We start from the raw sequence: 144,179 nt of genomic DNA, 5'->3' as shown, positions 1-144,179 counted from the left end.
CTCACGCCCACCCACAGCCCCTCTTGTTCAATAGTGGAGACCTAACACTGTGAGGGACATGTGTGAAAAAGCACCTTTGGAAAACTTGAGGAATACAGTGTTGCATGTGTGAAATTATTACTACAGTAACTTCCCTTGGCATACGCATCAAAGCTATAGGGGCTATCACACCTGCCCCACAGCTCTTATCTGAAGCTATCTTAAAGAAGCAGCCAGGGGATTTGGTCTGAAATTTTTACCCCTCTATTTCTGGTCTTTTTGCTAAGCTAAGCTTTTTGACTTTTCACCTCCACAACTCCCACAGCTGTATTTTTGGGGCCTGCTACATAAAAGGCACATTAAATGTCAGTCTTGAACATTGACACTGGATCTAAATCATGTGCTGCAAAACTATTTGGCTGAGCTAATTCAGAGCATGCAAATGGAATAGAGTTGGAATTTGGTAAATCGTCAGTCCTTGTTCTTTTAGAAAACGGTCTTACCTGATGAGTCTCGACAGAGGAATGAAAATTTCCTCTTGGGGAATTTAAATGTCATACTTTGTTCTAGATCTGGTGCCAGGACCATTAAAGCAAACATTCATGAATCTTTGTAATGCTTTCTAAGCTCATTATGAAGAAAAATATGTGTTTTTAGAAATATTTTACTTTCTAGGATATCACAAAGCTTTTTAAATATTTTGCCATTTCAGATTTTTTGGCAGACAAATATGTGACATATTTCTCCCCAGTCTGCCCGTCTGTCTGCCTTCTTTCATGCCTGTCTGTCTTGCTGTTCCTAACCTACTTAGGTTCTCTCCTTTTCCCTCTTTATGTCTTTCTCCTTTAACTGTCTCTCACCTTGGCAGAATTAACTGGGCTCTTGAGAAAATGGCTGCAGAGCTTTCAGCCTCTGGACTACAAATATGAGAGACGGCCTCTCATAAATATTTGAGCAGTGAACTAACTGTCCCAGACTGTTCATATGCGCGCACACACACACACACACACGCACACACACACACACACACACACACACACACACACACACACACACACACACACACACACACACACACACACACACACACACACACACACACCACAGGGGTATTCACAGTCACACAAAACAGAGAGTTTTTACACGGACAAACACTTCAAATAAACACAAGATGTAGACATCCTCATCTCTTAAATATTTGCACGTTGGTTTATGAGCTTCCCTGCTGCCAACAGATAAACATGTCCCTGATGCAGTAAGAAGAGTTATATGTTCATGTAGGTTAGCGACATGCAACATCATGGTCAGGTAAAGGAGGACAGAATGAAGGACAGAGGATAAGAGTGAAAAATATGCTTTAATGTGGAAACTCCTCTGCCTCACAATCCCCTTGGAATAAAATTGTACACTCCAGCCCAGAGTCCATTTTTTACTCTGTCTGGGTTTCACTTTGCTTTGGCAGTCAGTCTTCTATAAGCCGCAAAGATACTTTTTGTTTAGCTTCCTTGACCCATCTGCATTTTCTTTTCGTTAAAGCTTGGGACTGACCATAGAAGGTAAACTATAATTGTCAAGGGAACAATAAGCTGCAATGTGAACATTTTGATTACCCACAATAACTTGTAAGGAAGTGAGTTCACATAAGAAAAAAATGAATTCCCATAATACCATTGGATGACTAACTCTTCAGTTACAGAAGGGGCTGTTGTTGCCGTGGAAAATACAAAATAAAGGGTTATTTACGGTAAGCGGACGTACATGTTCATGTATAAAAGAAAGCAATGTCCTACTCTGTTGCTGACCCATTATATCCAACAAAAAGAAGGCGACCTTTTGTACATTTTTATGCAAGTGACTGGTATGGTTTATATAACATACATACACATCAATGTACCGTGCAAACACTTGTGTTGTTAAACAACATGGGACTTCCACAAAGCACTGAAGCAGGTTATGGTCCCTCTTGGTAGGACAGTAGCTATATTTTTGGCTCTGAGAGTGGACAGAGAGAAGGAATGAGACTGGGTTGCTGAGGCTGAGCACTGACCCTGGACCTGCAGCGTCTGCTCCTGTATGATATGTACTGTCCGAGGATTACAGCTGTTCAGACCCTGGGGCCATCAGAGACCCCTCCTGCTGTGTATTAACCTAGATAGAGTAACCAGACAGGAGCAGCTGGGCTTTAACAACTCTCTCACCAACTGAGTCCAACAGATAAAATGCCTGTTGGGGCTTTTTGGCACTTGTAACCTCAAAACCCAAAAAACAAAGAATCTAGGGGGCGCTACCCCCATTGATTTTAGGTGTTACATAATTCCAATCGAATTGGGCATGCTGTTGTGTCGATAAATGCCCACCTTTTCTGCTGGGTGAAAGCCTGGCACTTCTAAAGCTCTTTTCATTATGAATGACCCTATTAGGAACGGGGCTTATGCCATGCTGTTTGCTGGATGGCTGTTGTGTTTGTGTGCGTCAGTGTGCTTGTTGTTATAAAAACCAGCTGGAGGGTTAGACCTTTGGAGAATGCTTGTTTTGGCTGGTCAACAGGAATTTAAATTCCCAATTCAGGATGTGCATCTGTTTGAATAAAAGTATGGTATTACGATAAGCGAAGGTTAAAGCTAAGCACGGTTCAGAATTCCCTAAACACAATTTATAAAATGTAAAGCTTTGACTTGTGATGTGATTAAGGTCTGAAATTAATGTGCTATTTTTTTCCCTTGTTGCACACCGTAGTCAGGCTGTTGCAGTGTCGTCCTGCTTACCGCTGCAGCTGTGATGGAAAACACTGTCACCACTGTGCTTTTGAAAAGCACATTTCACTCTAAAGAAAAGACCTCCTAGACAAGTCACATACACTTTGTGTCAAACTGAATTAAAATATCATCAAATACGTTGAGCTATCACCTACGTACAAGCTTAAAGTACAGGTGCAGGTAATCAGACTGAAGTCAGCCAGCAACAGTTTTCCAAAAAAAGGCAGCAGAGCACTGTTTCGGAGTGTGTGAATAGCCACAAACCTGTGGAAACATTCTTCATTAAAAAGTTGAAAAGGTTAGAAACATGCTGCTGTTACAGCCCATGTTTGGACCGTTCTGTTTGTAGGTCAAGTGCAAATCTTTCTGTGATTTTGGGAGAGGGAATTTGGTTTTTACAGTTGGTTTCTTGGAGACAGCTTCAGTACAATGATGACTGACACATCCGTTTTTCTCCTTTGTTCACCTCACTTCCCCCCTTTTGACATCACTCAAAGTTAAGGGGGCTATGTGGTTATTTCGCACTTTATGCAGTACATAATTCATTTGAATAATAAATCTAAAGGTCAAGTTCATAAAGTACATTTCATAGCATTCATTTGATTGATTCCCAAATTAAGAAACTGGAATGGTAAAAAATGCTTAAGATTGTTCGAGTGGACTTTAAAATTGTTTTGAAATGCAAAATATTGTAATTCCAAACATGCAATTATATATGTGAATTGCAGTTACTGGAATCAGTAGCGATTTGAAAAATGTACCATTTGACAAATCTAATAAAGTTACACAAATTAAACATCTTAATGATTTCTATGGCCATTAGACACATTTCCAGATTATTCCTTTAAAGGGATGTGTCTTGGCCCAAACTTTAGGACAGCTGGTGATAGCCCCAAGACAATGGAAACACAAACAGTTTGAGGGCATGACTCCTAGGCCAGGTGACCAAGTGTTAGCTCACACCCACACTTACCCATATATTCAAATTAGTTTGATATGGTTCAGCTTCATTGTCAGTCAATTAGCGAGTGTCTCTGATCTGTCTAAGGAACACATCCAAAAGGTTATGCTACAATGTAGATGACTTATCTGCTCTGCAAGCTTAAGAAAATAACCACATGACACCTGATTCTAACAAATAAATGAAGCCTTTTCATAAGTTTCTATCTAACAGGTGTATTTGTGTCAATGATCAGATCTTTTTTTTTTTTTTTTTTTACCAAACATCCAATCCATAAACATTTTTAAAATACTTACTTTAAGGTCATAGATCACCAAAATATTCTTAAAGAGGGTAATTTATATACAGGCAATGGTCAAAGTTGTCTTATGGATGTTTCAGATGGATTGAATCATTAAAAATTTACATGGAATGGCACAACAATGTTTTCTCTCAACATAATATCACAACGTAATTAGATTTGATATTGATATTTGTTTATATTTTACATAAATTATGTGTGCAGCAGATTTGAAGCTTGCCCATGGGTGTTGTAAAATGCTTCGGTTGAAGACTGGGTAGTCCTACATTAAAATAACTGTATATAGTTAAATAGAAAGTACATTCAATTGAGTTTGAGAAAGATACAGCGATTGTACTGTCGAGGACCTCCCTTCAGCACTGCCAGTACTTTTCTGTTTTCAAGCATGAGCTAAGACAGGGTTAAGTTCTTTTGCCAATGTCTGTCCTGGTCATCAGGATCTCACCCTGCTGTTAATCCTGGTGTTGAAGCCAGGAGTACTCCGCCAGTAAATAGCAGGGTGGGTGACCCAACCACAGGCGGTGCAAGCTTCTTCAAAGCATTTTGCAGAAGTTGTATCTGGGTCTTTTCATTGTTCTGTGAAAATAACACAAACATACTGTATATGCTAAATGAAATCTGGGCTGGAGGCCTTGACCAGCCAGAGGAACAAATAAGCTGATGTAGGGTTAGAATGACAAATTTATCTGTAAAATACTTACAGAAAGTAACTCCCATAACTTTCACACACTTCCAGGAGAATATTTATGCACAGTCATTTAGGAATCATTAGATATCTAACTATTCTGTCATTCAGGAATGAGGATGTAATGTATAATACTGTAGCAGTGTACAATATGTACCACAGCTGAACTCTTTGTTATCTCCCCTATGACATCTTTTTGAGCTAAGACTTGAAAGCAAAGCAGTTCAGCAGGGGAACATTTAGAAAGCTTTTTGAGCATGCCTTGTTTACAGCTGGTTTTGTAGCATCTCAATTTATTGAACCATGGCATCAGACAACCTTTATGTTAGAAATGGGAACTGGGAGCAGATTTCTATCTTGACCTGATGATTATGTGGGAAACTGGCTGCTTAAATTTCATGAGCACAAGTTGTTATCTGCAATAGATAGATGAAACACGGTGTGCATATTTCACATCAATGTTTCCACCATGTATAGATCATCTATCTATAACTGTGTTAGATGAGAATGCTTATGATATTAGGTGGTACATAACTGTGCAGCAGATCACCTTTGATGGAAAACTAACAAAGACTGCTCACACTTCTCACCTGAGAGAGGAGCTGAGTGTTGAGTGACAGTGAATAGGTGCTGTCAAATATTAATGACATCTTTGTAGTGTATCAAGAAGAAGAGACATTTTCCACAGCTTAGTTAGTAAAAAATAACCACCTCTCCTTTGTAGTGCCTCTGCTTCACCCCGAAGCAATAGTTTAACATACCCTGTCTATTTCAAATATCTGTCACAAACCTTATCCTCCTCTCTATATATATTCCCCTGGCTTTGAAAAAAGGACCCTACAGCGCAGGAAATCAGGACAAGACATTCTACTTTTCAGCACAATGCAGGTAAAAACACTTTGTCCACAAGCCCTGAGACTGCCCTTCCTGTCTCTTCTACTCAGTTTGTTTTTCTTGTGTGCTTTGCGTGCAGGGATTTATTTAGAAGTAAAGTGGCTAAATATAGCTTCTCACACCTCTTAATCGTATTGCTCTAAAGCAACAGAGGGAGGGTAATAGGGCAAGAGCTAAGACACTTTCACTTAAGAGCAGCTCATAGTAAACAGCACAATGATGCTGTGAGTTACCTTTAGCAGCGTTTTCAGTTGAATGCCCTCAGTATTAAAGTGGGTGTCGGTTTTTTGTGTGTGTTTTTCTTTTGTTTCAGAGCTAACATGGCTATGAGCAGCTTAAGCTCATTGTAAACCCCTCAGGGTGGCTGTGACTGTCTCACAAGATGTGTTTTCCTCATTATTTAATTCTCACCTTATTCCTGCAAGACAAAACCCTCACGAGAGGGAGGTGCAGTCTGATACAAAGCCTATGCATGCATTAACATCGTACATACAAAAGCAAGCACGCACTTCTTTGATCCAGGTATTTAAATTGAAATTAACATGTTTTAAATATTATTGAAATTGTTGATAATCAACCAAGTTTTTATCAATGAGTATAAGACAAAACATGGCACATTAATTACATCTGGTGTGTGGAGTAAAACTGTCTGAGGTTATCATATTAATTTCCGTAACTGGCTCATGTGTTATTAATCCTCTACAATGTTGATGTGCAGCCTTTTTCAACAGGCCCAACATATTGATGAACAAAGACGATATATAACTACTCATACTGAGCTGAGTGTCACCTGAAATAAGGATTTCTGTTTCAAGTAACGCTAATTTCCGCTATAACAGCAGACAACTCTGTCAAACTGCTGTAAGCTCTGATGATCATATCACAGCCTCAGTGACACAGACACCAGTCGACATGCTTTTCAGCTTGACAACTGTTTGCTGATTAATATTGGTCTTTTGTTTGCTGGTGTTTATGGATTTTCATTTTCCAAACATACTATTTTTTCCTTTGAATTCTCAATAGAATACTGATTTGATCATTACTTCACCTAACCCTTATGTAGAGCAGAATGCTTGCTTAATATGATTAAGTAAACTCATGGACTAACCATTTAATCATCAAACGTAAGTGGGCAGCCTGCAGAAGTGAATTTCATTTGTTGGGCAAAAAAAATCCTCAGTTTCTTCTGAATAAATAAAATAATTGTGAGAATTTTTTTAATGAAAAAATAAAAATCTGCTCTGTTTTTCTGAATGAATGAAATATGGTGATTTACTTGCACAGCAATGCCGAAATATGTCTTAAGTCAACAGGAAGAAAGCCTGAATTCATGTCAGATGCATCATCATATATTCATGAAGCAGGGATATAGTCGAGGCAGTGAACAGAAACACTTGCAGCCCACTTGCTATTGAGCAAAGTTTTAACTTCACAAACATCTTGGACTCAGTAGTGGAGTCACTGTAGTTGCTAATTTAACAGACTAATATTGTAAAAACAAGTCTGATCAATCTACCAATCAATCAATCTTTGTTTATATATCCCCCAGTTACAATTTAATGTTTTATGTTTACAAAACAAGCAGGTCCAGAACATTCTCTTTGGTTGTTCCAAGTAGGCTAACTTTAGCATCTCACTAACTTTACAGGTTTAATCCTGGACCGATGTCTGTTTCTCACACTGAACATGTTGCACTGCTCCTGTATGCATTTGCTGTAATATTTTTTGAAAGAAAAACGCATGATTCATACCTCGTGAACAAGACAGCACAGGTACATGCATGTGTATTGGGGCCTTAAACTTTAAAGTAACAAAACAACAATTGTGTCTATATGAATAAATAAATCTAGGTCCTTCTTTCCCTCTTCCGAGTCCTAATACAGTCAATGCTTGAGTCCAAGCCAAGTCAAGAGTCCTGATGATCAGGACTTGAGTTTGACTCCAATCTGACTCTTGGATTTAAGTACTACAACACTTTCATGGAGCATGAATATTGGCTTGAATGATCCTCTACAAGCACTACAATGCCCAGCATATCATGCAAAATAAATAAATAAAGGGCTTTGCAGTATCTCAAAGTGTCTTTGCACTAATAAAAATATTGTTTTAAAGAAACGGGTATGGTCATATGTCTTGAAACCATGTTAAAATAATGTTTTAGATGTATCAGGGATGGCAGAGTCTAAGTATTTCAATAATGAAATAAGGCCCACACAGTTCCTTATTAAATCGCTCACGTGAAGGGACACTGGATGTACCTGTCCTGCTCTAATCCAGTAACTGTATAACTTCGCTGATTTGATTGTCGCCTGCTGACTTTGATAAGAGCATTGTGCTCCATTCCATCTTTGAGCCCTGATCTCTGAACATCAGCACGTGGCTGCCTTTACTTATTTAGGACATCAGGGCTGATAAAGGGGCCATGTTTGTAAGTTGATTTAATTTTAGAGGTGTAAAAGCTGGTGTAAAATCCCATTTACATTCTTGACTGCAGCACACATACCTACCACACAGTCAGCCAACATTGTGTTATCTAAGGCAGAGGAGTCTAACTTAGTGCATTACCCAAATCTAGGCAACTGTAAATCATGTTTTTATGAAGTATATTCTTGAGGGAACATAAAGAAATGTATAGAGCTCTTAGAATAAAAGATAATACTAGTATTGAGGTAGAAAAAAAGTCTGTGTAATACATGTATGATATCAACTCATTACTCTGCCACCCTTAAGTCCACTTCAGAACTGCACATGGACACGACTCTTTCAGTAGCTCTCTCATTGAACAACACATACACATACTTGTACAGCCATTAACACACTGGAACCCTCAGACCATGTTCCTGAGCTGTTACAGAGATGCAGGCTTAAGTAACATGTTGCATAAAGCCTGTTCTGTTTGAGGGTTAGCAAGGTCTGTAGATGTAATTTCCCAGATCAAAGTTCATGTCTGTGTAACATGAAGATGTTGTGAGACAGCACTGGTAGAGGGGATACAATGGTCTCATTTATGAAGCAGGCCAATGCCAGAGCTGGCTACCTCTAGAGAGAAACAAGGTTAGCCTGATGCAAGCAACAGCTACTGCACATAATTTAGATGAGAATCATAGGAGGCAGCAGAGACAGATGGATGACTGTCAGTCATTCTAAAAGTCTGACTCTGATACTACTCTGCCCACTACATACTGCATCTGAAGGTAGTCTGTAGTATGACTGTTCTGTTGGATCTGATCTGCAGTACGCTGGGCCAGACGTCACTGGATTTCCGGTTCGGGAAAAGGGAAGTAAATAACAGCCAAGCTCATAGACTGCTTCTTTAGGATTCACTCATGATTTAAAAAGTTTAGAGGTGGTTAATGTAATTTAATAATTTTCACAGCACATACAAACTGAGTTCAACCTGTCAAAAAAGAAGAAAAAAGAATAAGCGGAATGAGCGCTGTGCATTGTGGGAAACAGTACACAAGGCAGACTGGTCCGATGCACACTGTGAAATTTCCCGAATCAGTACGACATCCAGGTAGAATGGCATACTGCAGATTTTGCTCTTGTCCATGGATTTTGACCTCAACTGTCTGTTGTGATTTTAAATCAAACCACAATTGCATCATGAAGTCAACTAAGAGTTGACCTTTGAAAAAACAAGATCTGAACATGTCATACCAAAGTCTGGGTTGACTTTCAAACCAAATTTAAGGAAATTAAAGGGAACAGGTAATTCTTTATATAAAGAAAACTAGGCAGAGATTCGGACTGACAACCAAAAGCAAAAAAATAGTAGGAAATTTGATCTAAATTAGCATTTGTAGTATTGGGCTAATGCCTAGAATGCATTTTGTGCGGTCACATTGATCTTGACCTCTAATCAGGAAATCAAATCTGTCCAGATGATGTCAAGGTTTTGTTCCAGCATTAAGTTTTAAGATATTTTATTAAAAAGAACGAGACATACTTAAGCTAGGACTATCCATGAGCACCTCTTGAAGGTGTTGACCAACAAAGATGCATCAAAACAAGTAGAGTGCAAATGTACTTGGCCCAACATGTCTCGGGCAGAATTACAGTATATTATGCAAGACCGGTCCTCTGTAATGAGGCTTTGCTTGGGACTTGGTACAGTACTGATAATGTGTTCGAATTAACCAACTTAACAAGTTTGCTTACATAACAAGGACTGCTTGCCTCTCGTGTGTGCTCTAAGCCAAATTTCTCAAGCAGATCAGTGAGCTTATTTGTTCTTTGTTTATTGCCAGAATAAATCTTGCAACTTCATACTGAAACACTAGTGTAGCAATTAAGGTCACCAAGCCATACATTTGTTGCATCACCAGTTTATTTGATGATATTTTGAATACTGAAACAAGAGGCAGAAGAGATCAGTTATGTACTCATTTAGCTTCAGTTTGAGTTTTCAGTAAAATGTTGTTTGTTGGGAAAAATCTAGTGACTGCAGGTACAGAATGTATTCAGATTATAATTTTTTGCCTAATACAGCCAACATTTCCTCTGAGTTTGGAAGTGCCAGGTGCTAACTATATCCCCTTTGTGCCATTGTTTTGTGTCACTGCTGGACTTAAAAACAAGGTGTAAAAAGCTTGATATCCGCGGGCATTGTTCTTTGCTGGCATTGCCAACCACAACAGTTGTGATGCAATAAGCTGTGGGACGAGTCAGGCAAAGTTTCTCAAGTAGAGACTGCAGAGAACATTTCCCACTGGTAAATTGTGCTACATTTGTTTTAACCCTTCTTCCTTTCACATTATCTCACTGTGAATCTACCTTAGTGAGGCCTTTGGTCATAGACAGACTGTTGTTATTGGTCTGACAACAGTGCAATCACCACCTTTAACCAAAGAAGCTTGATGACCTTTCTGTTTGCTTAGAAATTTTAGGAATTCAGTACAAACTACAAATGAGCTTTTTATTTCCTTTTAAATAACACAGGTTGCAGGACCTTCTGTCTGCATGGCTCTTTTAAGCAACTACATAAAAATAGTCCAGTATTTTTACTCTGAGTATTTTTTACTCTTCTTTTGGTGTATAAAACTAGATCCTAGAAACCTGATCTAGTGTTATTGTTAACTGAAATACAATCAATTAAACAGATGTGCTGGAGGTCATACTAGCTGTTGATGTTTCAAGTTTTACACCTCATACATTATCCTGAATTACTACACATTAAGTCCACACGGATGGAAGAAAACGACATCAAACTGTCACTAACTAAAGCTCTTTATAAGACTATTTTGTCTTCCATTGACTACACGCTGCTTCATTGCTTTTTATTGTGTTGCCAATTACCTGCCGGGCAAGTGTATAATCCATTGAGTTTGTGCAGGAGTCTTTCTCCTTGCAGGTTTTGGCTTGGCCTTCCTCCTTGGCCCAGACTCACAGTGCACCCACAGGATCGGTTTTTAATCCAGTCTTATTGACTCTTTAATTTCCTTTTTAAAACATATTAAACGCGTATCGATTAAAAATTTATTTAAAGGGGAGCTGCGGTTGACTTTGTGTTTCACAGTTTGCTGACGACTGTTTTACAGAGGAAGTTAAAGGTGTTGTGATGCCCACATTAATACTTTGGTAAGAAAAAAAGAAGAAGAGGGATTATAGCATCTCAAGTCAAATAATTTGAATCCAACTCAAAACAGAAGAAAGAGAATTTTAAAGTGGATGGATAATTTCTTCTACCTGAGATTTTTCACTGGAGAGCTGATTAAACATCCAGAGCTACATGTTCATAACAAAGCAAGTGGCCTCCATGAATGGTCCATCAGTCCCTGAAATCATTTACTTTTAAATGAATAAATGTCTATGTTACGCTCCACTTGAAGGCTTACAGGATCTAAAATAGAAAATAGTGTGAAGCTTCTATGTAAAGATACATTAAGTCCTGCATTTCTCTTGCCAATAACAATGGATTAGCCATGAGAAAGAGAATTTGTGCCAACCAGAGGCTCGGGGAACTACATAAGATTAGGCTGGTTTTGAAGCCTATTGATCTCAAGGTGATCCTTCATGCAAATTTCTTCCAAACCCAGAGGAAAAGACAAATAAGCAGAATGAGCTTGAACAAGCCTGTAAAAACGGTCAGGGTGCTGCAGGAAGAGAAAGAGTACTTAAGTTACTGACTTTGAGGTTTTGAAGGGTTAGGCTCTTAAAGAGTCATTGATAGAAGTGTTTGACGTAAAGGAAGTCTTTTTGTGAAAAATCATATTCATCTTATTGAATCAAAGTATCTTCAAAATAAATCAACAGATTCTGGGAGTATGAATGTGCACACACAAACATACCAATGCAAGATTTTTCTTAAACTCTGTTGGTAAATCAAAGATATCTATGATTAATTGTAAATCATTCTAAGCAGTGTATTAATATATTTGTGTATAAATTGACATTTTTGGGCTTGGAAAAAAGCCTTACCTCATAAAGCGAGGAGTAGTTGCTTTTTTAATGAAACAAAGCTCCTTCTTTTGTTGCCATAAAACACATTTTAATCAATAAGACATCAAGGCCAGAGTGGCATTTTATTTTCCTAAAGTGCTCGTTTTAACAGCTGAAAACATTTAGCACTAAATCAGTTGTCAGTTACGTACATTTGCATCCCAGTTTTACAAAACCTGGCAGTGCCTGTTATGAAGAAGCGTAATTATGAAACAGTTAATGAATCAGTTTTCTACACATCCAAAAAGGTCCCACACAGTAAGTCGAGCTCCACCCAGCAAAGAGTTTGGCCTCAAACTGCCATCCTCCTTGTAATAAATAATATTAATAATAAGGACCAGATTCAGACTTGGCCTCAGGTAATGTGGAAGATATTCAGACGTGAACACCAAGGACTTGAGACTTAACTTTCATTCGAGGTTTGGTGACTCGACTACAACACCCAGCCTTCCAAGGTCTCTTTTCTCTGCTGACAGAGAGTGTTTTGTGCAATTCTGCATTTATTGCAGTTAGAAAATAAGTATACATACAAGACATGCCCAAGAGGATTCACTTGTGTTTATCAGTGGATCTTCGCCAGGTTTCCGTGTATAGTGGAAAGCACTCTCTGTCGTTGAAGCTGGAGAAAGAAGCATATATTCCTCTAATTTACCTGATTGTTCAAATGAAGGTCATCTTGACTCTGTGACATGTGCCTTAGACATACGTCACAGAGACAAGATGAACACAGGGGAGGAAGCACTGACCAAATATGTCCTAACTAGTTTCTCAAGACACGATCCTCTTTATCTTTTATATGATACCATAAAAAGAAATGCTTTTCTGAGTAGCCTCTAAGGCCGACACATATAGTTTTTGTGAGCTGTGAATGAGCCACTCTTGTATACCTTTTATGTATCTTATCATGGTGGAATCCCTGCATTATTGTCTTATTTTTCACTGGTTTCTTCACTGTCCAGAATTTCACACACGTTTTGAATCTCCTGTCCTAAATCTACAGCAACCTCACTTTCACCTTGTCAATGGACCAGTCTTTTGTCGCCAGCCGCCATTTGTCCAGCCCCTCGGCCAATCAGCCGTGGGAAAGTGCAACACTCTAAAGGGCCCTGACAGATTTGATTAATCAACACCAAAGCGCACAGAGGGGGAGAAGGGGTCATCCTAGCAGCTAGACAGCAAGTTTGATTTCATTCACCAAGTCAATTCAGTGTGTGCATGTGTGGGAAAGACTGTTGACATTTTAAAATGCCAACTTTTAAAAGTTTTTGTAAATTATGTACCAGTAGACTTAAATGCACTTCTGGTTGTTCCCCAGCTGCAGCACAACAGAACAATATCCTTGTAAAAATCTACAACCTTCTCCCATGTTGGTTGCTTATGAGCTATAGCCTGAATGTTGTCAAGGCACTCTGTGAAACAAAGGTTAAATTAAAATATTTGTGCGTACACACTGAAATGTCACTACAGTTTGGTGTAAAATAATTTCCACTTCATCATCACCTTGGAAACTGCAGGCGTATTCCTTCCCTGTTGAGTTGAACCTCTACACTTCTCCCTTCTCTCTTCTGCCTGTGTGCTTTAATGTCAAATTATCCGTGTGAAGTCGCGACTGAGTGCAAGTTAATTATGCCAAAGACAGATGCTGGTACAGAGAGGAGAGGAGTGACTACCCCGGCCAACCCTCCACTTTTCCCAATTACACTCCGAACGGAAAGCTGACCCCAGCTGACTGAAGCACCAATTAACATCAATGATGAGAGCTTCCATAAACCTTTCTGAGTCAGATCTGTGACCTGATATTCATCCTGGCATCACTGTATATTAACAGTTGGCCAATGAGACCCTAATGAGATCACACTCAGTCAGAGGGTGTGAAGTGTTGTGTATCTCTCAGGGCAGAACTTTGGCATAACATACAGGCTGGAAATCCTACATGAGCTCTGATGGACAATTTGGGATTATACACTTCATAAAAGTGCAGTGCAGTGTGAACCTGTGCCAGATGGGGACTGGCACCGCAAACTCCCACAGTGCCCCCAATTGGACCCCTCTGTCAGAAGTCCTCTCCAAGCTGCCAATGAGTTACAGTCAAGTGTTTTTAGTTTAAATGCATTTGTTTCAGATTTTTGCAGCATGTTTTTATCATTTGCAATGCATTCCTGTCCCTGCATGTTTCTGACTATTGCGTCTCTATTTGAACTTACATCATCTCAGAACGTGTTGCCTGTCTCTCCTACTAGGAAAAGTTTTGGCCGTTTTACGTGTTTGCATCTGTCGGCTGCTACAGCCCTGTTTGTGTGTGGACCCTCTCTAGAAAACCATAGGAGCCACCACTACGCTACATAGACTGACAGGTTACTCCTTTAATTGAACAGTTTTGGTGGCCATCATCAACATTGCATGGACCATTGGTTGAAAATCAATGAAATACTGTCCTTGTGTCGTTATGTTACATCCTCCTTTTCTCACTGTGTAGGTCAACAAATGCCATGTGTAACGGTCACATATTGCATTTTGGGACGCTGGCTCAAAGACGCCAACTTATATTAGCTTAGTAAGCTATTAAAAATATGAGTTTTGGGTTTACTTGGGGAGTGTGGAGGTCTAATGCCACATCAACATTTGGGCAAATGAGCATATTTGTCAAATGTTGGACAGCACTTACAAAATTACAGCCTTACATGCTTGTGAGTCAGTGCATGAACATGAGAGGCATTAGCAATGTCACACAAAGGCCAAGACACTTCAACAGCAATATGTTAAGGCGTGTGACCAGCCTGACAGAAGCTAGATGACATTCTCAGAATTAAACTAAATCAGTGGTTGAACCAGTAGATGCTGTCTATTTATGTGATGTTGCTACGCCTTGCATCAGCACTTCTGTAGAACTTACCGGAGACAGCAAGTGACTTTAACCTATCGCTCCTCACCTAATACTGATGTGTTATGAGTTAAGCAGCCATTGGTTGTAGTTGCCTGGTTGATTGCGTTCTCCCAGTAAACTAACTGATCTGGGTTACATTGGAAGAACGCCAAGACCACCTCCTCTAGGTGATCTCGACTCACTTGCTTCACTCCACATGAGAGTACAACTGTTGTGTACACGTACAGTTTGTCGAAGTAAAAATGGCAGACGTGTCTTTTCTTTCCTTCTTAAAAAAGTTTACTAGCCTTTGAATCAGAGTGAAAGAAGCAATACAAAACAGTGATGGAAACCTACTTTGAGATTACAGGGGTGTCACAGCTTACTCCACCGATGCTTTATCCTCACAGTGTCATTCAAGGATTCTTCATTCCTGATAATGATAATGAAACATAGTCAAACTTTCAGTGTTGCACTTGGGCTTGTCACTTGTGGTAGCAGTGTTTCTGTGCTCTGGTGTAAATGTTTTTTTATACATCACAAAGATTGAAACATCAATCCATCTGTCATTTATACAGTTTTTTCTCTAAGGGTTCGATGGATGCTGGAGCGTCCTATATGCCTTTGACAAAAGAGGAGGGAACACCCTTGACAGGATCACAGTCAATCACAGGGCTGATGTAAAGAGACTCACACTCACAACTACATGCAAACTAATCATCATTTCAAGTCTGTCTTTGGACTGTGTGAGGAGACTAGAGCACCTGAGATGAACCCACTGAAGAACTTTTGTCCTGAGAGGACAGCGCACATCACTGCTCCTTCTAGGGACAATAAAGGTTAATGTTATGTGCATTAAAGCACCTGATAATTTAGTTAACTTGATTCATAGAATCTTTTGTGTTCTCTTTGCTTTGTTTTTCCAGCCTTCACTCTTTGTTCTGTCATTCTTTCTTAGCCTACTGGAGGCTGCACAGTGTTTTTTTGACTGATGCATCAGTTTAACAAAGCACAAAGCATCAGAACTTCCAGCAGTAATAGATAAACTGAAAAACAAGGAACAATGTAGAAGAAAATGGGACACTGAGGTATCATACAGAAACTGACAACCTGACAATAGCTGTCATCATTATTGTCGTCATTCATATATTTTGTGGCATTTCCTCTATGCCTGCGGTGGTCCCCGACAACTCATTCCTCTGGGAGCCCAGCTGAATAGGAATGTGCTCAATACCGGAGCAGTTATGAAAAGTAGTTATGCAACTGTTCAAGTCAAATGAAAAGCAGGAAATGTGTTACTGTCAGAAAGATGGGAAGTGTTTGATACGGTAGGTGAAAGCAAAAGAGGAGGATCTTTCAAGTTCAAGTTGACCTGATGACAGAGATAACAGAGAAGAGTTCGATAACAGCTAATGGCTGTATTGAGTTTTGCTGTTTAGGGCTGGGCCAGATGGATGCATAGGTCATCAATACAGACTCATTGGTCATACATGGCTTAAGGCAGCGGTTCCCAAACTTTTCAGCCTGCGACCCCCAAAATATTGGTGCCAAAGTCTTGTGACCCCCACTGTCCCTCAAAGTGATTTAATGTGTCTTCATTTAGCTGGTCTGCAGAAAATGACCCTACCTATATGAGCATGTGGCTGTGTTTCCGGTGCCGTTATGAATTAACCTACTGCTACTGATGCTTTTGATAATTAACTGTTCACTAACCCTAAACTTAGGAGTCATCTGACTAAAAGAAAGGCAGAAAACTCATTACATTTTCTATTTTCAAGGTTTTATTTCAAGCTTAGCTTCTATTTTTGTCGATATTTTTTTACTATAATGGGTAAAATTTACTATTTTTAGATACTTAAGAAGAAAAACATTCTGGAAGACATCTCGCAACCCCCCATTTGTGTTTCGCAACCCCCCCAAGGGGTCCCGAACCCACACTTTGGAAACCCCTGGCTTAAGATGTGTGGTCATAAATTCGGGACATCATATTTAGGTAATCACAAGACAATTTGATTTCAATAATTATTATTTAATTTAAGTTTGTAACCAAATAAAAACAAGCCCCATAAAAGTTAGTAGTGTATAGTACAGTCTCAAAATAATGTGGGATTGTTTTTCTGCATGGCGATTAAACTGCATCTACAGAGGCTATATCCAACATAGCCAACAACATAGCTGGCAGCTCACGTTTGAATCAAGCCCTCAGCCTTGTACCACATGACATTCCCCATCCTCTCCTCCCAGTCTCCTACCATGTCCACTGACCTGAATAATTGCACTAAAAAACCCCAATTGATCTTTAAATCAAGTGCAGAAGAACACCTCATGTTTTGTGTATCTGATGATTTTGTCGAAAGATGTGTTGGTGTCATTTATCAATTCCATTATAGTACCACAGCTCTGATTGCTACAATAAAAAAGTCAGACTAATACCTCTTGTGTTGTTCGATACTGACTGGCCTGGAAAACAAGCTGTTGCAGACCAGAGTACAAATTGTTCCTCTCTCACAGATCAGTGTCTGCTGAACAGTCAGAGTGGATATGTGGGAAGATAGTCGCACCATTTCTTTACTTCTCTCTATCTCTTCTTGCATTACATCCTTCTCTTTCTGTCTTATATCACCTGTAATAAAATACTGAAATGAAATCTTAAGCACTCCTGTGGTAATCTCAGATTCCAGGACTCTGCATTGACACCAAGATAAATCTATCTTCTCCCCCCTCTCTCTTTGTATCTCTTTTTTGCTCCCTTTCATGTCAGTTTCTTCTGTTAAGGTTCAGGTCAATGTCATACCCCAGTGACTGCCTTTTTGCTTTGTAATATCTATGTTATTTTGTTCTGCTTAATTGTATGTGCTCTATAATTTACATCTTAGTCTCTTATAAAAGTAAAATAATTGTGTAAGTGAAACTGTTTATGGGTTGTCCAGTGAGTCCTGTCATGTATTTGTAAAATTTGATTTCTTATTTTGTCAGAGGAGAAAAAGACAGAATTTCAGTATTGTGATAATTAAAGCATAAATTGCAACAACATGTGCTGCTGATGGACTGATTAATGTGCAGTAGTTCAATAAATTCAGAAAACAAAAACACTTTTGCAACCATATAAAACAAATTTCCCAGTACCTGAAACTGATCTCTGTAGGTGGTGCAAGTAAAACCGATGGCCACAACTTATTGAGGGGTAGTGGACAGCAGAATCTGTCAGCTTGTTCAGTAATGAGTCCAGCCTGTTTGCACAAGTGTATTTTTAGCCTCTCGTTCAGACAGCTGAAACACTGAATATTGTCTCACTGCCACGAGAAGAGATCACCTCAGGAGACAGGAGAAGGTGATAAAGTGGTGCAAGATTCAACAGCATACCAGGAAAAGTGAGAGTGAGAGCCCAAGCTGTGATGTATGATTTTTCTACCTTCTATGTTCTTATAAAAGTTAGACAGGGAAAATAAACCTTTCAACCAACTAATATGTAAATGGACTTAACACTTTCTACTTCAATAAATGTTCTTCATGACACAATAAATACCCAGTTCTGTAAATTTACCTGGTCATTTCTTATCGACTGTAACATGTCACCCTCAGCAACTGCTACTAAATGAAAAATGTGTTTCATGTGTCGACAGTTAAAGGAGTTTACATTTGTGCCCTTAATTAATCCTAACCTAGAGGCATTTAGCTAAAGGGGACTGGGTGCATATGTTTTATTCTCACAGGGTAGGCCATAGACTGTGTTCAAAAGTGGATGTAGCCTCTGCATTCAAAAGTGATGATGAAGCAGAAGTGCCTTGGTCCTGCTTTTTTCTAATGGCCAGCAGAGGACATGTAATGTTGGTGCAGATGTTACATGTTATCAACTATGTTAGCATCCAGGGATCTTCCTGAAATGTCAACACTGAAATCCTCGTTGGTGCCCACTGGGGTTGTGAAAGAAGACAGATTATATGACACCAGATAGGAAACAGCCCCTTCTTTTTACTGATTTATTGACTCAGCAAACCTCTCTTTTTCATAGGTCTCAGCTCTAGGTGTCTACTTCAGTACATTATAATGTTTTTTAATGGTATGGTAACAGTCAAAGTATTGTGTATATGTTTTTAAGGACATGGCTCCCGGAACTGACAAGCTACTCAAACATCCACTTTGTTTTGTACAGACTATGGTTCATCAATGCAGCCCTGTCTGATGACAGTCTATTACAGTGGTTCCCAACCTTGGAGTGCCAATGAGGGACTTGGGGTTGTCTGATGGTTGTGGAGGAAAATAGACATATTTAATATTCAGTAACATATTTTTGAATGGTTTTTTAAATTACATTTCCTGTACCAGTGACATCGTTAGTTTCAGTGTTGTTTCAAACTGGCAGCAAGTGCACTGTGACAACTGCAGAATGACACAACAAGAATGACAGGAACTTGTAAACATCACTGCAAGATGGTGTTACTATGAAGTGGCTATGGCTCAGTGGTGGAGTTGGTCGTCTCAGTTCACAAGGTTGGTGGTTCTAGTTAACAGCAGTGTGTAAAAGTGTATGATACGATTACCATTTATTAGTGTGATTAGATTTTCATTTAAAAGTGCAAGCTTAAAAGCAGCCAATGAGAAAGGCTGCAGAGCTGGGACTAACAAAAGAGCAAGCAACAACAGTCTAACAGAACACAGCAATGAGAAGTATCAATGGTAGGTTTGCATAAACTGCTGTACTAGTACATACAATTTTATGCTTTGCTCCACATAAGTGAGTGGGCAGGGCAACATGGGGTCTAAACCTGTGTGAAATAAAAAATATAAGACAGCACAAAAAATAACCTTATGTGAGATATTATAGCTGTGACCAGCTGCCTGCACAGAAACAGTTGCTAAAATGTTATAGCAAAGCTTTTTTGTTTATCAGGAAAAAGAAGATGAAAGGGGGATTTGCTGACAATGATATTAATTGCGGATAAATCATTTTAAGTTGTTAAAATAACACTCTAAAATGGATTGGTCGAAGCTGAAAATGTGGATTGACAGAGCCCTGCATGAACTGGATTAGTGCTCGGTAAATGGTCACAAAGCAGCAAAAAGGCAGAGTGGAAAGGCAGCCAAAGATAGCTCAGGAATACCGACTGGGTCTGTGCATCGGTGGGGGGTGTGGTGGTAGGGGTAGTGTCAACCCACAAGCACGTGTCATCGCCGCCTGCTGTGGCACCCCTGTGCCTTGTGCGGAGGAAAATAGAGGGCTGATTGATCACCTGCTGCACAGAGGCGTCAGCCAGCTGCCATTCAGTGGTCTACAAGAAATGAAGTGATCAAGAGAAGCAAAATAAAGAAAGGGGAAATAGGGATTGGACATTGGATGAAAACACAAACACAGGAGATGAGAACGAAGGAGAAAACAAATGAAAAGGAAAGGAGATATAGAAAGAGGGATGGTGGGAGTTATGGCAAGGAAAGCAACAGAGGGACTTCTTCACTAAAAATAGAAAGACCGCAGTCGACTTCTTCCACCATCAAAATAGAGAGGCTGTAGTCAGGGAGACCTGAGAGTTAAAGGTGGAAAGGTGCAGAGATCTATTTTTCCCTCTTGTTTTTTCATCACGTTTAGTGCATGTGAGGAGCACGTGATAGCTGAGGTCCTTTCCTCTGATTGCGCAGTATTGTGGTCACAGAACGCCATTGTGCATGCCATTTCAGTGATACAAGCAAGTGATGCTGTGTCATTGAAAAAAAGAACATGAAAGGGGAATATTATTCAATGAGGAATTATTTCAAGTTCATTATTTGCTTTACAATAACACTTTTTATAAAGGATGAGGAAGTAGAGAAGCACATTTGTTCAAATCCACTTACTAATAGAACAATCTCTCTTTTGAAACACGTTGTTTTTGTGTGGTAACGTCATCTTCATACAGAACAAAAATCCCTCCCCAACCTCTCTATGGATATGTTTTTAAATTGAAAAGCAGAGTTGCACATAAAATTCATACAAATTACAATTGCCTTCCTCCTCTTCCCCTAACTTTTGCTTTACAAGTCCCCCACAAATTCCCTCTACACATTGCCCTGCATCAGTCCATGTATTCAAAGAGTTTGGGTGGGGGTTTTAATTATCAGGGTGTTTCATGTTTATCAACTCTCAATTAGTATGCCCTCCTGCTAATTCACTTGTGATAGTGTCAAGCCTCTCTGAGGTGATGATGTGTGCTGTCTCTGAAGTGGTTTCTACTGCAAAATGACTGGTTCATACATGCATTACCATTACAATTTTCATAACAACATATTTAAAAGCTCTTCAAGTAATCTTTGAGTGAGAGTATTCAGTTAGCTCAACAACATGGAGCCTCCCTTGTATAAAACTATGCAAAACTGAGAGAATATCTGAACGTTAAACACTCCCCTTAATGACATGCATCCTGAGAGCTCAAAGGAAGGTGTCAGTTTCAACCTGTGCCAAAATATCAGTCAAACCCATAGACTGTATAAAGCATGGATGTAGTCTTGGTCATAGACATACTGTATATACGTAGACGCCGCATTAACTGTGCTTCCCAGCTGCTCCGATACGTCAGCGCGTTCCTCATATTGAATGTGGCGGGTCTGCCGTGTAAACAAATATATGCAGTTGTGAAAACTGGGGGTTTGATGAAAAAAATTAATGTTCCGTTACATTTAACTCATTTTGATCAACCGTTTTTACAATAAAAGGATTAAAATTGATGTAAGTACTAAAAACTACGATTATTTAGAAAAACTTACAAAGTCTGTTTATCAAATAAATAAAAGGCTGCAGCTGGCAGTGAGTCTGCTTTTTGGCAGTGGAATGATAGATAAACTACATTACAGAAATAACAGACAAACTTGCAGTAAGTTACTGTTATACTTTTATGCTATTATATGCCCAACATACTACTGTTTCACTATGATCACTTCATTTTGATGAGTGCTGTTCGCACGTTTTTTTGTTCCCGTTTCCCCTCTCTCTTTTTCATACCACTGCTCTGTGGCCTTTAAAGGCCCATGCTGAGGAATATAGTTTTTTTTAATTGCATCGGATTAAGGTCAGTTGTCCATATATTATGTTTTATATCACGTGAGCACTAAGTGCTTGAGAGATTTCAACCAATTAAACAAGTGAAGGGATTTACTCTTTCAAATACAGGATGAAAGGACTGTTATAATTAACAATAAACACATCAAAGTAATTCAAATTCTAAGATGACTTTATTTATACTGACCTTTTTATGAGGCAGCTGCTGTATGTGAAATAAAATCACATGACTTTAAAAGAATGAGTCACAGTACGTCTAACAGGTGTCCCGGTGTTTTACAGTGTTTATGCGTAGCAGTGAAGGGGTTTCTAAAAGATAATGTTAAGGCTGTGACAGATTGCTACATTCAACATGGTGGTGATGTTGACATACTACTCATCCAGTCAATACGGCGTTTACGTATATATGTCTGTGGTCTCAGTGACATCAACCCATGGGTTTCTAAAGTGGTATTTTGAAGCCAAAGTATGGCTGTCGATATATTGGAACTGCTGACTCAGCCTAACTTTCAATCAACCCCAACACAGACACAGAGGTGGAGCTGAGGCAGGCTGTGAGCCTCCTAGCTAACAGTTCCATTTTGCCCACCTGTAAGTCAACCTGATAACACCCCTAACTATGCAAGTCTTTCAATAACCTTCTGTCTTAAAGCTGGGGTTGGTAATCAGATTTAGATACACTTTTTGTTATACTGGTTAAAATTATCTTTACGTCCTGATGGCAATCAATACATAATGTGTTCTTAAAAAAGAGCGAAGAAAAGCTGCTATCTACAGCCGGAGTAAACCTGGGAAAACACCAACCAATCACCGTTTTTTGGGTGCCAAAATTTTAAACCATTCAAATCCCGTCCTGCCGTTCTGCCCGCCTCCTGTGCGTACATTTCCCCGGCGTGTACTCTAAGTCCCCGTCTCCTGCCTCTGCTTCCCCTGACTCTATTTACTGCCCCTCTCGCTCGACCTCGGGCCTGTCCCCTCTGACCCGATGAAGTGCTATGCTCAGGACTGTAGTCCGGATCAGAGTCTAAATAGCTCTCTCCACGGGGGCTCTGACAAGCAGAAGAATGAATGACATTTAGTAAGTCCTACAGAAAATGTAGATGTTGTAGCGTCCATCCAGACGCTGTGGGGATGAAGAGCCGATTCGTGAACACGTTGAGTTTTAATAACCGGTCAGTCTGCCGTGATCACGACAACCAACAAAGCAACAATCAATGTTTGAATGAATGAAGAACTTCTCCTCTTGTCTCTCCTCTCTCCAGCTCGCACACTTTACACCTCTCCTGAAGCCTTCACTGACTGTCAACACTGTAGGAATTAAGAACATCTACACTGAACACGTTTAACAAACAGTAGAGCTGTTACAGTATTACAGGTGTTAAAACTTTTCTCCTGATATCGTGTCACTGGTACAACTGTATAATGCTAGCATGACAGTTGTGAGTACTAACAACAGCCATGTTTGTTTGTGTTTTTAACTTTCACTATGATAATGTTTTGGTGAGGACCAGTTTTGAATCAGTCACCATCATATGGTCGAGAATCAGCGGCGCTTGTGCATGTGAGCGGGGGGGGGGGGGGGCGTCGTTTTGGAGGAGCTCTGAGGGAGGAGGGGAGGGGTTAGATGGAGTCATAAGGAAATGCTACATTCAAATTCATGCTAGTTTTCCGAGACTACCAACCCCAGCTTTAAAATCTTTAAACAAATGAGTTACAAAAAATTCACCCCTACATTGCATGCAAACAAAGAAATTAAATTTTGCTCCAAAAGTAAGACTTCTAACATGGTCTAGAACGTCATAATGCTCATTAGCTTAGTGGATTAATTCCACAACTGGCCACAACATTAAACAAACTAACATTTTAGCTGTCATTTTTGATTGCATCACCATTACAATTATGCACAATTAAAAAGAATTCAAAGCTCTTAAAAATTCTCTTAAGTCACAGTATTCCATGGCTTAGTAGATTCAGTGCCTTCCCTGTGAATTATACCAAAGGCTTCTTGGGGAAATTAATCTCAGAATACAAAATATATACAAAATATTATTAATAGCTCTCTGACTAGTATAAACGTTGCACAATTGCTTTGAAACGCTGTAGTTCAACCCTTATTAAAAACAAAAGCTAATTAAGGGCTCCTTTTAACACAATTACTCGCACAATACTAGTTGACCATCTGCCAGATCTCTGGAATTGCCCTTGGCTGGCATCAGTCCTACATAACAGAACAGACTTCCCTGGCCCCAATCAACAACTCTTCTTCATTTCTCATGTGGAGTAGGCTACTGCAAGCCTTAATTATTGGCCCTTCATGTTGTACATCTATATGCTTTTATTTGGTAAAATTGTTAATAACCGTAATATCCAATTTCATTGTTACACTTATGACACCCAGCCATACCTCCCCTTTCAGTCAAGTGACCAAACCAGACCCACTGTGCTTGCCAAATGCCTGTTAAAAAATATGAATAAAAAAGAAATATACAAACTAATCAAGAATGACTCATGACCATAGACTGTAAAAAATATGGACGTAGTATCTGTGACATCACCCATCTGTCTCTGAAGAGCTGTTTTGAGACCAATCGGCTGCGGCAGCCATATTGCTTCTGTCGAGCCAGTGTGACGTAAAGAGGCGGGCTTTGAGCCTCCTAGCCAACAGCTGCAGTGTTCCCACAGGCAGCTGTGCCTCTCATTGGAAGACTGGTAATCTCAATATCTTAGAAATTGCCGAATTAGAAAAAAATTCACCCCCCTCACAGTGAGAGGACGTCGAGAAATTAGCTATTCAGAGAAAGATCGTCTTTTCCCCATTCATGTGTATGTGACTTCCGGTACTTCCGGAGCCAGCCTCAAGCGGATCCTCGATGAACTGCAGCTTTTAACACTTCCGCATTGACTCATATTTTTAGACCGGAGGTTGCCGCTTGCTCATGACACAGACATTTGTGTGGAGGGTCTGCCTTGCTGAGTGCAGACCAATATCTTTGAGAGAGTAAACCCCCCCTAGTCTCTTTTCATAGAATCCTCATTAAAATGTATATTTTGTATTTGCCACTGGGGGTCTGGATTTTCAGCATGGAAAGTGTTTTAGTTTCCATTAGTAGCATGTTTGTAGTCCAAGTAGTATTGACCAATCACTTATCAGCATTCATTAGTGTATGCAGGGAAAACAGTCTTTACGGAGAGTCAAAGCAGGCAGAACACGCACTGACATTATTACTTCCTGGCTTCTATTGGTTCGTAAAAGTCAGTCAGCGGTCACAGTAAACGACTACCTGGCATGCATCATAAATGACAGAGCTGACCTCAGTTTTTTCTTCTCCTCTATTATTCCGTTTACATTTTACACATCTTTATTATGATGTTGTTATTTAGACAATGTTAAGGCTGATGCATTTTAAGTAGATGACGAGAAAATGTATTTTCTTTTCTGGGCTCATACTGTTGGAGTAAGCCTCTGTGCATTCATTCTGCTCATTACTTCTCGAAACAGGTGAATGGGGGCACTCCAGGAAATGTCGTGGGCAAAAAATGATGCTGTTTACGTTACACGTAAATGGAAGTCTTGGCTGATAGTCGTTCAATGCCAAACAACATGCTGCTTGAACAAAGTGTTTGAACACCACTTGTTGATGTTTACCAGGAAAATAAGTAAATCACACTGAAAAAACCACTAACAGACACAAGCACTCTCACATTCGTAGGAGGGAAAGTAAACAAACAATACAGCAACCACTCAGCTTTTAAAGAGGCAGCTGCAAATGAAAATCAACAACAACCCATAAATGTGAATGAGGGAGAGAGAGGGAGACAGAGAGAGATAAACAAAGGGAGGAGAGAGGGAGATTGCCGTAGCGAGTGATGGAAGCTCAGAATTGTGAATGTAGGTCATCAATTCAGAGATGTATGTCAGTGTGTCAGGAAGAGGGAAACATCGGTGTGGAATAAAGCAGGAGACACAGATAAAAGGACAGTCGGCCAAACAAAGGTAAACAGATGGTTAGAATTTCCACAGGAGATGGGGGTTATAAGAATAGAGCAACAGATGAGAGAGGGAAGTGTTAGTCAAAAGAGAGGAACAAAAGGTGAAGTAAACAAAAAACACAGAGAATGATTTTAAAAGGAATAATGGGACACATTTAGTGGCAAATTGATTCTGTTTTAATCATGTGTGGCCTTGGATTGCTTTGGGATCAGGGTGTAACCACAGCCCCGTGGTGTGTGTGCCGTTCCATACAGACACAGACAAAGAAATGTTGAAAAACTGACAGAGATCAACTACTCTGCTTGCCTGACAAAAGAAGCTCAGATTTGTGCTTTTATCCTGTTATTGTACCGCTTCTTTGTGTTCATAAGTTCTGTTGGCAAATTATCCATGAGCCCTATGGAGATGTCTTTACATCAGTCATTTCTGTGTTATCGTTTACACTGAAAAGCCATCCACAGTCTATTTTCATTCTTGGGCTTCACCCAGGTTTTTACAAAGAAATTGCCCTCATAAAGCCCTTTTAGCCATTTTTAGATCCTTTAAAATCAGAAAACTAAAATCAACAATAGAGTACCTGTAACATAAACTCTTTTTGGGAGGAAAAAAGTCAACCTTCAGTGATCACTAATGACCATTAAAGAGCAACTGGTCAAGTGAAACAATGATAAATCTCTTCCAAACATTTCGTGCTGCAGAGCTCTTGTAGCCTGTGTAAGTCCTGCAGAACTTTAAAAGCAAGAAGTTGGATATCCAACATAATCCATAATTAGATGTTGGTTTGCATAGACCTCATGCTACTGCATTGAGCTGCTTGGCTGTATGCACAGCAAATGGATTGTCCCATTTCATGAGCAGCAGCAATGTTCCTGTCAGAGAACAGCAGTGCCTCCCATAGGCAATATCTTTGTAGCCTATTTTCTGCTCTGTTTGAACTGAACACAATGTACAGAGGATGGATGCTTCTAACATTCACAGATATTTATTTTGTGTATTTAAGTCACACAGTGTACATTTTTGGTTTTGTGTTTCAGGTTTTTTTCTCGCTGTTGAAGATACACGTGTGTGTTTGTATCTTTGGGTGTCTGAAAACTTTCGTCTTCGAACTATGAATCAATTGTAATCTTTTTAAAGTCTTAGTTCTGTTTTAAGGGAAAACACAAGAGTTATGAAAATGTAGATAAGAAATTCAAAGCAACACGAGTGAAAGTCAAATACAGAGATGACTGTCGTTTCAGCCTCAGGGAGGATTTAGTTCTGTCTTACTTCAGAGGGTGACTTGTCATCTTTCAGAGAACAGCCTGCCTGAAAACATGCCTGTCAAAAGCAAATGGGCACTCAGCCGTGTCAGACTGAATTGTGCAAGGACAACTCTGTGGTCTAAGTGCAGATGACAAATAACAAAACATATGACAAGAAGCATCATGTTCTGTCCCTCTTTTGATACACAGGCCAGTCACCCAAACCACAGAGCTGGGGTGTACTGGAATGAGAGCAGCTGCGATCTAACTGGCATTGATAAATCAAACTCCCCCTGCAGTGATAGCCATAAATAATGAGCCATGACCAAAGTTACATAACACAATCAACTGCACGCATTTGCAGTTCCACGAAGAGCCTAACACTACAACCCTGCAGCCTCAGTGCACAGGACACAGTGCTGGATCAGCATGCTCATTTTGGATGCATGCAGAAGGGGGCATTTGTTGTTAGTCTTAACAACTGTTCAAAGATGATTGAAATTTCTTGTTGTATATGTTTGTCGTCTTGTAACTTCACATACAGTTAAACAACAATATTAAAAATATCTAATGCATTCTTCTTTTTTTTTTTTTTTTTTTTTACAAGTTTTCCAACTGTAAATTAATGACTCAGAGGACTTTGAGACAATTCTTTTTTACCATTTGTTTTTTGTTACAAAAATCATATCGGATGAAAGTTACTAATACCATTTAAGGTTGTTCCATATCATTAACATTCAAAGTTTAGATAACCAACAAAATTTTAAAATTATTAGTCTATTCTCAGCATTTCACCTGTGCAATATGAGGATGTTAAATGTCAACAAAAATAGAGAAAAACAGAAGGACATCTGTAATTTCTTAATTATAACATTTTTCTTAGAGTAAAAGTCAAGTAAAGCTTGTTATTGTGCGAGGACTAATGTACGCAAATTAGAATATTGACAGGGTGAGCAGGATCCTAACACAAAGTGGAAGGGTCTTGTCACCGATTGAGGATGCTAATGGAAACAAACATTTTTGCCACAGTGTCAACAGACAGAGGTGAAATGTGCCAGACTCATTTACGTTGGCCATTTTATTGAGATTTAATTACAGTTGTTGTAGGGTTTTGACCAATCAAAATCAAATATTTCACAGTCAGGTGGTTGGTAAGAAACTGTATAGTGAGGACACTTATCAGTTACGAGTACTAATTGCTAGTGACTTCATCGGACTCATACATGGAGACACAAACCTGACAAATATCTGATTCTGTTGCTATGATGATTGCTCTCAGTTTTCCTCAGACACACAACACTCACCTTTGGGTACATAAGTTCCAGTAGCCCTGTAAACATTGAAGTCACTGACTCCAGCAGAAGTACTTCAACTTCCCCTGCTCATCCAGACAGAAGTACAACACACATTTGTAAGCTTGTATGTGAGTCTGTGTAGGCAGGATTCTATTCATAACGCAGGTATGAAATAGCACATAGGATATTCGTGGCACACTGTGTATGTATGTGTTCCTGTCATGGTGAATTTGATTTGCTGTGGCTGGTTTCACTCCAGCAGAAGTCACAGCAGACATGAGTGGGTGGTCCAGGCTGCTGGACACATTGTAGTGCCAGGGATGAACTGGCAGCCTCTCGGGGGCAGACGGTGGAAGTGGCACTGCCATGAAGGTGACATGGGGGCCGGGTGGTTGTAATGCTATCTCTGTGAGATCTGTTTTGAGTGTTTTGATAGGCATCAGTGACCTGAGTTGTAGTCATACTATTTGAATATCAGAAAATTCAGTCATTAAAGTTGCTCCTATACACAATAAGTAAGAATATCAAATAATATGAATAGAAGAAGTAATTCATAAGAAAGAAATACAAACACAATGAAAATAATGATGATAAAAGTATGTACAGAAGACAAAATAAGCTATGTAGAAAATAAATGGTTGAAGTCCCTGGAGATCAGGAAGAGGGCACTCTGGTGGTCTGTCTGGAGTCTGGCTATGGCAGCGTTGAGAACGTTGGACGCCGTAATTGGGTTGGCAGAGGGGGGATGTAAACAGCTACAAGTATTACATGTGAGATCTCTCTGAGCAGATAATATGGCCGGAGGCCCACGGCACTCTCAGTGCTATCTTGGTCTGCTTGGACAGTCTAGAAGCCATCAAAGGAAACGTTGTGGTCGAGTATATCTAGATGCAGCCACGTTTCCGTAAAGTATACCATGCTACATTCCCAGAACTCCGTCTGACTCCTGGCTAGTCCTGTTAGCCCGTCCATCCTATAAACCAGAGATCTCACGTTGCCCATGATCAGAGAGGAGAGACACGGCTTCGATCTCCTCTCCATAAACCTCTGTCTCCTTTATACCAGCTCTCCTTCCTCAAAGCATCATGCCTCCTCTGCCTCCATGTGTCCCAAATCTCCAGAGCCCCGCTGGAACATCCAGGGGCTCGATACATATCCCGTACACACTTGCCAAAGCTTCAAGGAAAAGCTTAAACAGAAACATACTGTTAAGTCAACACCAGGGTAAAAGATTCCATCATGTTCTGGTCCTAAGACACACACAGTTGTGTGTTCCTTAAATAATTGAAGTTTTTCTAGTGTCATCAGTGTATCATGATATTACTAGATTCCTGCATATAAATGGGTCTGGTTACTTTAAAAAAAAAAATCATTTAATCAATCCGTACATCCATTATCTTTTAGTTTAGATTATTGAATTCAACTTCAAAGTAATTTCATAAGTACAAATACTGGATTCAGAAATCCCATTTGGGGCTGCAGAGGCCTATCCCAGCTGGGATTGAACGAGAGGCAGGGTACACCTTTGACAGGTCACCAATCCATCACAGGCTAATAGAGAGACACATAATCACACCCTCACACCTGTGAGCAATTTAGAGTCACCAACTAAATGAGAGAGGAAAGAAAGAACCAAAACATGCATGCGGAGAACATAAAAACTCCACACATTAAGGCTTCTGCCTGGCCAGGAATTCAAACCAGTACAACAACATGCACAGCACTGTAAAGCCCTGATGACAAAAGTGTCTCTTTAAGTTTGTTGGAGCTTTGTGATTGTCTGTACTTACTCGCATGCTAGAAAAGGTTCAGCACTCTTTAAAGGCACTATAAAGTCGTCATAAATATATTTAAAAAATATATATACTAATTTGATTGTGAAGAAGAGTGCATAAGTTCATGTGTAGTCCATGTATGATCTTTAAAATCAAAAATATCTGAGGCTGGTTATTTGAGTCATGTGATCAAACTGTAAACAAAATTCATTCGTCACCTTAGAACACATAAATTAATAAAGCTCCTTGGCAATTTTTTTTATCTTACTCTAATACCCGGAGAAAGAAAGAGAGAGTGCATGCTCCAGCATGGAGTGGTTTGGGGAAAGGATTTGTACAGACAGTAACCTAAATTTAAGCACAAGCTTCAGAGAGAGCGAGACATAGAGAGCCTGACGCCTTGGGAAAGATGGAACGAGTGAGGAATGTATTTTCAGAATTAACCATCATCACCTACACCTTTTTTTTTAATGCAGACAGCTGGTACTTCCCTCATTATGCATAAATCATGTTAATCCTGAATGACAAAAAAATAATCCACTGATTGTAACTGAAAGTCAAAGAAGGAAAAGGCTGAACAACTGTTGTGCCGCGTTTAACATGAACCTAACATAGTTAACCAAGTGGTACCAGCATTTCAAAGAGTTACATTTAGAAGGAAAATCATTAATTCCTATTAAGTTAGATTTACTAAAGCATGGCATGAGTATATACGCTTTAAAATTCATCCTTAACAACTTTGACAGTATTGACCAATGGCAAGTTGTAATGGCAGCATTGCTCTTTGACAAAGCCAAAAACACAAGGGTCATAAATGGAGGAGGCTTAACTTAACCAAATTGCACTATCCACATTTTTAAAAATGAGCCCTGACCTGAGGTATCTATTTCACTGATAAACCTCAATAGCTAGTACTAGGGTTGCCATCTGTCTCACTACTAAATAAGGGACAGGTGCACGGTGCCATGGTGGTGTGAGCATGATGTGTGAATTCAGTGTATATTCGGATTCAACTGGAAATGCAGAAAGTGTGTATATTCCCTTTAATCCTTACTGTATCATTATGTAACCTCATATGAATACACCTCAAAGAAACCACAATCTGGCTCTTTACATCAAAAAACAGGCAACAGAAAAATGAAATACAAAAGAGGAGTGTGACTCACCAAATGTACTTTTTCCATGGATACTTTTTGCTTCTCTTGACTGACTCAAGCAGTCTTCTGTCCTTTTGCACAGTCAGAGAGAAGTCCTTACATGACAAGTCACAGTTTACAGATATTTGAAGTTCATTTTGGATCAGCTCTGTGCTTCATCTGTTTCTTGAGTCTGACCATTTAATGGCCATCAGAGAGAAAATCCTCTCCACACTTTTGGCGCATTTGAAGGGGCCTGGATGACAGGCGGCGTGATTGACACATGATCTGCCATTTTATCTGATCTAGGATCTGAGTTCAGTCTGCTGTATTTACAAGAGTTAATAGTCAATATACGGGACAATTGAGGTCCCGTATGAAACAAACCAATTTAGCCCAATATACGGGATGTCCCGGCTAATACGGGACAGTTGGCAACCCTAGCTAGTAGTTTAAAATTCTTTTACAAGGCAGGTTAGCTAAGTTAGCTTCTTTTTCTTTATCGTTATCACTTAAAAAGAAAAGAAAATGAAGAGCTATGTACTTAAAAAAATTGCAAGGGGGGGGGAAGTGATCTTTTCACTTAGCATAAGCATATTCGTGGCTAGTTTGTAAGGTGTCCGCAGTTGGCTAGCTAGCTAAAGGAGTAGCTAGCTCTTTATGTTGTTAATAGATTCTAGCACCAACAATTCTGTTAAGGAAAGGTGCGGAAGAATTTTAATTTTAATAGTTTATTATTAATTCAATTTTTTTTACCATTTGTGTTGAAATGTGTGATACATGTGATTAGTTTTTGTGGTTGAAATGTGTGAGTCTATCACTTTGGGGTTAAAGCCAGTGGCGGTTCTAGACCAATTTTACTGGGGGGGCCAGGCTGGGGCCACGGGTGTTGTCAGATGGACACATTCAACCCTGACAAAAGAGACTGAGAAGGGCGAGGAGCAGCTGAGAACAAACTGGCAAAACATCAGTGCATCCCTATATACTATACTATAGGACATACTGTGAACTAGATCAAAATACAGACTGACAGCAGCTGTTTGGCTGTTCACACTAAACATGAGTTTGGTGTGCAGTACTGATATGGTTGTCTATTTTAAGCTGCAGGACTTCAGTGCGGGTTGTCAATGATCTAGTTCTGAGGGCAGGTGATGAGCACGTTGACTTTACCTTCTGGCTGTGTAGCACTCTAAGGGACAGAAACCAAGTGCCACACGGATGTGTTCCGCCTGTCACATCGGCTCAATACCGAAGCTTTTTTTATTATATAATATTTGTTTGGTGTGAAGGGGGGGCCACAAGGGGGTCCAGGTTCAGTTTTACAGGGGCACCAGTCCCTGTTGGCCCCTCCCCAGAACCACCACAGGTTAAAGCACTGTATGAGCGCAGTTAAAAATCAGTATCCTGCTGCCTGAAATACATCAGAGTAACATTAAACAATGTTATGACAAATGCTGCTGTTTGACAAAAATGATTACATGTTTTGTAGATGAGATGGGATGAAGCAGACCAGATACCCACAGTGATTTTAGCAGATGGTCAGCTACAGTTTGCCCCTGGCCTTATTCAATTTCACCAACACGATGAGTCATTATGTAAAATCATCAGTGCTAAGTGTTACATCTGTGGAAGAGCGGCAGTTGTTGATGGACAGACAGCTGTGACATGTATACAGGCATAAAGCTATCTGTGTTTCGGGGCCACATTCTTGGCAGGATTTTAACACACACACACACACACACACACACACACACACACACACACACACACACACACACACACACACAAACACACCAATGAAGCTCAATAAAGGCTCTAGGGAGAAACTTCAACTTTTCAGTTAACACAAGGACACTGTTGGCTAAAAAGCAAACAGTGTGTGGTCTGAATTCCTCATCTGCCTCATCTGCAACAAGGCCACCTGTGTCAAAGCAGGTTATTAAGAAGCCAGTTTGGGTTCACCTCAGTTTAAACACACAGCTTTGTCTCGGTGGGCTTTGCAATTTGCTGTTCATATTCACGTTGGCAGAGTACACTTGGTTTCAGGTTGAATCCAATTCTTATTCTAATGTAATCAAAGCTTTAATTCTGAATGAAACAAAACATTCACTGAGCACAGAGCAACATGAATAAAATAACTTTACATTTATGCCAGGGTCAGTACTTTTCCTGGTACTTTGCTGCTTTCCTATGCACCATTACCTGAGGGAGATGATTGATTTTCATTAGTCATCTCTCTTCTCACTTAGCCGGCTCATCAGAGATAATAGAAATACGCACATGGATTGCAAGCAGGGAGATTGGAACAGTAGGAGCATCTGTGTTTTGTTTAAATACTGTATGTGGGTCAAACTCGTGGAGGCCTGACACTTAAACTCAATAAATCTGCCCCTACCCTCAGGCTGTCAGGAGAAATTAATTCATTGTGTAGCTCCTGCTCTGTGTGTAGCTTTGAAATTCTCACACAAAGATGTTTTTCTGTTTGCAACTTTTCATTTTCAGCCGAGATGTTAATCAGTCAGCTGCTCACCTGCACACATCCTCCTCCTCCTCCTCCTCCTCCTCCTCCTCCCTCCCATCCTGTCCTTCTGCTTCATTCATAGCTTTGATGTCACTTAGGTCCTTTCATGGCTGATATCCATAAATGTTCTTTCGTCATAAAGGGAAAGTGTTTTAAATTTTAAACACTCACTTAGGGTAGAAAAAAACCCCACACACAAGTGAATAACATGACCTACATTATTGTGTAACCCCAGTCTGTGCCCCAGAATAAAGTGAAAAATAGTGAGCACTTACCTACTTAAATCATATTTCCAAGTTCAAACAGTCCTGCAGATTTTGGTACCTAAAATAAAATAATAACATTGTTGGGATGGAGCAAGATATTTAGAGACAAATAGAAGAAGTGCTCACTGCTTTTTCATCAAGCAATTGGTTTTCCTCCTTCCACATGAGAGGCTATAAATCAATTGATGAAAAACACTCTGCCAGGGCCACGTGAGAGCAGCACTCAGGTGTTTGGTTTGGTGCGTGAGTGTGAATGAAAGCATGTAGATGTGGATACAGAATACAAAATGATTTGCTGCTTATTAGAGAATGTTGATTAAAAGAGGGAGAGTGAGACTGTATTAGAAAATGAAAACATCTATGTTGCCCCGAAGGGATGAAGTCAAGGTGAGCAGTCAGTAGGGGTCAGGTGAGACATATGCAACTTACAGTAAATGCTTTATCAGCTAATAGCTTGATGTGTATGTCTGTGTGTGTGTGCGTGTATGTCTGTGTGTGTGTGTGTGTGTGTGTGTGTGTGTGTGTGTGTGTGTGTGTGTGTGTGTGTGTGTGTGTGTGTGTGTGTGTGTGTGTGTCTGTCTGTCTGTTTGTGTCTGTGTCTGTGTCTGTCTCTGTCTGTCTGAGTGACGTACATAGAGAAAGCAGAGGAAGCAAGAATGGGTTTCCAATCCGACAACAGTGAGCTTTCCTTTGCTGCCACTTAGCAGCAAAACATTATGATAATTAATGACACAAGTATGAGGTCATCAGTAACTCTTGTAAAAAAAAAAACATCTTTATTGTAACTTTAAGCTCTATGAAGATGTTTTGCCTCTTCACTGTATTTCATTTACATTTCTGCAACAAAGCAACAATTTGCTCTGGTTAACCTATTGTGCACTTTCTGTTTTGCAGCAGACAAAACTGATTATCACTCCTCTTGGATTCTAAGCTGTTGTTACAATACAGGCAAGTGTCAGTGTGGCGTAGCTTGTGTGTTATGTTCTAGCCTTTTTTAGCCTGACTACAAAAGCACTTCTTGCTCTAGTAAGTCTATTCAGTTAACAAGCATATAAACTTGATGGACCAGTCTTGAAGTGGCCAGTTACAAACAGTTGCCAGTCTTTCAAAAAATGTCAAATATCATGTGTGTCTTCCAGTCTCGCCAACTTTGGTTCTCCCATAGGCACTCTGTCTCGCCCAGCCACTGGAATTTTTTACCCGGCCTCCTCTATGTCCGATTGAAGTGGGGTGACTTGTCGGTTCAAAATGCTAAGCTTCTGCTCCTGCTTAACATTTTCATCTTCCTACCTCCTTTCTCTTTCCATCTGAGATCCCATGTAGGTTTCAAACATCCTGGCTAGGTTGGAAAAACTTGCTTCATGAGAAGTAGTTGTATCTGCCATGGAGTGTTAGCCTCACCAAAGATTTCCCCCTGTGGCACCCTGTTCTTCTGGAGGCTCTGCTTGCTGCTATGGCTGCTGGATTTTGGGCAGCATACTGTCCTTTCTTCTGACACCACATGAAGGATAGCAAAGTTGATTTGGCCTGAAAATGAGGCAAAAGCCTCAATTAACGTGTATTTATTGTCAGCGAAGGAAAAAAAAAACATGTGCAGAATTATGTGCAATGGAGGCCTGGGGTTCGAGGCAATAAAATGAATACTTACAGGGGCGGGGAGGCCAAAAATAATGAGAAAAAAATATAAAAAATTGAAAAATACCAGAAGTAAGTGTAAATCAACGTTACGGATAGAGCTCTACACATGCCACTTGGGCCTTTGCAGCTCAGTATGCTCTTTGTTTAATTGCAACACTCCGCAACAACTGATTTGACCTGACTTCAACCGACAACAACCCCAAAAATATCCTGCCACCTCTTATGTAGCAGCTGGCTCCTACCAAGAGTAAGGGATCACTAATTTGTATTCAATTAACTCACCTGAAAATCCTACCTTGTCTGCAAATGATCCAATCATGTTCGATGGGTTTACAAAAAGTTATCCAAATACATTTTCATAAAGTTCATTCTCAAATTGCACTTAAAAGATAATTTCTTATTACATCTGTCAAAATACCCCTCCACCTCATTCTTAAATGGTGCCGTCCACTTGGCACACCTTCTCACAATGCAATGGCAGGCTTCAGCTCTGTGTTAATTTGCTTTGAGATGGCCTTTGTAGTCTTTCTACTTCCAGAATACTTGTGTTGTCAAGGGGCCCTCACATAGTGACAAGATGCTATGCTAACTTTAACACAGGCCTCAGCTGGCTTGATGTTTAAATCCGATTGGCCGTGTAACCTTACAGCATGCACATGAGCACTTTACACTACGGGGCATGGGGTTGACTCGTGACATGCCTCTTGCTAGAAAAGTCGCAAAAACCTTTTGGAGGCGCAGGCAGGATCACAATTTGCATGCAGGAATAATAATTTCTAGTACGATTTAAAGAATCATCCTTCACATGGTGATCTAATCATATGCATTTTCTTCTGCAGTGTTGGAGCATGAATTAAGGGTTGATAAAGTCCCAGTGTAACATTACAATAGCTTAGAAAAGTACTATTCATTAATTTTACTCTTAAATCATTAACACTTTGAAACAGGTAAATTAATGGTTAAGACTCAACATTTTTTTTAGATAACTGATCCCCTATGATTGGGATCCTTTAAGGCTGGACTAAGGTACCATAAAATAAAAGACCTTCATCTAGAGTTAAACACATTGAACCACTTTTTATGTCATTTTCATTGGTTAGTTTCCAGATTAAATGAAAAACAAATCTAGTGATTTCCAGAAAAGCTAAAATGTCAAAAAAATAGTTTTACTTTAACCGAAATGAGAAAAAACATTATTTTGTAAGCCCAGCCAAGCTGTAGAGTAAAGTACAGTATTCATGCATCTGGATCTGGTGTTGTAAGGGCAAGACTCTGTTTGCTTTGACCATCTTTGAAATGCAACGTGGATGTGTAATCTGACCCCTTGAGACACAGAGTCTGCTGCTCTGTTGCTATGAACAAATAAAACAGAGAACTCACAGGAAAACTTAAAATGTAGAGTTGTGATACTCAGGTGGACTGTGGGCACGCTCCCCTCATACTTCTACATACATACATTATTTGCACTTTAACAATGACAAACATTGTGCTTGGTGGTAGTTCATAGCTGCTGCAGTCTTTTGGATTCCATGTGTAGCTAAGGTTGAAATGGGAATTACAGTCTCTTTCTCATAAGGAATATTTTATGGGCATACTTTCTGTGCTTCTCTTATTTCAGCTAAAGGAAATTTTGTTAAACACCTATTAGTTCCCACTCCAACATGGTCCACTCAGTTGTAGCCGTCATTGTTTGAGGCACACAAAGACACTGGAAGCTTAGGCTTGGACTACTGGCTGTGTTTCAGTTTTGTTATGGCACAGCGAGACAGACACACCTGCACAAATTCAAGCGCTCACATTAGTGTTTGCTAATTGAGGAATACTTTACTGTGACACTTAGTAGCTTAAGAAATAGACGTTTTTGTAAGAGAGTCAAGATATAAGCTACTGTTGCTACATATCTGTCAACTGTTAACAGCTGTTTACGGCCGACAAGTAAACCTAAACATTCAGTTCTTTTTTTATACTGCCCTCAATTGAAAGGGAATATAAAACGGTACTTCAATACATCAAATTACCCAAACCCTGTTATTTAGACGTGTCACCTTCTCTTCTTTAAATGTACATGCTCCTTGAAATTTTATTTGCATAATGACTTCTCAAGCATGCAATCTTGAGAAAGGATTTAGAGCACTGAGAACGCGTGCAATCAGTTTACTTAAAACTCTCATTGTCATATACAAGCACAAGTATCTTAAGTGCGTGCGCTTCATGTGTGGAAAGCACATAAAGTATTTTGACATGTAGGAGAAGTGAGACCTACAAAATGAAATATAACAGTGATAACTAACAAAAATAGATGAAACTATCTTTGAAACATGACAGTGTTCTGCGTTCTTGGTATGAAATAGCAAATAATGTCACGTCTATTAGGACGAACTTAGAGCACGTGTCACAACATCCTCCCATGCTGTTCGTTAACGACACGTGCACAACCACCCCTGCATGAACTCAGAGAACCTGAGCTGCTTTACAAAGTCAGCAGTGATGAATAAGAAGTAGACAAGGGGCAAGAACGGGTCTCTGCTCTAGCAGAGTAATTACTGCATGTATGTAGAGTCAGGAGGTTTGGGTTAATAAGAAACACCTCAATTTACAGTCGCTGACTGCTGCTTTCCTTCAGTCGGTCCTTGAATATGCATTTAGAGGCAGTAGACAAAAGACTGGATAGAATGCAGAACTTATTGTATACAAAACACTAACTCTGTCATGAAAGCAGAATTATTTTAGTCTATCAACATCTATACTTGCATAGCAGATGCATTCTTCAAACATGAAACACTAAACTCCCTCTAACCTTTATAAAGTGGCAGTTAAGAGTCATGTAGGTGTTGAATATTGTGTACTGTGTCATGCATTAAAAGTGTACCAGGTTTTCTGCAGCATGTTATTAAGCCGCAGCATTGTTTGTCCGTACTTGAATTGCTCATTGGACGGTAAACAATACAGCTTTGGAGAAGGAAGTCATTACTTAAAGACATTTATATCTAACCACCGACTATGCTGGAATACAACAAAGTTGGCCAACATTGTCAGGCATACAACTGTCACGCATCTCAAGACGCTTTACAAACAGAGCAGGTCTAGACCATACTCTATGTTATATTATTAACAAAGACCCAACACCAAGACAGGATAAGATCCAGTCCCATCCTACAGGCAGGACTCAGTCTGATCTCATCTTAATCCACAATGAGCAGAGCACTTTGCAGCATTTAGCAAAAAACACTGGCAAGGAAAAACCTCCTTTTAAAAGGCAGAAACCTTGAACAGAACCAGACTCATGTGAGACAAATCTACCTCGAGTAGGGGTTGGAAAGAGGGATAGAGGGGGATGAAGAGAGAGAGATGATAGGGGTCACACGGATAGTAGTAGTTGTAGCATCTGGAGTCTGGCATGTCCACAGCAGCGACTCAGGGGAACCCACGAGACAAGGGAGCTCAGGTACTACATTTAATGTGTAATGGATATAAGAATATATTAAAGTTTTCCTTTTTGAATTAAATTACTGGCAAAATGAACATTTTTAGCATATTCCAGTTCTTGAGATGCATCTATATATTGTCATTAGACAAGTGCCTATGAATTCCAGAGATTGATTGACACATAGGCATTATGTTGTGACTTGTTTAACCCTCTGGTTTTGATAAATCATACCATTATATTCTACAAGGTGATGTTTAGTTAATATGAGACTATTATACTGTTAATAGTTATATTCCTGTCTGAGATGTCATTCATAGAACAGCATGAGCAGCAGCTGATTGGATTTTCTGTCATAAATACCTGTGAGTCACTCTCACTGCTCTGGCAAGGTCTTGGGGTGTGGATACTCGCCATCTGGGTCAAGGAATGAGGACACAGTGGTGGACACACACAGACTGTCTATGGGGCATGCAGTCCTTTTGACAAGTTACAGTGTACTTGTACTTGTTGCTATGACAATGCTAGTTGTTTGTAGACTAAACATCAAACCAAGGCATTCATAATTGTTCTTTTTAGGTCCTTTCATGGCTGATATCCATAAATGTTCTTTCGTCATAAAGGGAAAGTGTTTTAAATTTTAAACACTCACTTAGGGTAGAAAAAAACAAACACACACAAGTGAATAACATGACCTACATTATTGTGTAACCCCAGTCTGTGTTAATCATCACTCTGATTAATGAAACTTTATTTGGTCATGCTAGCTGCCCGTGAGATTGAATTGCTTATTCAAACATAGCTGCTGTGGTTACCAAAATAAAATACGTTTACAAGTGTGCAACTGCTATTTTTAGACATTACCCACCTCTACAGTGGCCAAACTAGGCTTCCCTTTTTTTCTATCTCAGACAGACATGGCTCATCTGAAATGAAATGCTTTAACATGAAGCAAACTCTGGCATGCGTGTCTGTAGCATTCTTAAATCTCTCTGATTTGTACTGTAGAGTATTAGTTTGCGATTGTAAGCACAATGGAATGCTGTTTTAACAATTATTTCAAAGTCCAGCCAAGGTTTAGGGAGGTAACTATTTTTAAAAGTGTCTTGATAAAGATCTGATTTTATCTTATTTGAGTAAATTATTTCCTATTAAACCCAAGGTGTCATAGTCTGGCATGCACCAGTGTTATAGCAGTCTGTTATATTCTTAACATGAATCAGTCTGGCTTTAATAATGGACAGACAGGCCAATAGATTATTTTTATGTTTAATTAATTGCTCTGTTGACTCCATGATTTCACCACATGTCCTGTTCTTACATTGCTCAGTTTCTACAACTAAAAGATTTCAAACAAAATGTGTTATCACTGACGTTTGCTGATGTAAATGAATTAATTATGTTGTCTCTTTCTTATTAGATGTTAGCTGTGAAATTGATTTAATTGTTTCTTTGTGTCTGGTGTTGGCGTCGATCTTGCAAAGCAGTATATTTTATGTATTTTCTTGTCTCCTCCTGATCATGTATACGTTTTTGACAATCTCACAATGGGAATCTTAGCTGAAGAAACTGCAAACTTACACCATGTCCTAACAGCATGCAAGCATCAGATATCCAGTCGTATCACATAGCAAATATACACTTCTGTTAAGTCATGTAAACAAACCACATTGCTATCATTTGTGAACAGAAGGCCAACCAGAGACATCAGAGATAAAGAGTATTTTTGTTCTTCCTATGTTTGCACTTTATAATCAGCCTCAAGTGTTAACACAAGCCAAGGCACACCACTTAGATGAGGTTTATGAATATTATAATTAACCACCAAGACATGTTAAACAAGACAACAAGCTTGACTCCACTCAACATTACTGGACAGTCCTTCCAGCAAGAAATGTAAAAACATACAGGTATGTTTTTACATTGTACATACATGTACATACATTATCCTCTTCTGAACTTCATCTTATAAAATAACCACTCCTCCTCCATGTCTACGCAACACAGGATAGGGACCACAGGCATGAAAACAGAAGCAGGGCAATAGAGTTAAAAAGATGCAATGGTCTGGGTTGCTTTGCTCCCATCCATTTAGGACACTCAAATAGGAAACTGTGGAATCAAACTTTTCATTCCTTGCTTGCATTGCATGCAGTTAGGTCATAGCATTAGGTGGTGTTCACAGTATGCTGTAACTCATATCATCTGACACCAACCCAAAGCAGCAGTTTAAGAACTTCTTCACAATAATGTCATCCACCTCTCCTAGTTTACTTCATCATCGTCATATGGAGCCATCACTACTAATTTTAGCCTGTTTCCCGAATCGCTAAAAACTCCTCATAGGAGCTTTAAAGTGAAAACTCTCAGACTGACTTCAGAACTTCCTTTGCTGAACTGATAGAAGTTCATTGCCCTCAATGACAGCTGTTCACTGTCATGAGTCCTGAAGCAAAAACTTCTGGTTGACTGACAAACCCCATCTGTTGCTCATGCTTTTGTGGAGCAAGATTTACAGTTTTCAAATATGAAAAAAATCTGTTTATGAATAGTTAAGTAGCAGATTAATCATGCACAGAAGGCCAATTAAATACCTCTCTTGTACTAATGTGTGTCACTCTCACAATGTATGCACTCGCCTGATCTGAGTGGCTGTTAATCACTGCTGAAGCTGCTCTGATGTCAGCCTGTTGCATGTGCCGTAGCACACTGACCTACTTGTGAGCTTGACCATTTGTGTCTTATATCATGCCGGACACACTGGCAGCAGAGTGGGTCGAACATATTAGGGCTTCATTATTGTAACCGTCTGGTTTTCCTGTCAGACTCTGAGGTGTTTCCATTTACCAGCTTGTGTAAGATAAAAGCTTTGTATGTGCACAACTGTGAGTCATTGTGCCTATAGAATATGTGTGGCAGGCGGCGTATAGTGGCTCTATTATATATGTTTTATGAACTAGAGAGATGCGTAGCCACAGCATCCATAAATCATCATAGGTATACCAAAGATGACTCGTATGCACGCTGTCATTTCAAATTACACTGAAATTCAAACAGCACACATACACACAAACACCCCACCTTCCATAAATGCCAAGTCATGATCGTGTCACAAGCATCATTCTTCATATCAACTTCAAATACCACGAAATGAGGTCGACATTTATGTTTCATCAGGTAACTGGCACACTGCGCATCATCATGGAGCAAAATCCCCTGACCTGTGAGTCATTTCACAGCACTAACACTGCGGATAACAGAATATATAACCATAAAAGAATAATCTCTGACAGGTGTCACTCTTTCAAGGAGGAATAATCAGACTTGCTGTTTAATCTCAACCATGTTTCAGCCCTGATCCTGATCCTGGAGTGTATGAGGACTTATCACATCTAGGTCATTCACACCTTGATGTCCCTTAGAATTAAGATTATTCAAGATCTGAAAAGTTCACCTGTCTCCTGTTACAAGCTATAAAATAGTAAAGTACTAAGGCAGTTATCCAGACTAGACATCTTTCACAGCAAACCAGAGTCCCTGCAGCGTTTTTTATCTTATGATCAAAGATATTGACCGTACAGGACAGGAGATGACCCAGTTTGGCTTCTGTAATCTCATGTCTTTGCTAATTGACGTTTTATTTCTTTTTATCTGATCATTGTCCATTAAGTCCAAAAAGAGATTCAATTCCTGCTAGGTCCCGTTCACCATGACCTCTAACATTTCTTACGTTAATTAACTGAGCAAATGAGGAAGAAGTAGGTCAAATGCTCCACAAATCAAAGGTTTCTGAACATTGTGAGACATTGGTTTTATTTTTTAAGTCTGGCACATAACTAATACTTATTCATTGGGCACTTCATTTACTTCGACATTTCACTCTTAGAAATACATTTAAAGGACATAAAATCTTTGACTACTTGATTTAAAAGCTGCCCCAAATGACCAAAGTACATACATTTATCTCTGTCAAAAATGTAAACAAATTTGCTCTTGATAAGTTAGACACACCAGGAGAGTTTCAGAGGAAAAAATGTTCAAAAAGTTAAGTCTTAATCTAAACCATGAAGATTTCTAAGAACAAACCATGTAAAAGTAGTGTCCACATCTAATCATGGTCAATGTGAGAATTTATCAACAGTCAAATTAAAGTGTGGTTGTAGTTGCAACAGTCCCAGTGGCACAACCAGCTAAAATCTACTGTGTGTAAACAAATAACTCTAAATCAACCATTAGACTAGTCGTTGGGTAAGGCCAATGATTTGAATATAAACAACTTTTAAAGAGATTAAATTAAGCTTTTTCATTTTTTAACAATGTTAAAGAGTGAAATATCAATACAAATCGTAAGGAAAGTTTATTGTGACGCCTACATGTATCAGAGTACTTCCAGGATGAGACTGCAGGCTGCTCTGAACAGCATTGGTTACTTCACTTTATTGAAATTAAGGAGTTATCTATTGGTATTCCAAAGCTTGATCCGTAAGGCAACTGGACTGGTAGAAATTCTTGAAATCCAGTCCAGTCCAGTTGCCTTACGGATCAAGCTTTGGATTACCATGACCTGGATGACTGAGAACCTTCACAGACATATCTATTGGTATGAAAGCATGTCATTAAAACATAGCTAGTAGCCTGCTGCTTACATTACTCGAACTACTGGAGTAACCACAACAGCTAGAAATGAAAGTCCCTGCAGCGTTCAGAATTTAGTACTTTAATTTGTACAGAGCGACTTACTAGCTAAAGGGAGCAAATTAATCTAAGTTCTTATATTACATCTACAATTTCTGCCTTTGAGTAACTGATACAAATGTCATGACAGGAGATTATATGGTTTTAATATACACTAAAGCTGCAGTCTTAACATGCAAAAAAACTGTGTCTTTTAATAAGTGTTCAACTTATACGCTTCACAACCTTATTACAACTTATGTCTTATTCAACAGATCTAAAGAACTTTTTCTTTATATGCTAGGCACATAAAGTAATTGAACCAGGCTGCACTTGTGAAGGCTTGATCAAACTCTCGGGTTGAAAAACAGTCCACCATCTCTGATTTTCAATCTGAACCTGCAGCTGAATACAAGATAAGCCGTTAACACGGACACCTCTCCCCTCTGACTTTGAAGTAGGGCGACACAGAGACCCAATTTCTGCTGGATGAAGCCATATATTATGTGGGTCAGCCTCCCGGCCAGTGATCACAGTTTGTGTCCTCCCAGAGGGCATTATGATTGGATATCTTGTGAATAAATGTCTGTATTAGGTCTTGGTGTTGCTTGAGACAGTGAGTTCAGATGGTCTGTCTCACTGTCTGCTCATTGTGAGAAGCTGTGTGTCCTGTTGTTTGTGACGCACCTTCAAAATCCATCAACTGTTCATGTCTGATAGTGTATTCTGAGTCCTGTACATGATTAATACGTGAACATACAGTACATATGATCAAACTGGGCTAACATGTCTCAAGGGTCAATGTTCTTCTTTTTCCTGAGCTATAACTGTACTGTATTTCCATAATCCCCTTTACGCTTTAGGCAACATGTTATTTCACAAAGAGTCCATTCTATACTCTGTTCAGTACATGAAAGCTATTTACATTTTCAGCTACAGTTGGAGAGAGTCTTTTATGTAATGTACTTAAATTCACTGGACACTATGGCTTCATACTTCACATATGAACACTCTTAACCCAGACCATGTGGTTGTGCAGTGTAATAGAAAGGTTTTCACTGAGCCAAAATAAGACTAATGCACATAAAAGAGGAAATGCACAGAAATAAAAGAAAAAGGGAAATCGTCATGCCTAAAAGCATTTTAACTGTTGTACTTATAAAACGTTACAGTATCTGGTTTGTTATTCCTTCAGATCATTTTCTGTCATTCATTTGTTACTGTCATTTTACCAAACAATATGAGTGTGACTGCATCTCCTAACTCATATTTATTGCAAACAAGAGATTTATGTTGCTTTGGGCAAATGCATCAGCTAGATAAACTGTGACATTGTAACATGAAAAGGTAGAGTGGAGTCTTATTTAAATATCGATGTAACAGTTTTAGCCTGCATCTACTAACCAAACTGTTAGACATGTAAGAAAAACACTCAACTCCCTTCTTGCCAACAGCTAAAGAATTTTAACCCTACTCTTGTATATCTATGATTTGCTGTCACCCTACCAGCCTGGGCGCAGCCTCAGATTCTGAAAAATTGAATGTGTAAAAATGTAATATGCTGTGAACTCTTACTTTGTTTAATTGGTCTTTGCTGTGTTTGCTCTCCTTTCTTATCGGACTTTCATAAATAATGTTAAATGTAATGGCAAGAGCATCTCTGTTGTTCCTGTCAATAACAGTGTGTGTCTCTGGATTTGTATTTTATTCTACTGTTGCTGTCGATGAATGTAAACTTAGATAAGAGTTTCTTATCACTTTGCATGAGATATATTTAAAAATGACACACAATCTTCTAGATGCTTCAATTAACAAGCCTCAGAAATTGTGGTACTGAAAGTCATTGGCCCAATTTCCAGCCATGCTGTCTCGACTGATGTTTCATCTGCTGGTGAGTCACGAAATGACTCTCTGCTGCCATCATAATCTTCACTCTTGTTTATAAGCTGCAGCTGTTCTGACACTGAGAGGTGGAAAACAGAGCGATCTCTAAGGACCACAGATGGTGTTGGTGTGTGTGAGACAGTACATGCTAATTTGTGTCTCGTTATGCATATGAAAACATCACCTGTAAAGACTAGGGCATGGAGACAGACAGGAATGAACAAAGAGACAGTTATGATAGTAAATTGCAGAGAGCTCTCATGTGAAGATGTATTGTTTTACAATTATGCTCAACCACAGATCGATGTTTGGAGTATAGGTTTAGTTTAGAAACCCTGGGATTTAAGAAAGCCACTTTTTAGCCAACTTTAATTCTCTGAGGTCTTGCAGCAACAGGAGGCACAGGAACGCGAGTGGTTTTATTTGTAAGCAGCAGCATTTGTTGTTTCTTGTTGCTGACGCTGACCTTGAGACTGGCTATTGTTTCCAGAAATAATCAGAGATCGTCTGCATTTGTGGCTGTCGCCTGACTGAAACACATTCTTGCATATTGTCAAAGCAGACAATGGTGTTATTGGACCTGGCTCAAAGCACCTGTGTATCGACTGAAAACAGCCAAGGAAATTAATGATAGATAATTAACATTCAAATCTTTCGTGACTTACACACAATCTGGAACTGTCATATTGTGCCATTGAGTCCATTTATCGATGACATGAGACAAGCACAATTAGATTAACTACAACCGTGGCAGGTAATATTTTAGAAGTAGCAATGTTATGACAGTCCAACGGTTTGTATGACGCACATGCAAAAACATTTGACTAGAATGCTGTAACCCCCCTTATTTTTAAGTGATTGAGGATAGATTTAGATATGTTACTTATTTTTAATAGTATATAATAATAATAATACATTTTATTTAGAAACGCCTTTCAAAGCACTCAAGGTCACTTTACAGACAGATTAAAACACAATAAATAAAAACAACGTGATGAAATAAATAAAAACAAGCAGAGTTACATCAAGTTAAAATGAGGCAGTGCAATCAGACAAGGAATGCAATTTGAAACAGGTGAGTTTTAAGTTTGGATTTGAACAGGGGTAGTGAGTCGGAGTTACGGATGTCAGGTGGGAGTGAGTTCCAGAGTTGGGGAGCAGAGCGACTGAAAGCTCTGCTCCTCATGGTGCTGAGACGGGCAGAGGGCACAGAGAGGTGGAGGGAGGAGGAAGACCTGAGGGAGCGAGAGGGGGTGACAATGTGGAGGAGATCAGACAGATACGGAGGATATGTTCATACATTTTTCTGAAATTTCATGAAAAAATGTATTGTTTATGAAAAATATATGTTAAGTATAGAGTTAGATTTGTTAGCATCATCAGTTTCAAAGAAAGTTGGGATAGGGACATGTTAACCATCATGTTGCATCAACTCTTCTTTTAATAAATGAAGTTAAGGTCTTAACTTAGTTTCAGGAGCAGGACCACGCCTAAACCACACCCCCAATCATCTGATAAGCCTACTTAAACTTAGCCAGCCTACTCCACCCGTTTCCCATTTTTCTGTGATTCTTCAACCCACCCTCCCTCTCATTCCTCACTTTTTTCCTCATCCCCTTCTACTTAACCTGTGCTCATTTCTCCTATGCCCTTGTCTTAACCTAGGTACAGCCTGGGTCAAGATCAGCTCTGGCAGAATAACGTTTAGTCAGAAGAACCCCCATCCTGAGTCTCCTGCTGGGGCACACTACTCTCCAATTTTTGTTAAATGTTTAAACTCATATCATTGTGTGGCATGGTCATTTCTAGTGAACACTGTGAACATCCAGACACCCCAATGACAAGTTTCTGGAGCTTTTCAAATGACATGATGTCAAATCCATGCTTGAAATAGGATTTTGGATTCTAAAAATTCACCATGCTATGTTACTAACCTGTTGCAAATTAACCTAATTATTTGGTAGATCTTATCCAGATGTTTTTTTTTTTTTTACATAACACAACTTTTTCAGGGTTTTGTCACCCCAATCCCAGCTGTTTTGAAAGAAGTTTCTGGCATCAAATATAAAATGAGCATATATTGTCATGCGTTGACTCTGTTTCGTGTTGGATTTGTGTTTTGTGTTTTATCTCTTTGTTTCCTGTTTCATTTTGTAGATTTCCCTTGTTTCCTCCCTGTGCTATAAGTTATCCCATGTCTTCCTCTGGTTTTTAGTGATCCATGTCTTGTGCTTAAATCCAGTTTATTGTGTTCCCTGTGTTTCCACTTTAGTTTTACTTCCTGCCCTTGTGTTTCTCTCCCTTTTTGATTACCCTCATTAGTTTCACCTGCGTACTTGGGTTCTACGTCCACCGTTTTTCCCAACATGATATATATTTTTCAAAAAAATATGACACTTCTCAGTTTCAACATTTGTTCTATTGTCTTTGCACTATTTTCAATTAAATTCAAGATTTAAATGACTCGCAAATCATCTAAATTTGTTTCTATTAACATTGTACACAGCGTCCCAAATTTCTGGCAGTTGGGGTTGTATTTTTGTGTTTTTTTATTTTGATTGATTGTTCTATGTGACTATAACTTTAAAATGAACAAAATGAAATATTATGAAAGCTGACTGGAAGCAAGATGACACAGCCAGCCTTCTTTAGAGTCCCTCTGTCAAGTTCAAATTACATCTTGTTGTGCTTCTTTAGAAAGCAAGCTAGTCACGAACCAGAAGCGAGAGTCACCTGTTTTTGTAGAGCAACTTTAACGCATGTGAAACTCCAGAGATACAAGGAGTTGGAGCTTTTTATGCAGTAGTTTAATGAACATGAGCCATGATGTCCCGGGGTCATGTCTGGCAGGAGTCTTCAGATATGCATATTTATACTCTGTCTATCAACATGGAAAGACAAAAATGCCCTGAAGTGATTAAAAGGCATCCTAGTCAAGTAGTCAAATCTCATTCTCTATTTCTAAGAATTCAAGGCAAACAACACGTGTATGAAGCAGCTTTGTTATTGCTGTTTTTTGGTACCTCTCTACTGCCTCCACTCTGTACTAACAAAGACAAACAATGACTGCATTAATACAAATAATTGCTATAATTATCTATCTTTTAATCTAAGCAGCAACTGGAGCAGAAACAAAGACATTTCTTTAAATTTCCTATTATTATTTTAATCTAAAAAAAAATGTTTACACTAAGCATAGTGAAGAATAGACACTAACTCAAACAGAGAAGTAAGCAATGATGTGTATAGATGAAAGCAGCCGCTCATTGTTCAGTGTGGTAACGGGCAGACTGCAGGGGAAACAGGGGACAGACATAGACAGACAGTCAGACAGTAAGAGAAAGAGAGAGAGTGGAGGAGAAGTCAGGAACTCGTTGGCCTACATTTGTCCCATGGAACACCGTATCCCCTGCACACATACAAAAAATTTGTAAACAAAAGGCACACACTAATGTAACGCATCAAGAGTGTAGTGACTTATGCATTCCCACAAAGCTCACATATACTGTCAGATGAATCAGTCAGAACCTCAAAGACAAGTTTGTTAATGATGACTCGATTAATGCCTCTCTACTGTTTTGGCACCCCATTGTTAAAAGCAGTAGATTGACTTGTCAGCAGCTTTTGTCTTGCGTCCTGTCATGAACATTTTGTAGGCTTCTGCACATGTCCATGTTCTTCACACAATCTTGGACTTTCATCATGAGATGTTTCTTTTGGCCTTGAATGTGGTGCTGACTCAGTGAGTCATCCATGTTCAGCAGCTAAGGCAGTTAAAGATACCACCGATCATTTGTTTTCAATCCTCCGCAAATCCGTAGGAAACCATTACACAGAAACACTGAGTCTCGCTGAGCTCCAGATTGAACTGTTTGTGTGTGTTGGATGAGACATCAGTGCTGCTGCTGTATCGAGTCTATGGCGGCCTGCTGTTTTCTAGGCTGAGGGCTCAGAGTGTTAGTGAATGAGAAATCACAGCGCACTCAGTCTATATATCATGGTTTTTAAAACCTGACCTAATAGTACTTTATCAGTGTGGGAGCTGCAGTTCAAACACTGGAACCCAAAGTGTGAAAAAGATAATTTATCAATGTTTCTATTGTATGGAATAAAAAAACTAACTAAATGTTTGAATTTTCCTCCAGTGACTGATATTGACATTAGGGCTTCCACAAGGTTCAATACTGGGTCCTGTCTTATTCACGACTTACATCAACAATATTGCAATATGCTACTATAAATCGTAACGTTCATCTTTATGCCAACAACACAGTTCTCTACTACTTTGAATGTTCATTCATACATTTAACAAATTCATTGTGAGAGTGGGAATTTTGGTCTTACTATATAAAAAAAAGTTGAGTTTGACACTTTCAAACTCTGGGTACTTTTTCGTTAGCTCTGCTGAAGCTAAGTATCTGTGATCAAAATACGAGAAGTCGTCCTTATTTTCACCTGTTGCATACATTTTTGTGCCGGCTGTATAAGGCAAAAACATTCAAAAGAATGCAAAGGTTACAGGGACATAAGCAGAAAAGTCCAAGAATTTATTTTACAGAACAGCCCTTTTTAGCATACAGAGGAAATATTACACTCCTGCATATCTTGACACAAGAGACATTTCAGTTGCATGTGCAAATTAGGTTATTTAATGTCAGCACATTCAGAGGTCAAGGCTGATGTAATTTTTCTGTCTATGGAGGGTTTGCAGATGTGAGTGATGGAAATAGGTCATGCCTATCTTGTAGCAGACAAACAAGAATATTAGCACAGGTTGGTATTTTGCAGGGGTTGTCAAATGTCTGTGGTGGAGAGCTAGTGCAGAGATGGGGCATGGATGATCATAGATAATGTTTAGTAGGTCTGATGTTATAGAGAAATTATTTCACATACAATGCAAAATTAATTATTTAATAAAGTAAAAATCTAAAATCTATACTGCCCAATTTATTTAGTTTGGCCTCTAAAGAGTGGCATGATATAAAAGTTTTAGAATGACAGGTGAAATAAGATGTTTAGATGACTCCATTTACATACACATTTAGTCTAAGCCTTCAGTAAGTGTTTCTCAAAATGCATTTCAAGGACCCAGGATTTCCTTCAATAATTTTATGCATAAAAAAACTGGAGTAAATTAACGTCTATTTTCATGAAGGATGTCATACACCTCTAAAAACACCTGAAAGCAAAATCAAACAGGTGTTTGTGGTGAGATATTAGTCAATTTATGGGTCCAGGAGCTGGGAGAGTTTGATAACTCCTTTTTTTTTTAAGTTACAAAAAGCGTCAAAAGTGTTACCAGTGCAGATCTTCACACTTCAATGCATTATTAGTATGTATAAAACATTAAAATGACCACAAAACCTGCATCATTGTTGCATAATTTATATAGAAAAAGCTGAAAATAAAAATGAAAATGGGTCTGAAACAATGTCGAGACAAACATAAAAACAAATCCTTCATTTTAACATTAACACCGTTGATTTTTATGTCAAGGTGTTTTTAAGTGAAATATGACTCATCTACTTAAAAATGTACATACAAACATGTGATAGCCCTTTAAAGTTTGAAGTGCACAATCATGCTACTGATACAGAACATTGACATAGTTCACACTGAAACCAGAACCGGAAAATGTGTGTGAGGGTGAGTCTTTATCAAAATGACCAAGTTAAAGCAAATGAGTCTCATTTTTGTCTATCTTGTCACACAGCAGGGAGTGTCTAAAAGTCACAAATGTGTCATGCTTCATTTTAAAGGTCAACAATTTCCTCACAATTTAACGCTAGCTCATTAAAGGAACTAACTGTGTTTTACTGGAACACTTACAACTGGTAATTTAAATTATAGCTCCTGTAAGGACTTCTTGGCTGGTTATGAAACAGATTGAAATTAACAGTGATGCCTCTTCAGGACCAACAAGAGCAAATGAGACCAACAGTTAGAAGCTGGACAGTTTTTATGTTGTAATTTAAATGGCTATAATATCTGCGAGGGGGTATGTGTTAGAGGTTTTATAGCATGCTGAAGAAACAGCCTTTCATTTGCAAATATTCATTATGAGTAATACATTTTGAATTGTACCCGAAAAACTCAGTTAAGATGTAAGAGGTGCTTCTTTGTCTACAGGAGGCTCCAAAAGTGACACTGACGGAGAGCTCCATGCAGGAGCTTTATCATACACACAGAAGAAAGCTTGTGAAGATAGGTAAACAGTGTATTAGTTTTTACTTTGGTTTAAATAGAATAGTTTTTAAAGAAAAAATCCCTAACACAAGTAACAAAATAAACAAGTAATACCAGGAGACTTTACAGTAACGTTGATTCAGCAACTAGCAACAGATATGGAGTTGTAAAATAAAGTGTCAACATAACTTTTAAGTATATACACAGTACACAGGGATTATCAATCAACAAAACACAATAAATGCATTTTAAAGTGTATAACCAATTGTTTCAGTTTTCTTGTTTAAGCCCAAAATCATACAAAGACAATGGTGTTGGTTCTAACAATCACTTAAAAGTCAGTATGCTAGAATTTAAAATTATACTCATGAAAGTGAATCCATAACATTCGTCAAATTGTTGTATTTTGTTGCTGTCTCAACTTTTCTAAAAGTAGGTATGACAAGAGTAGTAATACAGTTGAAGTTGAGATGAGAAGCTGTCGGAGCAGCTGCTTTTTACTCTTGGATTAGATACATGAACAAATCAATTAGGTGCGATGGTCTTCATCAGCTATTCATTATTATTATGTATCCTTTCTGGGATATTTAGATGTCAATTTATAACCTATTCTTATAAATGTCCCATTTACAGCCGTTATTCTACATAATTATATAGTGGCAAAAATAATTAACAAAGATTTTACCATTACTCTATAGTCATTTCTTCATGTTGTGCAAATAAAAAAATGCCACAGTCATCGAATATCAGTCACATGATGAAGAGCATGTACATTTTTAAAGGAAAATGACAGAAATTAACATTAATTGCTGCTTTAAAAAAAAAAACTACTCTAAAATGGGGTGAAATGCACAAAACAAATAATATGATCAAAGTATATAAAGTGATATCATTAAAAGCAAACAAATTAAGCTAACTAGCCAACAAAAGCCTTCATGCTGAAGCGCCTTTACTTTGTAAAGTGCAAGGAGGGACTGTTCAGGGGATTATTTTCATTTCTATTTTCACTAAACAAAGGAAATTACAGCCAAGACAGCTAAAGAGTGTTTGTCTGAAAGAGGCTGGAAAAATATCGATCTATTTCAGGGTGAGTTCAAGGGAAGTGAATTGATCCAGAATAATGCCTTGTCTCAATTTTCCTGTCTGACTCTATTGACGGCACAGAGCATTCAGCCACTCCACTCTAATGTGCGGTAAAGTGTGCATCACCTCAGACAATTTCCCGACTGATGAATATTGAGTGTTGACATTTCTGTCACTCTGACTGAGCACAGCAAGAAAAACTCAAAAGTGGGTCAGTGTCTTGAGTCACGTTACCTGGCAGATTCACTCCTTCAGAAATGTTTGTGGCTGATTGGACAGCGTTTGACCTCAGCTAAACTGCAAATGCAGGACACGAACAACAGCATTCACCAGCGTCATTGTTAACAACTATCAACCCGACTCCCCCCAAACACCCCCCATCCACACACACTTTGCAGCAATTCTTTTTCTTTTCTTCCAGCCTACAAAAACATTCATTTGAAAAGAACTGTGGCAGTGTGCTGTGGCCAGCTCGCACGTGTCTTAAGCCTCAGAGGCTGGAGGTAAATGTCCCCAGATAAGCCCTCACCCGGCCTGGTGTTGCAAGGATATAAGGCGACATGGGGTGGACTTTGGCCACTCTGCTGGAAATTGGATTGAGTGAAGAGAGGGAGAAAAGATTTCAGAGATCTTTTTGTGTTTCATTTCAGGAAGTGAGCTTCTTGACTAAATACTCATTTCAGATAACTGTAGTCATTAAAAAAGGGGGGCATATCAAGGGATAGTGGTGTCTCCTTCAAGCATGAAGCAAAATAACTGAAATCAATCAACATGTAAGCAAATGAAAATAAAATTATTTGAAATAACCTTCAAAAATTAATAAAAAGTAGGTAGCATTCATGCTGACATTAACCTTCTCCCTGCTCACAAAGGGTACCTGCAAAAGGATAAACTTCTACCACAATGCAGATTGAAGTGTTTTTCGTAGGTGCTGCCAATAGGTGTTGGCCAATCAAATACAAGATAAGAAATGATCACCTTCACTTTGTAACTAGCAGCACATCTCTGCCCACAAACCTTTTCATCACTGGGTCTGTTTATCAGCTCAGTAACTGATAAAACACCAATGCCATTACAGCTTCTTGTCATGTATGTGTATGCAAAGGCTTATTTTGTTGCAAACTGAAGCAGATGCGCACCACATTTGTGGCTTTATTTTATGGGTGATTCCTTCACTAGCCCCCTGACCTGCAGGGGGCAGACTCTGAGGCTACATGTGCTGTTTGCTGGTCAAAAAGCTGGAATTTCCCTTTAGCTTCATTGTAAATGTTAAAGAATCTTTTCATTTCCAGTATCAGTCATCTGGTATAGGTGAGTTACAGTTCCCATGGTAGATATAGACGGGTCCACTACAGCGATAATACATCTGAAACACCTCTCCATATCCATGGTCCCTCCACCAGGTACACAGTTGTCTGTTCCAACCACAGGCTAGAGGATAAAACAGCTCGGGATGTTCCATCCCGATCATGGTGAAGAAGTCCTGATCACCCAGGTGACCCCTGAAGCGGTACTGGTCTGCTAGTTTGGCCACATTGGCAGGCTCCAGCAGCTGGTTGTAAAGAACTGAGGCCCTCATTGCACCAAGGTCCAATAACATCACTCCACTGTTGAAGCCTGGGAGGCCTTCAGGAGGAGGTTCACCTACTCTGGTCTGAGGGTTCTCCTTACGGTACTGCCAGAAGGTGTGTCTGAGGAGAGAAAAGAAGAGATTTTCACGTCAGTGACTGTCGGCAAAGAAATACCTTGAACTTCGGTTATTTGACACGTGTTGTTGTTTAGCCTGGTTTCTACTTCTGTATTGAATCAATGCATTAACCAACGCTACAGGTTTGATAGCACTTATCCAACGTAGAAGCCTACAAAAGGTAGCCTGATGGACACCTCCTCCTAAATGTAACTACATGTTGAAACAACACGGCCTGCAAGCCCTGTGATTGGTCCGCTGGGCGTCATCGTATTTCCTGCATTTACAACATTTCTTTGATCGGCTGTACATTACATCTCCTCTGACATCCCTCTCTATTCTCGTAATAATTGCTGTATGACCAACGACAACATGTATCAGTCCCAATTTAAATAATATGCTTGGAGTCGCTGTGAAAAAGCAAGCAGAAAACTGGACCACCGGAAACGGGTCATCTGACTTGCATGGGGACCACAAAGGCCACAACCATTTCGACTGAGTATTGCAGAGCGACACGAACACACCAACGCACATGTATGTACTGTTCACGAACACATTGGCCATTGTGGCATAGGGTCAATGAGGAAGTATAAACCAGACTTAAGAGCACTGGCAGTCTTGAATCCATAAACTACCAGCTATTGGCAATATATGTCTGGAAGTGACAGCCAACTTATGGAGGCTTTCTGTGTGGCCACCAATTGGGGATAAAATAAAACATCCAGCCAAGGCTTCTGATTGAAAAAAGGGACGGTGAGGAGTTAAGGCAAAACATCTAAGAGGGCATTAACAGCTGAACGTTCAAGATAAATTACACTTCTCACATTCCAAATGAAAAGCAGAACACTCCCAATGCCAAAACCATAGACTATATAAAATATGGACGTAGTATCCGGGACGTCACCCATCTTTTTCTGAAGCGCTGTTTTGAGGCCAATTGTCGGCGGCAGCCATATTGCTGCTGTCGAGCCAGTGTGACATAAAGAGGCGGGCTTTGAGCCTCCTAGCCAACAGCTAAAGTGTTACTGCCTGTCAATCAAGTCATCTGTGCCTCTCATTGGAAGACTCGTAATCTTAATATCTTCAAAATTGCAGCGTTAGAAACTGCTGTAAAGATCAGCTTTTTTGAATTGGTGTATATGTGGTTTCCGGTACTTCTGGAGCCAGCATCAAGCGGATCCTCGATGAACTGCAGTTTTTAGCACTTCTGTATTGGACTCATATTTTTAGACCGGAGGTTGCTGTTTGGCCAAAACACCAAAATCCAGTCCAACACCTAAAGACTGCATCGCATATACTGTATTGTATAAAGAGTTTGTGAAAAGAGATCAGGGCAATGGAGACATCTGGGTTTGGAGCGCAACTTTTTAGACGATAACTGAGTCATTACAATGGTATGGTGAGGATCATTGGACCTTCAAGTGTGGATGGGAGTTAACAACTTTATGGTAGTTTCATGTGAGGGTGAAAAAACAAGGACTGATAGAGACATTTTGATCAAACAAAGGCTTACATTACACCGGACTGCCTTTTTTCCCACTGTATGAATGCCACTGGTTTTACAACTATACTATGTCAAAATAGCATCACTGCCATTAAGGCAGGCTTATACACTTTTTTGACTATAAAACCTGCATTAAAACAAGTATTTTCTCATTTCACTGGTTTTAGATGGTGACTGACTGCTGCTGTGATTGTTACTACTATAATGAAACAGTTGGTAAACAAGTTTGCAGATACTGTTTTACAAGGTTAACCCCACACAGAAAACTGATAATGAATCAATAGAGGATTCAATACAGCAATAGATTATTAAGCTAAATAATTAAGGGCACTAGTAAGAGATAGAGTGCAAGAGAGTACAAGAGATCATACAACCATGAACCACTCAGGAAATGGTCTCTTATGTAACCATCACACTATCTCTTTTGGCGTCCGAAATTAAAGTGTTCGTCTTCAGCTCTCCCTCCACACAGTTTGATACTTGTACTGTAGTGAGTGATTAATGTCGCACTCTCATGTATGTTGAGGCTGTAGCAGATTTAGACAAGTGAGGGTCAACCCTGTTTCAGTCCACATTTGCTGAACCGACAGCACTGAGGCCAAAAAAACAGGAAGAGAGCTGGTCCAGGAGTGTCGGAGCATGTTAGAGTGCCAGAGGCTTGTGCCAACTCAGCGCCCTGTTCTGCCAACATACCAACCCTGAAGTAGCTTAGACAGAGCTTCATTCAGAAAGCATTTGTATGCATGGACATGTGTACCTAGAACAAATGAAGACCTTTTGTGGAATCTCTTAATATTGTCTTAAGTCCAGATTTTGACTTTTACCTTGAAAGGAGTTTGAGTCTGATATAACAGCACTCTTTACGTTATGTAAGGCATGGTGTTATAAAGGGTCAGTATTTTTGGCTCACTCCACTAATATGTGTGCATGCAACAGGGCTGTAGTGTGCATGAAAAATGTGACCCAGCTTAACTTACAGCCTTAGGTCCACTACTCTGAAACATGTTTCCTGTATTTGTCTGACAATGTTTTTTTGGCTGCATCTAAATTCTGGATTGCAAAGATATGATGCAATGGCACTAGAGGAATTTATGGAGTTGTCAGTATGAAAAATTTCACTTTCTAAACTGGGGCCAGTAGTTTAGAGTAAACTGAACATCAGGAGAAGAGCTACACTCAAGCAGTAGAGTTGTGAGAAAGCAGAAGAGGGAAGTCACATTTGGGTAATGGCCAGTTTGACTGACCTGCACTGGGACAGTCCTTCAGCATCCAGAAAAAAAAAGATCATTTGGATGTTTGTTTGCCTGTTGAACCCCTGATGTATATGTTCTTTATCTTGTCCCAGGAGAAAAAGACATATGGGACAAGCAAGACGTGCAGGAAAAAACACAGGGTCCCGTCTGTATCTGTCATTTCGTTGCGACACTTTCATGTCGCTGTGTTTTTTGTTCCTCTAACAAGTCTGTGGAGACCACCGGTTTCAACATTGTGGGTGTACTATTTTTATTTTGGGGTAGAGAGAGAAGCCTTCTTTCAGGGAAGAACAAAGTGGCCTTTTCTCTATACTAACATCCAGTGCAACAAGGCTTTATTCCTAATGGACACGTGAATGACGGATGATGTACTCTTGCTTTCATGCATGTTTACATGCACACACGCTCTACAGGGTTGAGATTATTCCCAGTTTTGGCCGAGCCTAGGGAAACCTACAGTGGATTAAATATTAAAGGGGAAATGTGTGGGCTCAAACACACAGGGATAGAAGCCAGACAAAGCTGTTGCATGGCTGTCAATTTAGTCAAGAAACATAAAATGCCAGTAAGCTGGTGAAGTATACAATTAGTCGAGCTCTAAATACTCTTTCGGTGCGGATGAACATGTGGGAATAATTATGATTCATCTTCTTACAGATACCTCCCTCCCTCTCCCTCCCTCTCCCTTTCTCTCTCTGCTGTTTGATACGGTCCAAAGGGAGCAGCAGATTCTGTGAATCACACTTTGATATCATTACTGACCTATATAAAGCAGCTGTAGCTTGTCCACGCAGTTTTACACAGTCTGTTGTTTTGGTAGCTGGGGACTTGTGGCCCCTGAGGAGCATTTATCATTAGTAAGACATACAGTGGGACTACGTGCCCCGAGACACACTCAGCACAGTCAGGGAACATTTAAGCTGATATTTTCCTTCTGTTGTTAAGACATGGGAATGTACCAAGTGAAACATTTTTACATTTGCTCACGATGGACATAATATGTAACTGCAGATTCTGTCATATTAGATATGACAGAAAAAAGTTAGAATTAGTTGCACACTTGTTGTATCTGCAACAAGTGTTTTCTGGATTTAAATTCTCTAGATTGTTAAAATACTTAACTTTTCCTGTATTTGTTATTTACTGTATGTCTACTAGTTTTTAACTGATTGTGGCCAAAGCATATACTGAGCAGAACCCTCTGAAGCTCTAAACTCTAATGTTGGGGATAAATGCCTGTAATTACTACTATTTATTCAGTTTTTAACATTTGTATTTATCTAAATTCCATTTGTAACATTGTTACACATGTGCTAAACTAATTGTTAGTTCATGCCAGTTGTCAACCTATGGAGACTCTGTTGGAAATGAACGCTCACACCAAAAAATAGTCAGGTGCACTTTGATGCTCCATATACAACGGGAAAAATACAATCTTTTACTTTGGCATATTGTAAAGCCAGTTCTATAAATTAGATAAAACATTTAAGAGATACTGGTGGGTAGATTTAACTCTTCTGGACAGAGTGGATTAGCTGTTCTCCACTTTCTACTTCTTCAGTGAGACTAAACAAATATACCTAGTATTCGTCTTCTCACTGAACTCCCAGGACTAAAGTGGCTCATTTGAAATTAGAGATAGACTGGTTAATTCTATAATAATCATCACTGGCTAATGCGCTCAAAAGGCTGATTAAAAAAAAGAGATCTGCAGACACTGCAGGCTGCCTTGTTAGTGTGGCTGCTGTCAAGCAATGTTAATGTTCCAGGTATTTTTCTCCCTAAATGACAGCATATCAGATCTAAAACAGTTACTGGCTGGTTTTCAGTATAAGTTCTGTTCTGATGTATAATAATGAAGTTTATTATTGCTTCTGACATACATATCAGTCAAGTTCTGAAATCTAAAGCATATCAATGCATTTTACTATTTCATGAATTAATTAAAAATCAATCTAAAACATGTTACAGGCCATTAATCATGTTTATTAGATTACATTGTGCATGGAAGAATGGATGGTATCATTACATTGATATGGACCTATGGGTCTGAAATAAAGTATATCTATCTTTTGTTTTTTTATAAAATGCAAAAAAAACAACAACATGATATAAGCATTACATCGGCCATCGGCCAACCTGCTCTCTAATAATCAGCAACAACCGTTGAAAAGATGACACTGGTTGAAATACCATTCATCTTTAGGGGATCATTATAAAAATGTCTGTGAATCTGATGCTAAACTCCACGATAACTGTAATAGCCAGAATGTTTTCATTTGTGCATTGACATATCACATACAAGAGTTAGATTTTATATGATTGACTGTACACTGATGATGTACTACTTTCTCAGATAAAGAAAAAAAGCCAAAGATATTTTACTGTCAAATGTTTGATGATGCAGAGCCTTTCACACACCTGTATACAAATATACAATATAGATGTCAATAAAACCAGCGGCATCAAATTAAATGGAAAAGATAGCCAACTAGATTATAACATTAGTTTCAGCTACTAGTCCCAAAAGATTGCAGCTGTTACATGCCATTGCTTGCATAACACTGCTCTTTTTTTAAACACCCCTGTATCGTTTGTCCTGATTTCAAAGCCTGAAAGCTTTGTTAGAGTTCAGCCACATAATTTCAGTGCTCTAGAAAGCACACAGTGTAATACCAATAAAAGCAGCAGAAGCAATTTTAAGATAAAGTTTCAAAAGTGGTGAAAAAGTGGTGACTTTAGCCTTGGAGAAGTTGATTAAAAGGACAAGTGCAAAATACACCTCTGTTCTCTATCACAATTACTTTCGTTCTGTTCCTTTGTAGCAGTAAGCTCACTCCAGACTCAGTCAAACTCATACACTGTTGCTCATGTGCTTCTATTTCTGCCCTGCCGAGACTGCCAACCTTTTTTAAGTGTTTTCCTTTCTCTCACTGGTGAAAGAATGAAAAGCATTAGGAGGTGACAATGGAGACATTCTGTACGACAGTTTTTTGTTCGGAACAAGAAAACTGCCTTCTCTCTGTAAAAACATGCAGAACAATCTCTCCAACAGTGGGGAGTCTGATTCTGGGGTACCCTAATGAAATATCTGGTCCTCTTCATCACACCGTAGTTTAATAACCTGCAGGAGGAATATCAAAGAAGATTCCACTGCCTACGATGCTGCTGCAGATAAAAAATCCAAGTTTATAAGGTGACATGTATAAAACATTCAATATGTTGTTTAAAATATGTATCAGATATAATAAAAAACATATTAAAGCAACAATCAAATAATTCACAGCATACATTAAAGGTGACATATCACGCTTTTTTCATCAAAATATATTGGTCTAAGAGGTCCCCAAAACATGTCTTTAAAGTCATGCTCAAAAAAACACTTTGAAATCAGATTTTGGAATACCTGAAGAACCCTCTTCTTCAGTCCTGCTCAGAACGGTCGGTTTTCCCTCTGACCACGCCCCCTCAGGAAGTGGATGTGGCCTCGGCTGTCCAGCACGTAGATCTAATGTTTACATGTTGGCTGAATATACACGGCTGCTCACAGACCCGCGTTCCTTCAACCCTCTAAATCTGATCCAGAATCTGATCCTGATGGAGAGGCGCCCGCAGCAGGACCTTTCTGAATGATTGGTCACAGATTTAGTGTTTCTTGTTGTTTTATTTGTCAGTATGTCGACGTGTGTCTTGGTACACAGCTACTAACATGTAGCTATGTGGCTATGCTAACTAGCGCTAGCACTTATACATGATAAATAAAAATCATTCACTAGATCTTCAAATCTGCAGACGTGGGGAGTAAAACCGACCTCTGCCAGAAAGGCAGCAGGACCTTCCTGAACGATTGGTCACAGATTCTGTGTTTCTTGTCTTTTTATTTGTCAGTATGTCGACGTGTGTCTTGGTACACAGCTACAAACATGTAGCTATGTGGCTATGCTAACTAGCACTAGCACTTTTCCATGAAAAATAAAAATCATCCACTAGATCTTCAAATCTGCAGACGTGGGGAGTAAAACCAACCTCTGTGTTTATTAAGACAGCCTACAACTAGCATGCCTCCCTCCTAAGCTCCTTGTTAGCACACATGTGTGCAGGGAATGAAAAACGGAGGAAGGGTTCAGTGTTATTTTATACAGTCTATGGGCTGAACAAGCTCCGAGCTCTGACTCCGTGACAGACTGGATATTGTTGTGACGTAACAAAAACACGGAAGTCTGAAACGGCTCGTTTCACACACATTTACAGAAAGTGGAGAAATCAGAACAGGGGCAGAATGGATTTTTTTCATTCTCGGGGGGTTTGTAGACATGCCAGGGGAAACATATTTCAGGTAGAGAACCATTAAAAAGTCGATTTTGCATGATATGTCACCTTTAATACATTCCAGGCAAGATTATTCTATTTTGAACACCTCTTGTCTTTGAGTTAGAAGATCAAGATGTCTCATTCTCAAGTAAAACCATTGAAGATGATACAACAATTATTCTACAACGTTAAAGGAAACTGAATTGAACGGAACAAAGACAGACTAACTGACTCTTAAAAAGTTAAGTGCTTTAACACAAAACACATATTACACATTCAACAGCTGATTTTCATCTCAGAGCAAAAAGCTAGGATTACGTGGGAAGTGCCACACAAAGATGGATTCAAACACAAAGTAACAGAGAGCCACATCCTTCTTTCATTCAATGTCTCTTATGTGAGTGTTTGTGGCTTTGACTGTGACACTTATGTAAGTGGGTCTTGTCTCTTGGATTTCAAAGCATTACAAATGCAGCTGCAGGGGAAAAGACACGGGGCATTTTCTCCAATAATGAACTTTCAGTGGCAGGATGTGCTCTGAATGCGGCTGGTGGGAAGACACGTTTTACTGCATAATGTTATGTCCATTAGCACCAAAACAGAGTAAGAGCTGAGACCCCTCTCCACTCAAAGCAGGAAAACACTCCAGTGGAAAGGGCTGCACACAATGCATCGCTAATACCGGAGTTCATGCTGGTGTTTTGAGGTGAAGTACAGAAGCACACGCATTTTATCATTTTCACTTGTGTTATGAATTTTCTTGATTTTCAAGCATAACAACAATGGTAGGTTCTTCAAGACAACAGATCACTTAAATCTTTCTTGAGTAAACTGAATTATGAACTTCCATTTACACATTAATCTAACGCCACATTTGTCCAGCAAGTCTCTTTATCGCACATCGTGCCCCGTCATGTGGTTAAAAGCAGTGAATTTCTATACAAAGCAAATATTGCCTGATGCCACATACAGTGTTTTTTTATAACTCTTGTAAACTACCTTGAAAATATAAGTGCATTTCTTATTTCAAACACCACAACAGAGGATTCACTTATGGTTTACTTTCCTGCAAATACTTTTCGAGGCCCTGTTCAACCCACCCACCAATACTATGTCATACATTTTGAATAGGATAATTTAATTTGTGACCCAAAGTTTCACCAGTGGCATGATGACTCTGAACAGCTTGAGTGATAAGTGCATCACCAGAAGAAGTTATATGTTCTTTCAGGTCTTAGCGGTGAAAATCTTTGGCTGTAAACACTTTTCTTTGGAAAAAGAGCAGAGTAAAATCCATTTCTATTCCTAAGACCTCCTGCCATGTTTTGAATTAGTGTATCCAGCCAACAGGAACTACAGTAACAGGGGATTCCCATAGTAAGTAACCCATTGAACCAGACGTGTGGTGGGGCAGAGATACAAATCTGTTTAGGGATGCTGGTGCCAACTGGAGCCTGGGCAGGAAAACTACCGCTCCACTTCTAAAACCTGACGTTATTAACATGTACAGTTATAGGAATAGTCCTATTGTTCCAAGTACTACCTGTTCTTTGACGACTTAACTTTTCCCTCGAAATGTTTAGATCAAGACAACCATGATATCCCACAAACAAGAGTATTTGTGAGAAATCAGATTTGAATACATCAAACGAAGGAAATAGTAAAATAAATATTAGTAAGCAGCTGCTGCATGAAATCTTCTACCTGACCTTGCCTTGTGTAGTCTTACTGCACCACACACACTAACACACAGTGACACACACACAGTGACACACACACAGTGACACACACACAGTGACACACACACAGTGACACACACACAGTGACGTCCTGTTTTGATGTCGCTCTTCAGTGGAAAACAGCGAAGTAGACTAAACGTACCAGGAGTGTTTGTCTTACTATCTTGGAGAGAGACGGAAAAAATCAGCTGAGGAACAAAGAGCTTGAAAGCCAGAGTCCCCCGGTTTGTGTGTACACACACAAATGCACACAAACTCACACATACACGAACACAAACACTATTTGCAGTAATGAATAAGACATTTGGATTCAAATGAATAACAGCTGGTGTTTTCATTGAGTGGTTTGTTTGTATTTTCATTACCTTAATCAGATGCTACAGATCAAAAGTAAATATGAGAAAGAAATCTGGCTGACAGCAGAGGTAATTGAGACAGATTGTTTGCAAAGTTCTGCTTGTATAAAAACATCTCAACTTTGCTGACTGATATGAAGAGACTTAACTTAGCCATCAGAAGCAGAAGTTTATCTCAGCTGATGGTACCAAATGACAACAGTGTGTAACACTGTTCGGCACAAAAACTGCTCAACTTGCACTTTTACAGACATGACAAAGTATCCAACAATGCTTTTTGATTCTAGTTTTCAATACAGTTGTGACTCTTTCATAAACATCCTTTCGATGTGCAGGTAAGGTGGAGAATGAAGGGCAAAGTTAAGTCTCAAGCTCTACAGTGCCACCACCTACAGTGAGATCACTAAGTTTACTGTATTAAAGCAGGGCTCCCTGAGGTTTTATGGACCTGTCAGTGTGTCTGTCAGTTCTGAAGGTAGGCAGATTGTTTATTTACTTACAGATATCTGAAGAGAGGCAGGAGATTTGTCTGACTTTTCTTACAAGCAATATCTAAACAACTTTATTGTAAATCTGACAGGACTTAAGCTTGCTTGGTGTTGAAAACATTATTTCCCAACTGTGATTTAAATGCTGCAAACATGAGCCGACATGTAAAAAAAATGTTTTTCTAGGCGGTTTGTGATTGGCTGATTCAGTAAAAACAACAGGTTATCTTGCATTTATAAAATTACTCAGTGTCCTTTTTAAAGAAGATGTTCCAGTCAACTTTTAAAGAGCTTTGCTTCAGTTGCAGATTCAGAAGATTATGCCTGATAACAATGTAAAAGCTAAGCAGGAAGATGATTCAGGCACAACAGAACTGATATATCATACAATACAGAAGATATGCCATTATCTTACTGAACATTACATAATTTCTACCTCCACCCCTCATTTGACATGCATACAAATCCTATATTTAATTGTTATATCATTTTATATTCATATATTTTGCATTGTAAAATAAGGATTTAAATCCAGAGGAAAGGCATTATGTAATGGGTTTATAATAAGTGCAATAAATACATCTCACATGATCAGTAAGGCCACTTATCGTCCCTGTTGAACATTATGTAACAATGTTTAATTCTTCTTCATAGTTAGATAATTACAAGCTGGTTACACTGCTGCAGTTCTCCAGAGTGTATGAGAGTCTGCTTATGTTCTTTCTCACTTACAAACTGAGAGAGAAAGTAACTGTGAAAGTGTAAATGAGGCCCATAAAACTCTAATCCATCTGGGGTCAGCGACTGTGAGCGAGATTATTACGGTGGTTTGTAACCCATTAGTGACAAAGAAGGCAAATGGATGTTACTTATGCGGCTTTTCTCGCAAAACTACGCATAATGATATCATTATAAAGCATTGCTACAGTTATAAAGTTTTGAATCCAAACAGATTGATTATAAGTGAGTGTTTTGAGAGTTCAAGCAAGGACAGGCTGACAGTTTAGATACAAATGAGGGACCAAAACAAGACTATGTCCTTATCCTGTGAGATTCAGAAAACAGCAAATATGAGAAGAAGAAGAAAGGTACTTTATTGATCCCCAGGGGGGGGAAATTCTATTTTTTCCACTCATGCTATTTTTGGACATGCTACACATACAGTTTTTTTGGTATATACAAACAAATGCACACACATGCAGTGAACATGCTTAGGGAGGGATGTCAGAGTGAGGATACTGCCGTCAACCAGCGCACCCCGAGCAGTTGGGGGTTCAGTGCCTTGCTCAAGGGCACCTCGGCAGTGCCCAGGCAAGTGAACCAGCACCTCTCCAGCCACCAGTCCACTTGCCAAACTTCGTCCATACTGGGACTCAAACCGGCGACCTTTCGGTTCCCAAGCCAAGTCCCTATGGACTGAGCTACCGCCGCCCCCAAATCAATATATTAATAAATCTGAAATCTCTGTACAAGGAAAAAAGGACAACTTAAATTCTTAATAAGCTGGTTTTACTTAATTTTGTGGTTTCCGTGAGACCTTTTCTAGTCACAAAGTGAAGATGTCTTCTAGTTGAGGAGCAAAAGCAAAATTGTGATTCATTGATTCCATCCGAAGCCTGATTCATACTTCTACGTTGAATCGACGGCTTAGCCTACGCCGGAGGTCCGTGTAGGTCCCGTACCTACGCAGAGGCCTATGCACGTAGCTGACATGCTACACGTAACTACACGTTAAAACAACATGGCCCACAAGCCCTGTGATTGGTCCAATGGGCGAGATGGTATTTCCTGCATTTACAACATTTCAAGAAGCACCGTCCTGTCAGCCATACTTTCCATCTCCTTAGAGCTCTCCATTCTATTCCAATAAAAGCAACATTTATTAGCTCCAATTTGACATAATACCCTTGGAGTCACCATAATCTACACATGCTAACGTAGTGGGACAGGAGACAGGCGATCGGACTAGCCTACAAGCGTTTCCCAGAGAGACAGAGACACTCCAACGCACAAGTGTGTAGTGTTCCCCACTGTGTTTGCCACTACCATGGAGGCTCAACGCAGAAGTATAAACCAGGCTTACAGAACGGATGTCAATTTTTTCCTTCAACCAAAAATAGCTCCCAAAGGTCTGTGTAAGCTGAAATGACAGTAAGACTTTCTTCCTACCTGTAGACTGGCTGCATCTCTCTGGTGATTCCTATCACTGCTCCTGGAGGAAAATGCTCAAATTCTTGGAAAAGGTCCCTGATGTTTGTTCTGTACTTCAGATCCAGGTCAAGCTGCAGGATACGTGTCAGACCTGGCAAAAGGAGCACAACACATTGATAAGGCTGCAACACATAAAAACATGACCTTTGATTAATGAAATCATTTAAATTCCAAATGTATGACTGCTGTTTCACCAAGAGTGAGACACCCATGTCCAATTGACGTAGGTGAATGATGAGTAATAGTTTATTTTTCACTGGCTGTAAAGAATGTAAATGTGCTCCACATTTGTAGAGTTATTCCAGAAGATATGCTTCTGAGTAAGTGGGGCATGTAAGTTGAGTTACACTGACCGGCAGCATATCATGCAGTGACTGCCCGCCTGATCGCATCTCATTCCAGGAAGCGGCGGCTACAATGGAATAAAGCAGAGACTAACAAGGGTCTCACTAACTACAGCGTCTTGAACTCTTACTTTCTGCAATGTACCAGCGACCTAAAAAGCAAATTGTCTGTAATTGATGGATACAAATGCATAAAAGGGTGAGCATGACTGTACAACGGTGTCAAAGAGAATGATAAGAGCTGTATCTTGTTTCTGGATGAAACAGTAACAGAGGTATCCAGGATATTCAGACCATCATCTAGTCATTGTTTCTGCTTCCTATGTTTTGCTGGTTTCCATGGTGATAAAAGGATGGGAAATACTCCTAAATGGTGTGCAACGGGGAAACAATGGGATTATTAGACTGATGAAAACATTTTTCAGGTTAGAACACACTATGAAAGAGGCCAGCCTCTTTTGAGGGCAGTGAAATTATGTTGCCAAAGGTGGGAACAGCTGCTGATTAAAAACATGAGGGTACTTTAATAAAATGAACTTCATAGATCACATGGTCATAGACCTTCAATGCTCAATTTAATGCAGGTCCAGATCCGTTTCACTTTTTTCAAAGGCTGGATTCAGCAGCTAGCGATAATTAAACTACAGCTGAAATTAGTGTCATAACCCACTTGTTTGGGTTATTGGTAAACATGCAGAGTAAATTAAATTTCACCTTGGTCTCCATGACTGCTCTTGACCTTTATTTTTTTCCTCTTATCATGCTCTTACAGCTCCTGTTTGAAGTTTTGAACTAGTTATAAAACAGACTGAAGCCTTTCATGATATGCACAAGCAAACAAGACCATCAGCAACAAGCGTGACAATTTTCCTACCAATCTTTGGTCTGGAACGGCTGCTGCAGGGTAGGTGTCAGACAACTCAACTGAACTCAACTTTAATTATATAGCCCTTGTTATTATTAAAAATAATAAGAATAATACATAACAACAACAATGCAGTCTGGGGCTAAAATTAAATTACTCCAAATTAAAGCCATATTAAAAAGCTAAATATTTAGTTTACTTTTAAAACACCCAGAGTTCGACCGTTTGGGTGCATAAAAACAGAAAGCTCTCTGGCCTCTGCTTGTGTGAGACACATGAGGAACATTTAAAAGGGAGGCATTCGAGGACCTCGGTGATCTAGCTGGAACATACAATGACAGGACAAATACTCTGTCAGAAAACACAACCTACACATGAGAGGACAAAATCAGCAATGAGATAAGATGTACTTATCTGTCCACAGGGGGTGCTAAATTAGCACAAGCAAAAAGTTACTTACAGGAGCTCTGATGTACCATCCTTGCAAACACCTGCAAACATACAATTTACAGAGTACATAGGTGTTGCTTTGGGACAGAATTTGACCAAAATCATTAAATATCTTGTCAAAATGTTAAAATGTAAGTCAAAAGTGTCAAATGTTTCAAAAATGTATTCTATCATACTCTACTGTAACATAAGTTGTTAGGCTCCCAGGTTTTATTAAAATTGAAAAAGCAACAAAGACTAAAAGAGAATATTTCGGGGAAAAAGAGACTCAACCCTGGCCTCTAAAAAGCCAACTGTAATGCAAGATTCAAAGTGTATGTGTTGTTATGAGGAGATTATAACTTTGTGCTGCAAATCTGTGAGGCACTTTGCTGTTGGAACAAGTGACAGAAAAAGAAGACTCAGCAATGTGGCATTGACCTGTTTTCTATGCTCTCCAAACAAGGAAGCTGCCGTCACAATGCCTTGATGTGCAGTGGAAACACAGAGCGGCTCGGCAGAGAAGTCACCCATATCTGGCTCTGTTTGTTTGCACTAACAGGGCTTAACCAGTGCGAGCGTAACAGGAAGGGGGCCTGAAGTTGTAGCAACACCGTTACAGTGGGTTTGATGTTAGATCAGTGACTCAACTCAAAGTTGTGTGAAGATGACTGGAGGGGCTTTGTGGTAGAGGCTTGTGAACAGTATTATGATTATGATTTTAATAACAATGTGACTTTCATGTTTTATAAAACAGTTATCTGCCATCTGGTATGACAGAGCAGAGATGGAGTTTGTTTAACGTGTCTCAAAGCCTGCATAGATCACAATTGTGATGTATCAAATTTTCAAACACGATTCAGTTCGAATGAAAAAAAAAGAAGTCTGCTGTCTGCTGCTAGTCTAGTTTTCATACAAATTGTTTCTTAAAGGGAAAAATAGCTCAAATATTTTTAGTGGACACGCTATAAATTATGCAGAAGCTTGCAGTGATCTCTGTGATGTTACTAAACCTTTGCTTGGAAATGGCAAATGTTCACTTTGGGATAAAAAGAAGCATAAAGAGCAATCGTCGCCTTGAAAACAATGCAAAATACATTCTGATGTTGTCATAAATAAGTCTGTGGTATTTCACACTACACTGCTTTTTTTGTTTATAGAGAGCTCAGTAAGATCCTGGGGAGATGAAAGAGATAGAGTGACAAAGAAAAGACAGAATGCATTTCTCTTATGATGCACCTTCTCTCACCACCTGACACAGGCAGTATCTTTCTGTAGAGCTGTCAGTCAGTGCTGACAACCTGTCTGAATAAAATCAAATCACTCATTCACATATGTGAAACAACTTTAATTTAGCTGTCAGTATCCCGTTATTGCTGCAGTGATATTGAACTTGTGACAGCTATATAATACAGTTGCTAGAGTCAGCTTTATTATACTATAAAGTCTAATCACATGACCCATCAGCTGTTGTCTGATGAAGGTACTGTATGTACCTCTGGGAGGGGCACCTCTTGAGGGTATCTGGTGCAGCCTGTGGTTAGCGTTAAATAACTTCTGAACCACACCGCCAAATCCTTTGTTAACATTCAGCAACTCACAGCCTGAGAAGTAAGACATGGAGTGAGCTTCGAGAGGCAACAACTAGGAGCCGATTATCAGTTGCACTTGCATGCAGAGATCTGTGTAAAAATATCAATTGAAGCAAAGTCATTGTTAGGTGGCTGCCAATGAGTTACAGCATTCTATTGTGACAAACTGAGCTCTGCCTCTTTAGCTCTCCAAAAAGGCTATTTTAATCCACACAGCCAATGCTTCCTGGAACACTTGTGAATTCAGAATACTTCAGATACCAAAATCAAGGACTTCAGAATCTGTAACTTGAGATAAAAGACTAATCAGAAGTTTTGGTCTCTTTTTAATTAATGAAATATTTGGAAAACAACTTCTGGTTACATATTTTTTCCATTGAGTATTTTCTTTAATCTGCCTTTCTTCTAGCAGCTTAAAGAAAAGACATATATTCTTAATGAATGAGAACCACAAATGATAAGAAATGCATAATGTTATGATCCGTCTTGTTACCGAGGCAGGAACAGCCATCATTACTGAAAAGTCCTTCTCTGAATGCACACTGCCGCAGTGATACCCCTTACCTTAACCAACCTATCTGACCGGTAGTGAGAAGGCATCTGTGTGTGAGGGCACCTACGGACATTCTCTGATTATCTGGAGTAAATGAGAAAACTGTTCTGTTTTATTCCCTTAATGTGTAAATATTTATGTTGTTGGAAGGAGAACGAGCCTCATATACTGGTGCTTTCTAAATTCCATTATTTCAGGTATAAATTAAGAGGTCTAGAGTTAATCTTGATCATGTGTGTGTGTGTGATGACATTTTACTGCAGGAGTAATGTCGTTAGGTTGGCTTACAGCTCGCCTGAGGCGCTGGTCACGACAGGGCGCCCTGTGTGACCAAACCTCAACTCAGCCACAGCATCAAAACAACACACACGCTGTTATCACATTATTTTCAGAAAGAAAGTGGGTCAACCTCATTAAGGACTAATGCCCGTCTTGATGTGAGCACTTACAGCCTATAAGGGTCATTGTTTTGTGCATTTAACAACAGTGGGTGGAAAACACCCTCTTTTTCCCAAAGAGATCACTTGAGATTAATTTTCACTCTCATTATGTTCCTTTGCATCCAAAGTCTGAACTTTTTCCAGCTGCAAGAAAAATAACTTTGGGCGGCTGTTTGTGGTGAACACAGTCTGAAATTCTAAACTGTGGAAAATGTGCCATGGACAAAAAAATGGAAGCAAAGATAACACAGAAACACATAGGGCTTTGTCCTTAAATCAAATATATTAAATAAACCTAAATAATACTAAACTGTAATATTTAGTATATAAATTATATTTAAACGTCCTTTTATTTCCTTTTAAATGTCAGATTTTGGTATTTTAACCAGCATGGAAAACTGAAGCTTCGCTGCGTTTGTGGTTAACACTACAAACACTTTGAGTCATCCCACTATCAATGCGAGGTGAGGTCACTAACATCTAGCTTCAGCACGACCCACTCATCCATCCCACTGATGTTCAAGGGAAAGAGTTCAAACCAGTGGGTTATCAGCTCCGGAGGGTGGGAGGTTAAAGAGGATGTCTATACAGTCCAACTTTAGTTTGTGAGTTAGAACTGCTAAAAATAAAAAAACATTTCAGCATAACAAGTATGATTCAGCTGATTCAGCTTTTCACTACACAAAACACTGATGGACATCCAAATAAAGACAGAGCCTCAAATCCATCAGCTTCTTAGTCATGGATTAACTGTGCGATTCTGTGATAAACAATAATGATGTTGCCTTCAGGTACCATTATTCACACATTAGCAATGCCACTTCTATCTAAGGTTGGAAAACAGAGGTTGCAGTCATAGGAAAGACTCAAGTCCCAGCATGCTGAACCTCATCAGGGGATTCAAAACATGGAACAGATCTCCACCAAGAAAAACAGTGTTTCTTAGGAACCTTGTCATTAATCACATCAGGTTTCCATTGTGCAACTTTTATTCTCGTTCTCCAAGGACAGGTGGTGTTAAAAAAAGGTCTACTGACTGCTTACATTATGAACTTGAAGGCTGAAGTGTTGTTCAGAAGTCAGTGTACAGTATATTGAATAAAAATTCAAATGTATTCGTCTCGGCTAAACTGAGCAAGGTCAGACTAGTTTCCACATGCTGACTGGAGAAGTTATAAATAATGTGATATCTTTTGAAAAGGCTGTGTATCTGCACTGAGCTCCAGATTTACCCGATTTACCCGAGTTACAGATGATAAGACATTTTAAGATTTAGATTAATAATTACATTTTTAAATTCAACAACTGAGCGCCCTTCTTATTTTTTTAAAGAATAAGAAAAACCATATAATAGTTTTATAGTTGAAAAATAAATGGAAATTCTGATCATAAAAAAGTGACAAAGATGAGGATTTATGTTCTTTGGAAATGCAAAATAACTCAAACATGACACAGCTATTTGAGCAAGAAAAAAATATAACTACACCACTGTTAGTTTCAAATGCTATAGATCCAGCTACATGGACTGTTAAAACACAGAGCATGCACTGCTTACTAATTCATAAGCAGAGCTCAAGTGGACAGGCCATCAGTCTGATATCTGCAGACAGCTGGCTAGCTTGCATTAGCTACCTGTCAGCAACTGACTGAATAAAGTAGATTACTCAACATTTTTTTGACTAACTGCTAGACATGTCATGGCTAGAAGAAAAATGTCCTTGGCAAAAACAAGCAGAGTCAAATGCAGTGCGTCTGTGAGTCTTGTCTTTTCAGTTATCCCTCGAGTAGATGTACGTGGTTGCTTTTTTCGCTCAGAGATAACCAGAATCTGATAACCAGTCTGAGTTTGTTTTCATCTTCTGAGTTTGCTTTAATTAACCCTTGGCACTCATCTATGAAAAAGTTTTTCACAAGTGTTGACATTGGTAACCTATTTCATCAGTCTTAGTGAAAGCATGTTAAGATGTTTTCATTATTTGTTGGATAGTGTACCAGGTATTTGATATTTTGACTGGGCTTGGGTTTCTTCACACTGTTAATTTGATGCCTATCAAATGTTCATCACAATATTGTTTATTGTATTGTTTTTAGAGCTAGATTTTTCCAAACCTATAAAATACCTGGCTCAATGTGGATGTTGCTGACAGTGAACCAAAGAGAGAGGGAAAAGGAAACTATTACTGAAGTCTTTCTTCACTGTTGGATACCAATAGCAGTATGGCTCTTAAAGGTGACATATCATGCCAAATTGACTTTATAATGATTCTCTACCTGAAATATGTTTCCCTGGCATGTCTACAAACCCCCCGAAAATGAAAAAAATCCATTCTGCCCCTGTTTTGATTTCTCCACCTTTCTGTAAATGTGTGCTGAAACGAGCCGTTTCGGTTTTCAGTGTTTTTCATACGTCATAACGCCATTCGGTCTGTAATGGAAGTCAGAGCTCGGAGCTTGTTCAGCCCATAGACTGTATAAAATACAACTCAACTCCTCCTCCATTTTTCATCACCTGCACACATGTGTGCTAACAAGGAGCTTAGGAGGGAGGCATGCTAGTTGTAGATCTAGTGGATGATTTTTATTTTTCAGGGAAAAGTGCTAGCGCTAGTTAGCATAGCCACATAGCTACATAGGTACATGTTCGTCGCTGTGTACCAAGACACACGTCGACATACTGACAAATAAAACAACAAGAAACACTGAATCTGTGACCAATCGTTCAGAAAAGTCCTGCTGCAGGCGCCTCTCCGTCAGGATCAGATTCTGGATCAAATTCAGAGGGTTGAAGTAACGCGGGTCTGTGAGCAGCCCCGTGTATATTCAGCCAACGAGTAAACATTAGATCAACGTGCTGTACAGCCGAGGGCACATCCACTTCCTGAGGGGGCGTGGTCAGAGAGCTCATTCTCATTTAAAGGCACAGACACAGAAAACAGCCTGTTCTGAGCAGGTACAGGTTACAGGTATGCCAAAATCTGATTTCAAAGTATTTTTTTGAGCAATAAACTTTAAAGACATGTTTTGGGGACCTCTTAGACCAATATATATTGATGAAAAAGAGCACAATATGTCACCTTTAAAACTGAAGCATTAGTCAGGGTATGGGTTATGGCTGTGATCTTTACATTCACTATTTGTTTTGAGTTAGAGAATACTTTGTACTCAAATGTCTTTAAAATCCTGACACTGAAAAAATCTTCATGATAAATGGGTTGCAGGTAGGAAGAAAGGAAGGACAATGGGGAAGAAGGGAAAATAGAAGAAGAAACAGACAAGCAAACAGAGGGAGGAAGGATGGAATGGATGGAATGGATGGATGGATGGATGGATGGATGGATGGATGGATGGATGGATGGATGGATGGATGGATGGATGGATGGATGGATGGATGGATGGATGGATGGATGGATGGATGGATGGATGGATGGATGGATGGATGGATGGATGGATGGATGGATGGATGGATGGATGGATGGATGGAAAAAGGGAGATATGGATGGATAAATGATTGGATGTTTGGATAATGAAATAGAGGTATAGAAGAAGGGTATGGAGGATGGGACAGTCGATGGGATAATGGATGGAAGGGTGAATGAATTGATTAGAGGATGGATGAAAGGAAGAAAAGAAGGCTGGATGGATGGATGAAATGATGAATAGAAGAAAGGGGGAGAGGAAAAGATGGATGGAGGATAGATGAGATGGTTGGATGATTGATGGATGGATGGATAGATGAATAGTTGGAGGATGGATGGATGGATAGATGAATAGTTAGAGGATGGATGGATGGATAGATGAATAGTTGGAGGATGGATGGATGGATGGATAGATGAATAGTTGGAGGATGGAGGATCGATAGATTGATAGATAGATCAAGGACGACTAGATGATGGATGGATGGATGGATGGATGGATGGATGGATGGATGGATGGATGGATGGATGGATGGATGGATGGATGGATGGATGGATGGATGGATGGATGGATGGATGGATGGATGGATGGATGGATGGATGGATGGAAAAAGGGAGATATGGATGGATAAATGATTGGATGTTTGGATAATGAAATAGAGGTATAGAAGAAGGGTATGGAGGATGGGACAGTCGATGGGATAATGGATGGAAGGGTGAATGAATTGATTAGAGGATGGATGAAAGGAAGAAAAGAAGGCTGGATGGATGGATAGATGAATAGTTAGAGGATGGATGGATGGATAGATGAATAGTTGGAGGATGGATGGATGGATGGATAGATGAATAGTTGGAGGATGGAGGATCGATAGATTGATAGATAGATCAAGGACGACTAGATGATGGATGGATGGATGGATGGATGGATGGATGGATGGATGGATGGATGGATGGATGGATGGATGGATGGATGGATGGAAAAAGGGAGATATGGATGGATAAATGATTGGATGTTTGGATAATGAAATAGAGGTATGGAAGAAGAAGGGTATGGAGGATGGGACAGTCGATGGGATAATGGATGGAAGGGTGAATGAATTGATTAGAGGATGGATGAAAGGAAGAAAAGAAGGCTGGATGGATGGATGAAATGATGAATAGAAGAAAGGGGGAGAGGAAAAGATGGATGGAGGATAGATGAGATGGTTGGATGATTGATGGATGGATGGATAGATGAATAGTTGGAGGATGGATGGATGGATAGATGAATAGTTAGAGGATGGATGGATGGATAGATGAATAGTTGGAGGATGGATGGATGGATGGATAGATGAATAGTTGGAGGATGGAGGATCGATAGATTGATAGATAGATCAAGGACGACTAGATGATGGATGGATGGATGGATGGATGGATGGATGGATGGATGGATGGATGGATGGATGGATGGATGGATGGATGGATGGATGGATGGATGGATGGATGGATGGATGGATGGATGGATGGATGGATGGTGGGATTGAATGATTGATGGATGGATGGACAGTCTATGATTAATTTCTACTTTCAGTTAAAGCAACCTGGTTTAGTTTATTTAGTATCAGATTCTAGAACGCACACGGTCTAATGAAATTAAAACACTGACCCTATTTTTAGTTTTCGATCAGACTGAAAAACCTTATTTGCTGGTTTAAGTTTTTTTTGTTTCTCATACCTTTGACTATTGTCTTTTCTGTTGACTACTTAACTGAAAGCACTGCAATCTCAAAGTCTCCCACTTTACAAGTAAGAGGAAGTTAAATTTCCAGCCCTCCCACTTGCAGCTGCCATTTCCATTTGTGAATAGCCTTTTCATTTTCAGTATGCCATTATTCATAAATGATTTTATGTGGCTGCTGTGAGGCTGGCTGAATGAAAGACTGTCATACAATAGTTAAAGCACAGCAGGATGATGTAAAGGAAGTCACCGTAGTGGAGGTTTGAGCAACGTGCTGCCCCACGCTCTCTGTTAAGCAACTACACAATGCTCTTTATAGATAAAAGCAGTCCTTAAATAGAAGCGTGTGACCGCTTGGACGGCGGGCACATGTGGTTGATCAATAAGTGTTGTGAGGACACTGAGTGAGACATGATCAGACAAACACCTCCGCCTCATAGAAAGGACTGCTAGGGAAAATAATGTCTCTAAAAAAAGGTCATACTGGGAACATTTTCAAAATTCAGCCAAAACAACCTCACACAACCTTATTTTTCAGTGCTGACAGCTGAGTGACAACAACCATGCATGTATATATTTTCTTACGTTCACCCAATCTTTAATTTTTCACCCTGTTCTGCTTGAGGACTTCATCTTTTTCTAACAGTTTCCTCCCTTCCTTTTGAATAGAAAACCAATCTGAATCCTAAATTTGAACCCACTGATTGCCAAGCCATTAAATGAGGACCAGGAGCATCTTTATTTGGTGAAAAGTTTATGAATAAAGACATACATCTTTCTGCTCTTGCAAATAAGAAAGCCTGGCTCTGTAATTGGGATTACCCGTGACTCTCTTGAGGTTACCTTGGAGAAGAGAACTAGGACTAAATTAAAAACTGTTATGATCTTCGAAGGCAATCCCCTGCACAGTGTTTTTAATGGACTGAGAAGCTTCTTCAGTGAGCGACTGGTGATGCCGCAGTGCTCCACAGAACGTTTTAGAAGGTCCTTTGTTCCTGCAGCAGTCAGATTTTTAATGAACACTTGTAGCCATGGATCTGACCCATTGCTGTTAATTAGACGTCAAATGGTTTGACTGTGTTACTTGTTTATTTGTCATGTTTTTGTGACTGTACTGTCTTATTGTTTGTTGATTCTGTGAACAGACCCTTGTGGCATCTGAATTTCCCCCACAGGGGATCAATAAAGTTCTCTGATCTAATCTAATCTAAAAGACTGATTCCAAAAACAGACATGTTTATGTCAAGACTCTAATGACTGAGAAAAACACTGACTTCAACCTCTGTACAATGTATGTCAACCCTCATTTGTTGTATCACAGCTAAATACACTCCAAAGCACGGAAATGTGATACGACAAAGTGCTAACACCATACCTGCTGTGCACCCTTTTAGTGTTAGAGCTGAAATGTGCTGGATCCCTGCAGTCTGTGACACAGAGACTTCAGATTTTATATGTGTGCCTCTGGTGACCACTGATTCTCAGAAAGCCTGTAAGCTTAGCTCATTTGAGGAGTTGACGCCCCATGCTGCACATCCACTGAAGTGAACCACAACAGTGCACAGCAGAGGGGATGGCTGCCATCGGTCAGCACCAACACGGGGGTCATTAATGTGGGCAGCAGTGACCCAACAGATCCTTCCCTCCTCTCTCTGCAGGGCCTCTGCAGCGGGCCACGTGTCTGTTAGATACCTGCCCATACTGCCTGCTCCAGCTGGGCTCCAGCTGGGCTCCAGCAGTGCCAGCACAGAGAAGAGAGCTTCTGAGTGAATTTAAAACATGGTCTGCCACAGAATCAAAGCAGAATACTGAACTTTGAGATATATGGCGTAACAGTAAGTCAAAATGCTGTGGCAGCTGGTAAACATGTCTTCTTTGGCAGAGAAAATGGTACATTGAAGTAAAATAAGAAGTTTTATTACTGAAGCACTTTTCTGTATTAAAAATCAAATCTGATATCTGCTATCTTTAATTTCCCCCCTAATGAAAGTGATCAATTGTAATTTTAACCAACAATTCCATAAACAGGGTTCCCACTCTTTTCCAGAGATCATTTTCCAGGACATTTCCAGGACATTTTCATTGATGATCAAGCTGGTATGACCGTCTAAATTTAGTTCCTAAATAGTCTAATATGTTCCTCTCAGTGGAAGTCTACATTGAAAGACATGTAGTCTACGGCTATCAATGAAATCATCTCTTACATATTTAAAAATGATGGCAAATTGATAATAGAATAGCCAGGGACCCCTTACAGGTAAGAAATTTGTCCATGGCCCCCTCATAATTGTAACACAAATTAAGCACAGTAGTGATCTGTCATGATCAAAAGCTGCTGCTCTGAGATGCTTTATAGTGAATCAGAAGAGCCGGCTCCCATCAAGAGAGAGAGAGACGGCTCCCAGTTTTTTCCTTTCCCTCCTTAGCTCTCTCATTTGTCAGCATGGCGGCCATGTGGCCAATCATATGTGAGGATATAGGATACAGGTGGTGGAGGGGAGGCTGTGTATCCTGGCTTCATCTGTTCCTTCAGAGAGAGTCTTCTTGTAGACCGGGCAAATACTCACTGAGAGGAGAAATCGGATGAGCCCATCCAAGCTGAGGCATCTGATTTTTCTCAATACCAACCTGAGGACATTAATAATGTTTGCTTGAGTTTGGTTCTGGTTCTGTTTGCTTGAGTTTGGTTCTGGTTCGGTTTACCTGAGTTGGTTCTGGTTCTGTTTGCTTGAGTTTGGTTCTGGTTCGGTTCTGGTTCTGTTCTGGTAAGGTTCTGGTTCGGTTCTGTTCTAGTTCGGTTCTGGTTCACGTCTGGTTCGGTTCTGGTACGGTTCTGGTTCGGTTCTGCTTCAGTTCTGGTTCGGTTTGGTTCCGATTCGGTTCCAGTTTGGTTCTAGTTCGGTTCTGGTTCAAGTCTGGTTCGGTTCTGGTATGGTTCTAGTACGGTTCTGGTTCGGTTCTGATTCGGTTCGGTTCCGGTTCAGTTCTGGTTCGGTTCTGGTTCGGGTCTGGTTCGGTTCGGTTCTGGTTCGGTTCTGGTAAGGTTCTGTTCGGTTCTGTTCAGTTCTGGTTCTGTTCGGGTATGTTTCTGGTTCGGTTCTGGTTCGGTTCTGGTTCGGTTCTGGTTCGGTTCTGTTCTGGGTCGGTTCTATTAGGGTTGGTATGGTTCTAGTACGGTTCTGGTTCGGTTCTGATTCGGTTCTGATTCGGTTCTGATTCGGTTCTGATTCGGTTCGGTTCCGGTTTGGTTCTGGTAAGGTTCTGTTCTGGTTTGGTTCTGGTTTGGTTCTGGTTTGGTTCTGGTTGAGTTTGATTCTGGTTTGGTTCTGGTTCGGGTCTGGTTCGGTTGAGTTTGATTCTGGTTCTGTTTGCATGAGTTTGGTTCTAGTTCTGTATGCTTAAGTTTAGATCTGGTTCTAAACCTAACCCTAATCCTAATCCTAACCCTAACCCTAACCCTAATCCCAACCTAACCCTAATCCTAACCCTAATCCTAACCCTAACCCTAACCCTAACCCTAACCCTAATCCTAACCCTAATCCTAACCCTAATCCTAACCCTAACCCTAATCCTAACCCTAATCCTAACCCTAACCCTAAACCTAACCCTAATCCTAACCCTAATCATAACCCTAACCCTAACCCTAATCCTTACCCTAACCATAATCCTAACCCTAATCAAAACCCTAACCCTAACCCTAACCACAATCCTAACCCTAACCCTAATCCTAACCCTAATCCTAACCCTAACCCTACTCCTAACCCTAATCCTATCCCTAATCCTAACCCTAATCCTAACCCTAATCATAACCCTAACCCTAATCAAAACCCTAACCCTAACCCTAATCACGATCCTAACCCTAACCCTAACCCTAACCCTAATCCTAACCCTAATCCTAACCCTAACCCTAATCCTAACCCTAATCAAAACCCTAACCCTAACCACAATCCTAACCCTAACCCTAACCCTAACCCTAATCCTAAACTTAACCCTAACCCAAATCCCAACCCTAACCCTAACCCTAATCCTAACCCTAATCATAACCCTAACCCCAACCTTAACCCTAATCCTAACCCTAAACCTAACCCTAACCCTAATCCTAACCCTAACCCTAATCCTTACCCTAATCCTAACCCTAACCCTAATCCTAATCCTAACCCTAAGCCTAACCCTAATCCTAACCCTAATCATAACCCTAACCCTAACCCAAATCCCAACCCTAACCCTAACCCTAATCATAACCCTAATCATAACCCTAACCCTAATCAAAACCCTAATCCTTACCCTAATCCTAACCCTAACCCTAATCCTAATCCTAACCCTAATCCTAACCCTAATCCTAACCCTAATCATAATCCTAACCCTAACCCTAATCCGAACCCTAACCCTAGTCCCAACCCTAACCCTAATCCCAACCCTAACCCTAACCCTAATCCCAACCCTAACCCTAATCCTAACACTAACCCTAATCCTAACCCTAACCCTAATCCGAACCCTAATCCGAACCCTAACCCTAACCCTAATCCCAACCCTAACCCTAACCCTAATCCTAACCCTAACCCTAATCCTAACCCTAACCCTAATCCCAGCCCTAACCCTAATCCTAACCCTAACCCTAATCCTAACCCTAATCCTAACCCTAATCATAACCCTAACCCTAACCCTAATCCTTACCCTAACCATAATCCTAACCCTAATCAAAACCCTAACCCTAACCCTAACCACAATCCTAACCCTAACCCTAATCCTAACCCTAATCCTAACCCTAACCCTACTCCTAACCCTAATCCTATCCCTAATCCTAACCCTAATCCTAACCCTAATCATAACCCTAACCCTAATCAAAACCCTAACCCTAACCCTAACCCTAACCCTAACCCTAATCCTAACCCTAATCCTAACCCTAACCCTAATCCTAACCCTAATCCTAACCCTAATCAAAACCCTAACCCTAACCACAATCCTAACCCTAACCCTAATCCTAAACTTAACCCTAACCCAAATCCCAACCCTAACCCTTATCCTAACCCTAACCCTAATCATAACCCTAACCCCAACCTTAACCCTAATCCTAACCCTAACCCTAACCCTAATCCTAACCCTAACCCTAATCCTTACCCTAATCCTAACCCTAATCCTAATCCTAACCCTAATCCTAACCCTAATCCTAACCCTAATCCTAATCATAACCCTAACCCTAACCCTAACCCAAATCCCAACCCTAACCCTAACCCTAATCATAACCCTAATCATAACCCTAACCCTAATCAAAACCCTAATCCTTACCCTAATCCTAACCCTAACCCTAATCCTAATCCTAACCCTAATCCTAACCCTAATCATAACCCTAACCCTAACCCAAATCCCAACCCTAACCCTAACCCTAATCATAACCCTAATCATAACCCTAACCCTAATCAAAACCCTAACCCTAACCCTAATCACAATCCTAACCCTAACACTAATCCTAACCCTAATCCTAACCCTAATTCTAACCCTAATCCTAACCCTAATCCTAACCCTAATCCTAAACCTAATCATAACCCTAATCCAAACCCTAACCCTAACCCTAATCACAATCCTAACCCTAACCCTAACCTTAACCCTAACCCAAATCCCAACCCTAACCCTAATCCTAACCCTAACCCTAACCCTAATCCTTACCCTAATCCTAACCCTAACCCTAATCCTAATCTTAACCCTAATCCTAACCCTAATCCTAACCCTAATCCTAATCATAACCCTAACCCTAACCCAAATCCCAACCCTAACCCTAACCCTAATCATAACCCTAATCATAACCCTAACCCTAATCAAAACCCTAACCCTAATCACAATCCTAACCCTAACACTAATCCTAACCCTAATCCTAACCCTAATCCTAACCCTAACCCTAATCCTAACCCTAATCCTAACCCTAACCCTAATCCTAACCCTAATCATAACCCTAATCAAAACCCTAACCCTAACCCTAATCACAATCCTAACCCTAACCCTAACCCTAATCCTAATCCTAACCCTAACCCTAATCCTAACCCTAATCCTAACCCTAACCTTAACCCTAATCACAATCCTAACCCTAACCCTAACCCTAATCCTAACCCTAACCCTAATCCTAACCCTAACCCTAAACCTAATCCTAACCCTAACCCTAACCCTAAACACAATCCTAACCCTAACCCTAACCACAATCCTAACCCTAACCCTAAACCTAATCCTAACCCTAACCCTAACCACAATCCTAACCCTAACTCTAATCATAACCCTAGGATCAGGGTGAGAATGATTTTGTAACAAAAGAAATGCACACAATTGGGCATTATAAGGCTTCTCATAAAACACCGTATGTAAAGGGTTTTCAACACAAACTATTATTTTTTGCAAAATTAAGGTAAAAAATATACAGCTACAAAAGATCCTAAATTAAGAGCTGTTTGAGAGTCGAAAGAGCCGGCTCTCTGAAAAGAGCCCAACTTCCCATCACTAAAGCTCATGCTTACTACCTTTTGCACTCTTAGTTGCCCTTGGAACTATTTGTATTGTAAAACGTATCAATGTAAATACTTCAGACCTGTACCATAGTGATAAACAGATAACACTTCAATTTGAATCAAGTAAATACCACTAGTATACTTTAAAACAGAGGGTCATTTCATTCCTTGTGGACTCAACATGACAGCATTTATACTTTTCAAGTAATTGATCTTCAACGCTTTCAGAAAATTAACAGTAACAAGACTCACATATCCCTTCGAGCCACCAAATGGTATCATAACAATGGTGTATGCTGTTTTGTAATGACAGCACAATTTTATAATTTATTAGAAATGTATTCAAATTATTTCACGGACCCCCACGCTATGGTTCGCAGACCCCCAGGGGTCCCAGGACCCCACTTTGAGAACAACTGAGCTAGAGTACGGTAATTGAGCCAAATGTACCATAAAACATAAACAATATACTCCCGTTTTCTGTGAATGCATGATTATGAAGTGAAGGAGAAAAGATGTGAAAAAAGTTGTGCAGTGTCGCTGTCTTTTCCAGCACAGCGAGCACTCAACTTTCAATGAATGGGGATGTGTTTTGTTAATAGGGTCAGGTCACACGCAGCCATGTTGGAATAATTTTCCAGGACTATATGTGATTTTCCAGGACATTTTACTTTTTCTCCCATTTTCCAGGTGTTTTCCAGTACTGGAAAACTGGTCAACTGATTTCCAGGTTTTCCAGGACGCGTGGGAACCCTGATACATTTTAAGGCTACTTCCAACAACATAGTTTGAAATATAACAATTCAACCTGCAGTCACTTTTATGTTGAAAGACAGGATAATGTTACATAATACCATCTATCCAACTTGATATCAAGCAAGTTTTTTGGTGTTTGTTTTTATGGATCAATAATTACATCTTCAAATTATGGGAATGTATTTATAAGAATAATTGTTTCTATAGACTGTTTTTCTGTATTTTCTATTCAAACAGCTAAAAAACAACCCACTGTTTTGGGGTATAGGGAAAAATCCCAGAGCTCAAAACCATAACAACCTGCAGCATATTTTGCACCCATGACAGAAGAGGAAATGTTTAACTAATATGCAAATTAACTCTTACAGTTCTTATTTGTTGTTGTTGTTTTTTATCCAATGTGGCCTGTTTGTTATGATTTTATTTTCTCAGAATGTACATAAATATCCATAGTTATTAAATTGCTAATAAAGGTGATCAAATACGCCACTTTTGGGCACCAGTTTGGCCTTGCCATTAAGTAGTGTGGTTCATTTATAGAGGCTATGGCTCCAGGTTTGATTCCAACTTACCATGCTTGACCCCACTCTTTCTTCCCCGTTTCTGAAGAAGAGTAGAAGAGTAGAGACCTATACCTGAATAAAGGCATAAAAGCCTCAGAAAACAAACAAACAACAATGTTTTTCCTTACTGTCAGGCATGATGTGATGCATGGCAACAGACAGGAAGAAGATGGCATCACTGTAGTAAGCCCCAGAGCCCGAGCTGAAGTGCTTCTGCATGGCCTCCACGATGGGGAACAGCTTCTGTGTGAGAGCCTCCACATCATGGAACAACACCTGCAAAGAGGAGCAACACCGTGGGATCAGGGTCGGACAACAATATTCAAACTGCAGCAGAGTATAGTAAAGACATAATATGAGACGTTTTGCACACAACAAATGAAAAGTCTGTAATGTAGCTTTAATGTGCTATTGGTAAACCCAATGTCAACTTTTTAGTTGTCATTTTATAAAACTACTTAAAGAGAGTGAAAGAAACATCAATTTCAAGAGAGAGCTTTTCTCATAAGCATTTTTTTTATGTCATTACATGAACTGAAATAGGTGGTTGCACACAGTCATGCTGATCCACAATCAAAATCCCTTTAAACACCATCGTCTTGTGTTGCTCCTCTGGGCTGTGAATCCTTCGACAGCTGTGAGGCAGCAGTCTCTGCTCTGCTCATGTACAGTGGATATCCCCACAGATTACTGAAAGAGGATTTTTCTAATATAGTAAGCACTGATTATCATTAAAGCTTTCCTGCAGGACAAAATGAATATGATGGATGAGAACGAACAGTGTTTGCTTGGGAGAAACAGCCTCTTCTAGTTTGGCTTGGCATCAGTGAGTGTGTGTGTTGGAGGGTTCAGATTAAACCTTCACAATATGGCCGTATGATTATAAAACCGCCCCATGTGCTTCATTAGACAAACATAATTTAATGATGCTAGCAGATTAAGGTAAGCCCTCGACTGTTTGTGGAAATCAGTGCTTTTTTGGAGGGGTGATTGATGGCACATTATAGACTGAAGACTAAGAATATGGCCACGATCTGCAAATGCGTTCCCATTCATGTCTGTGGTTTCCGGTGTTTCTGCAGCCAGCCTCAAGCGGATTCTCGATGAATTGCAGTTTATAAACACTTCTGCATGGGCTTCATATTTTGAGACTGGAGGTTGCCGCTTGGTACTATACTGTTTGGTTATAGAAGTTTAGGCTTGATTAGTTAATAATCTCTTTATCTCTTTCTAGAAAGGCATGGAGTCCATTCTATTTTGAGAATTTCATGAAACTACCTCTGAATAACACTGATTTCAATTTTATTAAAAAGTGGAATTCATGCAGGTAGTCTACCCAATATTTCTTACTGAAACAAACAGTTACATAACGAGTGCTTCCTCAGAAACAAAGTCAACAGACTGATATGCTAGCTGGACAAGCAAGATGTTATGTAGCAAGAGTGCTCTACCCAAGGAGCCTATTTCTGTTGTTTACCTTTTCAAACCAACTTTTGAAATAAGCAAAAAAGTATGAAACTGACTAAACTTGAAGCTTTGTCTGTGTCAACATTTGATTAAGTTTCTTAACATGGTGATACAAAGATGTTGTTTTAATCCCCCAACGTGTTTTCAGGCTTCTCTGAACATCTTGTTACGAGAACTTGGCGAGACTTGATCGGAACCTAACATCAGGCTCTGCTGTCCTATAAGGACAATGTTAAAGTACATACCATACATTTTCTGTAAAGGCATAACTTTAGGGTTGTTCCTTGACTACAAAGCTGTGTGAAAAGTGACACCTACAAGCTTTGTCTAACTTTTTACCACTTGAAAAGCAGCTGAAACAAAGTGTTTCAGGCAGAAGCTGAATAGTGCTGAGATGAGTGTCTTAATGGACACCACTGTATGATAAATAAGGAGACTTTTGAGCTGCTAATCATGCAAAGCTACTCTGTAGGTGGCTGACCTGCTGAAAGAAGAAAATTATAAAAAAAGCCTTTTTTTCAACTCATCCTTATTAGATTATTGTGGTTATATGTGCTACATCAAAAGGTTTTTTGGTCACTTAAAGTATGCATTTGGAAGAACTACAAGAATCAACACAGCTGGGGATGTCTACTGACCTTTTGCTACTCTGGTTTCCATCTTTCTTTGTGCGATGAAAATAACTTTCAGTCCAAATGAACTAATTATTCCCATAAAAAACAGAGACCTCACTGAGAGTCGTCAGTTGACCATGATAGATTATACAAGGGTTTGAGAAATCGTATTTTGGCATCTTTTTTATAGAGTGTATTTACTCACCATTTAATAGGCTAATGATAAAAATACAAGACTCTTGGTCCCACTGGATGTTGTGGGGAAGGCACATAGTGGGAATTTAAGAAAGCAAGTTAGTCATGTACATTTTCATATTTCCTTGGAAATGACAAACAGTTTGTTGTTATCTTTTTTGATCCAGTTACTTGAGTACATGTGACTCTGACTCACTACCCCTGCTAAAATCAAAACTCAAAACTCATCTGTTTCCAACTGCATTCGCTGTCTAACTTATCTGCCTCATTTTAACTTGGTGTAACTCTGCTTGTTTTTATTTATTTTATCACATTCTTTTATTTATTGTGTTTTATTCTTGCTTCTTACTCAAGTGACCTTGAGTGTTTAGAAAGGCTCTTCTAAATGAAATGTATTATTGTTATTATTATTATTATTATTATTATTATTATTATTATTATTATTATTATTATAGAACGTTCCTGGTTCGAATCCCTGGTCGGGTAGGTGCCTTTCTGTGTGGAGTTTGCATGTTCTCCCAGTGCATGCGGGGGTTCTCTCCGGGTGCTCCGGCTTCCTCCCACAGTCCAAAAACATGCTCACCAGGTTGATTGATCACTCTAACATTGCCCGTAGGTGTGAGTTTGGGTGTGAATGGTTGTCTGTCTCTCTGTGTTAGCCCTGTGATAGGTTGGGGACCTGTCCAGGGTGTACCCTGCCTTCCGCCCGAAGCCAGCTGGGATAGGCTCCAGCCCCCCGTGACCCCTAACGGGATAAGCGGTCAAGATAATAGGTGGATGGATTATTATTATTATTATTATATGTTCATCACAACAAGATACAGAGGCTCTATATAAAGATGAGAATACGGGGAAATGGGAAAACCACTTCCCTCTTAAAAAAAATGTGGTCTTTGATTCCCATATAGAGTATACAGGCCCCAGAACTATATATACGTGTTGTGGCTTCCTAGTTGAGACATTCTTAATAACACACCCATTAAAGGCCCATTTTTGGGGGATTATACACTGCTATGATATTCGGGTTGACAGGAATAATTTTAAAATGAAGCATTTCATTGAGCAATGCCTGAGTGAGGAAGGATTTCGGCATGTTGTGTCATCAGGACTGAGTGAAAGTTGTTAGCAGTAATGAGTACAGCCTCCAGGCGGTGTGACTCCACAGGCTGTTTATTGAATTTAACACTGATGAGAAGTCATGCAGGCTAAAGATCTTGCATAACTTTGGTCTTACCCTCATGCTTCTTTAAGATAAACAATCAAAGAGGAATGACACTTGAGATGAGCAGACACGGATGTCTACATACTCCTAAACATGGCTTGGTCAGCCCCCAGGGAGTCCTCCTCCCATCTGTAACTTTGGCTAAGCTTCTGTGCTTGTGTGAAGAGAGCGGAGACTATGGCTGTACTTGTGCCAGTGGATGCAGAACATTATTTTATGACTCATTTTTCTTGTGTATGATGCTGAGAAGCACTGGTGCGGAATAACACCACGGAAATGATCAAACCACTGGTTGTGCAGCCTGCAGGCACAGTTGGAGCATGTGAATTTAATTCACAAGGAACACAGCTGTGAGAGAGGGTTATAAAAATTGTGACGCTGGTGCAAGATGAACCAACTTCAGTCTGAATGAAACATATATATTATTACTATAACAACTTTTGCTTTTCAATGATACACTGGCACAAAATCGTCTGCCAGCTGAGAGGTTTAAGTTGCAGCAGGAAAATCGGTTTAAATGTCTCCTAGATTATGAAGTTTTGGTATTGTTCGTTGGAGAATGGAGAGCAGACGGCTAGTAAAATAAATCTGACATTTTCCGATTGTAATATGTACCACTTATTATCTATATTGGTCACTTCAAATATCAAATTCACAAAGATCCTTATCAAACTCTTGAACCAAACTAAAGCAAAGTTGCTAAGACTGATACTGAGAAAAATTTGTGGGATCTGAAAATGTTAAATAGCAAATATTGGCTGGTTGTAATTTATTATGAGTTAAGGAACAGTCTTCAGAAGGAGCTTGAACGTTATATTTTTAACAGGACTGCAACGAATTGTAGTCATGTGCTCAAAAGATATTTTACAGTTTCAAAAACGATTTCTCAACTTATTTCTAGGGCTGGGCGATACGGCCTAAAATTAAAATCTCAGATTTTATCACACCAAACTCGATTTATGATTTTGTTTTATGTTAAATTTACAATTTAATTTTCTTCTTCCTTCTTAAAAATACAATACAAAAGACAAAGAAAAGAATAAGCTTGGAACCATATTGTAACCTTATTTACTCCACAAAGTACATTTTGGGGTTATTTCATTACTTGAGTTTATAACACTACTTTATGTTGCTAATTAAGACGTAGACTACACTGTAGTGGATTCAATTCAGCAGAAAAAATCCACTGTATTAGTTTTGGGTTACAGAACTACGGCAGTCCAAGAGCATTTTTCAAAATCATTCTTAATCAAATCCAATTTATCGATTTCATCATTTATCACGCAGCCCTACTTGTGGCCTGATTGGTTTGTAAGTTGAACTCAAATAAGCTTTTCAGACCATCTACATGTTACTCTATTGTAATGGCAGCAGCACTTCTGAAATGTTTCTTTTTTTAAACCAAGAGTCTCACTTACAATCAGTTTCAGTACATATAAGGAAAAAGTGTTTCTGTTAAATTCCTTTTATGTACTATTGTAATCCATTACACCATATTACATATTTTGTTTACATGTTATACACGGGGCATTGGTTGAGTCATACATTTTAGGTAAGGTAATCTCTGCAGGAGAGTTTGAATTTCTCAGAAAGAGACCTTGCCTGGTCCTCTCTGATACTATACAGTAATAATGTAGATAGTTTATATTGGTTAAGCAGTACTATGCCATCACTGAGCAGAAAACCTTGTCCTGTATTACTCCATGTTATGCACCACAACTGGGCTCCAGTCCAGTCTGAGAACAGAGAGTGAAAATCAAGACCAAACCTTCAAAACTGCCAAGAAGTCAAGCTGAGCAAGCTCCTAACAAATCTAATATGAGCAGGGGATCAGCCTGAGCTAAAACGGATATCACATCCACACCGGGTGTTGTCGATGATGAGACATTCTTGACACAGAAAGCCTACAAGGTGAGGAGGATTTACAAGCATAATAAATGTATAATCTGGGTTTTTTGTGTGAGTGTCTTGCTCTATGATAGGAGTAGGAGTAGAAATGGGGACAGGACACTGCATGTAACCCAAAGAGCAACAGAGACGGGACATAACTGAGTGTTTTGGCAGAGAGAGCACAGTTGCAGAGGGATGTCCCCGACTACACTTGTAGTGCAACACTGCCCCCATGTGTCCTGACTTTAAACAGAATCTATCAGCAATGACCATCTCTTGGAGGATGCCTTGTGAAGGGGTCAGTATGCTTATGGTGTCGTCAGACAATGAAATATATATTTTTGGCACTACGTCAAATAAAGGTGATTCAACTGTTTGTACTCTCATTATTTTCTGGTACACAAGTACAGCTGTCTCTGGAAAAACACAAACACAAACACACTCAGATTCAAATGAGTCAATCTACAACATGTTGTCAAAAAGTCTGTAAAATTGTGTCTATTCGTGTTCAGCTGAGGTCACAAGCTGACTCATATTAATGCTCGTTTGCATCTGTATGAAACTTTACAAGTGCAAGTGCATTCTGTGAGAAGTGCAGACTTAGTACGAGTCCACCAGACACAGTTGTAGACTCAAAATGTTATACATGTGCCACAAACACCAAATAGTTTCATAGGCATGTCTTTCTGGCACTGTTTCACTAATATTATATCTATTTTTTAGATAGTTACTGTATGTTGACACTTGATTCTGGCCTGCTAACATCTGTTCTTTCCGTATTACAGAGTAGGAAGGTTAGGAAGTTCTCATGATCTCCACTGGGGGAGATCTGGTACATCTACAGCCAGCTGGTTTAGAGTCGTATTTTTATGTGCCTGCTATGAAGAAAATAATGTTTACCATTTATTTCTAGTATTAATTGTTAACCTTAGTCTGAAATATCTTATAATGTGGTTCCTATCTTGTAATGGTGGAACAAGTGCACAGGACTTTTATGTCTGTATAAAAAAAACTGTTACATTTAAAGCAGAAGGATAAAATGCTGAAGATCTAGGTAGCATGGAAATCAACCAAATTACAGCAGACACATTCCGTTAATATATGTGGAAACAACTTAAGCCCTGAGGCAATTTTTAGAGCCTGATCATGGCAAGGCAAGGGCAAAAAAGACTTAGCATTAATGTTAAAACGGAGGCTCTGAAAGTAAATATTATTATTATTAGTAATAAATAATGTTGGAGTAGGAAATAAACAACTTTTTAGGTCATTCATATAATTTAAAAATATATGTTGTAAAAATTAATTAAGAATTCTTAAGAAAATACAAATACGTGAGTGGACTTTTTTTCCCCCTGCTAGGTTCAATGATTTATAACGTGAAATACTAACCCACTATCTGAATTGCATACCACTAAACTTGAGTGACATCAATTCACATAAATAAAAGCTTTACTACAAATATAATCCACATTATATTGAACATTCTAACAACTCACCTCATACTTAAATGTTGCATCAAACAGAAGTTCTAGCAGCATCCTCTCTCCGAGTTCTTTGCTGGCTGGGTCGCTCACAAAATGAAGCACCAACACCTCTCCTTCCAGGAAGCGTGCATGCTTCACCATAGACAACATGGCCACCCTGAACTTATCCTGCAGGCTGCGGCTCTTGTCCACCTTGGTGAACATCATGAGTGCATGGTGATGTTGATCGACAGCTCCACTGTCCTGTCTCCTGGACAGAAACCTCTCGCCCTCTCCTCCTGCATCTCGCTCCTCTCCTCCTTGCTCCTCAGATCCAGCCGAGTGTATGAGCTTGGTGTCCACAGAGAGGTCTGCATCATTTCTGTTGGTGTTGTGGCTGGCCTGGCTCTGCTTGATCCTCTTTGTGGTGCTGGAGAAGTTCTGCCTCTCTGAGCCAAAGTAGTAAAAAGCAACAACCGCCAGTGCAGCAGCTAGGAGCAGAACAAACTGATAGGACCTGAAAGTACTGATCCTACCCATGATTCTGACTACCAGTCTTAAGAAGCCCATATCTCCGTGTTGGTGTCATGAGAATGCAGGTGTACACGGGGGAACATTTATCATTTTGTGTCCTTCCAGTTCATAGTTTCCATGAGATGCTAACGCTTTCCTGGGAAAGACAAACAAATATTGTAGTTTTAATTAAAAAGGTGGCAGTACCTACACAAAAACCAAGAATGATAATGTAATAAAATTATTAATAATTACAGATAATGTTAAAACAGAGATTTTTTAGAGATTACTGTACTCCTCTTTCTACTGCTAATCTGTGGTGCAGTTACATTCAAGCTATAAAGGGAAAGCTTCCGGTTGCATACAATGATGCATATGGAATCTTTCTCAAAGTACCAAGATGGACAAGTTCAAGCTTCATGTTTGTCTCTAATAATGTCCCTACATTTCATGCTGTGCTAAGAAATGTTTTGTATAAATGAATGTGTCGCCTTGTTGATTCAGATAATAACATTTTACGGGAGCTCACTCAGCTCACATTAAGTGACAAAAGGTATTTTTCTGGTTTCTTGAAAACACTGGAACAAATGTCTTTTTATGTTTTAATGATGATGAACATGTTACCTGTAGGTATTGCTGCCCATGTACTGTATTTGTTATTATTTATTTCTAGTTTTTTCATACCTTTTTATAATGATATGGACTTATGAATCTGAAATAAAGTACATATGCAGTATATACATATATATCGCAGGGAAATTTTGTTAAATGAACAGATTTTAGTAAAACAATAAAATGTTTATTTAAAAAGGGGATGAAAACTTTACTAGTTTATATTCAACTGAAATATAAAAATAAAACATAATTTTTTCTAAAAAGATAAATACTTTCGGATTGACATCCATGGCCTGATCTCCTTCAATTGACATTAGTACATAATATTATTCAACCAATTAGATTTTTTGCTGTGGGTTTCTTAAAATAGATTTAATCTTGCTGCTATTATACCATCCTGGACACTGACATTTAAAGATTGAAATGGGATGGTAAATGCATCATTTATTTTTCTTTGTTAATTTATTTTATTAATACTTTTCATGTTGCTTTTAAGCATTGAAATGTATAACTGTGTCTCTTGTTATAAAAGTAACACAATATTCAAAATATATATCCTATGCTGTTTGTCTCTCCTCGGCAGTGGTGGACAGTAACAGTAGATTTACTTGAGTACTGTACTTAAGGACATTTTTTTTAATTTTGTAAATTTGTACTTTACTTTATTGTACTTTTTACTCTACTACATTTCTATCAGTGCTCTTGTTACTCACTACTTTTGCAGCTCATGAATTCCCTTCTCTTTTCTGAAATCTGATCCCTAGGTCAGTAAAATGTGTTTATGTAGTTATGTTTGTCTCAGTGGTTTAGCCATACAAACATACAAAAATTCACTGTCCAACCTGAGAAAGTGTGTTGAGCTACATAACGTTTGTTTCATTCCAGATAAACATTTCAAACTAAGTGGTCTGTGCTTGGAGTAACTTAGTTTCTGTTTTTATTCCAAGGTATATTTTTTAGAGATTTCAAATAATGGTTTCTAGATAAACATAATGTAAGCAAATGTACTTCTATGCATTCTTGACTGCACTCATGCTTTGGGAAAATACACTGAGATTTTTTAAGACTACTACTTTGAATACTTAAGTATTTTTAAAAGCAAATACTTCAGTACTTTAAGTCAAGTAATAATCTGACTGAACAACTTTCACTTGTATTGTAGTAATATTTGACCTGGAGTATCTTTACTTTGACTTAAAGGTGCTGTGAGGAACTTTTGTTATGTATCAATTCTGGCGCCCCCCCCTGTGGACAAAGTGATACCTCTTATCTCTTGTCCTATACATGCAAAAGTAGTGTTTTCAACAAAAGCCTCATCCTGTTGTGTTCAAAAGTCAACTTTATCAGGCAATGTGATTATTTTCCATGAAAACAGTCAAAGAAAGGCTGTTTCTGAAGCAATATATCCATCATCTGGTCTGGCACCTACCCCCCCAGGGCGGTTTCAGGCATTAAAAATTACAACAGAGAAGGTGCTAGTGTTGCTGCTGATGGACTTGTTTGCTATTGAAGGTCATAAAGAGGCATCAGTATCATTTTCAGTCTGTTTCTCAACCAGTTCAAAACTCCTCACAGGGCCTTTAAGTAATGAAGCTGTGTACTTTGTCCACCACTGCTCATTGGTGGGGGGATACTCAAGTGAAGTAAAAAATACACTCCACAATATTTCCCTCTTAAAAGGTGCAGATTTGACAGAAAGTCCAATGATAAGTATCACAGTGTTGAACTTGTGTAGCTGAATGTTAGCTCATGGCACCTCTGAGATATAGTTTGTGCTGCTTAAAGTGAAGGAGGGGGACAGGTTACTCAGGACTCTGGAGGCAGCACTTTCCAAACATTTCGCGCCAATGAACATTGACGAATACAAAGCTCTAAAACCCCTCTTTAAGTAAACACATGAACAAAAGTTCTCATTTCTCAAAGGTTCTCAAAGGGGTGCATCCACTTGCCTGTCTCATGTCGTCGATCTCTGCAGATCCATCCTTGACAGCTTGTTCGAGGATTATGATGCAATTACTCACTGGTTCCTCAACTCATTGCAGCATGAAAACTTCCATGTTTGCTTAAGTTTAATTGAAATCGAATTAGGCAAGTTGCCTCCATGAAATGCCATCCAATCAAAGTGTCTGCCGATACCAAAAACACAGTAACCTGTTGACATGCAAACTCACATCGAAGATGCTACGTTAGCAGGAAACGACTTTGCGCCTCGATTCGGGTCCTTGAGTTGCTCTCCGACGCAGTTTGTCCAACCTATGCACAACCTAAGACCTTTGTTTAGAATGACTGATGCATCTTAGCAAGCGCTTGTCGCTCGGGGATTATCATGGTCTTTGCATGACCTTATGATATCCAGAAGAAAAGGGTTAAAACGTTGCACAAGAGTTCACCACCAGCTAGCAGCCTAGCAACTAAATAGTGACACAACCATCTTAACCCCGCCCATTTTCAGTCTGCCCTATCCAGCCGTGCTGCCTTCAAGGGGAGTGGGAAAAACTTAACGTTACTCCAAATTTAGTTAAAATGTCACTTTGAATTACTAACATCATGGAGGAAACATTATTCAAATATAAATATTCTTCTTAAACAGTGGTGGACAAAGTACACATCTTCATTACTTAAGTCAATTTATAGATCCTCCTGGTCCAACATTACTCCAATACAAGTGAAAGTTCTTCTGTCAAATTATTACTTGAGTTAAAGTACCGGAGTACTTGCTTTTAAAAACAAGTATTCAGAGTACTTTCAAAAAAATGTCTCAAAACATGTTTTCATAAAGCATGAGTGCAGTCAAGAATGCATGAGTGTACATTCTGCTGTATGCATTCCTGACACGTACAAGAAGATATGGCCATATCATCCCGGTTCTCAAAACACTTCCCTAACTCCCTGTTCAATACAGAATCACTTTCAAAATCCTATTATTAGTCCATAAAGCACTCAATGGTTCAGCTCCCTGGTAGATCTCTGACTTGCTCACAGTGCATAACCCAACCAGGATCATTAGGTCAGCAGATGGAACTCTTTTAAATGTACCCAGAGTCAAATCAAAGTCCGGTGAAGGAGCCTTTAGTTACTGTGGTCCATCTTTTTGGAACAAACTGCCTGTAGACCTCAGGTCCGTAAATACTGTCCACTTTTAAAAAAAGACTCAAAACAAATTTACTTTCTCAAGCGTATGAATGATATGATGACTGATGTGACTGGATGCATGTGCAGCAACAATTGCTGTGTCTGATGTATGTTTGGTGTATCTATTGTTTTTCAGTTTTTATTTACTCTATTCGGAAAACAGTTTTTATTCTTTTCATTCTCCATGTAAAGCACATTGAACACATGTGTAATGAAATGTGCTTTATAAATATAATTGCTATTGCTATTCCAACAAAGAGCATTGACACGTAAATGTTCAAACCAAAAAAAAAGAGTACATCATTACAGCTCCTTAATCAACCAAATCTGACAAAATTGTCATTCTTTCATCTCAAGCCAAAGACAGTGATATCCCCCCCTAAGCAGGGCAAGGGTTCAGAGTGCGACGTTCCCGACTGTACATGAAGGCATCATCTCTGCCTCGCGACATCTCGATAGCGGCATTGTTGCTCTCTGCTCGCGGTCGTCGTTTGTCCGTCCGCCCGCAGCAACTCTGAACCAACACACGATCGGAAAGATGCTGAGTTTAGTTTCCGCTTGATTCCGTTTTCATCTTGTATGTTCAACACTCAGTATTTCTGTCCTTAGTTCAGGCACGTCGCTAGCGTAAAGCTAAAAAATGAATTCCAGCACGCACGTCATCCAGGTGACTAATGTCTCCCCGAGCACCACGTCCGAGCAGATGAGGACTCTGTTTGGATTCCTCGGAAACATAGAAGAGCTCAAGCTGTTTCCACCCGAGTAAGTATGGAGAACTTAAACTTTGTGAAACGTTTTGTTACATGGCTCAAGCTGGGCTCCTCTTGAGGCCTGTGGAGTAGGCCTCGCCAGCAGCATGCTAACTGCTAACATTTGTCCGCGCCAAGTCAACGCAGGAGCAGTCACTCCCCTCGACGTTACACATAAAGGATCTATTATTTTATTCTGTTCAGTGTGATTCGTGTGACTGATTCAACGAAGATTCTAGTTTTGGTTACCGGGATGTAATTACATTAAATACAATCGACCTATTGGTAACACGAGTAACACGATTATACGCTGGATTGATTGAGTCAGATGATACGCCAACAAGACACTGTAAAATATCCTATCACATACATCTCAACATTTCATTGATAAAAAGTGAAGCTATCAATGTTAAAACTAGTTATCATTTCTGGTACCATTTAAATATTTAACAACCATTTGCCTCCCTGTTTTTATATAACTGTAAATTGAATCAGTAACTGCATCCTCTGCTCATTGTGATGATGTCTAGCATTACCTGTCTCTTTGTTTTTATTTAACCCTCCTGTTATATTGGGGGTCAAATTGACCCTTTTAACAGTCTATTTTAGGCAATATATGCCTTCCAAACCAGCTAAATGCAGCAGAAAAATACGGGCAGCATGTGACAGAAGAGGTGTCGTGTTAATTTATCAACATCACTATATACAACAAAAAATCTGTCACGTAAAATAAACTAAAATCTGTCATGTAAAACTATTGCATTCATATTTAGGGCTTTCCAATGTACATACAAAAATTAACATTAATTTTAATGAAAAACGAGTGAGTTATCCTCATTAAACCATGATGTGTGAGAATTAAAGAACACCAATGGACTAATTCTTGATTTAAATGGTTAGTAAGTGAGTTAAAAAAATTAGATTTAAATACACTATCTGGATTTTTTTGGAGTTCTGACACTTTTGGATAATTGAATATGCCCCAGGTCAAATTGACCCAGGAACATTATTGCTGTTCCAGAGAAACAAACACAACAGGAGGGTTAAACAGTCTATCTTGTATCCTATAAAGTATACAGTCTGCAGCCTTAGATTTGATACTCACAGCATGCACTGAATGTTTTTTGAATTCTGTCCATGTCTGATTTAGCAATGAGGTCCTGTTGGCTAACCCCTGGGTTCTCTACATTACATTTGGGACGTAATGTTTTTTTCTTAGAGTATTTTTAGTATGGAGTACAGTAGGAAATAATTGTTCTTTGTGCTGTATTTTCCTCTACTGATTTACATCTGGCTTCTGGGCAGGTAGGACATGTCAAAGACCCGCAATAACATAATAATCATGAAGTAATAATAATTCACTCACAGCAGGCAACATTTAGTTTCAGCTCTGTAATCAAAATGATCATTGATTCTCAGCCGACTGTCAATGTGAGTTCTGTAACCATGCAATGTTAACAAAGTTTCTTAGATCATTTGTTAGTGAAAAGCAAAGTATTAGAGATCATAGACTGGACTAGATTGTACATCCCATAGTCCTTTTCACTCAGTTGTCCCTGGTGACAAAGACAAATCTCTTGAGTATTCTGAAGAAGGCATGTTGGGTCTCCTTGTTTGTATTCTTTGCACAACATATCTGTATTTTTTTCCAGTGACTCTCCCTTGCCTGTGACTTCACGTGTCTGTTTTGTAAAGTTCCTTGAGTCTGAGTCGGTTGGAGTTTCCCAACACCTGACGAACACCGTCTTCGTGGACAGAGCCTTGATCGTGGTCCCTTTTGCTGAAGGTGGGTGTCTGTGTTATCCCTTGGCGCTCACATGGCTATCTCCAAACATACATCACATTGTCTAGGTTACTTTTTTTTATAAATATGCAAACAGTATGTGAGCCATTGTGAGTGTTTTTTTCTTCTGACCAAGCAAAATTAGCTAAGCTTTTCAGTGCTTGGCAGTTCTAGGCATTTAAAAGGGAAAATGTACATTTGTGTCCATGTCTTACAATCTAGCTGTAAATCTCTCTCTCTGTTATTTGTGTTGTGGTTTTCATAGTGGACAAGTCATTTGCAGAGAGCCCCTTCCTTGCTGGCTGAAAGTGGTCCTCTGCTGCCATCAGGAGATTAGAAAAAATTATGGCACCTGGCTTGCAAGCCCCCCTTCTCTTGTTCTGCAGTAAAATATTAACTCTTCATTTGTTTTCTCTCTGTTCAAGGCATTGGTTTTTTTTGTTTTTTTAGAAACTAGCCACACAACTCTTAAGCCAAATGAGGTGGTTTAGGAGAGAGCGTGCAGGGCTCTCTCAATTCCTCACATGTTTAAAGGATTTCATAAATTTATGAAGTACAATGTTTGTTGATTAGTAGCCACGCACCGAATGAGGGATGCCCCGAGCAGATGTGCTCAAACCGCTTCACGGCCTGGGTCTGGCGACGCTGGGCTACCAAGGCCTAGCAGTTTTTTTTAAACAGTTGGTGTCCTCTTAAAATTAAGCCACTTCTGATCCTCTGTTTATATTTTCGGACTCTGGGCATGCCCGTTGCAAAGTGAGTTGTGCCTGGGAAATTTAACGTTAATGACTCGTAGTGTTAACACTAAAGCCCCGTTTCCACCAAGCGGTTCAGTCCGGTTCGTCTCGGTATGGCACGCATTTTGTGGCGTTGCCATTGACTAAAACCGGGACAGGTTCCCAAATTACTGAGATGAACCGTCCCACTTTTTGGTACCTTTCTGATGGGGTGCCAGACATACCAATCTGACCCCAGAAGGTGGAGCTAGAAACACTGCAGTCCGTTGATTGGTTGAAAGAATTGTCACTTCCTGTGCGGCAGTGGTAATAAAGAATAACACATAACCCCGCCATGCTTAAATCTCCAGTGGACTTCGCAAGATAACTTTTTTTGTTGGAAAATGGCGCCAAGAAACAGCGTTCCATGGTCGACCGAGGAGGTGCAGACTTTCCTCACATTTTTCGTTGCATTTATTAGCAGGGTACACTGTGTCGGGCTGCCATGACATCACGCTGTTACGTAGCTGATCAGCATCCAGCTTACATGCCGCCCACCAAGTAGGGCACAGTTGGCTGTGGAAACGCAAACCGGATCAGGCGTTACCGACCTGTACCAAACTGTATTGATCCATACCAGACCGCTTGGTGGAAACGAGCCATAACAACATGCAAGAGAGACAACACTTAAGATCTCTTCACCTTTATCAACATATCAGTATTTTAAACTTGTACTCTTTATTTTGCATTGCATACACACGGTTAATTCTTCTCCACAACAGATCCACACTGACATTCTTTTTGACTTTGGTATTTTGTGCATCAGTGTAGGACTCAATTAAAGACCCTGCGCTTACACACTGGTGTTTTCGGTTAGTGGCTGATTAAACTTATTTCGTCTCACATAGGGCGAGGCTGCAGTGGGAGTTTGCTTATGTCACTACACTCCAGGTTTAGGTTGCCTCACCCTTAACAGGTGCTACAGATCACAGCGGCAGACTTCTGTGTTAGTTAGAGAAAGTAATCTGAGTTTAGAGGTTTAATCAGCCAAATACATGAAAACACTTGCATGGTTGTACTGTGGCTAATTCGGGTCTGGCTTTGTGACTTTAGACAGAGCTGTTCACTGCAAATACAAAGGTTTTTGGATTTAATGTTAGTATGGAGTGTGCTTTGCTGAAGTGCGAAATATAAATACAGGATCAGGGCTTAGATCGGGAGAAACCTGTTCGGGACATCCCTACACCAAGCACAGAGCATGCAAGATAGATGAACTAATCAGCTGTGCATGCTAGAGTAGATGTGAAGGTGTGTGCCATCATCTACAGTTTCACTAAGCAGATGTGGTGGAAGCTAATTAGCATATCATTTGGTCATTAATCATGATTAGCACAAACTGCCTTTGGCATTGACTGCTTCATGTGCCAGAGCCTTGTCTTATTTACACTGTGCGTCTTTATTTCCAAATTGTCACTAACACACAACAGATACAGTAGTTTTAAGCCTCTGCTTGCTGTTGCAGTAAAAATGTTTTTTGATTGACCCTCTCCACACATGACTCTGAAAGAGTTGAGTGACTCTCACGTTTAACAGTGGTGTTTCTTTTGTTGTTGTGTTTTACAGTTCTTTTTCCTGGTTCAGCCAGCCCTATATACCAGGCCCTGCTGAAAATGCCACCAACAGTTTTGTCTTCTGCAGCCTTATCCTGTTTCTCAAGTGTCCTTTCTGTTGTGTGTGTGTGTGTGTGCGCGCATGTGTGTGTGTCTCTCTCCCCCTCTCTCTCTCTCTCCCCCCTTTTTTTTTAAAAAAAAAAATGTCATATGTGAGATTACAGAATTAGCCTGTTTTCAGATTGCACACCCATGGATGATCATCTCCATATGATTTTCCCTTTGATTATACTGTTTGGTTTTTCTTCAGCTTTGGGCACATTGGTCATGACGTTATCACAAATGTTGCTTGCTGTAGCCTTTAACTGTTAAGTTCAGTTTATCTTTGACATTGTTTAGTGATAAACTGTTGGGTAAACCTAGCAATGCAGTAGTTTCTAGCAGTGTGGTTGCAAAGTAAGTAATTTTATTGTGGTGGGATTGTGCAGAGTAAACACCAACAAAAGCCCAGAAAAGGTAATATGACCAGACCTTTTCTGTTGTTAAGTTTTTTTGTATTGGTAATGGTAAGTGATGTTGAAATGTACCCATGTGTCTACACCCAAATCATGAACTTGTTTTCTGTATCTCAATGTTTTTGTGTGCTTTATAGCGAAGCAGCCGGCGCGAGTCGCTTGTTCATAAAACATCTAATGAAAGTTGAGAGCACATCCCATGGGACAACTGGCTGTGCTTGCTTACGTTTGGTTCATGACTTAAAAAACAAGTACAGGTGATAAAATCTTGGCAGTGTTGAACACAGTGTGTATTGTGACTTTTAAACTCATAGATGCTAATCCTACAATCAATCATGCTTTCACAAAAAAAAAAAAAAAAGTTAGGGATCAAGATTTACAGACAAGACAAACAGTGGATTTTGATTATTTTTACTTTTTTTTCACTACAGAGTAGTTAGACTGAGGTGGCTTGTCTGCAAGTCTTGTCTGAGTGTTTATTGATGCCTGCTAAGAGCACATACTGAAATGTTGCTGTCTTTCTCCAGGAGTCATTCCTGATGAATCTAAAGCTATGTCCCTGCTGGCTCCAGCCAATGCCGTGGCAGGAATGATGCCTGGGGGAGGCCTTCTTCCAACTCCCAATCCTCTGGCAACAGTGAGTTTTATACTTTCACCGTGTTCTTCTTCGGAGTTAACATTGTGTTCATTAAGAAATGTATTAACACATCCAGGGTGCATGGACCACAATGTGGCAGTGATGTAGCTAAACATTTTTCCTTCATCGCTGAAGCTTTAAAATCTTAAAGGAGGCAAAAGCTTAATATAAGATTGAAGATAAATGGCCCTTTTCCACCGGCCCGTCTTAGCCCTACTCTACTCGACTTGACTCGGCTCTACACGGTTTGTGTAAGAGGGCCAAAAGTGAATACACTACTGATTAAGATAAAATGCTAGGTCGCATTACCTGCATGTTAAAAAGTTGTGCAGTTTTGCTAGATTGTCTCTGCCAAAGTTCTCAGTTGTCTTTGTCCATGACTTCAGATGGGAGGGACACCTTTTGGAGGTCTCGGGGCTCCCAACATGGAGCAAATGGCTGCCATGGGAATGCCAGGACCAAACATGAACCCCCAGGTAAGGACTTCGTTATTCATATTCATGCATTCAGGTCGTTATAAATGAAGTGTGCCAATAATTAGAACATCTTCCTTGTGTTTTTTTAAGGCTCTTTCTGCAGACTTCCTGAAGCTCATGCAGTCCATGGACCCAAAGTAAGAAACTCTACACACACTCATTCAAGTCATGCAATCCAGTGAGCCTAAAGTGTGTGTTTGAGACATCTCTAAATAATTTATTGCACTTGCAGATTGAATCCATTAGCGGCCGGACTGAACCTGAATCCAGGGATGAAGACTGACGCCTCTAACAAGGAGATCGAAGAAGCCATGAAGAGAGTCAGAGAGGCTCAGTCCCTTATTTCTGCAGCCATTGAACCAGGAAGTGAGTATTCCTAAGACTCAATATTTTACAGTATGGCTATGAAATAGTTTTTTCTTCTGTTATGTTTTTCCTAGAGTATGTTCTATGTAAAAGATATCTAACCCAACATAATTGTTTTTACAGATAAGAAAGATGACAAGCGTAAGCATTCCCGCTCGCGTTCAAGGTCGCGGCGCAGGCGGTCCAGATCTCGCTCAAGACACAGGTGAATTAACGTGCATGACAGTTTCTGTTTGTGGACTATAAAACGGATGTGAACAGAGAATGATGGGCTGTGGTGTCTACCTAGCAAGGTTGTTATGTTATGTTAGGTTTTGACTGTGCTATTCTGTGCTGTTGGCAGACGTTCAAGGAGCAGGTCTCGACGGAGGTCCCACTCAAGGAGTAGAAGGAGGTCCAAGAGTCCACGGAGGAGGAGGTCCCACTCCAGGGAAAGAGGCCGCCGCAGTAGATCAAGGTCAGTAACTCTGTCATTGTCTTGGGAGCTAAAATAGCTGCCTTTTTGAAAAGTCATTGCTGACCTATGTTGGCTCCTTCTAAAACTTTAGAATATAGTTGGAGGGGATTTGTAGGGTAATGCCGAGTTTCCCCTATGTCCTGCTCTGTGCTGTTAACTAATGCTGTTTGTTAATCTTGCTTCTGTCTTCATCAGGGAAAGGAGAAAGGAGGAAAAGTCGTCTAAGAAAAGGTCTAAGACGCCTCCGAAGAGCTACAGCAGTGCCAGGAGGTCTCGAAGCATTAGTCGGTGAGTGGGTCTGAGCTCTGTGTGTGATCATGTACAGTCACTAAAGGGCAACTTTATTTCAATTAATGAGATTCCCAGTCCACAGACGGTCATATTGACAGGAGTAATGATAGTTTTCATTCTTATTCCTGATTACTAATTTGTGTTCCAGGAGGCACAGGCGAAGCCGCACTGCATCCCGGTCCCCCAAGAGGAAGTTGTCCAGGTCTCCATCACCTAGGCGGTGAGTTGCTGCAATCGTTTTATGTACATGCAACTGTTTCAGTTTCATTTAGTGTACAGCAAGAATATCGAACATTTGTCATGTTTACAGGCACAAGAAGGAGAAAAAGAAGGACAAGGAGCGTGAAAAGGAGCGCGATAGAGACAGGAGGGAGGACAGGGACCGGAGCAGAGATGAAAGAGAACGCTCCGCCAGTAAGAAGAAGAGGAGCAAAGACAAGGAACGAGATCGAGACCGCAAATCAGATAGTGAGAAAGGAGACGTTAAGGTATGTACACAATTTCCAGTTTCAATAATTTATATCCAATAGCACATCTGCAGATTATTGATTTGCTGAATTGTACTCACATTGAGGACAAATAACATTTCTTTGCCAATTCCTTTTTTTTAACGCCCACCCAAACTGTCTTCATAGGTGACACGAGATTATGATGAAGAGGAGCAAGGTTATGACAGTGAAAAAGAAGTAGAAGAGGATGATGACGAGAGGAAAAGTGACTCCGACTCTGCCTCATCCCCGAAAGTTCAAGAAGAGGTGGAGAGATCTGAGGGCCAAATCCCTAAAAAGTCCAAGTTGAATGGAGACGATCACCACCAGGAAGACATGGAAATGAGCGACTAAGAACCAGACCGTGTTATCTTCTCACTGTACCCTTTTGTATTTTTAATATAGGCCACTACATGTCTGTGCCTGATCACTCAAAGTTAAAACGATTTGTTGTCTTAACTGTAGAAGCATTTGGGAGGGGTATAGAAGGAAAAAAAGTCAACTTTTGTAAAATAAATACTGTCTAAAATATGAAGAAACAAGACATGATTTTAAATTGTCATTGCTGTACTTTTATAGGATCTTGTTTTTCTTTTTTTTGCCTTTGTATTCAAACATGTTCCACCTGACAGTAGAATTCATAAAAATGTTGCTGTAAATATTTTACTAGTCAGGATTGAGTCCTTTCCTCCTTCAGACTGTTAGTCACTCGCCACCCAGCACTGACTTCTCCTCTTTTTATTTTTTGGTATGCCTGGTATTTTTGCTTTAACTGTAACACACCCAGTCATGTTTAAGCAGACTCTCAATTTACACCCCTATGTAAGTGTACAATGTAGATTGAAATGTGTTGTTGCAGTGAAATATTTTGTCTGCATTCAGTTTTTCGAAAGGAAACAAATAAAATTTGATCGAAATGTTTACTTGGTCTATCATTTGAGCAATTTTCTTCAACATTTTTACGAGTTCCTGTAACTGTCTGGATTCCACACTGACAACTGCAAAGGACTAATTCATACACCACACAATGCCCCCAATGAAATCGCTGGTTCTTGCTTTTACATTTTGAGGACTTTTAAACTTGTATTTGTGTTAAAATGACTGCAAGTGAGGTTGAAAGGTTTTGGTTACTGTTGGAAATAGCTTGTTTTGATTTGTTAAGCTAACATTAAATGCTGGAATGTGAGTGATCGTATCCATATTAAATTAATCCTTAATAGTTCAACACTAAGGCATCTTTGTTGGAAAAACCATGCAGTACAAAGTCTTTTAGATATATGCTTTTTTTATTTTACAACATTTTATATGAAAATAGTGTCGTAGACTTGTACAAATTTCTTTTACCCAGCACGTAGAAGATTAAATCTGGCATATAGCTAAATGGCCCATTTCTTTTAAATAAGTGATTGAGGCAAGTTAAATGTGCAGTTGGTAGATATGGGGTAGAAAACTATACTTTTTTTGGTCTGGGTTTGGAAAAGAAGTCATACCCATCAGTGCTCATCAACAATTGAAGTAATTTGAGATTATGGCGAAATCTCTGTTTTTAAGTGCCTTTCTATCAAGCTATGTTATTATTCCCCTTGTTCCTGTTATTACGGACCAATCAGAGCTACTCTCCGACCCTCTGTCCTTGGTCGAGTGGCGGCCCCCCTACATTGTTCTGATTGGCTGGGAAGCCGGCACTACTTCCTCAGAACATGCACAAGAAGTAGTGGAAATCTGGTGGGGTGGGGTAGTGTTGATATTCAAAATCTCTCTCTGAACTGATGTTTATATCACGACCACCAACAGCAGCTTTAAAGTAAAAAGAGCATAAAGTAAATGCTTGCTAGTGAGGACAAGTTAGCTGCGATTGGCTGTAATATGATGTGAAAAATTAACTATATTTTGTCACTCTCGTAATGAATATGGACATTATGAGACCGTTTAAGTCCCTACATCTATGTACTAAGTTATCATTTAAAGCTATAGGAGTACTTAGCAAGTTAGCCTAACATGTGGGCAGAAAGAGCCGATGAACCTGCTCCTATTGTGCAGGGGTTCCCAAGGGGTTAGAGATGTGTCATGATCAAAAGCAGCGGCTCTGAGAGCTGATGCTTTATAGTGAATCAGAAGAGCTGGCTCGCATCGAGAGAGCCGGCTCCCAGTTTTGTTCCTTTCGCTGCTTATTATTCAGTGCTCAGCCCCAGCTCTGCAAAAGTTCAGCAGAACTTTGTTTTGATTGGTCAGCATGGCGGCCATGCGGCCAATCACATGAGGATACAGGATACAGGTGATAGAGGGGAGGCTGAGTATCGTGGCTACATCTGTTCCTTCCAAGAGAGTCTTCTCGAAGGCAGGACAAATACTGACTGAGAGGAGAAATCGGATCAGCACATTCAAGCTGAGGCATCTGATTTTTCTCAATGACAACCTGCAATGAGGACATAAATAATGTTTGCATGAGCTTGGTTCTGGTTCTTTTTGCTTGAGTTTGGTTCTGGTTCTGTTTTCTCGACCTGGTTCTGGTTCTGTTCGCTTGAGTTTGGTTCTGGTTCTGTTTGAATGAGTTTGGTTCTGGTTCTGTTTATTTAAGTTGGTTCTGGTTCTGTTTACTTGAGTTTTGTTCTGGTTCTGCTTGCTTGAGTTGGTTCTGGTTCTGTTTGCTTGAGTTTGGTTCTGGTTCTGTTTGCTTGACTCTGTTCTGTTTCTGTTTGCTTGAGTTTGGTTCTGGTTCTGTTTGCTTGAGTTTAATTCTGGTTCTGTTTGCTTGAGTTGGTTCTGGTTCTGTTTGCTTGAGTTTGGTTCTGGTTCTGTTTGCTTGACTCTGTTCTGTTTATGTTTGCTTGAGTTTGGTTCTGGTTCTGTTTGCTTGAATTTGGTTTTGGTTCTGTTTGCTTGACTTGGTTCTGTTTCTGTTTGCTTGACATGGTTCTGGTTCTGTTCGCTTGAGTTTGGTTCTGGTTCTGTTTGCTTGAGTTTGGTTCTGTTTGCTTGACTTGGTTGTGGTTCTGTTCGCTTGAGTTTGGTTCTGGTTCATAACCATAATCGTAACCATAATCTTAACCCTAATCATAACACTAACCCTAATCATAACACTAACCTAATCATAACCCTAACCCTAATCACAACCCTAGACCTTATCATAACCCTAATCCTTATCATAACCCTAACACTAACCCTAATCATAACCCTAATCCTCATCATAACCCCCACCACTAACCCTAACCCTAATTAACCCTAACTCTAACCCTAATCCTAACCCTAATCAACCCTAACTATAACCCTAACCCTAATCATAATACTAACCCTAATCCTAATCCTAACCTTAATCATAAACCTAACCCTAACCCTAATCATATCCCTAACCCTCATTACAACCCTAACCCTAATCATAACTCTAACCCTAACCTTAAAAATAATTTAAGGTTAGGGTTAGGGTTATGATAATAAGAATTATTTTTTATAAGTTATCTAAAAATAGTACATTTTACCCATTATAGTAAAAAACGACAAAAATAGTAGCTAAGCTTGAAATAAAACCTTGAAAATAGAAAATGTAATGAGTTTTCTGCCTTTCTTTTTGCCAGATGACTCCTAAGTTTAGGGTTAGATAACAGTGAATTATCAAAAGTATCAGTAGCAGTAGGTTAATTCATAACGGCACAGGAAACACAGCCACATGCTCATATAGGCAGGGTCATTTTCTGCAGACCAGCTAAATGAAGACACATTAAATCACTTTGAGTGACAGTGGGGGTCGGGAGTCTTTGGCACCAATATTTTGCTATAGTGTTTGGCTTCTGCAGCCTCAAATACACACCTGGATATTTACCAATGTTACTCTGTGGAAAAGACTGAATGTTTCACACATCTGAAGCTGGTTCAGTGAGTTGGGTCAGAAAATAATGACAGGAGAATGAAGAGATTCATTGTTTCTTTAAAACATTACAAGTATGTACAAAATAGCAACTGCCAACATGTTACAAACAATAAACCCTTGAATTAAAGTCCTTTGACGCTACATAAAAAAGAAAATCCCAAACTCTCCTCTTGAAGAGGACATCTTAAACTCGGCACAAAAAATAGGAAAACATAAGAGACAAAAGCTGTATTTACATACTGTGCAGGGGAAAGCTTGGTACTTGTCATGTGTAAAAATGACATGGACATGTCATCATTCATTCACTGTCCTTATCTACTTAGTTTACAATCCCCAGGTTTTGTCTTCAAGCTGGATTGTACAGTTTGTTACATAGTTTACAAATGTCTGTAAAAAAAAAAAAAGGCGTAGATAACTATGCTTGCTGCCACTCGTACAAGAGAGACAAAGAGCCAGCTATGGTACCATACATTTCGCAGCTTTTCAAGAAATTCCCTAATGAAATCATTATAATTTAGATGCAGGGTTAAGGGCTGACTGTCACTAAATGAGTGTCTACGTATCAACTCAGCTGAAAGTAGAAGTGGCTGTAGTGGATCTAAATAGTGCCCAAAATTTCAGTGATGCTACTCCATGCCCATGAAATTCAATGTCTCATACACACGCACGCACATAAACTCACACACACACATTCACAACCTAACAATCTTACAATGTGCAGTTTTTAAGTAGAATTCTGCAAAACAGGCTTTTAGGTTTTGAATCTACGAAAGAGGCCACTTCTCATTTCCCAAAACTGAAGTATAGTTTTGTGAACTCTTAATATTTGCAGAATACCTTTGGAAGCATTTTAAAATTTGAATAGGGTAAAGCATTGACTGTAAAACAGTGATACTATCTCCTCCACACCTGTGTAACAGGTGTTCATAATAATACAATGTTCATAAGCCTCAAATCTAATATCACAAAACTGAAACTTAATTCTTAAAAGTTAATGGAAGTTTGTAAAAAATAACCTAAAAGGTCAGTTTTGGTGGAATTCCTCCCAAATGTTTCACACAGTAATATCAGTGCTTTACTACAGGTAAGGTAGAACACATTCCCTTTATAAACATTACTTACATACTTTAATACAAAGCATCAACTGAACTGGTTGTCTGTTATACCCCATACATAGAAAACTCACCTGCTCTGTTGTCACTCATTTAATACTCAATGCCCTTCACCGATGAGATTTACAGACTGTCAGGTCAAAGATATTTGCACTTCCTGCCTCGGCTTCTGGATTTGACCAAATTTGAAAGTGAAAGTAAGACCCTGCAACAGTACACCGCAAAACACTTATTGGTGCAAAGAGTTGTTGACCCCTTTGCCACCGTGAGCCTCCATCAGCTCTGATGAAGCCGTTTTTGTCTCGTAAAATTGGTCATCTTGTTGCCCTTTTCATTGAGGGAGAAGATCGCAGCTGTTTCCTCCCTCCACTTTTTGTGTTGTAATTGATAACGTTTTTCATAGCATAATGTTGCTTGGATGTCAGTTTGTTTCGTCCGCTAGCATCAGAGGTTAAAGGTCAGGGAAGCGGCTGGGGTCCTCCTTATAGTCGTTTGGAATGGTAAAAATGGACTGATCAAACTCATCGTAGCGAAACTCCTGAAAAGTCACCGTGGCTGTGATCGTAGGAAAGACAGGGATATCTGAAAAGGACACAAGTGGAAATACAAAGGCATGCTTTAAACTCGTCTGTGCTAGATTTCTTGCAGCATTTTTAACAAGTAGAGGAAAAAAAACAGATACTATAAAAATCCTTTTCAACACAACCTTAGGTTCACTGATTAAATATTGATTCTGTCACAGATCAATCTTACATAGTATAGGTCTTTGAATCTGATCTGCTTACCGAGTTTGACAGGAAAGCCAGGAGGGAGCTTCATCTGAACAAACTCCCTGAGTTTATTAAAGTGCTTGAAGGGGGCAATGACCTCAAGGACGTTCAATAACCTGGCGGACAAATCAAACACAAAAATACAGGTTTAAGATGGGACGCCTCAAACAGTTCAACTCTTTTGTTAGTTTCAAAAACTTTTACAGAATTACTCGCTTAATTTTCTGCCTTTATCAACACAATTAAATGAACCTGTCAAAGCTTCACATGAGAGAACTGTAAGACACCGTCGACACACAAGAATACAGTTATTTCAGATTTGAAAGTCGTTTTTCACGTTTTTTAAGGCAGAAACACAAAAAAAAAAGCACAGAATTTAGTTTATGTGAAGAAAATGATTAACTCCATCACAAAAACATTCAGTCGCTTGCCAAAATAAGTAATTTCCTTTCTTTTACCAGGTCACACATCATGCCAGAAGGAAAGAGCCTGAGGAGATTTTGGCTGCCTGCTGTTTTGAAAACAGTGATGATGCCAACTTAAAGTGAACACTCACGATTCAATGCCCAGAGGGAAGTCTTGACTCATGGCTATCGTGGCTTTGAAGTTCTTCTTGCTCTCCTTGCAGACCAGCTCTCTCCCTAGATGAGGTGCTCTGTGGAGGGAGAGAAACACCGAGCTGTCAGGATGTAAATCATATTAGGGAGAGCTGAAAGCTGTAAACTTGTCATGTGTTTTGGAGCCACTTGAAAAAAATGATCTACGAGTTCTCAAATGTGCACTAATTGCCACTGACCATACTTCCTTTACATCAATACATCAAATCTCATAGGTCATTTCAAAGTCAAACACTAAGAATCATATAGAAGTTATACAAAATATGTAGACACCTACTTTCCATTGTCAGCAGTGATGTATTCTTCCCAGGATATAGTGTTAGGTGAAGGTGCAGTCAGGGACTGCCGCCGCACCGGCTGAAAATGAAGCACAGTCAGGTTAAATGTAAGACAGAATCACCACAAAAATACAGATTAAGAAAACGAAAATACAGATGACATATCCAAGTTGACAGAAGTGGCAGACAAAACAAAATGATAAGTCATCACACTGAGGATAATCTAACAAGTGTAACCCATCTGTGCTCCATCTGTGCTCTGACATGCACAACACAAGCCACTAGAGGGCTCTGTCACATCAATAAACACAGTATCCTCTGTTTGGCCTGCTGAGCCTCCCACACACATGCGCACGCAGGCTGTTAAACTGAATCACTACAGGTTAGTAAACAGTCTGATCCCCTCTTGTCCCTTTTTGTATTCACAATAAAACAGTTTTTTACGATTCCCCCATTAACTCAACTTGCATGTTTGCTACGGTGGGAGATTTACACACTGAGGCTTTTTATTTTCTGTTGCCAAAAGATCATCAGTCAATCAGGAATAGGATTCACTACCATTTATAACAAACTGTGATTGATGGAACAAAAGGCCCCTTCAGAGAATTAACATTTGGATCATTTTTATTATCCGCAGGAACTCCTCCCCTTAGCAAAGCAACACCATATGGTACCATTTGGCCATGAAAATGAACCAGGATAAGCTCAATCTTGTTAAATTGATTTTCTTCTAAAATGAACCTGCTGTCCTTGCCAAAGTTTGAAAAGAACATCAGCTGACCTCTCTTTAAAAGCTGCAGGTAAATATGGAAACTAGGGCAGAATAATGTGGATAAATGTAGTAAGCTGGCCAGACTCTGGTTTTGACGTGAGTCGACTGGTTGTATCGGGAATAAAAAATGGAGACAATGTCCTCACCTCCTCTCACACTGCGGCTCGTGACACGAATGTTATGGTGTTTTCAATGTGGTCTCTCTCTCTCTCTCTCTCTCTCTCTCTCTCTCTCTCTCTCTCTCTCTCTCTCTCTCTCTCTCTCTCTCTCTCTCTCTCTCTCTCTCTCTCTCTCTCTCTCTCTCTCTCTCTGTTTCTCTCTCTCTCTCTCTCTCTCTCTCTCTCTCTCTCTCTCTCTCTCTCTCTCACTCTCACTCTCTCTCACTATGTGTATCAGCTCTGGCATGTTGTTGTGACGAGGACAGAGTACACACATCACAGCCAAGGCCCTGATCTGCTGGTATGCCGGGGTCCCGTCACTTCATCATTCTATGGCACCAGGGGTCTTAGCCCTCATCCATGTCATCAATAGTGTCCAGCCCATTTTGAAATCCTGTCCCCACACTTCTGCGTGTCTACAGGCGCAGAGTGGACCTGCTCTTTCCTGATATGGTAAACATGGCAACGTCACAGCAGCTGCTCATTTTCCTCTTACCCGCGTCCATGTATCATGTCGCTGAGGGGCTTGAGGGGAAACCATGTCCTCATGGACACCCTCTAAAACACAGCAGGTTCACTTTCAACAGGAGGTGAGCGGTGATTCAAACAGGTGGAGGACAGACTGAGACAACAGGGGGACAATGTGATGAGACAAAGCCCAGCTCAGAACAAGAGAGAGTTGACATCAAAACACCTTTTTAGTGCTGAGAGGCATTCTCTCCACTGTGCGGCTGCCTTTATGCTCAATGTTTAGACAAAGGCTTGGAAAGCAACTCTGGAACATACTATGGTGAGGGGACGGTGAATGGGAGAATCATCTCTGTGGAAGGGGCAGCTTTGCAGCTGTCACCACAAGGTGGCAGTGCTAGGATTTAACTTCCATGCATGGCAGACATGAGAGAGGTAGACCTATCTCACACACATACAACAATAACAGGTGGGGGGGTGTTTGTTTTGTTTCCATGTCCGTGATGAATCAAACGTCTTTAGAAACAACACAGGGACAAGTCAGACAGGAATGTCTCAATAAACCATGCAGAGCTGATCGACAGAGTCTGGTAGGAGGTCCATGCTCTTTCTACAGGGTTTATCTTTGGACAGATAAGGCAGTGGGAACTGTGAGGTTTATTTAGTCTGAGACTCGTGTCCTACCCCAAGGTTCCACCGGGACAGGACAGTCTCTGGACTGGACTCGTGGTTACGCTGCAGGTATAAGTACACAGGTGTTCATCCACAGAGCAGTGTTTTCTCCTTAAAGTGACAAAGTACCTTAAAATGCACTTCACTTGCATCCAGTGTTTCAATGTTTTATGCTAAGAAAGCCTCAAAGAATTGCTCTTTCTTTTTTTTGAGACCTGAACTAGGTTTTTCTAACTTTCTGAGTCACTTCATTTTAAACTGGGAACAAAAAACAACTGAAAGATACACTGCAGAACTAATCAATTGAATTAGAAAAAAAAAGTAGAAAAAAAGATTTCCTTCTTAAAATAAATAGAATAATGGGTCAGTAATAAATGTCAGCTCAGATGGAACAATAGTACTTCCAGATGTCTGAGGAACTTCTGGTTCTAGTTTGCAGGACTGAATGTCATGACTGAAGTATTGTATCATTTATCATGAAATAACTGACCGCATTTAGAATTAATATTAAAACACGGGACAGGATTAATCAAAGCAATATTTGCAATATGTAAATAAAAAACTCTGTTTAATATGACCGGTGTATACTTCTGTACATATACAACAACAGTGCAATTATTGATGTAAGCAGTGTAATGTTTTATAACTTATTTATATCATTTTATTGTACCTTGGATTTGATTTCTATATTATATATAGTCTTATTCTAAATGTTGACTTCTTAACCATACTGTTATATAACTGCCTTTCATGACAACAACAAAGACCACATTGTTATATAAAGGCATTTTTAGTACCTAGTTTTTTTCATAGCTTTAAGACACATCTAGTCAGAAAGAGCTTTATTTTCAGTATCAAGGACACTGACTCTCTCATGAAGTAGAGATTGAAAGTAGACTAAGCTACATACAAGCATTGTAGGACTCAGAGGGATTGAGTAGTCATATCGGCTCCAGTGTACTATCATGATTTCAGCATGCACATGTCTTATGTAATAATCCATGACAGGATGTTTGGGATGTGATGCTCCATAGGGCCCCATAAACCTTCTAATCACATCATGTATGATGATGCTGGGGGCCGTTAATTTGATTCTCTCATAAAAACAGCCTCCTCTCTACTCCCATCACTGCTGCTGAATGACAAGTGACAGTCAGCCCTGTTTGATGTCCAAAGGCTCACCTCGAAATTCTGCTCTATGAGATTCCCTCCTTTACTCAGGCTCTCCATGATGGCTTTGTTCCTCAAGATGTCCTCCTCGCTCAGATGCTCCCGCCTCTTCCTGGACTCGAGCACCAGGCCGTTTACGGAGTAGAAATCGGCCAGAAGTTTCCCACACGCTCCTGGAGGGACAGGAAAGAGATAAATCCACAAAGTGACAAACCAGTTGCCCTTGTCTTAAAGGATAAGGGGGCAGGATGACAGGATGTGATACTCAACATTACATAAGGGGTAAGGGTCAAGTTTCAGTTTGTTTACAGTGAAAAAAAAGCAAATGTGACATCACTTTCCGTTCTCCATGTGTTTTTTAAGTCAGACAAGAGGTCAACAGTCTGAATTGGATTAAGTAAACCAACTTAAAGCCATAACATATTGCAATTATGTAACATTGCATGCTGCATGCCTACAATGTGAATTACAGTATCTATATGTTCCGAACCCTGTGTACTGTTTTCATCCATGTCCTGCCCTCCATAGGAAATCTGATGGAAAACTTCATGTGAAAATTCCACAAGTTCCATATCCAGCAGAAACACAGCTATGACCCACAGCTGACTTTGAAAAGATGTAATGGTGGAAATGATAAAATGACAGAGACAGCCTCTTAACATCAAGAACAACTGAGACCAACCGTCTTGTCTTCTCTGAACAGCCAGCCCGTCTGCGCTCTGGAAATGTGATGGACTTGGTGGAGAGAGTGGCGGAGTATACGTCGCTGCTCATCAGAATGTCCACTTCCTCCTCTGTCTCCATCTCTGACTCCTGCACAGACAAGATGGAGTTAGGGAAAAAAAACAAGGCATCAACACAGCCCTGAACTCTCAGAACTTTAAACAGTCAGAAACAAGGCAGTAGAAAAAGAAGGGGACATATGCATGCTATTAAGTTTTCAACATCTGACTACAGCAAAACAATTGAATTCCAGCTCTGTTGCAACATAATCTGGTTTGGAGTAAGTTTTACATTTCTGGTTATAGCATTATTTTCTCAACCATAGGAGAAGCCCAACTAGTGATGCAATGATTATAAATGTGGCTTACCACATTGTGAGAATACAAAAAGTTGCTAGCTGTTTTTCTTCTCACCAAAAAGTTTGATTATACAGTTAAAGGCCCTGTAAGGAGTTTTCATGTTGTGTTGAATCTGGTGACCTTGTTGGATGAAATCGGTAGTGTTTTTCTGAGATGAAGACTGCATTTCCCATGAGCACCACCTCTCACTGTTGTAAAGATGTAGCTCTTGTCAAAGCATGCATTTATTTGGGAGCTATATTATATTGTTAACTATATTTTGAACTTTAATGTAACAACGAAAAAACTTGTCAACAAAAGGCGAGCAGGCGTAGCGCTTAACATTACCCATCTCTGCCCCACTGTCATGTTGACCACTTAGAGTGAGTGTTGAATATCAACTGTTTTGAAAATTCAACCCTGACACAGACATTAAAGATTTTGTGCAAATAAATTATCAATCTAGTCTCCGATAATCTAATTTTATTATGTGGATCAGGGCTGTCAAACATGCGGCCCGCGGGCCAAAAGCGGCCCGCCAGAGGTTCCAATCTGGCCCGCAGAACGACTTTGCAAAGTGAAAAAATTACAGTGAAGACATTAACTGCAATTTCTCAATATAAGTAACTACTATTTCAAATTTGTCCTCTGGGGGCCGCATAAAATCATAGTGATGACGGAGCGCACCTGAACAGTGCTCCGGGACTTTTTTTTCTCAAAGTGAGAAACTGAATTACTTGCTCTTTGCAAAATCCGGTCCAGATTCATAAAGACTTTTTAGATCACTATAAGATGATCCACTAACTACTAACACTAGCACTACACCCCTGACATACAACACTGTCCAGCAAGCAAACAGTTCATGCTGGAGCTGAGGGGTCCAAGATAATCAACTTCACCTTGTTCATTATTACAATCTATCTGTTCCTTTGCAGTAATAATTACACTCTGTGTCAGATGAATGGGTAACCTGTGTGTCTGGTGTTTTCGCAGCAGGTTTCAAGACTAAAATATTCAGCCCACTATGAGACTCATCATGTCAAAAAATACAACAGCTGTTTTTGTAAAAAGAAAGGTCATTAAATGTAAACATTTTCAGAATGTACTTGTAATTTTTTGCACTTAAACAAAAGGAAAAAATTAGAGTTGTAGTTATTTATAGGTATATGTTATAATTTTACTGGTCTGGCCCACTTCAGATCAACTTGGCTGTATGTGGCCCCTGAACTGAATGAGTTTGACACCCCTGATGTAGATCATTAAAATGCACCAGTTTGAATGTGACACTATTTCAAAATTAGGTAAAAACTCATCACTGTGCCATTAAGATACAACAATTGAACAGCAGGCCCTTCAAAGAAATTGATGCAACTAATGATCTGTTAAATTTTTTTAAGTCGCTTTTGAGGCAAATGACATCATTTGGATTCTTCTAATGTTGGTTGAACTAAATAATGTATCTTAATATCTAAATAGCCATAGAAAGAGAAATAAGGAGGTCACATTTTTCTGTTTGTTTACATTTTATGGAAAAAACACTGTACCAAGGAAAACATTTTCTGGCAGACCATATAGAGATTGGATAGTTGTTGGTCATGGCCCTGCTTGTTGGTTGTGATACACATTTCAAACATAGGGGGGTGCAAGTGAGTCTGTATTCGTTCAGTGTAATATCAGCATGTGTCTCACTCACCTCGTGGTGTATCCGCTGGTAGACTTTCTGCTCATTGTCCAGCACAACAAAAGACTCAGAGGGGATGGCATTACCATTGAAGATGAAACTAAGGTCGCCACGCTGACACTTCATGTCTGTGAAGTCTATTAAGTAGTGTCCAATCTGTACAAACAGACACACACACACACACACACACACACACACACACCCATACAGTTAGGATTATTGTGGGGAGAATAGACAGTAAAACAGGCGACAGTGTGACAGCAGAAGAGCTGCATACACTGGCCAACTGAAAGACACTAACACACAAAGTGTGAGAAAAAAAAGAAGAGTGTTAGACATCACACCTTTGCTCTCAGAGTTAAGGGGCAATGATTATGGTAATCTTTGCTATGGGAGACTAACATAGTGCTTCAAGAATCTTTTTCTTTTTGTATTAACTATGTCAAAATGAGTAGTCCTGGAATGAGGCACAACAGCAAAGGGAATCAGTGATGAAGTAGCTGAGGCTGAGGGTAGGTATGACAGGCCTGACACACAGTAGCAGGAGAATGTAAATGAACTTGCTGTGACAGTTTTTTTTCTTACACACTATCGCTCTCTCTTTCTGTTTCTCCCTGCAGCTCTAGTAAAATAGGAGGGCATTTTGAATACCAATTAGACAGCCAGGAGCAGTTTTAGAGAATAATGAAGAGTTCCACATCAAGGATATCTCATCCAGGAGGAGTACACAGAGACACAAACACACTCTTGCATGCTCTCAGTTCTGTTTTTCACACAGATTTAGTCATTATTTTAACACACAATGCAAGTACTTAATAAGGTTCTGTTTGTGTTGTGTCACATGTTCACCCTGTTATAAAACTCAGATCTGCGTGTTAATGTGTGCATATGCCCCATCTGTGAGAGCCTGGTGTTAGCTTTTTCCCCTGCGAGACCATTTTACACAGCGATGTGGATTCTTGCCCCAAGTTCACTGTTGTGTCAGCATGCGTCAGAGTGAAACTGATTCCTGCTGCCGCTTTTTGGAAGTGCGGGAGGAAGCAAAATACTCACTACAGGTAACTATCATTCAATGCTGCTCTGATTAAATAGAAACACAGAAGTAAAAGATCAGAGCACAGAGCTTCCTCATCCTGCCAGGCACTGATTTCACACCCTAGTTAGCCAAACTAGGTTGATGGGAATGGGAGGTAGACAGAGCAGAGAAAGGAGGGAGATGGGAGGTTGTCATATGCAAGGAAAGATGAAATACTATTAGTAGGTGCTGAAAGTAAACAAGGTATTTTTAAAGGGAAATATAGTGTGGTGAAGAGACTCTTGTTTTCAAAATCACACATTTGCATTTGTGGACTTGCCTGATGTTGATGCCCTGCTTATAGATCTTACAGGCGTCTGAAGGCAGGATTCTGGAGAGCAAAGGCACTGCAACATTAAAACGATACAGTGAGTGAGAACATGTGAACAACAGCTAAATTTAGAGAGCACACTCAATAATGAAAATCACCAACGTCCTCAAAGCCTCGGTAGCATATAGCTCTGTAGACTAGAGTTGGCACAAAGTGTAGAGATCTGCAGTTAAATCTTTAATAATTCACAGTGAGGACTCACTGAAGAAGAAAATGTTTATTGTTCTCTGATATGAAGAGATATTTTCACAATGCAAAAAGTTCTGTGGAAGACATTAACCTACTTTCTTCTCTAAGCATAAAAGAGTCCAGTTTCTAACCTGATTAAAATGTCACTTTTAGACCATTGTTGCCAAATGTCAGCCTTTTGCTTTAAGACAGCTGCCATTTACAAATGTCCTATATGCAACCGGTTTACATTCATCTGCTATCATGTATCTATTCCATCATCTTTCCCACATTGTCAATAATTCACAAACACACAGTAAGTTCACAGAATCCGGTCCTGGCACTTGCTCTGAGACCAGACGAAGCAAAAGCTGCATGAAAATATTTAATCTACTGTCACACGTTATCTGCTCTCTGTATCAGTTTACCAGGACACAGCTGAATTAAATGAAACTGGGGAACAAACTCCGCTTCTGGTATTAACAGATAATGCTGACATTATCATAAACACAGCAGTGCAGACAGATTAGGAGGTGGTGAAGTTGGTTATGTCCGCCAGGAGGAGTTCTTTCCAGGTTGGTGAGTCAAAGTCCGTTGAAACGCAGATTGGACAGACAGTGACACATTTTATAATGTTTTCCTGTCTGTGACACCTTTTCTTTCAGGCTAAATTTAAGATTATTTCCAGAATGTGTAATGTTTATGAAACTAAGGCAGCAGGAGATGATTCTGACTCACCCCAACTTTGGAAAGTCCCAGTGAAGCTCCAAGTAAAAGTCTCCTAGCTGTGAAGAAAGAAGCAAATTAATCTCATTCTCAAGAGAATGAATAAAAAAGAAACACCTTGCATGCACATAAAACATACAACAATAACCTTATATCTTAATATAGGATAAATGTTCTGTTGCTTGCTTTTATGTACATGCACGTTAACATTGGAAAAGAAGCTATACAATTTTTGCAAACAATAAAAGAGTTCTTTGCAGATTTGCAGAATTCAAATAATGAGCCAAAGCCTCTCACTTAATAATCAGGCCTGGCTGACACAACTTTATATAGCCTTTTTATCCTGCTGGGTGATAGGAAGGCATGAGCAGATTTCGCTATCACCACTGGTGGTCTCAATGTGGCCTTTGGTGATGATGTCATGCTGGCAGGAGATCATCATTTCCTTGAGCTATATAAAGATAGATCTCTATGTATCTGTAAGAGAGATATAATAAGGCATGCCTGACACCTGTGTGTTATCGTCCAGGAAGGAACACTCCCGTCATGGCAACACAAACTCTGAAATACCAGACAGCTTGTGCATTAAGACTTCGGGGGTGTATTCATAAAGCATATATGCCAATGAGTGCACGACTGAATACTTACAAGAAGATAAGGCAGACATCCATAACAAGCACTGCAGTATAATTGTGACTCTGAGGTCTGTTACACGTTTACAATGTGCGTGCATGTACTTATGATGCCAGCTGCAAAACAACAAGGTGTCATTTAGCCTTAAACCCAGCATAATTCGGTCTAGGTGATAATGTATGTGTGAGTCCACCCTGGCTTTGCTTTTCTGTGATGACAGTAATTTGTGGACAAACTCGACTGATGTCTGGGAGGGCTATCTGCTTATTACGGGTTGTGTACTTTGTTTCTCTGACCCTCTGTGTATGCGCTCTGCCACTTGCAAAGAACAGAAAAAAAACAGAAGAGTACATCAAAAGAGACAAGGAGATATAGGCAGAATGAAAAGTAGGAAGATCTGATGAGGCATGAGACATGGGGAGTGATGCTGTTAATGAGAACAGATCAGAACAGTGAGTTTACTTCTTTCAGGGCTTTCAGCAGTTTGGGCCTCTTGTCCTCCACACTCTCCTGGACTGTTGCTTCAGCTTCCTCAGAAGTGCCGTGACTGAAACACACAGAGGAACCACAAAGAAAGAGGAGAAAGAAGTAAGACCAAAAGCATGAACCACTAAGGAGCTTTTTGTAGCTTAAGAAAAAAAAGCAATGACTGAAGAGCTTTTTTTTTTCCACTGAGAAATCTGTTCAAAAGTTTTTGGAGATATGCCACTTATTCCATCACGGGTGACTGTGAATTTCTTCGATTAACCTTTTGCTTTGCTGAATCTGAACACTTGCTCCAAGAAGAATATTTATTCACTGCCACCACCAACTTCATTCTCCACTTGTGCTCTGGCAAACCCTCTCTAGACGACATTGGAGCCAGATTTTCCATGTCATGAAATATATTTAATAAGGACCTTTTTCAGAAACATGGAACCTTCCTCACTTGAAGATGCGCTTCTCCTTCATGAGGAGCTCTTCAGAGAGCACCTGCCCTTTGAGTGAAGCACCCTCCTCACAGAAGCAGACAGAAGACTGTGAATAGGCAGCAGTCAATCATCATTCACCCCTAAAAAACTTCATGTCACATAACCAAAGCTTTTATTAAAGACAACAAACTGTCATGCGTCATGAATGCAGCAACTGTGTGAAGTGACAGCCCTGGTTTTGCTTCTCTAACTGTTCTTTATAAGAGCTAAGGTTCAAGTTTTACAGGAGCAAATATTTGCCTTCATGAGTTTACTGTAAGTCACCTCTATTATCACCAGCAGCAGCCCTCATTATACAAATCCCTGTGACAGTGACACATGCTTAAGGCAAAGATCACGTGGTTTACACTTACACTGATTCTAGGTTCAGAGATATGCTGACTTCCCGGGGCCAGAGGGACACTCCCGCCTGCGTCGCAACCAATCCCTGCACGCCGCCTGCAGGGATCAAAACGTTCCAGGAAGTTCAAAGCGAACAAGCCTGCCCAATATGGAGCTGCCTGCTAATGAGCCGCGCCTTTAACCTCCTTAATGACCTAGGGGAGAGAGCGCACTCGCTGGAGACGTTTAACTGTAGCAGGTCACATTAACAGGAATTCAAAGCGGTTTAGCCCATTAGCTGCAAGGGATCTTCATGTTTATGGAGAAATAAGAGGATCCACACCCAAGCAGCAGGCATTTTAGTTCATCGTTATTTGCTGTTTATTAGAGGAGTGGACTCATCCCCACCCACTGACATAAATGTGCTGCTTTGATGAAGCCAGATGGGGATTAAATGATGACATGGTTGTGCTGGCAATAAACTAATGGAAAGAATAATACAGAAACTATTCAGCATCTTACACCCAGACCGCCCCACAGTTTCATATGACTAAAAAGCTTTGTGGACATATGGCCTCAGCATTAGAGTAGCTAGCTCCTGTGCTCTACATGGTGAGTCAACATACACAAACAGATCATCATATTGTCTTACTGGTGCTCCTTATGAGGCAGCACAGAGGGAGTTGTGATGGTGAAACAAGGCCAAATTGAAAGCACAGGCACGCACTGATACACATGATGACACACACGCCAATAAACACAGACACAAACACAGGACCAGGGTGTCTTCTGTGTCCTGGCAGCCTAATGAGTGTGGACAAGCTCTGGATGGGGCTCCTCCTGATCCTCACTGCCTCACAGTGGGACCAAAGACGAAAAAAGTACTCTTACCATCTGGACACAGACCACCCAGCCAACACAAGCTCAGAGACTGACCGCTTTAACGCTAACCTGAGCTGACTCTCCGTGCTGGTGCAAACTCACCCAGACACTGATTGGGCACTTTTCTGGCATTAATTAAGTCAGTGATCTCATTAATGTTGCCCCTACGTGATAATGAAAAGAGACGGTTTCAGGACAATTTAACATCCAGACCACGACAAACTGCGACTATTTAACAACTAGACTTGAGATCTGACTGGACGGTTGGTGGTGCTGGCAGGTGTGAAAAGAAGAGTGACAGCAGTCAGTATTGACACAGGTGGATGTGGAGTCACTGCGGGAAACACAACAGTAAGGCAGCTGATAGCAGGCCAATCCGACTGTAGTGATATCAACTTAATGAGCCATGTTCAATTCATTTTCAATACATTTCAGAAGAATCAAACTGTGAAACCAAATGACACTAACACAGGACATGTGGGATGAAGGCTGTACATGTTTGAATAGAGATTACAAGCAGCTGTTTTGGGGAAGGAAGACTTGTGGGTCTTATATGATTGCAGAGTATATTATGGTTCTCTCGTATGTTGCTGTTTTACTGGCTGATTTTGCTGTTAAAGTAAACAAACTCATTCGGCTCAATACAGAACAACCTTACTCAGTCAGGGGTGATAATCCCACACAATTACAGCACATCTGAGGACCCCAACTCTCCTCCACAAAGATAGATGAGACAGTTGTGTTTTTAAAGTTGTGTCCTGTTCTACAGAAGGCCAATTTCTCTCATCCAGAGGTTAGACATGCATGTACACCCAACACCCAGCCCAAAAACAATGCTGTGTTAAAAAATGCTCTGTTGTTAATTTCTATCCATCAATAAAAAACATGGCTTCATCTACTGGGCTTGTGACTTCATAAAGTGGTCAGAATATTTCTGGGTTTGATTGAGAATTAGACAAGACAGAAAAGGCAAGCAAGCTGTCTCCTGATGAAAAAACACAACATGAATGCGACACCCTTTTAACAAATTCCTGACGCTGACAGCTCAGCTGTGTGGAGGACCGAAATAGCTCCTATTTAGCAAAAACAAATGACACAATCTATTTCTGGGGCACATTTTGTCTTCTTCTCCTTCAAATTGAAAAATAACTCACGTGACAAAATCCCAACAAAAAATGTGATGACATCACTGGAAAGTCATCAAGACGAGATGCTAAAAATAACAAAATGAGATCACTGAGGTGGAATTTTTCTTACTTATTCCATTCAAGAAAATGCTTGCGTAGTTTAATCTGACAGTATCTTGTTGCAACTACTCAAATGCACTTTTCTGAAGCTAGATGGTTTCTGATTATTTTTCCAGCACATTTTTCAAGGCTTGGACATTTGCCTCACTGTAAATCAAACAAAGCTCCCTGGACCTCACTTCCCTCACAGACTCCTGACGTGTACTGACTCAGCTCTAACTGCCTGGGCAGGGCTGTGCCGGACTTAACCTGTAAAGAACTCACTATTTACTGGGCTGAATAGGGGGAAAACAGTCACTTTCTTTCAGCAAAGTTCCCTTTTAATGTCACAGTAGCAGCTAGGTCAACTTTTATGGAAGGAACACGTAGTTTAATCGTTTCAGGTTTGCAGACTCAGCATTCCAAGCTGAGCTGTCACAACAGAAGCAGTGACCTGTACTTGGAGCAACACGACAGTCCCTCTAAATTATGGAGTCTCAAAGTAACACTTTTCAGTGAGAGTTTGTGGTTCCCAGAATGTATTTAAAAAATATTCAGACACTTGCAGCATTCAGCATGTTAAAGGTGCAATAGTTATTAATAATAACAACTGGAGCTGCAGAAGACAGTTGGTTTCCAAAGACAGAAAAAGTGAGGGGTGTGCTCTAAAGTGGAAACAATATGTGTCGTACTGTTGCATCGCATGAACTGCGGCTTGTACAAGCTTGATGAGGTAAGGAGGACCTGTCAGCACTCCAGAAAAATGGTGCAGAAAAAACGACGAAACATTAGCAGCACCCGGTCAACAGGAACACTTGTAAACATGGTCAGGTAAGTAAGAGGCATCAGAGAGTTAATTAGAGGATGCAGTCAATGGAGACGCTTTAAGCTGCCTCCCTCTATGATTGCTTCAAGCTGGTGCAAGTGGCTGCACTAATAAGAGCCATTCTCATAGGTCCTCCATCCTAAAAGCCTGACACTTTAAGTGGCTTTGAACGATTTTAACATTATTCTGCCTTTGAACTTCCCTACAGTCGAGTTGAAATTATCTCAATGTGACTTTTAACTTTTAGCTAGTTATCTGCAGGAACACAGACAACAAATCAAACAAAACGGGTCCAGATATTTACTAGATCTCTAACTATGTTGTATTTGTTGGGCTGATATACCAGTACATGGCACTTAAAATACAGTTATAATTGTAATAGCACTGGACCTTCAACCCCCTCAGCCTGCCTGTGCTCTTGTAGTGATATTGCAGTGTTGGTATTCTATTTAACCCACTTATTTAGTATCTCACCCTCGCCACAGAGATTAACCACCCAGAGAAAAACCTCAGGCCTTTCTGTTTCCATACAATAAAGATAGACATCATAGATATCATAAAACAATACAGCCTTGTGAAGTCTTTAAGTGCCTTATATAAAAAGGGATATCTGCTGCTGAGTTATGAACTGAAGGTTTGCTTTCAAAGCGCATTTTGTGAGATGCTTAAGATGAGTGAATATTCAATGTGTGCTAAGAATACCTGTAAAATAACAAGATTGATTGAGCTATTATATCAGCGACGTAATGTAACAAGAATATATAAAAAATTCCATTTCTAAACATTTTGATGAAAAAGAAGAGACAGGGGCTTGGGCATAATCGGCCTATGAGGAGAGAGAGAAACATTTAATGAATTGCCTTTCATAAGAGCACAAAGCCAGAGGGCCTTAGGAATGTCCCCTCGATCTGAGGGACAAAGCAGGCAGGCCAGCAGCATGACCTCACTCGGAGGCAGCAGTGTGGAAGAATGTGCAGAGGCAACTGTGATCTGCATCTGTTGATCAGAACTTCTCTATCCTTCATCAGAGTTTTCAAACAAACTGCAATCATGTCAGTGTGTCAGTGAGAGGGGAGCTTTGTTACAGGTGGATACTCACTCATTTGCCGGTCTCCGTAGCTGATGGCCTCAGCAAGCGGGCTCCATCCCTGAGCATTCTTCACCTTCACAGGTGCATTGTGGGCCAGCAGCAGGTGGCACACTCTGTTAAGAAAAAAGGAGAACATTACTTTGATTTAAACAACTTTGTTATAAAATGAAGGAAAACAAGAAACACATGCATTATGCAAACAAAAAAAAAACAGCAGGATGAACAACACCGACAGGAGGGAGAAACATCTTTACATAAATGTGTGCTTTCCAACATGACTCAGCGTGCGCACTTCCAAAACAAACCTCTGTTTGTTTGTTTTCAGTCTTAAGTGCAGATTTTTGAGAGAAAGCACAGGTTTGCTGAGGGATAATGCTTTCACGTAGGCTCATTCAGAGTCGAGACACTTACAGTAAAAAAAGTAGAAGATCAGCAAATCTGCTGTACGGTATAGCTTTTTATCTTAATCTGATCTTCTGTTTTAACCCTGACTGGTGCTCTCATCCAAAAGATTGATATGCAACTTCAGAGAAACAGAAGGAGTAACAGATTTCAAAGTATCAAATCAGAGAAATGTCCTAACATGCCCTGGCTCACTTCTGCATTATTGTTATTACTACTGTACACTTGTAAACTTATACGAAACTGAGTGCACTGGCAGAGTGGGCAAAGGTAGATACAACACCAGGTTTTATTTTGTCAGGGCAACTGAGGATTGAATGCAGGTGGAATATATTTGAGGTGTCTTGGACAATTGTTACCCAGGCAATAAAAGATAACATGATAAATAGTCACATAATCTTTTTACAGGACTTTTTTTGTACCTTAATATAATAGCTGTCTCAAAGGGGACTCCTAAGTAGAAGGGAATTGGTTTACTTTCACTGGAGAGGAAAACTAGAGGAATATACAGACAAAGGTTCTGAGCTTGTTCATTAAAGGACAAACGTCACGGGTGAATCAGCTCTAATGAGAAGATACTAAACACACCCGTGACTAAGCAAAACTGGAAAAAAAGAGGGCATGACTGGCTTCAAATATGCACAGGACATGCCTGTTTGAGCATTACAGCTTTACGATGTCTTGACAGGACTTACATAAGTTGAGACTAATGAGCTCCTGCTTGTCATCACCTTTGATGTTGCCATGGTGCCAAAACACGCCTGAGAAACTCTAACCTCTAACTGCCAACACTACACAGAGATGTCACTTGCACCTAAGACGTTTGTGAGACAGGAACAAACCAAAATCAAAACCTTGACTTTTCTCTCCTGTGCTGCCGTTCTCTGCACAACTGCTGCTGACCACACTTTCATCACACAATCATCTGACTGGGCTTTGTAGTACATCTTGAAATAATTCCTGGCCCAACTCTGCTAATATGTGTGATTATTACTGAAGAAGTTTCCTGTAGCGTTGATAAAAGATAAAAAAATGATCCTAGATTTAAAAAGGGGACAGATTGTGTGTAGGATTGAGATGACAGCTGACCCGTTAACCAAAGAGCCATATGAGACCAATGGTTACACAACACTGCATCCTACTTTAGGGCCTATACTGCTGTAAAACGAGGGTGGAATCTCAGGAATTGAATGTGGAACTTCACGAAAGACAACCTCTAGAGCTGTGCTTGTATTCGAACGATGGGATAACAGCCAGAACGCCTCATCCCTCCTCTGTGGCCAGATCAGCAGTAGGTGCTGTACAAAATGCCTTCGCTCTCCGGGCACTGTGTCAACAAACCACAGCTAGCCAAAAATGAAGCCTGTTGTTCCGGCTCGGCTGTCAGTTTTGTCGTGACATCATTCATTATAAAGTTGGCGCCCATGAAGCTCGCTGCCTCAGCACTAGGCAGCCACAGTTGCAGCCCTGTGAGCAGTAAAGCACTCAATGCAAAGCAGAGGCTAACTGCTGCGTGCATACATGTAGAGCTTTCACTTGATGGAGAAGTTAGAATAGCTGTTAGACAAGCCTTTTAATGATTATTGAGGGGGTTAAAAGCTGCAAAGAAGCTCTCCATTCATACACTCCTTCATTGCAAACCTTTGAGTCAACCCTATTAGTCATGTTGACAAATTCAAACTGGTTACTACCCTCATGTTCAGACTTGTTTCTGTTAGAAAGCCATCAACAAAAGCATCAAATTGTTGACTCACAGAGCAAAACAGTGCAACACAGCAACCTAGTCAAATAGTCTAAAATACCACATCACCCCCGATCTACATACTCACTATGTTTTATTAATAAGACAGAGGCTGGGGTCTCATACATTCTTTATGATAGAGAGGAATACATTTGGAAACTCTACCTAATTAAACATTTCATCCAAACAACAAAGAGAAGTCTGGTTGTCCCAAGAGTGTTGTTAAAGAAAAACTGTGCTTTTAGGCTATATTCTTTACAGAAACAATTAAAAGCAAAACAATCGCTCTACTGTACTGTACAGCTTTCTTTAAGCTGGAAGATTGGCAAAGAAACGAACAAAGAAAGGCCGAAGGGAAGTCATTGTAATGACATGAGGGGAGCAGCTGAGGTTCAAAGACTTGGCTCATGACTAGTCTGAATTGGATTTCTTTTAAACTTCTGCCCAATTGTGCTCTGCATGATCTGCATGTTTAAGCACTGCACTCCAAACAGTGACTGAAAGATTGTCTAATGTCGGCCATATTGTTGCATGCTTAAATCAAATAAGGAAGCTGTTTTGGCACTAGGAAAGTGTGGATGTAAAGTGCTGAGTGCCTCACAAAGAGCCTTACATCAGCAGACAAAAAAAGCGGACCTCTGTGTTTATGTATTAGTCTGATCCATGCCGGGGCTCAGGGATGGAGCTGCTGATAACAGAGGCTGATGTCGAGTGCTGGAGCACTCGCTCTCTGATGTAAGCTTCCCCTCAGGCCCTTGACCTATATATCACCCCGCTAAATCCAATGATTGTGTAATAATAATGACAACATTTAGCAGATATACATTACATAACCGTGCGGGAAAAGCCAGGCTACGTCGTCCTGCGCTATGAATCTGTTAACGTCTGGTTGCGCCTTGCCTCTCAACGTTTCAGGAGACTGTCCAGCTTGGAGGATTAAAAAACGTTGACTATAGCATATATACTTTTAATGCTATAGATATTTGTTGACATGATTTAATCTACACTAATCTTCGCATAATTCCAGAAGTACAAATTATCTTCTGACTTGTTACTTGGCTGTGTTAAACACTTGATGTTGATTGGTCAAAACCCCATAACAACAACATTGGCAACATTAACTCTCAACAGCAAAAGCAATGCTAGGGATAACCTGATCACACATATCAAATCAATCCACGGAATCCGTCACATTTCACCTCTGCCTGTTGACAATGTGGCAAAAACATCAGTTTCAATCAGTTGGCTAAACAATAGGAGTGTAAAAAAATATCAATACATAGAGGTATCACAATTTTTTCAAAAGTGATACTGTATCAATTCTTTGAAGTGCTGAATCAATATTGTTTACAGCTTTAGTTGGCAGACAACTAATAAGCAGGATAATGTACAGTGAGCAGGTGACTTCCTTTAAGAAACAAAACACTTAAGCTTTGCATCAGGTTCCCGCTGATCCAGTCGGTATTGTAATTTGAATAACCTGCCTTTCTTTAAAGGTTTTTCTCATCAACAGTTAGTCTGTTTATCAACACATATGCAAATAAGAGAAGTAGAGAATCCCAAGACATGAGCAGTTATAGAAGAGAACAACAAAGATTCATGGATAAGTGAAAGAGATGCTGTTTCCTGCAGGCTGGGTAAAAGTTAGTCTGCAAATCTGGAGCTGCTGTTGGGCCACTAGTTGCTCTCTTTTCTTCCTCTACTGACATCACCCCAAAGGAAGTGGAATACATACATTTTAAAAAGCTATTTCCTGTGTATTCACTTGAATAGTTGTTTCAGCTTTTCATCATACGCTACAGTTGTAACACATTCTGTTCTGGCTCTGGTTGGTGTATTTGTTGTTCTTCGCTTGCAGGGAGCTAGAAAAGAATAATCAAACAGCAGTTCATTCATTTGAACCAAATCGAAAATAGATGCCAGGATACATTAACATTTAGCCTATAACTCATTAGCTTGGCTGGCAGTGCGATTCGACCCGCTTCACAGTGGTGAAAGTATTGATAAAAGAAAGTCTCCCTGTGGGTCTCTGGGTTGATTGCACATGCAGGAGGTGTACAGAGGTGCTGCTTGAGTCACTTAATACTCAAACAGAGGAATGAGAGAGGCAAAGCAGGATGGAGAAATAAAGTGCTAATCTAATGCTTCACTACGTGCATTGGCTTCAGATGGAGCGCTTGTTAAGAGGCTCTGTGGGTTGTAAAAAAAAAAACCATCATCACCACCCATTCTCATGTGGCATGAGTACATCCGTAAAAAGGCTTTTTCGCTTACTTCCTCACCATCGATCTGAGGCTCAGTGACCGAATCAAACAGAAGTTGAAGAATTACATTGTAAGAAACCCTGAGGCAAAGACTGAGGTGTGTTTTTTCTCTCCAGACAAACTTAATGGTACTATACATAAAAAAAACTTGTACTTCCACTCATAATTTGATGGATTCCTCTTTTAAAGAAACCATTTGCCAAAACAAGGCACTTTTGACCATCAATGAAGTCTAACTCTGACAGCCACACTGCCATCAACCATTCACTAAGTTCTGTTGTATCTCCAAAACCAATGTTTTGGTTCTGCTGCATACAGTTTATATGTGGGAACTGATATCACAACTATTTGACAGAGAGGAAATTGTTTGTTTCCTTTAAGAGGGCAGTAGGGTAGTAGTAGTAGTAGTAGTAGTAGTAAGGGGGCAGGGGTTCAGTCCATAGGGACTTAGCTTGGGAATCAGAGGGTCACCGGCTCAAGTCCAGGTATGGACCAAGTTTGGAAATTGGACTGGTAGTTTGAGAGGGGCTAGTTCATTACACCTTGAGCAAGACACTGAAACCCCAACTGCTCGGGGTGCATCGGTTGGTCAGGCAGCCCCTCCCCCACGCTTACCTCCCTCTATTAGTGCATGTCCGTGGGCTCCTGTTTGCTCATGGCTGTGTGTATCAGAATATATGCGGCATGATCTAACACCAGAGTGAAAATTGAAATAAGAATCATTGCAAGGGAGTTTCAATTCCAGGGAATGTGTAAAGGTCACATTTCAATTTATGTGTCATACAGGGAACTGGTGTGTTCTTAGGCCATAGAAAAATGTACCAACAATTGGTTGGTTTACCAACTTCACATTTTGTTTTTTACTATATTTACTGTTTCACTTCTCCCACAGAGTTCAACCAAAATGTCTATTTATAAAAGAAACAGCAACCTTTTGACAGTCTTTGTCATGCCTAAACACAATAACTAAAAATATATGACAATTTAATTCCCTTTTTATGTTGTTGTAAGCTGGATATATTTGGGTTGAGGAGTGTTGTTGAGAAGAAGCACAACATATGAAGAGATCTGAGAGATTCCAAGCAATAAAACAGTGAGAAAATAACAGATGGCAGATTAATGAAGGGCTGGAATCATTTTTTAGTTAAAGCAGCATTATAAAAAGGGTGGCTGTTCTAGCAGCAGAAAGTCTGCACAATGTATTTTTCCATCAAGTACAAAATAAGTGTGGATAATGCATTATGGCATGATGAGCTTTTGCCCTGTTGTTACACTTATATGAGAGCTGGAGTATCTCAGAAAAAAGCCTATGTGCCCAATGTTGTGCAGATGTTCCTTTTATACTAATGCTCGTATAACTGACACTTATAAGCACTCTTGCTCTCCATTATTTTATTGTTTACCATTGGCAGAAACTCAGATGTTAACTAAGCAATGCTCTATTTTGACTGTTACACTCTCACCTGCTCAGCTGTTAAAACTCAAATCCACTGGGCCACAGACATGTGTCACTGTCAGTACCAGCTAATGAAATAACACAGACACTGTACGCTGTACACAGAGAAAGCCTTGTCCTCTCCATCCCAGCAGACCAGCCACACCCAGACTATGATCTCATGCTGTAGCTCTCTCCATGTCTGGTCTGCCTGAGCATCCCAGGAGAATGAGGATGCTGCTCAGGCAGGAGATAGGCAACCTCATTAGCACAATCAATCCTATGGCTTCCCATCTACAGCGAGTACACTTCACCCTGTCGCAGTCCGGCTTACCAATAGGTAGCTGCGGGGCCTTCACTATGGCGGCAGGAATTGAGCTATGCCAATGTGAAATCAATCGAAACCCGTGCTCGGATGACAGACACTAAACAAATGGGAGTGTGCAGTACGGGTAACCCTATGCTTCTTTGAGAGCCCACTGTAAAAACAGGGGGATTAATTTTTTAGAAGCATGTTCTGAAGTCTCCTTCGGATATAAAATGTAAGCATCACTTCACAGAGGGGCAGGGTATTAATATTTGATGCACATGCTTTCAGCTAAAAACAAATTCATGTTAGGTCTTCTACAGAGCTTTGATACATCATGACATAGTCAACAAATATGCCAAACAGATTTCTCTTTTGCTCGGATGTGTTAAAAACAGAAACACTACTTGTTTTTGATTTCCAGGTTTTTATCAAAAAGCACAGCGCTGTATCTATGAGCGTAAAACAAGCCAAACATCAGAATCTGTTGTGCCACTTTTTTGTTTACTACATAAAAAATAACTCTTTCACATGAGACACCAACAAACCACTAACAGCACAACCTGAAAAGAATGTGCAGTTGTTAATGACTTTGCATAAATCTCACCTAATTATCTCATTTATCGGATTTAAACCCATTGAGCCAGCGGTGGAACATTTCTCACAACAAGTAACAGAAGCCACAGAGGGGATCCTATTTCTGGTAGTGTCATCTTTATCTAATCCCTGGTAATTAAATCTGTTCTAATATTTTCGATAAATGTATTAAAAAGAAAATTGATATTATTTCTTGCTCAATACCACTTTTCACCGTACACAGCCTCTTTATTCATGCATGAGCATCATGCTGTCTGAGATTTGCATGGCAGTCAGTGACAAATGTCTGCTGGTGCCTACCAGACAGATGCACAAACCGAAACAGAAATTTAAATGATGCACACTCAGACACACAAATAAAACAAATTAAAGAACAAATAGACACACAGGGTTCATTTAGAGACGCCATGGAGGTGGTGCAATGATAATAAACCACATGGGGCCAAATCTTTGACAATAACTCACCTTTGTGCCCCATCATGACAGCCAGATGCAATGGTGTGTTTCCTACAGGAAGAGAAAGAAATGTAAAGCTGTCAGCTGTATTTGATTATCACAATAAGAGAGGAGAGTCTGTGACAAGCAATGTGCCTCCAGGACTGTTACACTCAGAGTCAATTAGATGTTTTAAAAGGGAGGCAGAGGCCACTAAATCTAAAATGATATGCAAAGCATTAGCTTATTTTCTGTGCTTCTACCAGGATAAGCAATATTATAGTTTTTTAACCATCTGCACCCCTGAAAAAAAGAGGGATTTAACAAACATAGGGGCATGGCATATTAACAAACATGATGTAAACACTGAATGGTTGGAAAAAAAACTGCGTTCAGGGAAAATAACATCAGAGCCTGGATTGGATAAGCCCAGGTTTTCTTCTCAGGATGTTAAATGTGCCTCATAGGCATTTGGAAAATCCCTCAAGAGGAAGCCAATGTGCCCTGTCAGCTCCTCCAGGCTTCTCTTCCAGGAGGAGAGTGGTGGGCAAGCATCCAAAGTAAAGAGGGCCGGCCCTGTAGAGGCCGTGATGTGGGTGAAAACAGAAGCTGGGGATCAGCCAGAGGTCCCACTTCACATCGTGATAAACTGTAAAAGGTAGGGCAGTGGAACAACAGAGACGCCAACTTCAAGAATCCCATCTATGGTTCAAGTCTTTTTCCATAGCCACTCTTTGAGCTCAAGTTCTAACGAATCGGTCTCTGTCATTGTTGCTACCTTGTTGTTCCTTTCCAACATGTGTCCTCATTGCTCAGGGTTATCACGATGGAAGTGGTCTTCTGAGTAAAACAGTCTACAGCAAAGGTACAATAAGTGTCACCAAATTGATGATTGAGCAAATTGATAATGCTGTATCAGTTTGAAGAATATATTTTGTAAATGTTTGGCTTATTTATTTTAATATGAGAACTTTCTGCTTTTGTCTGTATCAGCGAGAATTAAACATACCCAACACGTTTTTTTTTTTAAATAAACAATAACAGTATCTTTTTCCTGTTAGATTTCATTGACAAATATTAGTTTAAAAATATGTTCTAATACACCCAAAATCCCACTTGTAGTTGCAAAACATTGGAGCGTAGGAGTAATATCAAAACTGCTTTGATAAAACTACAGATACAGCAGGTGATAGATTATTCTATCGTATGTGGCTACTGTTAGACCAGTAGGTAAAGTGCTTAAACTCGACACCTTTGTTCATATTCACTTTTGTTTGCTGATATTCAGGTTTTATTCTGTATCAAGTCAGAGCTTTGACTTGAGGTAAAACCACATTCCAGGGCAGACAACAAGCCCAAGTGTAGGCCATCTTTTGTTTTGGCACTTGAACCAGAACAAAACAGCCCTGTGCTTTGCAGGTTCAGGGAGAGAATCTTTAAAAATTGTGGTTATCTGAGCAAACTTTGAACTGCAGGACAGATGTTATCAGGCTCTCCCAAAGAATCCATGCTACAGTCATGTAGCTATGGCACAAAAAAAAGACGTATCTGGGAGGGATTTTGTGACTATGTGTGATCTCAAGGTTTCAGAGAGGAGGGGGGATTGCATCCTCTGATAACACAAGTGTTATTTCACATATTATGGTTCTGATTACTTGAATGAACTATATTCACAGACATTGTGAGGTAGTGGAATCAAACTATTTCTCATTCTGGGATGAGTTATCCAGGCCTGTGGCAGAGAGAAGCCTCGCCTATTAGTGCTGCTGGAGACTGATGGCCTATTAGCCAACTATAACTATGGACATTGGGATATGTGAATTATCATGCTGGGATTTGGGATGCTGCCTTCAGATATGGGGAGCTAACACACTCACCATGGACGTCCTTTTGGGCGATATTCTGCGTCCGTATGAGCGATGACAGGCGTCGGACATCTCCCTTAAACACACACTCGTGCACCGGGAAGTCCTGCCCGGTTCTGATGATAGGGTTTTTGTTATTGTCATCGATAACTTCTGCTGATGACACTGTGTTGGTGTTAGCATTAATCTGTGACTGTTGGTTCTGCTGCTGCGTGGATGAAGTCTTGATTAACTTGTGATTGCTAAAGATTTTACTCGCTCTGCTCTTGTTCGTCTTGGAGGCGGTAAATGTCCCGGTAGCAGCCTCCTCGTCCGGCTCCAGTAAATCCTCGTCCTTGCTCGGCCTCTGGTCCTTGCGCAGGGAGCGGACCTTCTCTCCGGTCATTTTCTACACAGTTGATTCTGACGGAGCAGAGGGTGTCCGTCTCTGACGATGACCCTCCCGGGCGAACTGATGCGATTCGCCAGTTGGAAGTCTCCCCGTAAACACTGTGAATTGTCCAACATGAAAACACTTTCCTCGTCGCCGTGCAGACAAAAACCTCCGTTTGTTTGAAGACTAACAAGTAGAAGCTCCAGTTCGGCGGTGAACTCAGGAAACAAACAGTTCGCTCTCCCCCTGTCGTCCAGGGCTGTCGTCGGTTGTTGGTGGCTCTACAACATAAGCGGCTCCAGTTGACTGTCAGGAGGAGTCGACTCTTCCGCCCAGAAGTATCGCGAGAGTTAGGGAAAGGGTTACTAGCGGTCACATGCTTATATTATTTCTTTCAAATTGACCTAAAAGTCTATTTAATGCAATATATGCCTTCCAAACCTCTTAAATGCAGCATAAAAATCTGGGCAGCATGTGAGAGAAAAATAATCGTGTTAATTTATCAACAAAACTTCATAACAATTTTTTTTTTAAATAAAATAAACAAAAATGTATGTAATGTAAAACAATTATATTTATATTTAGGACTTTCCAATGGACATTAAACCTCGTTTTTTTAACATTAATTTGAATGAAAATGGTTAGAAATGGAGTTAAAAATTAGATTTAAAAAAAAATGTGTATTGGGATTTTTTGGGGTTCTGACACTTTTGGACAATTGAAATCAAATTGACCCAGGAATCTTATTGCTGTTCCAGAGAAACGAACATAACAGGATGATTAATACCTTCCCCGTCTTTAACTTTGGCCGACTGTGACAAATTATTAGTTTATATTTAATCTCCCATCAGCGTTTATGGGGAATTAGATATTTTTCTTATATCAAAGCTAAGATCACTTTTTGTTACTGTAAATCTACACATTTTTGTCATTTTGTAAGTTAAGATTCAATTAATATTTGTCTTACTGCATAAAAAAAGATACAATTGAAGTTTGTTAAAATTTTAAAGTTTTACTTCACATTTTCGAATACAAATTCAGAATACAAATGCATGCATAAATAAGCATTTCTATCAATAGCTTTAATGATATACTTGTAATAACAGCTCATAAATATAACAAAAGAACAGGTGTTTCAAACATTTTTGAAGTATGTACAGTATTTAGACAAGATTAAAAGATACGTGTGTATTTTTACTCTCAATCAAAATGTTCCCGAAAAACAAGTGAAATAAATCATTCAGTTTACAGAGATGCTTGACGGAAGCTGTTTCCATATGATAAAACATGATGTGAAGTCTAACGTAATGGCCATAGGACATTTTGAGAGAGTTGTTTTTAAAAACCAGAACTGCAGAAGAGTACCTACCAGACAATACAACTTTTTTTGCATATTATGTTGTACTAATTATTTTCCATGTGGCCAGCAATGGAAATTCTTTTATTTTACCTCTCAAATCCTGCTGGCAAGAATTTGTTTCTGAGTGCATTTCAAAACATCAATACAACAATGTGTTAGTCTTCTGCTTATTGTTATAATTTAATCATTTTATGTCTATACTATTAATACAGTCTATGGTCTACACATGTTTTGTCACACACAACATTTTGAAATTACTGTAAAACACACGATGAACACTGAACTATGTATATTCAGTTTTACAGTAATCATTTAGATAAATTGTAAATCATTTCCGGCTTTTTCAAGATTCAAGATTCAAGATTCAAGAAAGCTTTATTGCCAAGTGAGCTCGCACAAACAAGGAATTTGACATGGTGAATGGAACACTGGTACTTCACAACAAGACAGTAAGGACACAACACGACAGTAAGGACAATAAATATATAAACCTGAACACAAATCCAAAAGTTCTAAATTAAAATAAAAATAAAAATACTATGTGCACAAAGAAAGGTAAAAAAGTACTGTTTAAGACATGAAATAAGTTAAATTAGCCTAAGCTAAGTGCACATTTAGTAGACGAAAATAATAATAAAACTATGTTATGGGATAAATCACAATGGTTTTTTTTTGTATTTGTTTTCCGAAATTCATCACTGATTGGGAGAGCTCAGTGACATCTGAAGGTATCAAACCAGCACTTGTGTTTCACTGAAGAATCACCCTCCCATGGTTTACACAGACCAAGGCAGAACACACACAGTGAGATCTGAGGTTGAGTCAGTACAGAGCACTTCCTCCCCCTATGGCACAAGAATGGAAACACAACTTAAACTCCTGTTTTCGGAGCATTGTGGGTACCATGAAGAACAAGAATGTGAGAATTTTAATATACAATTTTTAACAATAAACATTTGTGGCGATTGAAAAATATCCTGTTAGTTGGCTACACATTAGTTGTTTTGTTCCGTCTTTTCACATTCAACTTAACAGACTTACATTTGAAACTATTTTGAGAATTAATTCCTCCAACATTTCCCCCAAATCTGCGTATCACAATGTAATCAAGGTTATTAAAAATACATAATTATTGCGAAACAAGAGCACAGGGTGTAAAACATGAAGTGTGAGCTCCCTGATTCAAGCTGCAGGAAACGTTACATCAGTACACACACAAAGAACGCACACAACGTGCGCGGTCACGTGGTTTGGACGCCCCTGCCGAACCACCAATCAGCGCCCTTCCTTGCTTGTTGATGAGCGCTGATTGGCTGACACCGACGAGTGCAGCGCACGGCTACGTTAAATGACTTTCCCCTTTACCATTAACGGCAATGCATACTCAGACACCCTGAGCTTAAGTTAGTGTACATCAAGGGGAATACACTGCCATGGAGCAAAATCACAAACAAGAGGAACAGAGCGAACTGTACGCCGGCTTCAGCACGGCTTTTAAATCGTTCGCTACAGAGGCGATCCACGTCGGTCAAGAGCCGGAGCAATGGAAGTCCATGGCTGTGGTGCCACCGATATCTCTGTCTACCACGTTCAAGCAGAATGGACCAGGAAACCATGCTGTAAGTAGCGGGCCTATATGACTTGATTACTTAAGGAGAAGGGGGGGCAAGGGGTTGATGGGAAAGATCTGGTGGTATGCACGTGTGTATAGCTCATATGTTGAGTCATGCACGAGGACTTAAATAGGATATAATCTAATATGCTGTTGTTTGAGGATTATCCAAACATAAAGCGCATTATTAAAACGACTCTGAACACTTTGGATTAGCTTTATTGGAAACAGAATGTTATTAGTTATGAGTCATGCTGTTGCTATGTTACCTTATGGCTGAAGTGATGTACAAATATTGTATCCATCCTAATGGATAATTAAGTATTGTAAAGCCCAGTAAAAATGAATCACAAAACAAGCAATTAAGAAATACAATAAAAGAAAGATATTTAAAATTAGAAATAATAATAATAATTTGGTGTCCTCTTATGTACTTACGAGATCAAACAGAAATAGCTAGCAGAACTGTCATTGTAGACATCTATGTTTTACCCCTTTTTGTTCATCTATACACATAATTGTGCTATCTAATGCATGGTAAATATGGGCTGTATATTATGTTGTATAAAAGAAAGGGGACGATGGAGGAACATGATGTAGGCTGTGCGGATGAGTGGCTGTGTACATGTATATTACACCTTTCTTACTTGTAAGAAGTCACACATCAACATAGACTTGGGTTTTCCTCTGCATTCACATCTATCCCACAACTTAAACCAGGCTGTGTTGGATAAATATGCATTTGGCAAAAGTTGACCTGTTCAACTGCTCTTCATCTCTGTCAATTATTATACACCAGGTTAGTCATGAGTTGTTTTAGGCAGCACATCAAAAGTTTGGTTTTGCTAGTGTAACTACAATCTCATTCAGAACAACATGTCATAAAACTAATGGGAGTAGAGTTCACTTCAGTCCCCTCAGTCTTGGACCAAGGTACAACAGGTTTAGTCAAAGAATGATTGAGTCTTTACTTGCTTCAAGTTTAATCTTAAGGAATATTCATTAAATGAAGCATCAATTATTCTAAATCAACTGATCAATACCCACACCTACCACTCATGATGACCTCTTGACCTTATTTTGTATGTTCCCTGTCCTGACTACTCCCACCATGTTCTGACCGCACTCACAATGGCCCCATTTCACATGCAATAGAATTTCAAAAGCTACTATGACCCCTAAAGCAGCAGTTGCTGCGTGTTCAGTAATTGCACAATTTAACCTGTCAAACCATAACAGTAACCTTAAAGATTATTTGGCCACCAAGAGAATGCATCACAAATCTTTTTCATTTTTTTTCTCATTTCAACAGTAAAAGATGTGTGCACTTTTACCAAATAACCCAATCGATTTTCTGAATTCTTCCAAACCAGAACAACTTTAAGTTTCACCCAGCCTAGAGCCTGAAAACCAGTTGTCTTTTTTCAGCAGAGAGAAGTTAAATTACTGGGTACGACCCTATTATTTAAACAGAAATTGACGTTCCTGTCTTACCTCAGACTAAACACTAGTTAGTTGTTTTCACAGCTGTCAATTCTGTGCACAAAGACATTATTCACAGACCATTGAGTGGAAGAAAACACTTGCATTGTGAATCTGTGATGGCGGTTAGCTATTGCATGTGTGGAGAGTATTGTGAAACTCTGTTTGGTGAGAGAGGAGTTGACAGTTGTGTAAGGCAAAACATCTGCCACAAAGAATACACTTTTTTTTTTAACTGAAAAACGTTTATTATGTTTACTATGATGAATGTATTTGGTAACTAAGATGTCTTATAATCATGTTCTTTGTAGGGGTTTGAGTATAGCCGGAGTGGAAACCCTACAAGAAACTGTCTGGAGAAGGCTGTGGCTGCTTTGGATGGAGCAAAGTATTGTAAGTAAGGCTGTTCAAAAGAAACACAGCGTTAGAGAGATATTTAGTATTTAATTACATTGTTTCTAACAAAAAAAGCTCAACTAAAGAGATTAGAATGGCAAACCGTAGCCTCAGTTTACTCCAGTATTAACAGGATTTGCAATCTCACAGACCTCTGTACTTTCCTTCTGCAGGTCTTGCTGTTGCCTCAGGGCTGGCGGCCACAGTGACCATCACGCACATGCTCAAAGCCGGTGATGGCATCGTCTGCATGGATGATGTGTATGGAGGTGAGAAAATGCATTATGATTGTTTCCTCATGTCTTAGAAACACAATATTCACTCACTTGCAAGTTGAAGGATATTGTGAGCACTCTCAATTTCTCAATTAAAAGGCACAAACCGCTACTTCCAAAAGATCGCCAGGGAATTTGGTCTGGAGGTGTCTTTTGCCGACTGTACAAAGCCGGAGAAGCTGAAGGCGGCTCTGAAAAACAACACCAAAGTAAGACAAAGGATATATGATGTTCTTTTTTAAGTCAACAGTTAATGTGGTAACAGTTCAGTCTCCTCTCCAGCATATTGTCTTAATTCAGGTCCATAAACAAACAACATGCAGACCTTAAAGTTGCGCAGCTGTTTCATAACAGGGTGTGTCACTTTGCTGTGGGCGAACTTGAAGCAGTCATTATGAATCTCCCTTTTGTAAGCCGGTACCAGCTCGCCACATTCTGCTTCTCAACATGCTGCTACAATTACATGACGTCATCTCTTTCCCCGTGTAGATGGTGTGGATTGAGACACCCACCAACCCCACCATGAAGGTTGTTGACATCAGAGCCTGTTCTGAGCTGGTTCACAAACACAGCAAGGACATAGTGGTGGTTGTGGACAACACCTTCATGTCAGCTTACTTCCAGGTGAGTGACAGATGTGCACTTCAGGCTCTTTTGAAGTTGAAGCAGCAGCTTAATAGTTTCCTGCTTGTTGAATTCCAGCTCATGTGGAAATGAGTCACTGATTAACATGTGTGTGTGTGTGTGTGTTTGTCTTGTGTACTTGTAGCGCCCCTTGGCTTTGGGAGCTGATATCTGCATGTACTCAGCCACCAAATATATGAACGGTAGGTTAAACACGTTTGCATGAATTTCAATGTCAAAAGATCCAAAAATACAAGATACAAGTTTAATTATTTTGCAACAAAAAATCAGGAGGTCGAAATTTGCATCACACAGCTGAATCCCTGTGTTACTAGAGCTACCCAGACTTATCCAAACCAGCCGCAGTTATTTAGAAACATGTAACACTATTCTCAAATAAGACATTTTTTTCTCAACATATAAGATTTTCTTAAAAAATAGGCTTGTATTAAGCCTAGTTGTTAAATTATGCGACCATATAGTAGGCAGCCTGGGTTCAATTCCAGCTTCTTTCCTGAATGTCATTCCCCCGCTCTCTCTCTCCCAGTTTCCTGCTCTATCCACATTACTATCCTCTCTAAATAAAGATGTAAATCCCCCCAAAAATGTAACATTAAAATGACCTTATTTATGATTCTTTAATTTTGTGTTTCTCTAACTGGCTCTCATTATCTTCTCTTTGTTTATCAATTCTCAACCTTTCGTCAAATCCTGCCTTTTATTTTGACAGGACACAGCGACGTTGTAATGGGTCTGATATCTGTGAGTCGGGAGGATCTTCATGAAAGACTAAAGTTTCTGCAAAACGGTGAGTGCGAAAGAACACACATGACTTATTGCCATTCATCAGACAATGGTGAGTTGCTGCTTTGACAGACTTCATCAGATCAGATGTGGATTAGTTTTTAAACAGCTTGTACGTTGTATTGCACATGCATCGACTTGTTTATTTATCTTGCAAGACGGCAAACATTTGCCTGATCCGGTTCTGCCAGACACAGTTTTGTAATAGGTGTAATTAAAGGTAACAGATGTATTTGAGTTCACCTCCAGCTCTGCCACACTCAGTATTTAGTGGCACAGTTGTTTTGGCCTCACCTAGATTTGCGCAAGATGCTCCTCAGGCCAAAGCTAAGAACCAGCGTCAAACCTTTTCACACTGACATATTTGTTTGCTCTTTTCGTTGTTTTTTCTAAGATTTTGTCATTTCTCTGCTAACTTCCCTCATGTCTTGGTTCAGCACTTGGAGGTGTTCCCTCTCCCTTCGACTGCTACCTCTGTAACCGAGGCCTGAAGACGCTACACCTGCGGATGGAGCGGCACTTCAAGAATGCCATGGCTGTGGCTAAGTTCCTGGAGGCTGATCCCCGGGTGGAACGTGTTATCTTCCCAGGTGAAGTTTCTGCTGTTGGGTGTAGCAATTGCAACATGTCATCACTTTCATAAAACCCAACCACATTATTTACCACAGTCATGCCAGGGTATTGCTCAGATATGCTCACCATCACTCCACTACTTAAGTGCAAAACACAAAAGCAACCAAAGTCATTTTAGTTTTATGGTGAAGTATGCACACTTAATAGCATGGTCATTCAAATTTACAATGCCCTCAGTGAATGCCGTTGCTTTTTTGTTTTTTTTTACAGAAATCTATTGCAATCTTGTCGTAAAACATCATAATAAATGACTTATTATTTAGCTTAAATAACCCTTAGCCACTTGACCACTTTAAATAAGTTCACATTTTCTTTTGAAGGTGGTCTCAGGCTGCTAAAGTCTAAACAAACCAGGGTAAAAGTTGAATCATATCAATAGTAGCATGCTGCAAAAAGAACACAAAGATCGTAACAGGACTGGCCTTGACTTTTTATCTTGTTCCCCAAAAAATGTGTCAACCATTTACATGTGCTTAATCTTAGATGTTGTGTAACCAATCCTCCTTTACTCATTAACTTAACATTTTTAGTATCTAATATCTTACATCTTAATCTGTTTGATGGCAGTTCACCAAATAAGTACACAGTCAACACTTCACTAAAGCATTATCACCCTGTTTTCCCTACCTGACTAGTTTGGTCCTGTTCCTCCTCCTCCTAGGTCTGCCGTCTCACCCTCAGTATGACGTTATGAGGAGACAGTGCACCGGATGTCCAGGGATGATCACCTTCTACATTAAGGGGGAACTGGAGCATGCGTCTGCCTTCCTCAGTAATCTCAAAGTAATCAACATTTTCATATGATCCAGATGATGTGTTCAGTTGTTTGTCTTGTAAGGGTCTGACACTGTGAGGCTGGAGGGAGAGTCTCTGGCAATATAACTGGATTAGTTTCCTACACTGATAGTGTAAGCTGGTGATAAAGCACCTCAAAACAACAGAGGCACAGGTGCTTATGCAAAAGCTAAAGTCCGACTTGCAGATATTTTGTAGTTTTTAATCTGTCCAGCAGAAGTGAAAAGACATTTAGAATATTTTACAGAGTGACACTTCATGATTATTCTGTCAAAGCATAGTTCCATTGAAATGTTGAGACCAGCAAAACAATGAGGTAGCACTGAGATTTTTTTTAATTTTCATTAACTTGTTTAAATTGAGCTGATAGCTTATTTTTATGAGCAATACTGAGTTTAGACAACATTTTAAATGTAATCCAGCACAAGCATTATGAAATGTCACTAGGAGCTTAAATTATTTCTTTGGTTGGACGCATATTGTCTTTTGTGGGTCCTTTTTTTTTTACTGGCTGTGCAAATTATTAATGCCCAAGAGTTACTTAACTTCATGTCCTTTTTGTTATATTTTTCAGATGTTTGCAATAGCCGAGAGTCTTGGGGGTTATGAAAGTTTAGCAGAACATCCGTAAGTATCCATGCAGGATCATGTTGTCCATTGGTAATTTCTCTTAGTGGTGATTTTTCTGCGTCAACAAGTCCAAAATTAATAAATTTAAGGTATTATAAAGGTAAATAATTCATTCATAAGCTACTTTTAAAAAGTGTAATGTATCAAGGGTGCCACAAGGGGGCAGCAGAGATGAAGATAAAAAAGGATGCTCACAGATTTTTATTAAGAGACTTTAGAGCAGTTGCTCTGAAATCATAACAGCAATAATCAGTATTATAGCAGAAGGATATTTCTCTGTTTATGGATCATATATCTCAGTAGATTTGTCTCTATGATGATTTCAGGGCAATAATGACTCACGCGTCAGTTCCGGAAAAAGAAAGGGGCATCCTAGGAATCAGTGACACACTGATCCGGCTCTCTGTGGGACTGGAGGATGAGGCTGACATCATTGAAGATGTGGAGCAAGCACTGGATGCTGCTGTGAGTAAAAACTGATGATGGAGTTTCAGTTAGTCCCCAAGAAACCAACATGTTTGTACATCTGTTGAAGTCACTCTTTAAATATCAAACCCTGACACCTCTGCTTTGTTATATGGTAAATTCTTTGGTAAATATTTTCACACATAAAATAAAATATGGTGCAGAATCTGGCACATCTGTCACTATAACGCAAATTCTTCCCAGGGCACAAGTGAGAATTTTCTTAGGAGCATTTATGGAGAGGCAGACCAGGAAGACTTGCTGACCAAGATTGGGTTAGGTTTACAGCAGTTGCATGCAGTGCACTTTGCAGAGGACTGTGGTATATCCACTCCTCCCATAACCTCCCTTCTCCCTGCTGCACAGCCAGATCCATCATGCGCTGTGATTTGTCTGTATCTGTGCTGCAGTCTGGGGGTTAGCCTCTCTCAGGGCCGTTCACCGAGGATATTCCTCTATTTTTCGTATGCTCAGCAAAAGTGTGAGAGTTGATATTGTAGATGTGTCAGAAAAATCCCTTTCTCTTGTGTTACCATATTAAATAAAGATGGATGTTTGCAGACTCAACTCTTAGTAATACTTAAGGGAGAATTATTTGCCACGTGCAGGATTATTACTAAAACATTTGAAGTATTTCTGCTTTGGAGACCAGCCGCTGCAATTCCCAGAATCCACATTCAAGTCCATTGCTTGGGTTCAGCTTTTCTCACCTCTTTGCCACGTTTTCTCTCATATCTAGTCGTGCTTATCCAGACATCTGCGTTTTTATCACATTTCTCCCTCACTGGAACGGCTAGTGTTGGCATCTGAGGTTTTATTACACCTCGAACCTTCTCTCCATCCTGGCATGGCAACTGAGGTTTTTACCAAAAGCTAATTATCTGGATCGAATTATTATTTTTTTCTTGTCAGGGTGGAAGGTTTATGGACGTGTATTTTATATTATGCACTGAGGGAAAGTGGGAAAAATTTGAAGTAATGAAACAGCAAAAATGCAACAGCTCATTTAGAATCAATTTGGCACACAAGGACCCACGTTGGCAGAGATTCTATTATTTAAAACTGTAATAACAGAGCTCTAACTTTCAGGCTGTGGACGATCCACCACTCACTCTCTCCTATCACCTAGATCCCCATCAGTAGGGAGTATCAGTTTCCTAAAACTCTCCTTGTGCAGCTTTATCCTGCACATCAGGCTGCACATCCTCTCCTCAGGATTCAGATAATGTATCTGAATCCCTCAGCTGCCTGGCTGGAGCAAATTGAAATTAAATGGAGACAAGTATCTCTAAGAACTGTCTGTAGGCTCGAAGAGGGGCACCTCTGATGGGTGAAGCATTTAATTGGAAGGGATAGAAGGTCAGACAGGGGCAGGCTGTTAATCTTACAGCTAAGTGACTCATCTCTGGGTTAGCCTGGAATAACAAACTTGGCTGTTGGTTAATGTTTGGTTTTACCTGCCATGGTGCATCAACTCTTGACCTCACTCATGCTGCATGTTGTTGACTACTACTTATCAGTTTTCCTCTCCCTGTTGTCTTCCATTAGCATCCAAAGAAGAAGTGAGCAGGCTGGCGTTGAAGCAGCCAGAGAGGATGATGCTCGGAGGTACACGAAGTCTTAAAATCAGTGCAGATCAACATGTGGTACCTCAGCTATGCGCACAAACAGCAGAGATTCACCTATCAGGGAACAGCTTATAAAAACAAAAATAATTATACTTCCAGTGAATAATTGACACAATTGTAACATCAGAATCTGATGCCAATTGTACCAGAATCTCTCTTTAAATCCTATTTATCTGATGCTGGTTTTGCATTGTTTTTATGTTTGTGAGTTTTATGTTTTAATTCAGTTCTGTTTGGAAGGCTTTAATGTG

General features: G+C 39.8%; 4 protein-coding genes across 6 annotated transcripts in view; 2 read left to right on the top strand and 2 right to left on the bottom strand.

Annotated features, from left to right (window-relative positions):
• Positions 1–50,278: 50,278 nt before the first annotated feature.
• Positions 50,279–94,145, bottom strand: xxylt1 (xyloside xylosyltransferase 1). Its single transcript, XM_034710095.1, has 5 exons — positions 93,662–94,145; positions 90,618–91,254; positions 83,862–84,009; positions 66,529–66,661; positions 50,279–54,712 (listed from the first exon to the last, which is right to left on the bottom strand). Exons 2-5 carry the CDS (start codon positions 91,152–91,154, stop codon positions 54,316–54,318), a joined length of 1,215 nt encoding a protein of 404 aa, XP_034565986.1. The 5' UTR covers positions 91,155–91,254; positions 93,662–94,145; the 3' UTR covers positions 50,279–54,315.
• Positions 94,146–95,258: 1,113 nt separating this feature from the next.
• On the top strand, positions 95,259–103,855 carry LOC117827541 (serine/arginine-rich splicing factor 11-like). Of its 3 annotated transcripts, none has more exons than XM_034704142.1 (13): positions 95,272–95,606; positions 97,246–97,379; positions 100,355–100,474; positions 100,745–100,854; positions 101,241–101,330; positions 101,421–101,467; positions 101,563–101,696; positions 101,820–101,901; positions 102,040–102,153; positions 102,349–102,441; positions 102,593–102,664; positions 102,755–102,932; positions 103,080–103,855. In XM_034704142.1, the coding sequence occupies exons 4-13, from the start codon at positions 100,771–100,773 to the stop codon at positions 103,284–103,286; spliced, it is 1,101 nt and encodes a 366-aa protein (XP_034560033.1). In that variant the 5' UTR covers positions 95,272–95,606; positions 97,246–97,379; positions 100,355–100,474; positions 100,745–100,770; the 3' UTR covers positions 103,287–103,855. The 3 variants fall into 3 exon arrangements, with proteins under 3 accessions (XP_034560015.1, XP_034560033.1, XP_034560024.1); XM_034704133.1 differs by having other exon boundaries at positions 95,288–95,606; positions 97,642–100,474; XM_034704124.1 differs by lacking the exon at positions 100,355–100,474 and having other exon boundaries at positions 95,259–95,606.
• A 2,979-nt stretch (positions 103,856–106,834) lies between these two features.
• LOC117805946 (ankyrin repeat domain-containing protein 13C-like) lies at positions 106,835–133,554 on the bottom strand. Its single transcript, XM_034674583.1, is given in 16 exon segments — positions 106,835–108,491; positions 108,695–108,795; positions 109,236–109,334; positions 109,574–109,653; positions 112,827–112,984; positions 113,493–113,537; positions 113,540–113,627; positions 115,569–115,712; positions 116,908–116,978; positions 117,869–117,881; positions 117,883–117,915; positions 118,952–119,001; positions 119,004–119,036; positions 123,815–123,916; positions 131,017–131,058; positions 132,864–133,554. Coding segments are annotated over 16 exon segments (1,563 nt in total). The 5' UTR covers positions 133,237–133,554; the 3' UTR covers positions 106,835–108,360.
• A 2,350-nt stretch (positions 133,555–135,904) lies between these two features.
• cth (cystathionase (cystathionine gamma-lyase)) overlaps positions 135,905–144,179 on the top strand; it is a 9,122-nt gene continuing 847 nt past the window's right edge. Inside the window, exons 1-12 of the mRNA XM_034675609.1 lie at positions 135,905–136,203; positions 137,990–138,071; positions 138,248–138,343; positions 138,449–138,558; positions 138,839–138,973; positions 139,119–139,176; positions 139,704–139,781; positions 140,215–140,367; positions 141,072–141,193; positions 141,780–141,832; positions 142,162–142,300; positions 143,849–144,179. The exon at positions 143,849–144,179 is cut by the window's right edge and continues 847 nt beyond it. Coding sequence (XP_034531500.1) covers positions 136,018–136,203; positions 137,990–138,071; positions 138,248–138,343; positions 138,449–138,558; positions 138,839–138,973; positions 139,119–139,176; positions 139,704–139,781; positions 140,215–140,367; positions 141,072–141,193; positions 141,780–141,832; positions 142,162–142,300; positions 143,849–143,866 — 1,230 coding nt within the window. The 5' untranslated portion in view covers positions 135,905–136,017 and the 3' untranslated portion in view covers positions 143,867–144,179. The remainder of the gene's footprint in view (positions 136,204–137,989; positions 138,072–138,247; positions 138,344–138,448; positions 138,559–138,838; positions 138,974–139,118; positions 139,177–139,703; positions 139,782–140,214; positions 140,368–141,071; positions 141,194–141,779; positions 141,833–142,161; positions 142,301–143,848) is intronic.

Source organism: Notolabrus celidotus, chromosome 2, assembly GCF_009762535.1.
Source record: "Notolabrus celidotus isolate fNotCel1 chromosome 2, fNotCel1.pri, whole genome shotgun sequence".
NCBI classification, from domain to species: Eukaryota; Metazoa; Chordata; class Actinopteri; order Labriformes; family Labridae; genus Notolabrus; species Notolabrus celidotus.
Note: the sequence above shows the minus strand (reverse complement) of the source record. Positions and strands in the feature narration are given on the sequence as shown.

Bases quoted from the DNA above. Each gene is read 5' to 3' on its own strand.
- xxylt1 (XM_034710095.1), bottom strand. From the start codon at position 91,154: ATGGGCTTCTTAAGACTGGTAGTCAGAATCATGGGTAGGATCAGTACT. The intron at 84,010-90,617 runs GTGAGTTGTTAG...TCCTCTTTGCAG, and splicing joins ATGCAACATTTAAGTATGAG to GTGTTGTTCCATGATGTGGA. The intron at 66,662-83,861 runs GTAAGGAAAAAC...TCCTTTTGCCAG, and splicing joins GCATCACATCATGCCTGACA to GTCTGACACGTATCCTGCAG.
- LOC117827541 (XM_034704124.1), top strand. From the start codon at position 95,485: ATGAATTCCAGCACGCACGTCATCCAGGTGACTAATGTCTCCCCGAGC. The intron at 95,607-97,245 runs GTAAGTATGGAG...ATTTTTTTCCAG, and splicing joins CTCAAGCTGTTTCCACCCGA to TGACTCTCCCTTGCCTGTGA. The intron at 101,331-101,420 runs GTAAGGACTTCG...TGTTTTTTTAAG, and splicing joins GACCAAACATGAACCCCCAG to GCTCTTTCTGCAGACTTCCT.